The sequence below is a fragment of the Vombatus ursinus genome, unplaced genomic scaffold, assembly GCF_900497805.2.
Source record: "Vombatus ursinus unplaced genomic scaffold, bare-nosed wombat genome assembly UNPS02014807.1, whole genome shotgun sequence".
Taxonomy (NCBI): Eukaryota; Metazoa; Chordata; class Mammalia; order Diprotodontia; family Vombatidae; genus Vombatus; species Vombatus ursinus.
The window spans coordinates 44,159,513-44,278,462 of NW_020954585.1; the positions used below are offsets into that span (position 1 = coordinate 44,159,513).

General features: G+C 43.2%; 1 protein-coding gene across 2 annotated transcripts; it reads right to left on the minus strand.

Moving 5' to 3' along the window:
- Positions 1-46,922: 46,922 nt before the first annotated feature.
- On the minus strand, positions 46,923-107,740 carry NATD1 (N-acetyltransferase domain containing 1). 2 transcript variants are annotated; one of them, XM_027874843.1, is made up of 3 exons: positions 107,607-107,740; positions 63,459-63,577; positions 46,923-52,144 (listed from the first exon to the last, which is right to left on the minus strand). In XM_027874843.1, the coding sequence occupies exons 1-3, from the start codon at positions 107,701-107,703 to the stop codon at positions 52,028-52,030; spliced, it is 333 nt and encodes a 110-aa protein (XP_027730644.1). In that variant the 5' UTR covers positions 107,704-107,740; the 3' UTR covers positions 46,923-52,027. The 2 variants fall into 2 exon arrangements, with proteins under 2 accessions (XP_027730644.1, XP_027730645.1); XM_027874844.1 differs by lacking the exon at positions 46,923-52,144 and adding an exon at positions 55,815-55,913.
- Between the last annotated feature and the right edge of the window lie 11,210 nt (positions 107,741-118,950).

The following is a 118,950-nucleotide window of genomic DNA, read 5'->3' on the forward strand; positions in this document are numbered from 1 at the left end:
TAGGTGGTGCAGTGGACAGAGCACCGACCCTGGAGTCAGGAGGACCTGAATTCAAATTTGGCCTCAGACACATAACACTCACTATCTGTGTGACTCTGGGCAAGTCACTTAACCCCAATGGCCTCACCCAAAAAAAAAAAAAAAAAAAGAAAGTCTTGAAAAAAGCCAGACCCATATCCAGGAGAGAGTGTTTGTAAGAGCAAGGAGGCCACAGTGCCACTGGATTGAAGGAAGAATATATGGTGTCAAGTCCTGAAATAAATCAAAACCATGAGTTGAAAAATAAATCGTCTTTAATTAAGATAACTGGGCAGCAAAAAAAAAACACCTCTCTGGGATGTCCAGTGGATTTCCCAACCAAAGAGACTCATGAAAAAATTTTTATAGTTTTAGGAGGAGACGGGGAGGAGGCAGCATGGGGTACCAAGGTCTGGTCATGACACCCCAGTGGCAATCCAAGCAAGGAAAGCCACTTCATTCTGGCTGTTTTGCCCTTTGTGCCATGAATCCCAGTGGAAGTGATGGGGTAAGAATCTGGGCCCCAGAAAGGAAAAATCCTGGACTTTCCCACATGGCCAAATCTCTGGCTTTCCCCTGAGGCTATAATCCCATCAACTGGCCTTTCATTGTGGCTACACCCAATCTCCCCTCTATTGTCTTACCTCCCTATGACACCGCCATTTCTCACCCTTAATCCTAGCTAGGGTCCTTTCTCCCTTGGCCACGGGGGTCAAGGTCCCAGGAGTTCTGTTCACCCCAGCTTAGTAGCCACTCCCATCCAGATCTCCTTAGGCCCTTCCTCTCTCACCCCAAACTACTTGGCCACTCCTAGATCCCTCCTACAGTCTTTCTGTATATAAGGTCCATCTTGTCTGTATTAAGATGCTCTGATTCTTAGAATCTAGCCAATAGCCCATAGATACTCAGATTCCTTAAGAGTCTAGTTAATATGGCGAATCTTCAATAAACCTTGTTTTTGGCTGCAAGAAGGCTTGGGTCAAATTCTTTCGGGCAGGACCCAGGTGTCGTGATTTTGGAGTTCCAGGACCCCTAACCTCTAGACCGCATCAGAAGGGGGTTAATACACTAGAAGCTGAGACCCAGCTTGAGCTGGGCTCCCCACAAGGCAACATCTCTGTGTGGACCTAGGATGTGGGTCAGCTCAACCTAATCTCATTATTTTCAGAGTAGGAATGTAAGGACATCACTGGAATTTTGACATTGTCATGATGACTAAGAGGTTTAGGCATCCCTGGTACAATCAGTATTAACAATTATATTAGCAGTTTTGTCAGTGGTAAAAGTGAAGGGGGAGGGGGTGTTAGATTATGAAGGGCTTTGAATGACAGAAGACTTTCTATTTGATCCTAAAGGTGATAGGGAGCCATTGGAGTTTGTTGGGTAAGGGGATGACTTGGTTGGACCTGTACTTTAGGAAAATCACTTTGGTAGCTGAATGGAGGACGGCTTGGAGTAGGGAGAGACTCCAGGTGGGCAGACCCACCAGCAGGCTGTTGCAGTATTCCAGAAGTGAAGAGGAGAATGAGAGGTTGCACCAAGGAGGTGGTGGTGGTGGTGGCGGCGGCAGTGTCAGAGGATAGATAGGACTGCATTGGAGAGATGTTGCAAAGTCAAAATTGATAGACCTTGGCAACAGATTGGATACTGAGGTTTGTAAGAGATTGTGAGGACTTGAGGAGGAAACTTAAGTTTCAAGCCTGGGGGACTGGGACGATAGTGTTTTCCTTAACAATAATAGGTAAGTTTGGAAAGGGTGGTTCTGTTTTGGACATGTTGAATTTAAGATGTCTACTGGACATCCAGTTCAAGATGTCTAAAAGGCAGTTGGAGATTCAAGATTGAAGGTCAACAGAGAATTTGGGGCAGGATAGGTAGATTTGAGAATCATGGACCTAGAGATGGTAATGAAATCCATGGGAGCTAATATCACTAAGTGAAGAAGTGTAGAAAGAGAAAAGAATCATCTTTCCTTCCACTCATACATCCCTCGAATCATCTTCCTTTCTTTTATTATGTTTGAAAATTAAGGTAAAGTGGAAAGACTTACACAAACTGAAGCAGAACCAGGAAAATATTGTGCACAGTAAGAATGATATTGTACAATGATCAACTATGAATGACTTAGTTATTCTCAGCAATACAGTAATCCAAGACAATTCCAAAGGACTCATGAGGAAAAAAATTGCATCCACAGAAAGAACTAATGGAGTCTGATGCAGATGGAAGCATAGTATTTTCACTATTTTTTTGTGTTTTTTTTTCTTTGGGTCTGTTTCTTCTTTCACCACATGACTAATATGAAAATATGTTTTACATGATTACACATATATAACCTATATCAAATTGCTTACCATCTTAAGGAGGGAGAAGGTAAAGGAGGAGAGAAAATTTAAAACTCAACAGGTTTTTAAAAGATGAATGTTAAAATTTGTCTTTACATGTAATTGGAAAAAATAGAATACTATTTAGAAAAATTAAAGTAAACTGAGAGGCAGTAGTTTTAATCATGATCAGTTTATTAGGCTTCTTGTTGTTCAGTCCTGTCTAACTCTCCTTGACCCTACTTGGAATTTTCTTAGTAAAGTTCCTGCAGTGGTTTGCCATTTCCTTCTCCAACTCTTTTTGCAGAAGAGGAAACTGAGGCAAACAAGGTTAAATAACTTGCTCAGGGTTACACAGCTAGTGTCTGAAGACAGATTTGAACTCAGTGCTCTATCCACTGAGCCACCTAGCTGCATTAGTTAGGCTGGCAGTAACCAATAAATTGAGTCAGTGGTCTTTCTCAATGACAAAAGACCCTGAGTGAGGGCTGACAGGTTCTTTAAACCTGTGTCTCACAGTACATCATTTGGACAACACTCCCCTCCCTTTCCTGGCAAAGGTAAGACCCTTCTGGTGGACATTTTAATGAGGAGGTGGGTTAAAAGTTAGCTCAGCTCCTCCCCATTACTTCCTCTTGGGAGATGGAAGTAATCCTCTGGTGATAGGATTAGTCTACAGAAATTCAAGTGGTGTTGTCTCCACCACTTGAATTTGAGTTAAGAAGGTGGTGGGTGAGGTTACAAAGGTAGACAATACCCAGGGTGGAGATACAAAGTAGAATAATAAAATTGAGACTCCAATGACCTGAGGCTACCAGAGTAAAGGGTGGAGGTGATTACAAAAGCTTGACCTTTGGGCAAGTTTCTTCAGTGTGGGTGAAGGATAAAGTTACTAGGGTAAGGAGTTTAGACTCACGTTTTGTGAGGAAAGATTAAACCTATGCTAGCTTGATGAAGTCTTAAAATAATGAAAATCAGTTTTCAGTTTTAGACTTTCAACTTCCTGTATACCTTCCCAGCCATCCTCCCATCCAGCCATCACTTTGCCCATCCTTATCCTTCTTGACCTAGCATGTCATCTCTATTGATTACCCCCATACTCTCTTCACTGAGTTTTAGTCATAGTGCTTTCTTTTGATTCTCTTACATTTTCTGACCACTCCTGAATTTCCTTTGTTGTATCCTCAGCCATATTCTGCCCCCTCACAATGGATGATGGGACAGTTAAATGACAAAACACTCCTATGTCTTTGCCAAGAAAACCCCTAATACGGTCATGAAGCGTTAGATATGCTGAGCAAGAACAACAAACAATAAATGTACCCCAACGCTCTATCTTATCTGTCTAGACTCTCACAGTCAATCTATTGATTCCCATGGGTTTAATTATCATCTTCATGCAGATGGTTCCCAAATCTGGCTGTCCATCCCTAGTCCTCTGAGAGCTTGTCTGGCATCAGCTGCCCCTTGGACATTTCAAATACAATTCCCACAGGCATCTCAAAGTTAACATGTCTTAAACAGGACTCATCTCTCCTCTGCAAATGAGTCTCTCCCCCCACAACTTCCCTACGTCTGGGGAGGGCACCAGCACCCTTCCAGTCTCCCAGATTGACAAGTTTAGAGTTAACCTTGACTTCTTATCCTTACCCTGCACATCCAATTAATTGCCAAGTCTTGTCAAGTCTACCTACACACCTCTTTCATCTGTCCTTTCCATTCAAGATGATGGGGTGTGGGCCCAAGCCGAGACCTTTGTCCCTCATCCCAAAAAGAATTTGGGTCCCATTTGTCTACAGGCCTCAGAAAACCCTTAAACTTTCTTTCACTCAACTGGCCTTTCCTTGTCTCTTATTCTTATTCCTATGCAAGCCTTATCACCTAGGCCCTATCTCCCTCTAATGAAGCCTAGTATATTTCCCATCTTTGATTTTAATTAGACTCCATTCAACCTCTTCCTTCCCTGTCTTCCAGTTCTTTGTTACCCTAATAAAGCCTAGCCCTCCATTGCCCATTCCTAGATGACCCCATTCAACCTCCCAGACACTCCTATAGGGATTCTCTCTAAATCTTCCCCAGGCACCCCAGCTTCAGGATCCTCCTCCCAGCCCCTCCTCTGGTCACCACAAATTACTTGGCTGTATATAAGGTCCATCCTGGCCCCCATTTAAAGGCTGAGACTTCCTCATGCCCACTCGTCCTTACCAGTGTCACTAATGTTCAGATTCCTTAAGAGCCTGGCCTGTATGGTTCATCTCTAATAAACCTTGTCTTTGACTGATAGAAGACTTGGGTCAAATTCATTCAAGTGGGACCTGCGTATCATGATTTCGGGCCCCAGTGATGGGGTTGGGATCTAGACCCCAGAAAGGAAAAACCCTGGACTTTCCCACATGGCCAAATCTCTGGTGTTTGCCTGAGGCTATAATCCCATTAACTGGCCTTTCATTGTGGCTACACCCAATCTTCCAAATTCTGTTACCCTTAACCTAGTCTAGCCCTCTATTGTTTTACTTCCCTGTGGCCCCTGGCCATCTCCCACCCTTAATCCTAGCTAGGCTCCATTCTCCCTTGGCCACAAGGTCCAATCCTAGGCTTTCTATTCACCCCAAACTACTTGGCCACTCCTAGATTCCTCCCACAGTCTTTCTGTATATAAGGTCCATCTCACCTCCATTAAGGTGCTTAGAGTCTTAAAATCTAGCCAATAGTTTACTCATGTTCGTCCTCCTTGAGAGTCTGCCAATATGACGGATGTTCTAATAAACCTTATCTTTGACTGAAAGAAGGCTTGGGTTGAATTCTTTTAGGACCCGTGTGTTATGATATTGTGGTCCCAGCACCCCTGAACCACTAAACCTCATCACCAGTAGCCCTAGCATCTCCACCTCAACAAAGTGGTGTATTTTCAGGCCCATATTACCTCTTAACCTGAAATGACCTTCTAATTGATTGTCCTTCCTGAAGTGCCCACTCCCCCTTTCAATCTCTCTTATACTTAGCTGCCAGTGATTTTCTTAAAGTATAGGTCTGATCATATTACCTCCCAGCTCAACAAACTCCAAGTAGTTTCCTTTTCCCTTCAGGATCAAATAAGCTCCTGATTTGGCTTTTGAAGCTCTTCACACCTGGCCATTTCCTACCTTTCCAGTCTACTTAAACATTTACTCCCCCCGGCCCCATAATCTCTGTGATCCAGCCACACTGTCCTGCTTGCTATCCCTTCGACTTGACACTCCATCTCATTTCCATGTCTTTTCATTGACTTTTTCCCTAGGATGTTCTTCCTCTCAACCTCTAAGAATTCTTGGTTCCATTAAGACTAAACTCAGGTGCCATCTCCTCAAGGAAGCCTTTCATGTTCCCTCCTAGTTGCTAGTGTCCCCTTCTCTAAGTTTACTTTAAATCTACTCTTCATTGGTCTTTTTTGTTGTAGCTTATATGTGTTATCAGGGCAGCTAGATAGCACAGTAGATAGACTTCTAGGCCTGGAGTCAGGAAGACTTCTGAGTTCAAATCCAGCCTTAGACATTTACTAGCTGTGTGACCCCAGGGAAATCACTTAACCCTGTTTGCCTCATTTCCTCATTTGTAAAATGAATTGGAGAAGGAAATGGCAAACCATTCCAGTATTTCTGCCAAGAAAATTCCAAATGGGGTCAGGAAGAGTCAGACATTGATGGGGTATGGGCCCAAGCCAAGACCTTTGCCCCTTACCCCAAAAAGAATTTGGGTCCCATTTGTCTACTGGCCCTAGAAAACCCTTGGATTGTCCTTAAATTCTCTTACTTGATCAAGGAAATTTCTAATGTTTGCCTGAGGCCATAATCCTGTCAAATGGCCTTTCCTTATCTCCTATGCCCAATCTCCCAATTCTCTTTTACCCTTAACCTAGCCTAACCCTCCATTGTCTATTAGCTCCCACTGGCCCTCAGCTACTTCCCACCCGTTCTGCCTTCTGGTCACTCCCATGAAGATCCTCCCTAGACCCCTCCTCCAGTCATCCCAGCTTACTGGCCACTCCCATCAAGATACCCCTTCTCCCAGACACCTCCAATCACCCCAAACTACTTGGCCACACCTAGATCCCTCCCACAGTCTTTCTGTATATAAGATCCATCTTGTCTCCATTAAGGTCCTCAGATTCTTAAGGCTAGCTAATGCTCAGATTCTTAAGATCTGGCCTTCTTGCATTAGCGATACAAATGCTTAGATTCCTTAAGATACAAATGCTTAGATTCCTTAAGATACAAATGCTTAGATTCCTTAAGAGTCTGGCCAGTATGGTGGATCTTTAATAAACCTTGTCTTTGGCTGAAAGAAGGCTTGGGTCGAATTCATTTGGGCAGGACCTGCATGTTGTGATTTTGGGTTCCCAGAACCACAAACCTTTAAACCTCAGCAACATGACTGAACAGCAACATATATGTTATCTCCTGCATTAGAATGTGAATTCTATTGTTAAAGGGACTGTTTGATGATAGGGGCCATTTTTGTTTTTTCTTTGCCTTCTTAGTATGGTGCCTGGCACATAGAAAGAGCTTAAGTATGTATGCTATATGGCAAAGTTGTTGTTGATCTTCCCCCACTTCCCTAATTACTACTGTCTAATTATCTTTATTTTATATAGACTTATATGTGTTTATGTCTCCCTGAATAGAATATAACCTTCTTGAGGGCAAAGACTTTCATTTTTGCCTGTTTCCCACAGGGCCTAGCACATAGTTGGAACTTGATAAATACTTATTTGATTGATTGATCCATCCACTTGTGTACCCATAGAACTAACTAAAACAAGGCTGTTATAGCTTTGGTCCAGGGGTACTACTGTAGAAGACAAGGGATTACTGCTTCCTACAATAGTCCTCATACCTACCCCCTCCCTCTGCCCCACCCAGCAATTGGATGGTCTTGTCCCTTTTGTGTCTCCTCCGGCAGGGAGGGGAATTGTCCCTCTTTAACCACACCCCTTGAAACTAGCCCTCCCCACCTATGGATACTTGGGCCAAGGCCCTTCCTACTTTCTCACAGTTTCCTCACCATGGGATATTTCAGACAGGGCCTAGGCATGTCTCTCCAGCTCTCTCCTTACCTCAGTTTCTCTCTCTACATCACCCTATAGTTACCTTGCTCCTGGGGCTGCGAGACTCAGCATGCTTAACCAGGGTGTGGTGAGCCATGGCATTTCCATAGGCCTTTGAAGATGAGGCATTTGAGCAAATTATCTCAGCAACTGGGCAGGAAACTTGCTCAGATTGAGCCATTAGCATGCTTGGTCTAGAAGAGAAAGCACCTGGGTTTTGGAGTAGGATATACTCCAACTTTTTCTGCTTCAGAATGCCCTTAGGGGCTGTTGTGGGGACACCCCCACATTCTCTTTTTATGCAGAACCTACATTCCCTCTCCCTTTGTTTCTACCAACCCCAAGTTCCACTTTCTCCACCCTCAGCATCTAAATGGCTGCTATTTTCTTCTCTGCTGCTCTTAGGACAGTGGTTCTCAAAATGTTTCTTAACCAGAGAAGTGATCTGAAGGGTCCTCTATAAGACTTCCCTGGTGGAATGGGCAGAGAAGAACAATTTGTTCCAGTAGCCATGAAGGCGGCTAAAGCCAAGGCTGTGTAGACTTCGAGCTGGGTCAGACATGGAAGACAGGCCATTGCTAGTCATCTTGACTTTTGTCTTGTCACTGGACTCCAATGACTCTGGAAGAGAAAGTGAGGCTGATGATAAATCCAATTCACACAGGAGTCTAGACTTTACCTGCCCCACCTCACCCCCACCATGTCATTCATCCACTTCGAAAACAGGGCAAACACATATAGGAATCAAAGGATTGAGGAATTGGGAGGGAAATGGAGAGAACATCTGGACCAGTGGTGTCAAACTCTAATAGAAATGGATCCCTGTAGGCTGGGTATTGACTTCAAAAACCTCAAATTAACATTAGCTATGTTAATTTGTATTTTTATTTATTTTGTTAATCATTTCCCAATTATGTTTTAATATGTCTTAGGCCTCACTCTGGAGTTTTGAGGCTTGCAGGGGCCCTCAGGCCTCCACTTTGACACCTCAGTAGACCTTGGTCTCTTAAGTAGGGACCAACCCCAATGGGATGTGTGAGTAGCCAGAAGTTCAGAAGATGGGTTGAATCCCACCTGTTCCAGGAAACCAGTTGTTCTGCTTGTCTCCAACTTAACCACATCTAGAATTCTCTCCCTACTGCCTGCGCTTCACTTCCTTTCTTGTTTGAACTGACTCTTCCTGAGGGCAATTATTACCAACCTGCCATACACTTACAATCTTAGCCTTACAGTGATATTGGAAAAACTGGTACCACCACCCTCACCCCATCACTTTGTGGCTTAGGCAGATGCTTCTCAAAGGGCAAGAGCTGTGCTTACAGCATTAATTAGTGAGTTGAGAGTCCCTCCTCCCCTCTTAGTTTGGGGTAGGCCAGAGCATGTTGAATTACTAGATTTAAAACTAGAAGAGATCTTAGAGATCATCTACGGACTCCAGACCTTGTTTTACAGATGAGGAAACTGAAGCCCAGAAAGGGGAAGTAACTTTCTCAAGGTCACACAAGAACAGAGCTACCTTTCAAACCCAGATTTTTTTGCTGCCCAAATGGCTGTTATTTCTTTTTACCGACCAGAAAAATTATTTTTGTGCTTCTACCCATACCTTCCAAACCAGTCTAGTGGTGGGCACAATCTGAACCTTGGATGTGGGGAGGAGGAACTCCATTTCACAAGTGCTGAGAGGGTGATCTTTCATGACCTAATAACAGAAAAGGAACAGGCAAAGGAGGTGCTAAACTAACTAAAAATGAACCAAACCAAAAAATGAACTGCCCTTTATGAGGTGTGAATAAATCCCTTTAGTGAATCAGAAAGGAACAGGAATTTGACAAGTCATTTTATTGGTATAGGATGCAGGTAGGGACCTTCTCTGGGCAGCCGGTGATGCAATGGATAGAGTGCCTGGCCTGGAGTCAGGAAAACTCGTCCGTCCTCTGAATTCAAATCTAGCCTCAGACACTTACTAGCTCTGTGATGCTGGGCCAATCATTTAACTCTACCTCAGTTTCCTTATCTGTAAGATGAGCTGCAATGAGAAGAAGATGGTAAACCACTTCAGTATCTTTGCCAAAAAAATCCAAACGGGGTCACAGAGTCACACGACTGAACGACACCTTCTCTGAGATTTGTTGTCTTTGAGAGTCCTCTAGAGCAGTGAGAACATGTCAGATGCAGGACTTGAATACGGGGGCCTTGGTTCTAAGACCACTTATCTAATGTAAAGGGATTTATGATTTTCGTATTAGTTGATGTGATATGTGTAATGAATCTGCTAATCATTTAGATTTTTCAGAAATGCCATTTCACCAGCAGATTCTTGTTGGGAGTCAGAGACTCACGATGCCGCTTAAAGTTATCAATTAATTGATAGTTCCCACATTCTTGTGCCTACGTACCTTAAGTCAAGTGAATCAAAGATTGTAAAACTCGCTCCTTCACAGAACTCTGATTCTGAGCCCCACCAAGTAATCACTATTTGAGAACTGTTCCCAAAGGACTCAAGAACACTTGTATTCTTTTCTTTTCTTTTTTTTGGCGAGGCAATCCGGGTTAAGTGACTTGCCCAGGGTCACACAGCTAGTGAGAAGAACACTTGTATTGTATTATGCTTGTGGGCTTGCCGTGAGAAACTACTGAGGCCCTAAAAATGGTTGTGTTGTAATCCACCTCTTTCTGCCCCCCCCCTTGTGATTTATGTATATAATCTTTGCCTTTACTGCCATATGATGAGCGCTCCTTCTCAGGAGGTTGTTGTTGTTGTTTGTCCTCCTTTTTTCTCAAAGAGGACCATGACATCAGGAAAGTGATGTCATGACATGCAAGTGAATTGGATTGAAGTGAGAGAGGGCTGTGCAAAGTCATCAGCCTCACCTTCCCCTCTGGAGCCACCTGGGTCCAGTGGCCAGATAGTAGGTCAGGGCGACTAGAGATGGCCCCCTCTCAAGAGAATTCCAGGTCTGCAAACCTGGATCCCTACTCTGAAATTAATTAATCAAACTGCTACTTGATTCCTGACACACACGTCATTGACCCAATCAGTTTCCAGCCATTCCCAAGTTAGAGACCATTCCGGTCTGGAATGCATTTAAAATCCTGTTAACACTACTAAGCCATTCTGTCTGTCAGAAGGGTTAAACTTAATTCAGCCCAGTGAATTCAGGAAGGAGACTGGGAAAGGAATCCAGATCCTGCCGACATCTATAGAACGATACTTGGAGCTGGGAAAAAGAAAGCCCGGAGGCCCCGTGGAGCTGAGAGAATGGAAGGGTGTGAGAAGAGACACAACCGCCCCAGACAAAATCAAGGCTGTTTGGGTCAATGGCGCATAAGCAGTATTGGGCAGCTAGGTGGTACTAGCTAGAGTGCCTGACCTGAAGTTAGGAAGACTCAACTTCTCAAGTTCAAATCTGGTTCAGACACTTTGTGTGACCCTGGGCAAGTCACTTAACCCTTCTTGCCTCAGTTTTCTCATCTGTAAAAGGAGCCAGAGAAGGAAAATGGCAAACCACTCCTGTGTCTCTGCCAAGAAAACCCTCAATGGGGTCATAAAGAGTCACCACTGAATGACAGTGATATCAGGAAAGACGCTGAATTGCTGAAACCATCTTCGGATTATAGATTCTGAGACAGTAGTCCTTAATCTACTTTCTCCTGCTTCAGGGGAAGTCTGAAACCTTTCCTTCCAGAGATGGGAAAGTCTATTTATCCCCTTTGCTTTAAATATTTACTTTATAAACACTATTTGCCACACGATTTTGCTACTCTGCTAGTACTTATGGGAAATTAAAGGGCAATTGATCAGGGAGCTATCTCCAGAGGAAAAAGAGACAGAGCTAACAATTGCCAAGGTGCTGTTTCTGGCTTAGGGCTGAAAACTGGCTTGATGGTTTTATGGAAACCCTGCAGGATGTGACCAAGTCCTCAATCAATTTTTTTTTTTTTTTTTTTTTGTAAGTGACAAGTGTCTGAAGCTGGATTTGAACTCAGGTCCTCCAGACTTCAAGGCCAGTGCTCAATCCACTGCACCACCTAGCTGCCCCAGTTTTCAACCAATTTGAACAGATTTCCTTATGGTGCCAGTTGTAATTCTTTGACTAATTCCATCCTGGAGAGAACCAAGACTTATTCACACCTCTAACTTTTTCCAAAGGGACGTGTTCTCACTTGATAAAGGTATCTAGGCTAAGTGGGGGGGAAGGATTGATGGATAACCTCATCAATTCCTTACATAAGGCAATGAGTCAGTGGTAGAATGGGGGAATTAGGAGTGGCTGAACCATTCTCTACTCACTACCCACAACACACCGCTGCTACAATATGTAAGAAAACAGAGATTTAGAGAAATTAAGTAATTAGCCCAAGATCACAGAGCAAGGATGAGAACTCAAGTATGTTGAGCCCTAATGCAGCATTATTTCCACTATGTTGATATGTTGTTTAGGTACACCAAATTAAGAATTAGGTATTTTTCCCTGCTGGGTGTCACTCTGGGTCAAAGGTATCAAGACTGTGGGAGCCTGAAAGCAAAAGCCACTGGGTAATAGGTACCTTATTGCTGCTTACTTCAAAATTTAATTAATTCCAAGGCACCTGGGCTTGTTTATTGTTGTTGTTCAGTTGTTTCAGTCACGTCTGACTCTTTGTGACCCCATTTGGGGTTTTCTTGGCAAAGATGCTGTAGTGGTTTATCATTCCCTTTTCCAACTCATTATATAGACAAGGAAACTGAGGCAAACGGGGTTTAGTGACTTGTCCAGGGTCAAGTGCAGTTAATAAGTATCTGAGGCTGGATTTGAACTCAGGTCCTCTTGACTCCAGGCCTGGCACTCCATCCACTGTGCCATCTAGCTGGCCCCAAATGATATAGTTCATAGATTACAGAATCATAGATTTAGACCTAGAAGGATCATTTGTTGTTGTTGTTGTTGAGTCAGTTCAGTTGTGTCCTATTCTTCATGATCCCTTTTGGGTTTTCTTGGCAAAGATACTAGAGTGGTTTGCCATTTCCTCATTCTCATTTTACAGATGAGAAAACTGAGGCAAACAAGGTTAAGTGACTTGCCCAGGGTCACAAGCTAGTAAGCGTATGAGGCTGGATTTGAACTCAGGAAAATGAGTCTTTCTGACTCTAGGCCTGGCGCTCTATGCACTGTGCTATCTCGTTGCCCAAGTGCTATATAAATGTCCGTTATAAACAATAGGGGAATAGCTGAAGACATAGATTCCCTGGGCTCAGGCAATAATGCATGAAAGAGCAGCTCCAAGGAGCACAGGAGTGGACTCCAGGGCGACTACTAAGTTTTCTAGCTCATTCTTTATGTTATTGCTCATTTATCTAGATGTGTTCATCTTGGACTATGCGTCTTGTTCCTATAGCATTAATGTCTTGTTTCAGTCAGAAAAAATGTTCTTGGTAAAGGGCAAACTTCAGCTTGGGAATGTGAACAGTAGACATCTATATCCAATCCATCTATTTTTTCCCCAAAGCAAGTTGGCTCTTTTTTTGGGGGGGGGCACAAAGTATCTTTCTAGTTTCTTCATTTTCCCTTGGCCTTTCATCACCCAACTTCTTCCCCTCATTTCCTCCCCACTCCCCCCAAAAAAACCCAGCACTGATTTGAGTGAAAAGCGGGATAGTTTGGAAATAAATTTCTTCCTTAGGCTACCTGGGAATCCCCCGGATTTTTTCCCCAAATATTTTTAAAATAATATGATCTTGCTGCCATCTGCTGCCCTCTGCTTCTGGAATCATGTGCTATGCCAGATCTTCTGCTCCTTTGGCATTAGCAATGAATCAAGATGTGCAAAATGTTGAGGCAACAGAAAGGAATATAAGGAAGGAAGGAAGGAGGAAGGAAGGAAGGAAAGAAATTAGCGAGGCATAGGGGGATAAAAGCATGTCAGCTATTTTAGAGATAGCAAAATGCACACAATTTTGAAGAGATAGGAGTCTGAATATAGAGGAAACAACACTGATGTGGGAGGTAGCAGATCAGGATTCTAGTCCTACTTGTATCATTTACTGTGTGATCTTGAGTGACTTGAATAATGTCTCTGGGCTATAGTTTCCTCATCAGGAAAACAAAGGGACTAGATTAGAATGAATGATGATCTCTAATGTCCTTCTAAAACTCTGTCTCTTTTGCTATTCCTTTAAATATTTGGATCAAGTTATTTACAGAACGTGGGGTGTGAATATTCATAAAGAAGCACCTCTAGGAATTTATTGTTTTCATGACTCATAGAATCAATTCAACACACTAAAATTTTTAATATTTAATGTATGTATTTTGTTTTGGCTCATCAGCCATTTTCCAATAACTACTGTTTGTCCCCATAGTACCTTCCCTTAAAAAACCAAGTTAAACTGTTGTCAATATTGGACCATTGTCTGATATAATACTTGTGATCTGTAGACCATATAACTTTCTACATTTAATAGTTTACTATTTTTTAATAGTGAGGAAGTAAATATGTCTTAATATTATTAGTCATCTAGAACCAGTAATGGCCACTATATTTTTAAAAAATGAGTTTTATTGATGCCTTCTGTTTTTACATCACAGCTATTTTGAGAATTCCTTCTTCCCCCTCCAGATTGAACCCTGTCTTGTAACAAAGGAAAGAAATTAAGCAAAAAATCAAATAGGATGATTTCATAGCCTTTGTTTCTTTGCAGAGCAGAGGGAGAAATGTTTCATATCTGTTCTCTGCAACCATTATTGTTTTTTTCAGTTACTCAGAATATGGCCTCTTTTTTAGTGATTGTTTAATTTACAATCCTGTGGTTGTAGCATACTTAATGGGGGACTGGCCAATAATAGTCCAGTCCGAGAAGCATGTACTGCTTAATACCATTCCCTGCCTGGAGGCTAGGAGTGAGCCTGTCTCTGGAAGCTCATGATAACATGGCATGGAAAGACCCTGCTCTTTACTTTGGATCATGTGCAAATATTTCATAACTGTTTCTTGTCTGCTTACTCCTTGGTGGAAAAAAAAAAGGCCTTTTTTTACCTATGAACAAGAGCTGAGTGTGTTTACAAAGACATTAAGTAGTCAAATCAGGTTCTCTGTCTCTGTCTCTCTCTGTCTCTCTCTGAATCTCTGTCTCCTTTCCTCTCCCTCTCCCTCTCTCTCTCTCTCTCTCTCTCTCTCTCTCTCCTTGAGAGGAGGATGAAGTACTGTAAGACTCTGGGTGGGAAGAGAGAGGCCTCAGAGTTAGGCCTTCATTTCCCCACCTGCACTGCTGCCATGCATTCCACAAATACATGGCCCTGCTGTTACTTCTGTCCCTGCAGTGTCTATTCTTTCCTGATCTTGAGTGGAGTGGTGGAGATGGGACAGACTACTACCACCTTGTGAGCTTTAAGTTTGGGAGAGCCTGCAGAGTTTGACAGCGTCTGTAGTCAATGTAACCTAGAGAAGTAAAGTACAAGGCCCAGCCCAGCAGGGAATCTACCTGGTGGCCAACATACCATGTCCTACACAGCAAGGGAGCAAACCATCTAGAAGCTATGCCACACGTGGAGGTGAACTTGGTGAGACAGATGCATTGTACCAGCCACTTTAATTGTGAATCTTCTCTCCACAAGGACCAAGGTGGAAAAGGGGAAAGTTTCCCCCCAGTTTGGAAGGGCATATCTGTATTTCTTTTCTTGCTATATATTCTCAGTGAATAATCTTATGCAAAAGCTAATTGATGTTAATTGGTTAGTTAACACGGAGGGGAGGGCAGGAATCATTGGATCAATCAATGATATAGGAGAGATACTAACCAGCACTGGCAAATGATATTGGGGAACATAGTGGAATGGGGACTTGAGACCCTTCAGCTCTTTACAAGTCCCCTTAAACTGAGAAGGAGATGTATTTACCCCACAGGGGCCCGACTTGCCAGTGTGAGGAGTGTGAGTCTGGGTAAGGCCCGCTTCCCCTACCCCCAACTCACCTTTGAGTCAATATATCCTACAGACATTATGTTCTTTTAGTTCTGCTTAATTTAGTCGGTCCATGTTATTTTTGTTGGTCATCATGTTTAATCTAAATTCTGTTGTTTTTCAACGTTTCCTTCATTCACATTATTGTGGTCAGTGTATATATTGCCTTCTTGGTTCTTTCTCTTCTCTGCATTATTTCATATAAGTCTTCCCATGGTTCTGAATTCTTCATCTTCATCATTGCTTGTGGTACAATGTTACATTCATATGTCACAGTTTGTTCAGCCATTCCCCAGATGATGAGAGCCTAATTTCCTTCTAGCTTTTTGGTACTGCAAAGAGTAATGCTGTGATGTAGAGGACCTTCCTATCATTAACCATCACTGCATCAAAATGTATGAATGGTTTTGTGACTTTTTCTCATATGCAGTCAGTTCTGCTATAATGCTTGTTTTCAAAATGTGAATTTATGTATATGGATATGATGTATTAAGGAACAATTTGAACAACTGCTTATGCACAATTTCATCTTTGAAAAAGAGCCAGAATTCAGAAAACTTCACCACTTCACAATAACTCCCAAGCTGCAACCTTTCCAATGTCCATGTTCACAAGTTCACTTAAGCCTTTTTCAAGTAAAAGTGGCATATCTTCTGGTGCAGTTGGAGTTGTGGGTGGAGGAGGGCTGGTATTCACCCAAGAACTCTACCCCTTGACACCTTTGGGCTGAGACCTCTGTCTCACCCAGTAGCTAGCCTTTGACTTTGTGTGGAAACAAGGGCTTACAAGCTGAGCAGCAGCCCAAGGCTGGGGATGCCGTCACCATTTATTGTAGTATTTATGTATTTCTTAGCCATTTAACGGGTATAAAACTATACTACCATTTTTCTTAGGTTCCTACCTCTCTAATGTGTCACAAAATTTTTGGGTGCTGTCCCCCAACCGTAAGGCAGCTGGTGGTTCAATGGATAGAGTACTCAGTCTGGAGTCAGGAAGACCTGAATCCAGCCTCATACACTTTCTAGCTGCGTGACCATGGGTGAGTCACTTAACCTCTGATTGCCTGACAAAAAGAATTCACCAGAAAAGGAAATGGAAAACCACTCTAGTATCTTTGCCAGGAAAACCCTATGGACCATTGGTCCACAGGGTCACAAAGAGTTGAACATGACTGAAGGAGTGAACAACAAAGCCCTCCCACCCCATTTTTGACATAAACCCTGTGAGATTATAAACTCTTTGAGGGCTGGGACTATCTTTGGCCTCTTTTGTATCCTCAGTGCTTACTTAGCACAGTGTCTGGCACATAGTAGGCATTTAATCAATGTTTATTGATTGATTTGTTTGTATTGCATCTGTAATCCTTGGCTCACAGGACCATTTGCATAAGACTTTCCTCATTGGTGAAGACTGATTACTCAGCATTCCAGACTGTTCGAAAGGTGGAGTGGGTGAGAGCCCAGAGATCCTGGTCTCCTGGCTTCCAGCTTTGAAAGAAAGACTTGTGATAAAAATCTGCAATAAAGAGAAACTGAGTCACAAAGTTTCAAGCATGATCAATCAATTAGCAAGGCTAGCAATTGCCAATAAAAGGCTCCTCAGTAGCTAAGGATTCATCTGACAATCAAGGCAGTTATTTTGTAGTCATACAGAGGAAAATACAGTGACATCAGTCTGGTGCAACAGAGGCAGATCTCACTTCTGACTGGTTAGTGCTAAGGTCACTTAACCACAATTTATGTCAGTTTAATCACCAGGTAGACTAACATCCTCTGGGATCTCAGTAGTTGGCAATTTTTGAGGTAGAACAGGACACTTGTGGTTTATGTGCTAGCAAATTCTGACAGATTAGGATAAAACTGAGGATATTGTGGCTGGAAACTCCTGAGAAAGGAAACTTAGTGGGTGGAAAGTGATGGGGAACAGGCTCAAGTGGGGGGCCAAAAAACCCTTCTTTGAACTTCCCTTGAACTCTCTGAAGCTATAGTCCTATCAACTGGCCTTTGCTTATCTCCTAAACCCAATCTCCCAATTCTTTGTTACAGTAATTGAGTCTAGCCCTCTATTGTCTTACCCCTGGATGCCCCCTCCCCCCCCATTTTCTATCCTTGATCTTAATCTAGACCTCATTCAACCTCCCAGTCACTCCATCAAGATCCTCCTTTCACCCCAGCTTACCCATCAAGATACCCCTTCTCCCAGACCCCTCCTCCAGTCACCCCAAACTACTTTGCGATTCCTAGATCCCTCCCATAATCTTTCTGTATATAAGATCCCTCCTGGCCTCCATTTAGGGTTGAGACTTCTTCATGGCTGCTTCTCTTTAGGAGCATCACAAATGTTCAGATTCCTTAAGAGTCTGACCAATTTGGGCTGATCTTTGATAAATCTTGTCTTTGGCTGAAAGAAGGCTTGGGTCAAATTCATTTGGGCAGGACCTGCATGTCCTGATTTTGAGGTCCCAGCTACCTCTAAACCTCAACAGAGAGTGGCTGCTTGTGTTGCAAAATAGGTGATTAACGGCTTTAGGCTTATGGAATTCAGAGGGAATTCAAATTCACATATTAAGAGAGAACTACTAATACACAGCAATTTGATCATTAATGCAGAGCAAATTGATTAAACTTAATAAAATAATACAAAATCAAGTGGGGTATCAATTTTCATTTCTACCTGTGGGGAAGAATGTAGAGAAGCCAGTACTTCAACCAAGTCCCTTTTCCAGCTTAGTACACTGGATACTTCAGGAAATGTCCCATTAGTGATAAGTACAGGCCCAAGCTGAGACCTTTGCCCCTTATCCCAAAAAATAATTTGGGTCTCATTTGTCTACAGGATTCTCCTTGAATTCTCCCACTTGATCTAGGAAGTCTCTGGCATTCCCCTGAGGCTATAGTCCCATCAACTGGCCTTTCATTATTGCCTAAGCCCAATCTCCCAATTCTCTGTTACCCTTAACCTAGCCCAGCCCTCCATTGTCTATTACCTCGGAAGGCTTCTAGCTACTTCCCACCCTTGGTCCTATCTAGACCCCATTCTCTGACCTCCCAAATCACTCTCTTCAAGATCCTTCCTAGATCCCTCCCACAGTCTTTCTGTATATAAGGTCCATCATGTCTCCATTAAGGTGCTCAGATTCCTTAAGAACCTAGCCAAAGCCTCAAGTTTTTACAATCTAGCCAATAGCTCATAAATGTTTAGATTCCTTATGAGTCTGGCCGATATGGTGAATCTTTAGCAAATTTTGTCTTTGTCTGAAAGAAGGCTTGGGTTGAATTAATTTGGGCAGGACCTGTGTATTGTGATTTTGGGGTCCTAGCACTCCTAAACCTCTCGACATCAACATTGGGTCAGATCTGAGACTCTCTCTTGATTGAACTGTTCTCTTGCTCCCAGTGGGAGACCTCATTTACTCTGTGTATTACTTGGCATGTATTCTCATATGTATACTTTCTCTAATTTCAGTTTGCTGTCTATTTGAACGGATGATTTTATTTGCTATTTACTAGGTATATTCGTTGAGGGACTGGAATTTGGTGGGAAGGGGAGTTAAGCCTGGGATACATAGCTTAGGCACTCCTTCCCCAATTAAGGGGTGGCAATCAAGAGCATGGTCTGAACCTAAAAATTATTTCCTCTAGACTAACAATATTTATTTGTTTATTTAATTTTATTTTTTTAGGCAATTTGGGTTAAGCGACTTGCCCAGGGTCACACAGCTAGTAAGTATCAAGTGTTTGGTCTGAGGTCACATTTGAACTCAGGTCCTCCTGACTTCAGAGCCAGTGCTCTATCCACTGCGCCACCTAGCTGCCCCTAGACTAACAATATCTAAAGGGAGTAGTTTGCTGTAATTCTCGTCTTTCTTTGAAGAGAGTAGAGAGGCCAGCCTTTGTCCCCAACTTCCTGCTTCCCCTCCTGGCAGGAATTAAAATCTCCCGTGAAAGGTGAGGGAAGGAGATTCTAGATATATCTATTGTCTGCTCTATCTGGGCAGACTCATGTGGACATAATGGGCAAAACACAGCAATACCCACACATCCCTGCACACAATTTTATATAACATAGCAGGAATGCATATGTCATCTTATAACACAACTGACTGTCATTTCGCATATTTGGACTAGTTCCCAGCTCCACCAACAGTATTTTAATGTATCTCAACACATTTATTAAATGCTGTATTAAACGTGCTAGGGACAAAAAGTCAAAGAAATTAAGCAGTCTCTGTCTACACAGACAAATATTTTAGAACAAGGTCGTTTGAGAAAGGAAAGGGTGCTAATGCCTGGAGGAATCAGGAAAGGACTTTACAGAGAGGTAGAACCCGAGCTGAGTTTTGAAAGAAGTTGAGAATTCCAAGACATAGGAATAAGAAGGGAGATCATTCCAAGCATGAATGATAGCCTGTTCAAAGGCATGGGGACAGGCAATAGAATACCAAGTTTGGGGTACAGCAAATAGGCCAAAGTGGCTGGAATGAATGTAGACTACAAAGGAGAGTAATACTAAATAGCTAGAAAGCTAAATAGATGTGACAGATTGTGGATACCTTTAAATACCAAGCTGAGGATTTGCATTTTATGTTATCTTAGAGACAATAGGGAGGCACTGAAGATTTTTGAGCAGGAGAGAGATATGATCAAACTGGAATTTTTGGAATACTAATTTGGCAGCTCTGTATACAGGAAACCAAGCAGCTGTTAACAATAGTCAGGGCAGAGGTGATAAGGTCCTGAAGTGGTGGTATTGTTAGAAAAATCTGAAACAAAAATCTATCACAGGAGTGAGTGAAGGAAAGCCTTTATTACAAGATGCAGGCCCACCAAACTCTAGTAGCCTAGTAGCACATGGGCGCTAGTTCAGCAGTAGAATCAACTTTTAAATAGTAAGATCCATACTCCACCCACCTGAGCCAGGATTGGATCAGCTCATCTGAGTTATACTCTTCCTGAACTGCCCATCCCACATTCCTCAATGTTACTCCTTGTCATGTATCCCATGTTCAAAAATGGCGGCTATCTCCACCCTTGGGTGTGTCAGTTAATATTCAATAAGCTTATTAAGCAAGCTCAGTGGAGAAAAGACTTTGCCCTGTCAAGGTTCCATCCTTGATCCCTATGGGTTGCAACCAATTTAGCCTTCAGGGCTCTTTCTTAAGGAACTAGTTGTTTGCAGAATGTTTGGGTCACTTTCTGATTGGTTGATGCACAAGCTCTTGGAAGTCCTTCTCAGAATCCCTTTGTGCTGTTGTGGAAGCCTAACTCCTAATCCTTTCTCACAGTATCATGAGTGGAGAGAAGGGAGAAGAATCATAGCATCTCAGAGCTGAAAGGGCCCTCAGAATCCAAGGGGTGGTTTTGAAGGTAGTGATGTGGTTTAGAGGTTCAGGGGTGCTTGGACCCCAACATCACAACACACGGGTCCTACCCGAAAGAATTCGACCCAAGCCTTCTTTCAGCCAAAGACAAGGTTTATTAGAACATCCATCATATTGGGCAGACTCTTAAGGAGTCTGAAAGCCTGTGAGGTATTGGCTTATTGCCTAGATTATAAGAATCCCAGCATCTAAATGGAGACAAGATGGACCTTATATACAGAAAGCCTGTGGGAGGGATCTAGGAGTGCCAAGTAGTTTGGGGTGATGGGAGGAGGGGCCTAAGGAGATCTGGATGGGAGTGGCCAGTAAGCTGGGGTGAACAGAACTCCTGGGACCTGGACAATGGAGCCTCCCTAGGATTAAGTGTGGGAAATGGCCAGGGGCCAAAGGGAGGTAGATTGGGTGTAGCCACAATGAAAGGCCAGTTGATGGGATTATAGCCTCAAGGGAATGCCAGAGTTTTGGCCAGGTGGGAAAGTCCAGGGTTTTTCCTTTCTGGGGCCCAGATCCCAAACCAATCATTAGCATCCCTCACATGTGGTTATTTAGGTTTAGCTGGTAGCCCACCCATAATAGACAAATCCACCAGCTCTTGGGGTAACCCATTCCATATTTGATTACTCTAATCATTAGAGTATTTTCTGTCATAATGAGCAGAAACTTTTGTAAATGGTATTTTATTTTTTTTCAATTACATGTAAAGATAGTTTTCAACATTCATTTTTATAAAATTTTGAGTTCCAAATTTTTCTCCCTCCCTCCTCTCTCTCCTCAAGAAGGCAAGCAATCTGGTATAGGTTATATGTGTGCAATCATGTTATTTCCACATTAGTCATGTTGTGAAAGAAGAAATAGAACAAAAGGGAAAAACCACAAAAACAAAAAAAGTGAAAATAGTATGCTTTTGATGAGGTCTAGATTCTTGGGGTTCTGGGACCCTGAAACAGCACAGTGGGTCCTGCCTGAAAAAATTTGACCCAAATCTTCTTTTAGCCAGAGACAGAATTTATTAGAGATAAACCATACAGGCCAGACTCTTAAGAATTTGAACATTAGTGACACCGTAAGGATGAGCAAGGATGAGAAAATCTCAGCATTTAAATGGGGGCCAGGGTGGATCTTATATGCACTCAAATAATTTTGGGTGTTTGGAGAAGGGGCTGGGAGAAAGATCCTGAAGCTGGGGTGGGTTTAGGGAGAATTCCGATTGGAATGTCTGGGAAGTTGAATAGACTATGGGAATAGATAATGAAGGGAACTGGAAAGAAGAGGTTTGAATGGAGTTTAGATAAGATCCAAGGTGGGAAATACACTAGGGCTTCATTAAGTTTTCAAAGGGGGACTGGGAAAGTGGATAAGGAAAAGCCATTGAGTGGAATATAGCCTCAGGTAACCATTTGAGACTAGAGTGAGTTTAAGGGTTTTCTGGTAGACAAATGGGACCCAAATTCTTTTTGGGGCAAGGGGCAAATGTCTCTGCTTGGGCCCATACCCCATCACTTTGATCTGCATTCAGATTCCATAGTTCTTTCTCTGGATGTGGATAGCACTTTCCATCATGAGTCTTTTGGAATTGTCTTGGATCATTGTATTCCTGGGGAGAGCTAAGTCTATCAAAGTTGATCATTACACAATGTTGCTGTTATTGTGTGCAATGTTCTCCTGATTCTGCTTACTTCACTCAGCATCAGTTCTTGTCTCTTTCCAGGTTTTTCACCTGCTCACCATTTCTTTCTTTCTTTCTTTTTTTTTTTAAGATTAATTAATTTATTTGTTTTTAGTTTTCAACATTTGCTTTTATAAGATTTTGAGGTCTAAATTTTCCCCCCTCCCCCTTCCCTTCCCCCTCCCCAAAATGCATGCAGTATGATATAGGCTATATTTGTATAATGGTATAAAACACATTTCCACATTAGTCATGTTGCAAAAGAAAAATCAGAACAAAGGGGGAAAACTACAAGAAAGAAAAAACAAACAAAGAAAAAGAGAAAATAGTGTGCTTTGATCTGCATTCAGACTCCATAGTTCTTTCTCTTTGGATGCTGCTCATCATTTCTTATAGCATAATAGTATTCCATTACATTCATGTACCACAACTTGTTCAGCCATTCCCCAGCTGACAGGCAATACCTCAACTTCCAATTCTTTGCCACCACATAAAGAGCTGCTATAAATACTTTTGCACGGTAGGTCCTTTTCTCTTTTTAATGATCTCTTTAGGATATAGACCTAGTAGTGGTATTGCTGGATCAAAGTGTATGCCCAGTTTGATTGCCCTTTGGGCTTAGTTCCAAATTGCTTTCCAGAATGGCTGGATCAGTTCACAACTCCACCAATAATAATGAGCAGAAACTTTGACAAGCTGGAATGATGGGTCATAGTGCATAAGATGAAATTTAATTGAGATCAATGTAAAGTCCTTCATTTGCATTAAAAAATTAACTTGGAGAAGGCACAGCTAGAAGATAGTCCATGTGAAAAAGATCTGCATGGTTTAGAGGGTTAATAGCTCAAGACTTTGTCAGTGTGGCAGAGTGAATCAGATGCTTAACTTGGAGTCAGTCCACCTCTGACACTAACTAGCTGTGTGACCCTGGGCAAGTCACTTAACTTTTGTCTAAGTTTCCTGATCTAGAAAATAAAGAGTTGGATTAGATGTCTTCTAAGGTCCCTTCTAATCCCAAAGCTATGATTCTTTGGTCATATCTGTCCACAGTATGACATGGCAGCCAAAAAATCCTGATGTTGGGGGCAGCTAGGTGGCGCAGTGAATAGAGCATTGGCCCTGAAGTCAGGAGGACCTGAGTTCAAATTCAACCTCAGAGCAAACACTTGACACTTACTAGCTGTATGACCCTGGGCAAGTCACTTAACCCCAATTGCCTAAAAAAAACCCAAAACCCTGATGTAATCATAGGTCACATTAAGAAAAGCACAAATGTAGGCTGAAAAAAGATCTTATTTCAGGGCAGTGCATTAGCTCACGTGGTGTTCTGGTAAATGTTTAACAACCAGCTCTCAGGGACAGGGGAAAGTATACATGCTACACTTTTAAGTTTAATCTGCATTATCAGTCTTTTGGAAGGAATCTAAAAAGGTCATCTAGTCCAACCTGCCTTTTACAGATAAGGAAACCAAGACCCAAGTTGGTTAGGTTACATGCCCAAGGTAGTAAAAATCAGAGATAGGTCCTCTGACACCAGAGACACTGCTCTTCCCAGTTGGTCAGCCAACAAGCATTTATTAATCACTTATTGTGTACCAGGCATTGTGCTATAAGCTCTGGGGATATAAAGAAGGGCAAGAAATTGTACCATATGTACTCTTCTAAGGGCAGACTGTATCTTAAATTCAGGTGAATTTCAGAAAAATCTGGAAAGAAAGACTTACCTGAACTGATGCTGAGTGAAGTGAGCAGAATCAGGAGAACATTGTACACAGTTCCATATTGTGTTCTGTTCTGGGTAAAACTTGTCAGGAAGGACAATCAGGATGGTAAGGAAACTAGCAACTAAGGCTAGAGAAAAGATGATTTAGGGGAAGATACAATAGCTACCTTCAGGTATCTAAAAGGCAGAACTACGAGGAATGGGGGTTAGTTGCAGAGAGACAGAATCCTGTTTGACATTAGGAAAACCTATCAATGAGAGCTATCCAAAAGTAGAAAGGTTTGACTCCAGAGGTAGCAGGCCTTTCACCATGAAAGGAAGGAAGGAAGAAAGGAAGGAAGGAAACAAGTATTTATTAAGAGCCTACGATGTGCCAGGCACCATGCCAAGCACTTTGGATCCTCACAACAATCCTGTGAGGTAGGTGCTATTATGATCCCCATTTTACAGTTTAGGAAACTGAGGGAGGCAAAGTTTAAGTGACTTGCGCAGGGTTCCACCACTAGTCAGTGTCTGAGTCTTTATCTGAAGTCTGGTCTTCTTGACTCCAGGTCTGGAGATCTGGCCATGGTACCACCTAGCTCTCTGTGGAGTGGATGACCATCTGTTAGGGATATAGACAGGCTCCTGTTCAAGGACGGGATTCAAATTGTATTAGATGACTTTAAAGGTCTCTTCCAATTCCGAGATGCTGTGAATCTGTGAAAACTGCCCATCAGCAACTCAAATTCAGGGCTCATTTCTACTTTCTGGGGCAAAATAGAACAAATCAAATCCATGGGATAACTCTTCAGCAGTCTAAGATGGCTATTCTGTCTCCTAAGTCTTCTCTTCTCCAGATTACATACTCCTAGCTTATAATTGGGAAAAAATAAAATATTAAATTTAAGGACAAAAAAAAATGACACACACACCTCCCAAATACTCCTAGTTCTTTCAATCCATATGGCATGGTTTACAGATTCTCCCAGTCTTCTGAATGGGCCACGACCTTCCTAAAACATATGGCATCCAGCCTGAACACAGTACTCCAGATAATGGTCTGGACAGGGTATGATGGGACCACCTCATAACCTACTTCATTATGGATACTCTGGTCCCATTAACATAGACGTAAGTTCATTGTGGCTTTTTAGGCTTGCATGCCACATTGTGACTCACATCAAGATTCAGTCTTCTGAAACTCCCAGGGCTCTTTCTTATGAACTGTTGTCTAGCCCAACCGTTGCTATCCTGAACTTGGATAGTTGCTTTTCTTTTTTCAATGAATGAATGAAAAAAACATTGATTAAGTACTTACTATGTTTCAGACACTGTGCTAAGCACTGGGGTTACAAATACAAGCAAACAAGATAGTTCCTGCCCTCAAAGAGTTTACATTCTAGTGGGGAAGGCAGCATACAAAGGAAAACTGGGGAGCATGAATCATCATGGAGGTGGCATTGAGGCTTGATTTCCTGCAATATAAGGTGAAAGCTCATCTTATCAGAGTTAGTGTACCCAGAGGCAGAGTCCAAGGTATAGAGAGAGGGGAGTGATGGCTAAGTATAGTCACCATGATGAAGAGATGGCCCAGAAGAGGTGTAATCACTCAATTGTAATGTGGAATGATGTTATGGCCCTTTTTCCTTGAGCCATGCTGCTATATCTGTCTCTCAGGGTCGCAGGGGGTAACCCTGAGGGGTTGAGGTGTCTCTCTTCTCTACCACCATCAACTTGAGCCCCTATGAGCTGCATCTCCCCTCCTGTTAGAGACCAGTAACTAGCACCTCAGTTCCATTTAACCTCTTAACATTCAAAGGAATGTTCTCCAAAGATATAACAAGAACAAACTTGCTATATTCCCACCCACCCCCAATACCTCAGGGGGCATACTCTCCCTAGCTGCTTTAATCTCTGGGGAAGCAGGCACAAAACTTCTTTTACTTTGTTTGTGGCATTGGTCCCACCAAGTTCATATCCAGACGGGGTATGACCACTAGATAAATCGCCACCTTGGCTTCTGCTGGCTTGGATCCAGAAAGGTCACTCTTTGCTCCTCAGGCATCGCTGCTGAGTTGGCTTTGACTCTCGTCCTAGAACCTAGGCTCTGTCATGTCAGGTTGGTGGCACAACGACCCTTCAACCTCATTAAGTTGTGAAGCTCCGCTCTTTTCATGTAGAATGGAGCAGAACATATGAAAAGGTCAAGGACCAAAGCTTATTTCTCAGGGCCACATGACCTCAGAGGGAAGAAGGCCCTAAAGCCTGTCCCTTTACGACATGGTTAATTTTCTCGCATCTGGCTGTAAAGAAACAGGTACGTTATAAATTACCCAGCTGATAGAGCTATAAATTTTGTTGCAGTGTTTTTTGGAAAGCTAAGCAGCAATGGCTAAGAGTTATGAAGGCATTTGTAGCCTTCAATCCAATAAGGCCACTCTTAGAACTTCTACTGGGACAGGGGAGACCTACCAGTACAAAAATGAGTAGCTAGGTGGCACAGTGCTTAGAACACTGGGCCTGGAATCAGGAAGACTCATTTTCTTGAGTTCAAATCTGTCCTCAGATACCTACTAGCTGTGTGACCCTGGGCAAGTCACTTAACCCTGTTTGCCTTGAGTGCCAGGCCTTTAGTCAGGAAGACTCATCTTCCTGAATTCAAATCTAGCCTCAGATACTTACTAGCTGTATGACCCTGGGCAAGTCACCTAATCCTATTTGTCTCAGTTCCTCATCTGTAAAAGGAGCTGGAGAAGGAAATGGAAAACCACTTCAGTATCTGCCAAGAAAACCCCAAATGGGGTCACAAAGAGTCAGACATGACTGAAACGTCTGAACAGCAACAACAATATGAAAATATTCTCGATAGCATATTTGTAATAGCAAAAAATTCTGTTAAATAGGGATAATTCCTATTTTAGGATTATAATGGAATATTTGAAGAGTAGCTGAACCACCCGAGGCATATGATAATAAAAGGATGTGTTTGCCCTAAAAATGGAAACTGTGAAAGATGCAAATACATCAACATTAAACAAATAAATACGTTAAGACATATATAAAATGACAGAGTGAAGGAAGAAGAATCAATCTATGTCCTGTCTTTTAGACATATATTCAAATGGATAGCAGCAGAGAACATGTACCTTCCCCTCTTCTTTGAGGACTCGCTGTGAAATATTACATTTATATCATTATGTTGGTTGGCTTTGCTGAGCTCTTCTTCCTTTTTTATTTTCTGTTACAAGTGATAGCTCGATAGGTAGAGAAGGGAGGGAGGATTGTTTTGGAAAGAAAGATGATGTAAAAACAAGACATTCATAAAATGTCTAAAATAAAAGAACAACAGCAATAAAATCTGAAAAAAAAATACGCAAAAAGGAAAAAAAAGTCTATTGCCTTTTTCTTTCTTTTTTTTTTTTAAGCAATTGGGGTTAAGTGACTTGCCCAGGGTCACACAGCTAGTAAGTATCAAGTGTTTGGTCTAAGTCCTGATTTGAACTCAGGTCCTCCTGACTTCAGGGCCAGTGCTCTATCCACTGCACCACCTAGCTGCTCCCTTCTCTTTCTTTTTAAATCTTTGTTAGAAGGGCTGGCTCATTGGGAAGAGCAGGAACTTAATTAGAAATTAATGTGTCAACAAAAAGCATCAATAGAAATAAAAATAACAACAAAAAAAAGACTCCAAAAAGGAATTTAAAAAAATCAAATAAGACATTGTTTGTTATTATCTTATTAAAGTTGTGTGTGTGTGTGTGGTATCATGGCATAGTAGGGAGAAGGCTGGCCTTTAAACCAGGAAAACCTAGGTTTAAATTCTGCCTTTGACACATACTGGCTTCATGACCAGGAGCATAACACTTTCAGTGAGTGTCTTAGGTGAGTCTCTAAGACTAAATTACAGATGAGTTGCCACTCTGCATTGTAGAGGGAGTTTTCACACAGGGAATTCCCTACCCTGATGACACAATAGGTCCAAACTGGAAAAAAAAATACAATTTTTAAATAAATAGTAAATAATGGAGGGTTTTGATTTTATTTCTGACCCTTTTTGTTTTTCTGTATTGTTGGAGTATTCAAATATTTGTTTTTGTCAATATTCACTAAAAATAAAATAAAATGATAGAATAATTTGATCTCCTCATGAGCAAACTGGCCATATTCATAATTTGGGCTCCCTTATGTGGGCAGACTATTCTTACCTAGGCTGATCCCAAGGGCCCTGGTGCCATTTGTATGATGGTTCCACTCTTATATATCCTGGTACAAACCAGAGTTGGGATAAGACACACTCAGTGGAGAGATGAATTCCAATCTCACCTCTGTCATAAACAATCTTGATGACATTGGTCAAATACTTCCCCTCTGGGCTTCAGTCTTAGTTCTCGGAAAATAGGGAGAAAAGAGCAGACGACTCCTCAGTTTCTTTCTGTCTTTGAAGTTCTCTTGTCTCTACTAGGTCTTATATATATATATGTTGATCAAGAAGATTGTGTGCTTTGTCCATCTACTGAATCTCTCCATTTTACAGACAAGGAAATTGAGGCACTGGGAAGCTGACCCAGGGTCACACCTGTAGTAAAACATCAGAAGTGGTATTTGAACCCAGCTTCTTTAACTCCAGAGCCAGTGTGAGTCCCATGGTACCAATTACTGGAAGGTAAGGGGAGGGGGAGGGGAGAGATGAATTTCCAGTAACTACTTGGTTCTGTCCCTTAGACTTCCACTGAATGTAAAAACACAAGCTTCAGTGGGAAACACTTGGCTTACTACTTTTGGAGATCATCTGGCTTTCCCAGGCCAGTTACATGAGAGGGGACCCCTTTGGAGCTCAGAAATGCTGTGCATCCTGCTCATTTCTTCCCCCTCCTCCCCCCACCCAGGCAGCAGGCTCTGTTTCTTTTTTTTTAAATTTTTTTAAAAATTTTTAACATGTGTTTTTAAAACTTTGGGTTACAAATTTTCTCCCTTCCTCCCTCCCCACCTACCCTCATTGAAAAGGCAAGCATCTTGATACAGGTTATAGATGTATAGTCATGCAAAACACTTCCATAGTAGTCCTGTTGTGAAAAACTAAGTATATAGCAGGCTCTGTTTCTAAGGGAGATCTTGGGGGGCTTGGTTGGAGTGACAGTTCTGCCGTTATGTTGGTCTAACTTGGTCTGGTGACTTTATTTGGTTGAGCTCCACCCCAAAAGCACACAAGCCTTGGCTACCATCCCGAATGGTTCTGTACTCTCTCTGAAGCCAGACAGAAGTCTGCAACTCCTGGGTTGTTTTTTGTTTTTTTGTTTTTTTTCTTTTTCTTTTTCCTTTCCTGGCAGCATATCATAGAGAAAGTAGTAGCTCAGGCCCAGACTGGTTTGGGATGCTGTTGACTGCCAGCAGTACAGTTGACTATTCACATAGCACTCTTGCTCCCTAGCGGCTGCCTAGCACAAAGGAAACATTTGTTGCTTGAACTTGGGTGGGTGGGAGGAAATAGCAAGTGTGGCTATTAGTGTATCCTCTTTTACCAAATGTGTGATACAAACACGTGAATGGCTGATTGGGAAGGACTGAAAACATGGAAAAAAAAAAAGTTTCCATGGAAACATTCTAACCTCACATTATAAACCCCAGACACCATTGGGTCTAAGAATCTTTCCCAATATCAATCAATTAACCGTCCAACAAGCATTTATTTAGCACCTACTAAGTACCAGGCTCTGTGGTAGGTGTTAGGGATACAAATACAAAGTATGAACCAATCTTTAGTAGCAAGAAGCTCACATTCCAAGTGTAGTCAAATGTTAAGTTCCTTGAGGGCAGGGACTATTTCATTTTTTGTCAAATCCTTCCTAACTGGCCTTCTAACTGGGCCATCTTGCTGTTGTCCTGTTTTTTTCCACTTAGAATATCAATCTAGAGGAGACCTCCAGTCACCATGCCAGGGGAAGGGGTGCAGGGGTGGGGGGGATGAATTTATTTAGTTTGGGAACTCTAGCCCTAGGGTTAAGCTTTTTAAATTGGTGAATGAATAATGCGTGAGCACAAATTCACTATTATACAAAAAAGACACAAAAAGATACAAAAAGAGGCAAAAGACAGACCCTTCCCAGAAGAAGCTTATAATCTAATAGGGGAAACAACATACCAACAAATATATATAAAGCAAGCTATATACAGGATAAATAGGTGCTTCTTTCTCAAACAGCCTCATAGACATGTACTAAATGTGAATTTTTTGTTTACTAAAATAATGTCAAGCAAACGCTATGGTCTGAAAGCTGGGAAAGCAAGATCATCACCTTTGTTGCAGCTGATTAAAATCAGTGAATACTTGGAACATTTGTTTCAAAATAAATGATTGACAATATTTTAAAGAGGATGTAAGCTACTTTCAGGCAGAAACTGTCTTGATTTGTCTTGATTTTATATTTATATTGCCAGTGCTTAGCAGAAATATCTGGCACAGAATAAGTCTTAAACCATCATTTGTTCATTTATTCACTCATTGCCTTTATATATTCCAGGGTGCACAATGTTGCTAATAATAATGAATAGCTAACATTTATATAGTGCCTACTATGTGCGAGGTACTGTGCTAAAGTGCTTTACAAATATTATCTCATTTTTATCCTCACAATAATCCTGGGAGGTAGGTGCTATTTTAAACATTAAATAAATGTTTGTTGAATTCATCTGCTTTCTAGGGGCTGAAAGCCCTAGATTCATGAAGAAATCAATTCTTCCCTACTAGATTGAGGTTCCTAGAGGTCAGGGAGATAATCAAAGGAGGGAAACCATTAGTATTAAGGGGTATGAGGAAAGGTTTCCTGTAGAAGGTGTAATTTTAGCTGAGACTTGAAGAAAGCCGGGGAAGCCAGGAGGTGGGGATGAGGAGGGAGAGCATGTAGGCATGGGGGACGGCCAGGGAACATGCCTTGAGGAGGGAAATGGAGTGGCTTATGAGAGGAACAAGGAGGCCAGTGTCACTAGATCTTAGAGGGAAGTAAGATACCACAAGAGTGGAACAGGAGGAGAAGTGAAGGGCTTTAAAAGCAAATCAGAGCATTTGATATTCAATCCAATCCTAGAGGTAGTAAGAGAGCCACTGGAGTTTACTGACTAGGTCTAGATGACATGGTCAGACTTGCACCTTAGGAAGATCAAATTGGTAGTTTAGTGGAAGATGGATTGGAGTGGGGAGAGACGAGACAGGCTGACCGACCAGCGGGACATTGCAATGTGAGGTGATGAGGATCTTCACCTTGTGGTGATAGTGACAGAGGAAGAAGGAGACATAAATTTTGAAGGTTGAATGGATAGGACTTGGCAACAGATTGGTTATGGAGGGTGTGTGAGAGTTAGGAGTAGAGGATGACACCTGGGTTGTGAGCCTGAATAACCAGAAATATGGGGGTTCCCCAAGAGAAATAGTAAAGTAATAGGGGGGGAAAACCTTTCAATAGAAATAACCAACTTATCAACCAACTCTGAGAGTATCCACAATATTCCCCACTCATTGTCCTTCATCTTTTCCATCAAAGGAGGCAGGTGCATTTTCTCACCTCTCTCTGACCCAGGACAAATCTAAGGCAATAAATTACAAAAGAGTTGTTGCTCTCCATCAGTCGAGGGAGTTTCCTTTCCTCAAGTTCTCTATGTCAATGAAAAACAGGTCAGGACGAAAACAGATAAATCCAAAGGGGTTAGTTCATTGAGACTAAGAGGCTAAGGGCACTTCCCCAGGGTCACACAGTTAATAAGTGTCAGAACCCTATCTTCCTGACTCCAAGTCCAATATTCTGTAGCTCTAAATCCACACTACTCCTGCAACTAATAATAAATACTGGTCAGTGAGGATGATTCCTCCCTGTCCTCTGCTGCCCAAACCACAGATTCTTGCTTTAGCCGCCTAACACCATTCCTTCAGAAAGCTATCAAAGACGATCAAATATTTGCAGCTGAATTATGAGTGTGTCAGTTCAAACCTATGCTTGCTAACTTCAACCTTTGGCAGTCTTGGTTCAGAAGCCCTTTTAACTTGAGTGACTAATTGAGAAAGTGTTGGCGATCTCTAACTCCTCTTCTTCCCCACGTCTAGCCGCAAGATTCCCATCACTATTTCTTCACTCTCCACTCCACCTCCTGTGTGTGATAGCTTGGGTCCTCCTGCACATAGCGTAATACTCCCTTGCAGAATTTGTCAGTGCAGTGATGTTGGTAGAGTTTGCCACTTTCAAGGTGTTTTTCAAATTCATCTCTTTTTATTCATTCTTACTGCCATTATGCTGGTCCAGATCTTCATCATGTCACACCTAGATCCCTTTGATCTACTCTAGACTTTTCTTCCTGCATTCCGTTATGTGTGATGCAACCAAATTAATATGGGGATGGTTTGACTTGTGGGTATACCTAAAGATCCACCTGTGACAAATTGATAGACAAAGTGAAAGTGTTTGAGCAATTGGGAAGGGGCCAACAAGACAGCTTTTGTTCTTGTTGAGTCATTTCAGTTGTGTCTGACTCTATGTGACCCCATTTGGGGTTTTCTTGACAAAGATACTGGAGCAGTTTGCCATTTACTTCTCTAGCTCATTTTGCAGATGAGGAACTGAGGCAAATAGAGTTAAGTGACTTGCCCAGGGTCATACAATTAGTAAGTGTCTGAAGCTGGATTTGAACTCAAGTCCTCTTGATTCCATGGCCAGTGCTCTATCTACTGTACCACCTAACTGCCCTAACAAGACAGCCTATATTACAAAAACTCTGTAATAACCATCTCAGGGATGTCTTCTAGTGTATAAGTCATGAAAAATAACAAAGCAGATATATAGTTGAGCAAAGACACAAAGAAAATCTGATGAAAGGTAAACCCAAGGATAAAACTGTTCTTGGAAAGATGAAGAGAAATGGGCATTATACTAATGATAGGCCAATACACCAATATAGCTAGTAAGAGAAAACCAGAAAGGCAGAATTACCTAATGCTGGGATGAATATTGTGAGAAATGCTAACAGTTTGGTTCCCACAGAATTGATAAGAAAACAGGACAGGGGGAGATAGGTTTATTGATTTACTGGTTAACACAAATATATCAACAAGATGAGGAGCAGATTGGTTTTCACAGACTCTATAGAAACAATAGATATTGCATTGCAAACACAGATGTTACACGGGATGTGCAGGAATGTTGGGACAAGTTGGGGGTTAAAGCCAAGTAATTCTATATAACCGCTTGCTCTGCTCCTTTATAGGTGTGTGGTTCCCGTGAGGGAATATACACACCCAGTTCCCATGACAATTGACAATAAAGGTATCTCTTCTCTCATTCCACAATCGTGATTTCATTATTACCCAGCTAACTCATGTTTGGGGAATTCACTGAGCCCAGTCTCGGGCTGAATTCTGAATTGAGTCTGGGGTTTTTATAACAAGATGATTATATGAAAGCAGGATCCACCTATGAGAACGCCACATCTATACCATAGAAATTGGGATCTATAAGACCAGTCTCAGGAAAAGAAGATGGGGTCAGGGAAGGAAGTCACTCTGGATTCCAAAAGTAGTAAGCATGATCTTATCACCTACTCTCTATGAGTCTTTTCCACATGGACATATAGGACCCCTTACAGAGGTGACACAAAAGATTAAGAATGTATTCTCAGGTGCCCATCGTGTACAGATATCCTATAAGAGACATCTGGGGCAGCTAGGTGGGTTTGTGGATAGAATACTGGCTGTTGAGTCAGGAAGAACTGAGTTCAAATCCAGACACTTCCCAGCTGTATGACCCTGGTCAAATCACTTAACTGCTTCCTGCCTCAGTTTCCTCATCTGTAAAATGAGGATAATAACTATCCACTTCACAGATTGTTGTGATGATCAAATAATATTTGTAAAGTGCTTAGCAAGTGCTGATACATAGTAGGCCCTTAATAAATGCTTATTCCCTTCTTTTATCCCTTCCCTCTAAGAAAAAATACCTGCCCAAACTTTGAATGGGTTTGGATTTGGAGAACTAAATATTAAAAGATTATCCATATCTGGGGTACATAAAGATGAACTTTAAATTTCCCAACGAAGTTGATGATATAGGGCAGTAGATACCTTGGCTCTGGTATATCCAAATCCACCATGTATCAATGGAGTGTCAGCACTAAGTGGAACCACCCTCAATCTGTTTATGTACTAGTAGAAAACTAGGGCAGCAAGATAGTGCAGTGGATAGAGCGCTAGGCCTGGCATCAAAAAAATCTGAGTTCAAATCTGGCCACAGACACTTACTAGCTGTGTGACTCAGGGCAAGTCACTTAACCCTGTTTGCCTCAGTTTCCTCATCTGTAAATTGAGCTGGCATAGGAAATGGCAAACCAATACAGTATCTTTGCCGAGAAAAACTCAAATAGAGTCATGAAGAGTTGGTCATGACCAAAACAACTGAACAACAATCATGCTACAAACAGCCATGTAGAACCCAATGCCTGTACTTTTTGACTACCCATGCAGCCCATGCAGAGGTTTACAGGAGAACAGAGGCAAATGGTGACAGTGCATATGACAAGAACACTGGTTCTTCTGCCCCAGAAAGAGATCTCAAGAAATGTGCCTTTGGTGTTTCCCCAATATTGGAAGGAAGAATAGAAGAAGTTGAAGCAAAAGCTTGGCAAGAGGACACACCTGGGATGTGGGCAGTATCTGAGGATCAATACAAAAGATTCAAATCACTGATGCCCAAGAGTTCCCATAGCGGTCTAGGAAAACTCCTTTTTTCTGTGATGGAAACCATTTCAAGCACCTGCTGATCAATGGTGGCTTTAGCATCCAGCAGCCCATATGCATCCCTTCTACTGGTGGTATAGAACAAAGGAAAGATGTACATGCACAAAAACTAGCAAACTTTGAACAAGAGGACCAAAAGGCAGCCAATACACCATGACAAGAGTTCATGATGCCCTGCGTTGTCTGTTAAGAAGCCATTGGTTCTCAGGATTGGCCTTAGGCAATGGATTCTACCAGGTTCCTATGGCAGAGGAAGACAAGGAGAAAACTACTTTCATTTGCCCACCTGGATTTTTACCACTCGTGAGTGGATGCTCCAAGTAATTTCAGAGTTGCTTTCCACCTTCCAAAGATTGATGGAAAGGGTAGTTAGAGACAAAAACTTCCTTCAAATGTTGGTGTACTTTGAGGACTTCATCATTTTTGGGAGGACTCCTGGAGAACTCGAGGAGAAACTGATAGTGTTGGATTGGCTAGAGGAAAATGCTTTTAATCCACAAGTGACAGTTTTGCAGAGCCTCTGTAAAGTATGTGGGTCACAAACAATCTCAACAAGGTTTGGGAAATGATGCGAAGGAGATTGATTTGTCCATGTCCATGGAACCTTTGTGATCTCAGAACTTTTCTGGGATTTAGTGAGTTGTTATGAATTTGTTAAACACTTTACAGCTTGTGGTAAACCACTGAATGAGCTCACTTACACATATATGATTGAAGGGACCCAGGGGGGAAAAAAAAGCTAGAAATGCAAAGTTGTCTGAAATTCTCTGAAGCCCTTTAGAAACCAGATAGAGAGATGTGAATAAGCTTTCAAACACTAGGTCAACTGCCACACACATGCACATATCTGTTGCTTATGCAGATCCAAGCAATCCTTTTGTCCCAAATATAGATCTCAGCTTGGAGGACTTGGGATTAGCCCAGTGCTAAGAGAGTGGTGGGCCCTAGAAATAAGGTACATTTGCCAGCAGAAGCCTTAATGACAGTGAAGCTCCATAACCCATGCACAGGCTAGAGTTCTTGGCTTTGAAGAGCATTGCCATTGAGATCTTTTTTTTTTTAAATGCTCAATAAACATTTATTGAATTGAATCATCATATGTGTAATTAGAAAAATGATGGCATCTTCCTCAGTGGGTGTGACAGTGCAGGTGGCAAAATGTAGTCATTCTATTACATAAAAATTCCATGATGTCAACTAAACTGATTGACAAGAAATATATAGGGTCTTGTAAAGCCTGAGGTATTAGTACCTAAGTGAATAGGGAAAAGCAGCCCCTCCAAATCATCTAAAACATTTTGCTAATATGTGCATTGCTATCTTGCTCTTTGTGGTTTTTTAATTTTTTTTTAATTTGATGAATCTTTTTTATTAACTTATTTTGATTTATCAACAATAATTTCCATAAGCTTTTGAGTTTTACATTTTTCTCCCCCTCCCTCCCCACCACCCTCCCCAAGAAGACAAGCAGTCTGATATAGGCTATACATATACATTCCTATTAAACATATTTTCATATTAGTCATGTTGTAAGGAAGAATTAGAACCAATAGAAGGAACCACAAGAAAGAGGAAACAAAACAGAAGAAAAAAATAGCAAATAGTATGCTTTGATCTGCATTCAAACTCCATAGTTCTTTCTTTGGATGTGGATGGCATTTTCCATCATGAGACTTTTGGAGGTGTCTTAGATCCTTGCATTGCTGAGAAGGGCTAAGTCTATCAGTATTAGTCATTGAACAACGTGGCTGTTATTGTGTACAACGTTCTCCTGGTTCTGCTCATTTCACTCAGCATCAGACCACACAGGTCTTTCCAGGTTTTTCTGAAGTCTGCCTGTTCATCATTTCTTATAGCACAATAGTATTCCATTACATTCATATACCACAACTTGCTCAGCCATTCCCCAATTGATGGGCATCCTCTCCATTTCCAATTCTTGGCCACCACAAAAAGAGCTGCTATGAATATTTTTGTACCTGTGGGTCCTTTTCCCATTTGTATGATCTCTTTGGGATACAGCCCTAGGAGTGCTATTGCTGGGTCGCTCTTTGTGTTTGATGGGTGGCTCTGTGCAGGTTGAAAACGTCTTCTCTCAACTGAGCATCACTAGAACGCTGCCTTTAACAAGCACCAAGCAGTGAACAAAGAAGCATCAAGTCAGACTCTGCTTGTCAAAGACAGGCAGCAGCACTGGCAGCTAAAAATGCAGCATTTGCTACTGGTCAAGGAAGACTTGTGGTTGTAGATGCCTTGTCCCACAGACAGTGATACTGAAGCTCTCATTTACCCAAAGGAGGGAAAGTTCTATATAACCCCCAGGGAAATTGACTACAAACAAATGGTAGAACAGGTGAAAATTTGGGACTTCTATCAGATAGTGTGCTAGAAGCATATGTGGCCTTCATTTCACTGAATGAACTTTTTTACATCAAACTTCAGCCAGAAAAATCCCCTAAGATAGAGTAGAGTAACCCTGCTAGCCATCCTGGGCCCTCCACAAGTGACTAATTCCAATGAGGATTTTGACCACCCCATGCTAGCAGATATGTCAGCAGGTCACAGTAGAGTTAGGTGTATTCAACCAGTGATCAAATTAACTTACTATGTTTAAAGGAGAAACTGGAGAAATTCTGCCATATGTAGCCATGTGACAATGCTAATATTTACCTATGTTCTTTTGTCTTGAATGTAATTGTTACTTGTTCATTGACACATGTTAATTATTGGCTATTTTAAGTATGCCTCTATTGTACTGTTTTCTTGTATTTTTTCTTTGCTTTTGTGTTAGGATCATGAATGTATTGCAAATACATTGGTGACTAGTCTGTTAACTATCTTTAACTATTGGGATGCTGGGTTAATCATTCTTATTCTGTCAGGTATTGATGTTATTTTCATGCCCTAATGTGTAATTACATATATCATGTGTATCACAGTTAAGGGATTATGAAATTCTTGACCCCAGAGAGGAATAGAGCACCCTCTTATTCAAGAAATTGGAATATAACTGAGGTGGGTGCCTGCAAGAATGGGACAGAAATTCTTGATCTAGTCTAATCCCAAGGACTCAGGGCTATGACTGAGAAAATTTCATTCTGCCCTCTTGAGGAGGGCATATAAAAAGTCAAAAGGAGTGAGAGATATTATGTGGAGGTGGGAAAGGAAAGGGATTGGGGGAAGGTATGTAACATGACCAAGGAAAGAATAAGAGTCTGAACTAGGAGGACACCCAGGACCACACAGCACCACTGGGGCTGCTATCATTGCTATCCATCCCAACCAGCAGTGAGATATTGAGAAAGACTGTAGCTGTTCCTGTTTGCCAAAAATAACCATATGACATTTTTACTTCCTTGTCCTTTGTATCACTCTGACTCCTATGCTGAGCCTATATGCCAATCTTTGTTTCTTTAAGGATCTGTTTGCTTTCTGTATTTGCCATGTATTTTCAAGAAAAATTGGTGTCTCTAAGATATTCAATATGTGTGCATGTGCATATATATCTTTATGTGTGTCCTTGAAAGGATTAAAGGCAGCAGAATGAAGGAGACTATGGGGGAGGAGGAGGCGGAGGGAGGGAGGGGGATAGGGAAAGATGGGGGTGGGGGAGAGAGAGAGAGAGAGAGAGAGAGAGAGAGAGAGAGAATTTTCTGATCACTGGGCTTTTTTCCCCATATGAGCTTGAGTTGAAAAAAAGTTTTTATTGACATGTATTATTATAGCTTCCTCAAAACAGAAAAGATTAAGTGAATTCAGACGTGGACAGTGTTCTGGTGGGGGAAAGCCTGCTAAAGAGAAGTGGGAGAAAGTCCTCAGAGGCAGTGGCCTCAGGCAAATTTTCCTCTATTATCTCTGGCAGGTTTAACCCCAAGCATCCCAGGGGAAGAGGAGCCTTTTGACTAAGGGAAAAGTCAGATCCTCCCACAGGACACCTGAAGGAAAGAGCTGGGAAAGACTACTTCTGCCAACAAAAGGGTGGGGGCCAGAGAAAGAGAGTGTCTAGTTCTCAGCCAAACACCTCCAACTCCCAACTGCTGTCAGGTATATAATATGGAATACCTAAAATATTTGTGCCAGGCATGTGTGTGTGTTGTTTAAATATATAGACATGGCTCATGGATGATATGGGTAGATATGATCTGAGGTCTGACCCATCTTTGCAGAGAGTAGAAGGGCCATGCCTGTACCACCAATATGATGATAGCTGTGGAAAAGGAAGGCAACGTCTGGGACAGCTGAAGCTGGGCAATCTCTCCTCTAATCTCAAGGTAGTTATTGGGCTAGAATTAGAGCTATCCAAATCTTCCTCAAATATCTCTGGTCTAGGGATGTAAGTCTGAGTTCAGAAGGAAAGGGGAAGGGTAACCCTTAGCTAACATTCACCAGCTTAGCCTCTCTAAAGATACAAACGACTATCACAGATAGGGAACGGCAAATAAACCCATTTATCCAAGGAAAACAACAGACAGGTATTGGAGAAATTTTACAGATTAGGTCATACTAAGAAAACATGCTCTTGACAGGCAGAGATCTATGAGGGTGTGGACATATTAATAGGGAGGTGGGCTAAAAGTCTTCAGCTCCTGCTGCTGAGAACTTGACTTGATTATGAGACTTAGCCTTTAGCACCCTGGACAAAGGAATCCATCTCTACCCAGGCCACTTAAGTTGAACAATGGGGGTGGGAGGGAGGGGGAATGTTGCTTTTAGTATAAATGTGATCTTCTGTTGGACAGTAAGATCTCAGCATAGACCAGGAGCCAAAAAATGATCTCAACCTGGGGAAGTCTTCTCTCAACAGTCTTTAGAATTGTAGGCATTAAAGGTCAGAAATATTATGGAGTCAGCTCCTATACTCGCCCAAGACATTTTTCTCTTCACCACCTCCCAGAAGGCCATTTTCCCATGTGTCTCTCCCAAGAGTGGTGGAAACTAAAGCATCTCTTATGACAGGTACACTGCATTGTACTCAGCATTCTCTTTTAGCCAACCAGGAATCAAATCTCCTTCTACAGAACCACACAAAGCCACCCCAGACTTGGGTAGCAACAGGGTTACAATCTATTATTTCCTCAGAATGGGGAACCATTTTGGAAACGACCTTTACCATCTAGAACCCTTCTACGTGGTCCAGGTCCCTGGCATTCGCCTGGGGCACCTAGCCCTTCCATGTCTTCTGTTACCTCCCAGTCACCCCATACTACTTGGCCACTCCTAGATTTTACTGTATCCATCTCACCCCCCATTAAATCGCTCAGATTCCTTAAGAGTCTGGCCCATTTGTTAATACAAGCATCACAGATTTGAGGACTCTTAAAATCTTGCCCACCCCAACCAGTGTTTTAATAAACCTTGTCTCTGACTGAAAGAAGGCTTGAGTCAAATTCATTCTAGGCAGGACCTGCATCTTCTGCCCTTAAATTTTGGGATTCCTAGCACCCTTAGACCTCAACATATGGTTCAACACCCCTAGACCTCAACAGGGGGAGTTTCTACACTGGAAATTCCCTATATGGATGAAATCATAGGTCTGAGGGAGGAGAGAAAAGGGTAGGTTGACGAAACGTACTTCCCAACTCTAGATATTTTGTCTAAATAGTCAGCACTTATCTACAGTCAGACCATTCTCTCTCTTAAACAATGACTGGTAGGCAGCAAAGTAGAAATACTGAAAAAATTTTACTCCCCTAATCTCCTTTTTCTAGATTCCCTATTGACCTACATCTTCTATTTTCCATTGTTAGATCTCAATCACTGAAATGACTGAACAACACTGGGCAGCAGCTGGTGCAGTGCACAGAATGCCAGGCCTGGAGTCAGGAAAATTCATCTTGTTGAGTTCTAATCCAGCCTCAGACACTAGCTGTGTGACCCTGGGCAAGTCACTTAGCTCTGTTTGCCTCAGTTTCCTCATCTGTAAAATGAGCTGGAGAAGGAAATGGCAAATCACTCTAACGGCATATGGGAAATCCATATGGGGGGGCAACTCTCCTTGACTTTTCTCCCACGTGGTCAAGTCTTTGGCATTTGCCTGAGGCATCATCCCAGTAATCCTCTTAACTGGCCTTTCATTGTGGCTACTTTCCCAATTCTGGGCTTCTAACCCAGCCCAACCTTATTGTCTGTTACCTCCCTATCTGTTACCTGCCCTGGGCCACTTCCCACCCTTGATGCTATCCAGACCCCATTCTACCTCCCAGTCACCCCAAACTACTTGGCCACTCCTAGATTTCTCTCACAGTCTTTCTGTATATAAGGTCCATCTTGTCTCCATTAAGGTGCTCAGATTCTTAAAATCTGGCTGGCTTGCATTAGCGATACAAATGCTTAGATTCCTTAAGAGTCTGGCCAATATGGTGGATTCTTCAACTCTCACCTGCCGCTGACCGATGTTCTAATAAACCTTGTCTTTGGCTGAAAGAAGGCTTGGGTCAAATTCATTCAGGCAGGACCTGCATGTCCTAATTTCAGGGTCTCAGAACCTCTAAAACCTCAACATGGTTTCCTGGACCTCAACAACTTCAGTATCTTTGCCAAGAAAACCCCAAATGGAGTCATGAAGATTAGGACAAGAATGACATGACTGAACAACAAAGACCTCAATCAATGTCCTTCTATCAGTCATTTGTAATTTCAGTGTCTGATTTTCCAATAACAGTGGACAGTTTCTGTGACACCTGGATTCCTGTAACAGGCCCATGTCAACCATGGAGTGGATCTTTACAAATCATAAAAAAAGCTGCTTCAATTCTTATCTATCTGATTCAACCTTTCCCTACTTTCATAGAATCTTATGACTCATAACGGTTCTTAGAGATCAACTAGTGAATTCAGTCTCTGAGGCAATGGCTTTCAGGGAGAGGCATTCTCTTTCAGTTGTTTTTCAGTTGTGTCTAACTCTTTGTGACCCCATTTGGGGTTTTCTTGGCTGAAAGTGGTTTGCCATTTCCTTTTCCAGCTCATTTTACAGATGAGGAAACTGAGACAAACCGGGTGAAGTGACCTGCCCACGGTCACTCAGATAATAAGTGTCTGAAATCAGATTTGAATCCTGGAAGATGAGTCTTCCTGACTCCAGGCCTGGCATTCTATCTTCTGCCTCACCTAACTGCCCACGGGAACTCACTACTTTGCAAAATAGTTTCTCCTTCCATTGTTAGATAGCTGTAATTGCTAGAAAAGTCAAATTCATACTGAGTAGAATTTTCTGATCATAATATGAAGCCTGAAAGTTTTCATCCCTTCACTTGAGATTTATGCATGCTTTGGATATAGCGGAGTATAGAGGATAGCTTGAGGCTGGGACCAGGAAGACCTGGGTTTATATCCTACTTCAGACAATAGTAACTACCTGACCCTGGCCTGGTCACTTGAACTTTTAGGTGCCTCAGGGAACTCCTTACCATTTATTGGCTGATTGTGATCAGCCTTGGTGGAGGGAGATCCCCCCAAGATGTTGTCTGCCACATTTCCAAGTTCCTTAAAGGGCCGCATTTTGCTCATTGCGGGCACAGCTTGAGGGTGCATTTTAAATTCCATAAAAAATCTTTCTTCCCTAATTATAAAAGAGAGGTGCTTCTATCGAGTTAGAATGTACGCTAGTACAGTCTCAATGCCTCTCTTTGTCTCCCATCATGTGGATGGGGTTATGAAAATATCATTTGCTTGTTTTCTTAAGCCACTTGTCATCTAGAATGGCAAGTGTAATCATATGGGGTGTCCCCAAGGCCTTGAGCTTATTAAGTTTAAACTGTACTCAGACTTTTGGGAAACCATGTATAAAGAAACAAATCAGAAATAATGGACTGTTCCACCCTCAATAAAGTTTAAAACTGCGTTAAGACTTGTGGGATACCCAGTATATGGGTATATGTGGGATACCCATTCGGATAAGAGTTTAAGAGCCAGCATCTCAATTCAGAAATCAGTCATCCCTACTCAGTTTGGAGGGATTGGTGCAAAGAACATGGGATGCTTTTAGAGAAACAGGGCTGGTAGTGAGTGTATTCTACTGATGAGGAAATGGTTGAGTCAAAACCATACTTTATACTTTTTCCAAAAGGCCCTGGTACAGTGAAGAATCCAAATTAATATCTTATACCTACATGGACTTGTCCTATAAATTCTCTTCCTGTTAAGTAATTTTCCATAATTTCAGAATTAATGAAGTAGGGCACTAGTTCCATCTGAGAAAACCAGAAGCTTCTAAGTGAGGGATTTTTGAAGATCCAGTACAGAAGGCGCTAGATGGCACCATCTATCGGTGAAATGTGATAGTCTTCTATCAGGCATTTTGAAAGCTCATACGTAAGAAGGGAAGAAAACTAAGGTTCAGAAACCAGGATTGTGAAGGCCAAAAATTTTTACATAGAGGAGAAATTCTCGTGGTCCATGGGCTTCTTATGCCCAATAGTAGAGGGGACAGCTAAAGTGGAAAGGTCTACAGAGCAATCAATACACACCAAGTATGCCACGTGGGTGGCAACCACCCAAGTCTCTTTCTTGACACTTTTGGCTCTTATTTTTTTTCTCCCAAGGGAACCTAGCTCTGATTTTTTTTTTTAAATGGACACCAATAGGAGATAGGCATAGTGCAGATTTTGGGTCCTAAACTGGTTGGCATGAAAGAGGTAGCTGGAAAGACTGGGATTCAAATCTCACCTTTGACATCCACTGACTTCACAAATGAACTAGTCATTTATGCAACTTGGCAACTACTTCTGCAGGGGGCTACAGCCCCTACCTCCTCAGCATTTAGCTATTAAAGTCCTGAAAAAGAAAGTCCTCACCAACAAAGTCCTTGGCACTGTCAAATGGCTCGACACCAGAAATAATTTTATCAGTGGAAATGATTTAAAGAGGCATCAAAATCTGCATTGCTGCTGCACCCTAAGGTCCATGGGACCTTTCCATGGAAGCTCCCATGTGTGCTGTCTCCCCCCATCATAACGTGAGCTCCTTGAGAACAGGGATTGTCTTACTATTCTATTTGTAACTTCTGTGCTTCGCAGCCAGTCAAAAAACATTTATTAAATGCCTACTACGTACCAGGCACCACTCTAAGCAAAGGAGATACAAAGAAAAGCAAAAGACAGGCACTACCTCTGAGGAGCTCACAATCTGATGGAGGAGACAACATGCAAACAACTTAACAAGTTACATACAGGATAAATTGGAAATAATGAACAGAGGGAAGGCCTTAGAATTAAGAAGGATCAGAAAAGGCTTCCTGTAGAAGGTGGGATTTTAGCTGAAAAAAAGCCAGGAGGCAAAAATGAGGAGGGAAGAGGGAGAATGTTCCAACCAAGGAGAAGTGCCAATGAGAATGCTTCAGTAGATAAGGAGGCCAGTGTCACTCAACGTTGGAGGAAAGTATGGTTTAAGAAGACTGGGGGTGTAGGTTTGGGGTGGGGTCAGGTTATGAAGGGCTTTAAAAGTCAGATTTTATATTTGATCCTGGAATGACAGGAAGTCACTACAGTTTAGTGCATGGCTGTAGGGTGGGGAGTAGATGTGTTCAAGACGGGGTCAGACCTGTGCTTTAAGGAAGATCACTTTGACAGTGGAAGGGAGAATAGGCTGGAGTGGGGAGAGATTTGTGGCAAACAGATTAACCAGGCTATTGCGGTAATCCGGGTATGAGGTGAGACCTCCTATACTCTGGTGTCCCTCATCAGAGGGCAGGAAAAAAGTCTCTGCTTTTTTATTTGTGTCATGGCACTTAGCACCAGCTCTGCCTATGGTCTGCACTTAATAAATGTTTTTTACATTTTATTCATCCAATTTCTCTGAGCCTCAGGCAATTCTTTAAGAATGTAAATTGCAGGCAGGCAGCCATCTGTCCAGGTGGAAGGAGTTTGCATTCTAAGGACATTACATATCCCTTGATTCTCAGAGTTCACATAAAGGATAACTGGGTCTTTCATCCCCAAGGGACCTTCTGGCATCAATAGATGAAATAGCATTTTCCTTTAATTCATTACCAGAACTGCAGACAATTAAATCACACCTTTTTATTAAACTGTATTCCATGCAATAACACTCATAACTTTTAACAATGACAAAAGGGGAGGGCAAAAGACCAATTGTAGCCAAAAGGTCACGGGTCACAGGTCCTGAGTAGGAAAGGCACATGATTGACCACTTAATTCAACAGAACAAAAGAAACCAGGGCACAAAGGGAAATACACCAGGTCGAGACACTGAAAAAAGAAAATTTCAAGTGAGTTTGACTTGGAAAAAGATTTAGGGGGTAATCCTTGATTCCCCCCCTATAATTTTCCCCTTTCATGTCATTCTGAGCTGAGTCAGTTTTGATCCTTGACATACAAGGGAGTCTGACCTTACCTGACCTTCCACTTAAGACCAATGAAGAATGTTTACAAGTATTTTGGGAGCGCAACTCCAAACCTCTTCCCCCCACCCCCCTCACCCCAGGACTCTTTAAGTCTACCAAAGAGTCCATGTACAGGACTCCTTAGGGACAAGTCAAGAAGGGTAAATGCTGGGAGTGAAAAAGGCAGAGAAGAATTCAGCACCAAAGATTTGCAAGCTTTAGCCAGAGCCCCAAGGGGATGGGGTGGTGAGGATTTTCAGCACTGGTCACTAACTAGGGTTTGTGAGGTGAGGTAGGTTCACCTACATTGGGCTTCCAAGTGGAGGAAGGGGAAGGAAGTGGTCTAGGGGCAACAACCAGAAAGGCCTGAGGAGGTCCAAGTATCCCATTAACCTTGGAAACATGACATTCTTCCATGAAGTCTTTTGTGCATATTCCTGGCCTAGAAAACATTTCTTTCCCCACTTTCACTTTCTATCTGTTGACCTAAATATAGAGTGGGGTAGGGACTCAGACAGGAAGATTCTCAGGTGTATGTTTGGGTGCCCTTTTCATAGGAACCAGCCTCCCCTTTTGGAAACTTCTGTGCTTAGGGAAGAGTTAGTGCTGGACTCTGGCCCTGAAAGGTGACAAAGATTTCAGCAAAAACAAGTTCTATGTCAAGAAAGAGATTCAGTGCCCTTGAAGCGGTTCATACCTTTCTAGAGGCCAACAAGGCAAGGGAGCACTGGAGCTTTTGTCTAGATGGAACCATCTTCCTATTCTCACTGGTCTGGGGAGAGTGAAGTGGTCCATGGCTACTCCTAGAAGGTGAGACAAGCTAGGGGCCAGGGAGCCCTTGGTAAGATCTTTAGGTTATAATATTCCAGCCCTGGATCCAGGATCCAGGATCCAGCCCTGGGCAGAGAGAGGCCACTTCTCCCAGAACCAGGGAAGAGGAGCATTATGTCCTCAGACAATTCTGAGGCCTGCTGGTAACCAGTGGGGGAGGGCTGGGTAAGTGATCAGTTAGTGAGATACCCCAGGTTTTCATCTGCCTTCATCTACTCCATGTGCTTAGCAAACAGCTTCTAGACTTCTTCCTATTACCCATTCCAATGGAGGATGGAGAGGAGTGGGGCAGGAAAAGCAGCCCTCCCTGCTGTAGGTGGAACTGCATTTAGAGTTATCTCTTTAAGTGGTACATTTTTATTTATTTATTTTTTAGGCAATTGGGGTTAAGTGACTTGCCCAGGGTCACACGGCTAGTAAGTGTCAAGTGTTTGGTCTGAGGCCGCATTTGAACTCAGGTCCTCCTGACTTCGGGGCCAGTGCTCTATCCACTGCGCCCACCTAGTTGCCCTTTTTTTTTTCGTGGAGAAATTAATTTCAATTCTTGTGTGGTAGGCCTACAGTCAAAAAAATCTGAATTCAGAAGGGGCAGCTAGATGGCACAGTGGATAGAGCACTGGCCCCGAAGTCAGGAGAACCTGAGTTCAAATCTGGCCTCAGACCAAACACCTGACACTAGCTGTGTGAACCTGGGCAAGTCACTTAAACCCAGTAGATTAAAAAATATATATATATATAAAAATTGTGCACTTCAAAGTGTATTAAAACCTGTGAGTTGAGGCAGCTAGATGGTGCAGTGGATAGAACACCTGCCCTGGAGTTAGGAGGACCTGAGTTCAAATCCAGCCTCAGACACTTACTAGCTAGCTGTGTGACCCTGGGCAAGTCACTTAACCTCACTGCCTCCAAAATAATTTTTAAAAAATATAAAAAAAACCCAACCCTGCTAGTTGTCAAATGTTAACTCTGCTTATTAGAATGCATGGTAGGAAGCTGGAAGGAAGGGGGACAAACCCAGAAGATATTTAAATTATGGAGGTTTTATCACCTCAATTTGGATTTTGCCAGTACAGAGTGACTGGAGGTTTATAGTTACACATTTATTAGAGATGAGTTTATTTGAGGAAGAGAGAATAATCCTTGGGAAAATACTCTTAATAAACATGATCCGGTAGCCACAGAGATGAGTATAAGCAGATGTGGGCAGCCATTTCTCTCCCCACCTTTCTCCTTCAAGGCAGTCACACCAGTTTGAAAAGAAAGCCACACCCCAGAAGGAAGTTACTATGAAAGGTCTCTCCAAGTGAAGAGACAAAAACACGAACCCTAGGCTCAGGGGTGATTTGACAGTTCAGTCTTCTTTGCTCCCCAGCTCTCCCTTTGGTGTTACAGAAATCTGATCAAATTTATGAATTCTTCATACCTGATTATTAAGAAGGGTAGGACTGAAGCAGCATAATTAACATGCAGACATTCATAAAATCAGCTGCAACTCTTAAGAGCTAAATTTGAGAAGAACCCACCGCTTGAAAGGTGGCAGTGCTCAGGTTTGGGCACCAGTCATACCAATGCCAGGCAGCCGCTGCCATGCCAGGAATACGCACTCCACAGGGGCTTGAAGGTAGTGCACAACTTGAGCAGTGGGAAAGCTGAAGGCTTCATCAGCAGGGTTTCAAGGCAAAAGCCATCTATGAAGACAAAACCTTGGTGGTGCCTTCCAGCACTCTGCAGGGTGGGGACCAGAGTGACTCAAGAAGATTTAGCCCTCGTGGGTATGAGACAAGATGCCTCCATGTCTATTCAAGTACTAAGGGTTGGGTTTTTTTTAAAGTTGTGTTTATATATATATTTTTAAAGCACAGAGTCACTGTTAACACACAGGGTTGTCAGTTTAGATTCAAGTTATCAAAGAACAGGGATTAAATACAAGGATTCATGACCTTCTACCATTCCCTCCATCATGCCATATCAACTGATCTCATCCGTCCTGGGACTTCTGACCAACTTGCAGGGGGAGTGGATGCTCAGGGCAAGGCCCTGCAAGTAGCATATGCCAATACTCCATGCTAGTCCATATTCTCCTGACTCCCTGAGATGGGTGAATGGTCATCTCTCCTTCTGATTTGTCACGGGGAGGACAAAAACCGTTTTCACGATGCTGCCCATCATTATAAGACAAACTTGGAGGGGGATGGGGTGGGGAAGAGGGTCAGGGTGCATGTTCTAGGAAGCTGTGGAAAAAAGGGAAGAGGGAGGTAGCATGTACCTGCTGGGCCATCATTTCACTCTAGATCTTACTGCCAGGGAGATTCCCGGGGAAGCTGCTTCCTACTTAAGCCGCTTTAACATCTCTGAGGTTGCTAACCCCCAAGGCGCCTGCTTGAGTGGAGGAAATGAAGAGTCCTGACCCTGACACTCCCTCCCACCCTGAGCCTGGAAAGCACCGTTTCTTTAAACTGTATGAGGGTAATCTGTGTGTGTAAGTGTGTGTTTGCATAGTGGGGGGAAAGGAAGGTATCCCAGCATACAGCTCCACTTTCAATTGGTCAGTCCTTAGCCACACTACTCTCTTTCCTCCCTAATTAACTCAAAGCTTTTAAACACAACTTAAAATTCCAGGGGCTTTCCTGTTTTCCCTGACTGGTTCTAACCTGTACAGGCCTCACTTTCTGGCTGGAAGGACACCCCACTGGTGGTACCCAGTCTGTCCCATGAAAGGCAGTGCCATGTCATGACCTGCAGAGGTATGTGGAGGGCAGAACTGGGTAAGAGAGGGATAGGGTGTCACTGGGGCCTCATCCCTTGCTACCTCCTAGAAGGCAGGGGACAAGGAGGAGATGTCGTCCTAGAAGGACCTCTTCCACAGAAGGGCGTACAACACAGGGCAGCAGTTAGGAGTATGGCACCTTGCCACAAGGCCTGCAAAGGTGTCCATCACAACCAGCTGCAGCATGACAGATCTACTTTGGGGAAACCTCAATTTACATCACTGGTCCCGCAGCACCGATGAACCCCAGGGTTCCAGTGTCTCCTTTCAGGGGCCCTGGAGAATGGGGGCAGGGGGTGGTTTCTGTATAGAAGACCAGCTATGAGTGGCTTTGAACACAGGGTTGAGAGTGAGGTGGCCCCTCCCATGCCAGGACTAGTGAAAGCAGTGCCTCGGCAAATGGAAAATATGACTCTACAATCCTGTCTTTTAATCTAAACAGAGCCCAAACAAAGGAAGCACTAACAGTGAAACCCGAGGCCCAGTCTGTGCATTCCCTCCACCCCCACCTCGGCACCAACTCTTCTGACCTAAGTCCAGCACAGCGAAGGTGAGAGACTTGTTAAAACAAAAACCACCAGGCACCCTCTCTGTGGCCCCTTCTCCCCTCCCCCACTTCCTAGCACTCTGGATTAGGGCAATAAAGCTCCCACCAACCACTAATACATACATACACCGAGGCCAGCCGTGGCCCACTCGACATCAGGCTGCTTTCCTTGCACACTAGTGGATGCAACGCCCACACGGAGTCTCAATTTGATAGCATTTAGTACTGGTGAGCTTCTCATCCAGTCCCACAGAGGAATTCAGGCCCATCATCCCCTTAATCTTGGGGAGTCAAGAGTCTGATCTCAGTTATCACGAGGAAAAATAAGTCACTTAGCTAGGGCTTGCAGCCTTCAAGAGCCTTCCTCAGGGAGACACTCATGAATAGGTCCCCAGAGGATGCTGCAGGGAGTGAGGATCTCTCACAGGTAAGCACCATTCCCCCACCCCATCTGTGTCAGTGTTTCTTCTAAGACAGATGCCTCTTCTGCCAAAGACTAGGAGAAAGGCAAAGATATAATACTGAGCCAGTGAATGAAAGACGTGCGAGAGGAGGCAGAAGAGTTTAAAATGAGAAGATTTGATCTCTGTGAGTGCTACTGGTGACCAGGGACGGGGAATGGAATGAGTTGGCTATTCCTTTCAGATAGGAAATACTGTTAAATGAAGAACCCACCGGGCTGTGGAGGGACAGACAGACAGAAACACAGCTCTATCCATTAACACAAATTTTTGATGTCTCCCAACACAAAGGAAATGTCCTTTGGGAATAAGATTCCAGTATGGGGGTTGGGATGCCAAGACTCTGACACTGTTCCCTTCTCCCATCTCCACTCAACTACCGCCAAGTCATCAGCATGATGTCCTGTCCCAAAGCCCATCTTTCAAGCAGGCAAGATAATGATCTGTGGAAGGCAGAGGTCACAGAGATGCTAAGGTTGGTCTCTCAGCAAGAAGTGGTTGCTTAGTCCCAGGTTGGGTGATACCAACAGTCTGCTGCAGGGTGGCTTGGGTGAGGCTGCAGCAAACAGCTAGATGTCAACTGCTCAGCAGCTGCACATTTAATAGGGGAAAGAGTTGGGAGCATGGCATATTTTAGGACTGGCTGGAAGAAAGGTGTACAAAAAGGAGCTAAAGTCTGGCACCAAGATCAACCACACCGAACAGAAATTGTCTCCATCCAGAGAATCCCACGGCAGCCATAGTAGGACCCTTGGCTATACAAGTGATGCTCCTCTGAAACATTTACCCAATCTCCTTATACAGGGTAGGCGCACACTTATGTGCATGTGTTTGTTTGACAATTCAGTACAGAGTCTTAAACTTTAGCTGACACAATCTTTTTTTTCTTTCTTTTTTTAATCAAATAGGCCCCGAGCATCTTGTGCTTAACCCACCTTTGGTCTCTGAGATGGCTAGAGAAGGGAAGTGTAAAGGGAGTGGGGGCATGAGGGTGGCATCTGGGATTTGGCACACCAAGGCCAATGGAGAGGGACCCTCCAATCACCAGTGATGCTTATTGCTCCTAGATTTAAGCCACCATATTCAAAGGGAGAGGGGGAAAAAAAAAGATGGGGATTCAAATAAATGTGGAAGAGAGTGGATCAAGAATTGTTCTTCCATCTGAAGACATAGTCAAGTTAACTTCCTGCCCCGAGACTCTCTCCCAGGAGGAAAAAAACTCAAAAAACACTGGGAGAAGTGCATTACTCCTAGAGGGCCAGGTTGGCTTTAAAGATGGCCACAGATAAATTCCCTTCCTCTTCTCCTCGTACCCCCTTCACCACCCTCCTCAATCTCATCCATGTCGGGCTTGAGCTCATCAAACCACAGCAGTAAAAGGTGCAGCCCAGGGTCTCTGCTTACTGCAGGCAGGGAGGCAGGTGTGCACCTAATTCCTGTGGCTCATTGGTGTAAGCCAGTAAGATAGCCATGTCTCCTTTCACTCGAACAAGATGCGGGCTAGAACCTGCTCTGATGAATCCGCTCCTGGTGTATCCCCTTGACAACTGGTGGTCTTTATTCCTGAGGGATGGGAAGGAAGAGCACTGTCTCTCCCCCTTTGACCCTGCCTTTCCCATCTTCTGCCCTGTTTCCCTTAGCAACAACAAAGGGAAGGTAGGTCGAGGAGGGCTAAACTGTCCTCCCTTGCTCTGGTAAAAATCCAGTGGTTGACAAACATTTTGCTTGCAGACCTAAAAAGGGAGGGAATGATGGTCCCTTAAGTAAAGCCCAGGAGGCGATGAAGGATGGGAGGGGGAAAAAAACCCAAACCAGACCAAAGAACTGCCCCAAATCCTTTCTCCAGGTACCTCCCTGGGTAGGACAAGGAGATAATAAGATTCAAACAGGAACACTACCTCTCCCTAGTTTCCACAGCCTCTCATGAGGACGTGGCAGAGAGACGAGAGGGGTACAAAGGAGGGACATGGGAGAGAACCCTACGGCGGCCACAGCTGGTCCCCAGAGCAGCTTCCCTATGAGGTGTTCAAGCGTCCTTAGAAAAATAATTCTGAGTCTGTTCCCTGGTGGGGAAGGTGTTTCCTGAGACCATACGGAAGCAAAGGCCGCATTGAACAGTCAGGAACAGAGTGTGCTGGTGAGACAAAGAAAGAGAGAGGGAGCTGAAGAAAAGAGCCACCCAGGCTCTGTCGGGGCTGGGATTAAGGCTGCAAACGTTCCAGGTACTGGGGCAATGGGTTTTCCTTGACATACTTCTGAATGTACCAGCAGGTCAGGTGGGCTTTCAGATCCTCCTCCACTACAAAGTCCAGGGCGGCCTTGGAATCCGAGGGGAGAGAAAAACAAAACAAAATGGAAGATACGTCATCAGCATCCCAAAATATTAATAATTAAGCACTATTTTATTGAATATATTTAATATGATTAATAATGGGTAAAAATATTAATTATGATGATTGCTGGCATTTCACATAGCACTTTAAGGCTGGCAAAATACTTGGCTCATTCACTCATTTTATCCTTCAGGCTAGTACTCTATACAATGGTGGAGAGAGTAGGGCAAGCGGAACTGCTTCCTACTCTACTCTGTAAGCCTGCCTCAAGCTCAGTAGTTGCCTACAGTTGTCTGTCTGTTTTTTAGGCAATTGGAGTTAAGTGACTTGCCCAGGGTCACACAGCTAGTAAGTGTCAAGTGTTTGGTCTGAGGTCGGATTTGAACTCAGGTCCTCCCGACTTCAGGGTTGGTGCCCTATCCACTGCGCCACCTAGCTGCCGCTATAGTTGTCTCAGAGATATTTTGAACCTCTTTCCCTACACTTAACCCCACTTTCCCACACTGACCCCAGGTCTCCAAGCATCACACAAAGTGGGAAGGACCAAATCATTCAGGGCAGAACTACTGTTGTGAAGTAGTAGGTCAAACATGGGTTTTTTTTACTTTGATTCTTCTTTGCATTACACCCTGATTTCCCGTCATTGAGACCCTCTCATCCTTTGGAAGGACCCAGGCTATAGGGGAGGATCTGAGGTATGCTATCTCCCAACGTCAGTAAATCCACCCCTCCTTCCAAAAGGGCCCCTCCCCTTTGCTCTGGACTCTCTCCAGAATCCTCCTCTTTTTCTTCTTCCACCTCACTGCCACCCTGAGACTCTTCTTTCCTCACTGGTGACTACCTCCTCAGCATCACCATTTTAGGAAGGACATCAGCCACACTCCACCCTACTTATGTCCAGCTTCTTTGTCCACTGGCCTCAACACCCCTTCACAAGTACCATTCTTCATCCCCCTCCTGCTTTTTTTTTTTTTTTTTTTGTATTTTGCTTTTTGCTAGGCAATGAGGTTAAGTGACTTGCCCAGGGTCACACAGTTAGTGTCAAACGTCTGAGGGCGGATCTGAACTCAGGTCGTCCATCTGATACTGGTTATTTCATTCCATCTTTTTGCTTCACCGCCCGTGCTTTAGAAGAGAACTGAGCATCACACTCCATGTTTCCATTTCATCCAGACAAATGGACCAATCTTCATCTTCATTATCACGTGTGGCCACCTTTCTTCTCAAGGGATGCAAGCACTCTGTCTCCTGGCTTGGCTCAAGACTGAGCTCAGCTTCCACATTCCGCAAGAGGCCTTGCCCAGTCCCCTTCACACTATATACATATATGTGCAATATGCATGCTGGCATGTATGTGTGTATATATGCATATATACGTGCATGTATGTATATCTATTGTGTATATGTATCTTGTGTGCATGTAGTATATGTGTATATTTTGCCTTTCTTTGTATCCACAGCACTTAGCCTACTCCCTGGCATACAGACAGCACTTAATAAATGCTTGTTGATTGACTGACTGACCAATACCACCTTGACCTCCAAAGCCACCTCCCTGGACCATGCCTTGTGGAGATGCTGGTTTCTTTTAGCAAGTTTCATTTCTAAGTCAAGAGATTTAGAGTTGCAAGGCTATTTTTACTAATCATCTAAATCCAATCCTCTCATTTACAGATAAGGAAACTGAGGCCTAGATAGATGAAATGACATACAGGAGTTACCTAGCTTATAAGTGGCAGAGTCCAGGACCTGACTCCGTTGCCTCCAAATTCACTATACTACCCTGTCAACATTTTGAGTCTTTGGAGAAATTAATTACATATACACTGGAGTCATTGTCTCGAACATTAAAGGAAGTGTCTTTATAGCAGCCATGCTAGCTCTCCTATGTCACTGGGGGTTTGGGGAGAGGATCTGTGTAAGGAGTCCATTTTCTTTTCAATTACTTGGTTTTTTTTTTCCCAAACTCACTTCAGTGGAATTTCCTTTAGTAGCTCCAGACAAAGGCAATAGAAATTTAATTACAGAGAGTGACACTTCTTCCTTCTCCCTTCTCCCAGGGTTTTGGTTCACCAGCTTCCTGTTCCTGCTCTCCCCTTTCTAGGGGCTGGCAGCTTGATACTTATCAATCAATTAATCTTGCTTTTGCCAAGCGTCCACTATGTGTCAGGCTTAAGGGATACAAAGACAAAATCTCTGCCTTTCAAGGAGCAAACACTCTTATCAGGAGAGACAACACGTATGTGTGTGCGTGTATGTATGTACAAATTTAAAAATGGATACAGGTGATTTTGTGGTAATGGCTGTAGCAGCTGGGGGAGGCGAGAGGAGAAACTCAGGAAAGGACTTGTGTAGAAGGTGGTACTTGAGCTAAGTCTTGAAGGAAATTATCATCGTCATCATCACCACAAATGCAAAGGAACCCATCTATCCAAATCAATGGGAAAAAAAAAAAGAAACCAGAGAAAGTATACTTAGGAGAACATGTATCAGACGATTCAGGGGGAAGGAGTGCTCCCACTGAGAGTGAAGGAAATTAAAGATTTTAAGAGATGGATATGAATAGCAGGTACATTCCAGACATTTGGGACAATTAGTGCAATGGTCTGGAGTTAGAAGATTGGAGGATCTTGTATGAGTAACAGTAAGAAAGCCGTTTTGGCCAGACCATAGAATTCAGGCAGCTAGGTGGAGTGACAGAAGAGTGTTAGGCCCGAAGTCAGGAAGACTCAACCTCCTGAGTTCAAATCTGGTCTCAGACACTGACTAGCTGTATGACCCTGGACAAGTCAGTGAACCTTGTTTGCCTCAGTTTCCTCATCTGCAACATGATCTGGAGAAGAAAAAGACAAACCACTCCACTATCTTTGCTAAGAAAACCCCAAATGGGGCCACAAAAGTGGGACACGACTAAAATGACTTAACAACAAACATAGTTCTGCAGGAAGAATAATATGAAACAGGCAAGAAAGGTATGTTGAGAACTGGTTGTGAAATGTAGATGAAGTATTACACCGTTATCACCGTTGAAGGGACTACTCACACTGGAGAGGAAGGAAAGCACTCACTGTGAGATTGTCACTTAAACGTAATTACAGAAGGTCGCCCAATAAAACTGGACAGCAGTCCTGCCGGTCCCAGGAAGAACCTGCACTGCCGAAGATTCCATTGGCTGAGAGATTCCCAGCAGGAGCTTTTCCTGGAGCGTTGGATCGGTCAGTATTGGCTTTTAGGATGCTACCAACTACCCACCCAAAAACTTCAATGTGCGGGGCATTCATTGCACATCTCCATGCTATTTTTCCAATCAAGAACACTCCCTACCTCCCAGATCAATGTCTCCAGAGTAGCCAGAGACGGTTCAGGGTAGCTGGCATCCCTTGGCCCAATTCCTTTCCAGATGATGGTCCGACATGGTTCTGCTAATATTTAATGAAATATTTATGATGAAAATATAGTGAAATATTTAATGAAAGAAATAAAAATAATTTTAAAAAGAAAAAAAAGAGGACCAGAGTTCAAATCTAGCCTCAGAGGCACTTACTTAGCTGTGTGACCTTGGGCAAGTCACTTAACCCTGTCTGCCTCAGTTTCCTCATCTATAACACGAGCTGGAGAAAGAAATGGCAACTTACTCACAGTGTATCTTTGCCAAGAAAATCACAAATGGGGTCATGAAGAGTCTGCTAATAGTTTTATTTCAGGGCTGTGGATTGACTTCACTGCGGTGTGATGGTTTCAACACTTGCCATTCCTTTGTAAAAAAAAAGCCTTTTAATAGTCTATAAATGCAAAGAACACCAAGTTCTCTATGAGCCAGATGAAAAGTCACCACAAGGAGTCTCCTCCTCATGGCTGGTAGGGTCCTCATAAGTCCCTCTCAGAAGGGGAGAGGACAAGTCCAGCCAACCAGGGGGAAATTCTGACACTGTGCACCGGCCGGGAGAAGGAGATGTGGGGCAGAAAAGAAGCCCTGTTTCAGCAGCAGCCTAGCTACAAGGCTCAGAGATGCTGTGGCTAAAGGTTGCTCTTTCCTAGCTATAGCCCAGTTAGTCACTCCCCACTTAATGCCCCGAGTGTGAAGTCATTGAATAAATGTGCCCCAGGAACCTGAAAAGGGGCCAGAGAATGGGGAATGGCGGCAGAAACGGAAAAGAGGTTGGGAATGGTAAAGAAGATGGTTTTGCAGGTTCCTATGTTTTAAGAACATTGCCGGATACGATGCCAAGGCCCCCTGAGGCAATGGCTCAGTGGAGAAAACGGGGAGGGCAGAGAAAAGAGGGAGTAGCTAGGTGGCACAGGGAATAGAGTGCGAGCCCTTCAATCAAGAGGACCAGAGTTCAAATCCAGCCTCAGGCCCTTAGCTGTGTGACCTTGGGCAAGTCACTTAACCCTGTTTGCCTCAGTTTCCTCATCAGTAACAGGATCTGGAGAAGGAAATGGCAACTTATTCTAGTGTATCTTTGCCAAGAAAACCCCAAAAGGGGTCATGAAGAGTTAGACAGGGCTGAAACGACTGAACAACAGACTGCAGATCTTTGCATTTCCACAGCTCACTGCAACTAAAGTTCTTGGAGGCTTTCCCACCAGAATCACAGGCTCATTCCAACTAATGGCAGATTGAGGCAGGAGAGAAATAGGCAAATCCTCTATCTGCCCTCTCTGGGAGTCAGGAGTCCCTAACCTTGTGAGGTGACTATGGGACATTCAGCTGTTTGTTTGTTCAATAAACAGTTGTGGGGCCATCAGCAGGCCACTTCACCTCGTTTAAAGCCTCAGTTTCTTCACAAGCAAAATGGGAGTGCCGGCCTTGGAATACAATCCAAATCTCAGATATTATAACTATTAGTTGCTGGAGAAGGCAATTAAAAGCTAGGAAGAAAAAAACACCGTAGGGCAAAGGAGAGCTGGGTCCTTAGTCCCCAATCACAGAATTTAAATCCCTTCCACTGCCCAGTTTCCTAGGTCCAAGGTGAATCACTTAAGTGCAACTCTAGCTTATCAACAAAGAAGTAATTATTTATTTAATCATTCATTCATTCATTCATTCAAGGATAAACTGCCAGCTTTGTCAAGCATTGGGAATACAGAGACAAGAAAAAAAGAAAAGAAATAGTTCCTGCCTCAAGGAGTTTACATTCTATTAGAAGAAAAAAAACGTAAATGTGGATTAGTAAATACAAAGTAACCTGGGGGATGCACCAGCAATTGGGGGTGATCCCAAAAGGCCATGAGCAGGAAGGGTTGGCACTAGGATGGAACTCTGAAGGAAGTGGGGGTTCAAAAGAGGAGGTGAGGAGGCAGGAAGGGCATTCCAGGCACTGGGGGCAGCCCAGACTGGCTTCCTGCCCCCAGTCTCTTCCCGGTCCAATCCGTGCTCCACCCAGATGCCTGACTGTCATCCCCAAAGGACAGCCCTGAGTACAGGTCTCCTTGGCCAGGAAAGCCTCCCTGGCTCCCTCATTCCCGTATGATCCAATCCAATCCAATCCTCTGACGTTTAAAGCCTTTCCAAATCAGGCTCCAACCTATCTTCCAAGCTTCTTACACATTACTGTACTCCTCATCACAAACTCTGTTTTCGTGCCAAGCTGGCTTACTTCCTGTTTCTACTCCGAGTTCCAATCTGGCTTCAATCAATCAATCAATCAATCAATCAATCAACATTTATCAAGCGCCTACGTGCCAGGCACTGTGCTAAATGCTTGGGATACCAAAAGAAGCAAAAGACAGCCTCCCACTAGTTGTGTAGCTCTGGGCAAGTCACTTTACTTCTGTTGGCCTCAGTTTTCTCATCTGTAAAATGGCAATAATAACAGCACCTACTTCTTAGGTTTGCTGTGAGGAACAGATGAAGTAATGCTTGTATAAGTGCTCTGCACACCTTAAAGCACTATATAAATGCTATTATTGTTATAATACAGCATGTCCCAAAAGTCTTAGTGCAGCTAAGGGGCTGGTTGGGGCAGCTGGGTGGTACATGCAGTAGATTGAGTTTGGGACCTGGAGTCAGGATGATCTGAGTTCAAATCCGGACTCAGACACCAAGACAGACAGACACTGACAGACCTCCCACTACCTGTGTGACCTTGGGCAGGTCACTTAACCTCTGCCTGCCTCAGTTTCTTCAACTGTAAAATGCAGATAATAATAGCACCTACCTGGCAGGGTTGTCAGGGTCAACTGAGATAATATTTTTTTGTTTTGTTTTGTTAGGCAATGGGGTTAAGTGACTTGCCCAGGGTCACACAGCTAGTGAGCGTTATGTGTCTGAGGCCAAATCTGAACTTGGGTCCTCCTGAATCCAGGCTGGTGCTCTATCTACTATGCCACCCAGCTGCCCCCACTTGGTTTTTTTTTTTTTTTTGTGAGATAATATTTTTAAAAGTGGGTGGTGCACAGTATCGTATAAGTGTTAGCAATTATTATTATTAGTGCAGTTTTAAGCTTTAATGGTTTAACACTGCACTGAGACTTTTGACCCCCTGGACATGGAGAGCTGGAAGGGACCATAGAGGTCATCTAGTCCATTCCCTTCATTTTACAAATGAGGAAACTGAGACCCAAACAGGTGCAGTGATTTTTACCAAGACAGCACTGGTAGGGACAGAGAGAGGCTGGATTCAAACTCGGCAATAATAATGACACATTCTGCATTCAAATTTGAGTTCCACAACTACTCCATGTGCTACAGGTATTATTATCCCACCTATGAAGAAACTGAGGCCAAAAGCGGTTAAGTGATTTGCCTAAGTATCCAAGTCAGGACTTGAACCCAGGTCTTCCCGACTCTGGCCACCATGCCTCTCCAAGGAGCAACTCACCTTGAAGGCTTCAGTAAAAATTCTTTATAAGCTAAAGAAAAGTTGAAACCTCTTCCTCTAGAGAGAGAAGAGCCATCAGGTGTATGTGTCGGTCTCCTCTCAAGGCAGGACTTAAAGGGCTAAACCTGTGATGTCTTCCAGCACAGTTACAGTAACGAAGCAAATCAACCCAGATCTGAGGGGCCGTTCCCACCGGGAGGAGATTGAAAGAAAGGGGTGACAGTAATACCACCAGTCAGTCAGTCAGTCAATAAACATGTATCAAACACCTACTATGTGCCAGGCACTATGCTAAGCACACCCCAAGCACATAGTTAGCACTTTTTGGTTGAAAGCACTTTCTTCAAAGCACTCCAGTGAGGTGGATTATCTCCTTTTTAATAAGAGTCAACATCTCTCTTGCGCTTTAAAGTTTGCACTCTCTTGCGCTTTTAAAGTTTAATGAGGCTCAATTAGGTGACTTATTCACAGTCACACAATTCAGTTTGTGATGGAGTCAGATTTTGAACCCAGGTCTCATGACTTCAAATCCAGCGTCCTCTCCATTCACACCATGTCTCAGGCATTTGGTGGAGAACAATGACAAACAGCCCCATGAAGATAAGATTACACACAAGGCCTCTGGTAGTTGCTGGGATGAGGTCAGACTTAGCTCATACATATATTCAGAGGGGCATGTGTCACCCAAGTCAATGCCTGGTCCTTCTCACCCCCGCCCACCTGCAATTCAGTCTCTGCGTTTGATATCTGAAACAGAAAACTCTGACTCCTTACCCCATAAAGCAGAGTTGATGCTTCGTTCATTGTTCATTTCACTGACATTTAGAGAGAGGATATCCATACCCCTCCCTGGTCATCTTCTCAGCAGTATCTCCAACTGCATGGCCACTTCAGATCTGGGACCATGCCCTGAAAGTTTTCAGTTTTTCATCTCTGAAACCTCCTCAATGATGACTGCCTTCTGTGGTCCACTCTTTCAAGCAGGCTCCAAATATACTTCATTTTGCTCTCTGATCCCCAGCTATCTTTGACAATCTCACTAAACACTTTGTCTTCAAACAACCTTCTTCCTGCCATGGTCAAATGAATTCTACCATTGTTCCTGTAAGGAATGTGCCAATCTACTCCCCTGTGACCCCACACCCCAACTCCGCCCCTAGTAACTTTCCAAAGGTGACCCTCCCTGGATACCCACTTTCCCATGGGTGTTTTCTCTTCCTATTAGAATGTAAGTTCCTATGCCCAAAGGGCTCTAAAACTGTGTATACCCCTTGACCCAGCAATAACACTTCTAGGGCTATATCCCAAAGAGATCATAAAAATGGGAAAAGGACTCACATGTACAAAAATATTTATAGCAGCTCTTTTTGTGGTGGCCAAGAATTGGAAATGGAGGGGATGCCCATCAATTGGGGAATGGCTGAACAAGTTGTGGTATATGAATGTAATGGAATACTATTGTGCTATAAGAAATGATGAGCAGGCAGACTTCGAGAAAAACCTAGAAAGATTTGTATGGACTGATGCTGAGTGAAGTGAGCAGAACCAGGAGAATGTTGTACGCATTAACAGCCACATTGTGTGATGACTCACTTCGATAGGCTTAGCTCTTCTCAGCAATGCAAGGATCTAAGACATCTCTAAAAGTCTCATGATGGAAAATGCTACACACATCCAAAGAAAGAACTATAGAGTTTGAATGCAGATTAAAGCATACTATTCGCTCTCTTTTTTTCCTTCTGTTTTGTTTTCTCTTTCTTGTGGTTCCTCCTATTGGTTCTAATTCTTCTTTACAACATGACTAATGTGAAAATATGTTTAATAGGAATGTATATGTACAGCCTCTATCAGATTGCATGCCGTCTTGGGGAGGAAGGGGGAGAAAAATTTAAAACTCAAAAGCTTATGGAAGTGATTGCTGATAACTCAAAATAAATTATTAAAAAATAAATAATAAAATACAATGACAAAGGAAAAAAAAGTAGTTCTTTGAGACAGGAACCATTTTTTTTTAAATCTGTATCACCAGGATTTTGCAAATGTTTCTTGACTGACTGCTTAGTGCAGAGTAAATGTTTAATAAATGAATTTTCATGCATCCATCCATCCATTTATTCTCTATCTTGGTTGGTTTTTTTTTTTTCTGGGTGAGGCAATTGTGGTTAAGTGACTTGCCCAGAGTCACACAGCTAGTGAGTGTTATGTGTCTGAGGCTGGATTTGAACTCTAGTCCTCTTGACTCCAAGGCCAGAACTCTATCCACCGTGCCACCTAGCTGCTCCTATTCCCTTCTATCTTGAGAGAGAAAAGGGAGAATAGAAAAATTATTTAAAGAGAAAAAAGATGGTGGGGGGGGCAGGTGAGGGGAAGAGTCACTCAAGAAATAAAGTTGAATGATTTGCAAATATCTCACCTAATGGCAGATAAGAAACAGTAGAGAAAGCAGAAGGATCTGGGGAAGAGAAGTCAAATGTTTCATACATTCTTATCCCTTCTTAGCAACTCACAGACAGAAAGGAACATACCAGCCAGGATCTGGTTACCACCACCACCACATTTCACCTACCCTAAATGGAGTTAGGGCTAACCTCCATGTTATCCACTCTCAAAGTTATGCCTCTAAGACTGATTTCCCTCTAATTTGTCATGGAGCTTGGGTTTCCAAAGCAGGACTCAAGTTTTGTTTTGGACACAGATGGCAGCAGACCAGCTAGTCACTGTGGAAAGTTCTCCTTCTCTGTATGTGCCAAATGCTTCTCCCAGAATGGAGTACTGATGCTCTCAAGGTGGGCAGGGTGGCTCTATCCTGGACAGGTCAGTTTGGGCCACTGCCTTTGTTAACTGGTTTGCTCTTCATGCAAAGGCCTGCAGGCAGAGCTATTTGACATCCACAGCTCTGCTGCCTGAATCAGAGGGGGCTTTGGGGCAAGGTTCTGGCTTCATCTTTTGTCACCCATAACCTGTCAAAGAAAGCCCATCATCTACGTGAACCCTAAGTCCTAAAGAGCTGGGTTGCCTCAGACTGATTTTCCCATCTAAATCCTTCAAGGGGCAGCTAGGTGGCACAGGGGATAGAACACTGACCCTGGAGTCAGGAGGACCCGAGTTCAAATCCAGCCTCACTAGCTGTGTGACCCTGGGCCTCCAAAAAATGAAAATGAAAATAAACCCTTCAGGTCATGACATTTGGTTCTAAGACTAGTTAAGGCAATCCATCCCTCACAACTTCAGGATGGTTCTGGGGACTAGTAACTTCGGTGCCTCTCAGTACTTCAACACAAGTATGGCAAATGCTCTGGGGCTCTGACATTTGTTGCAAAGACTTTTTTAAAAATTAGATTTTATTTTGTTTTTCTCTTAAGTACTTTTAGGGGTGGGATCACTCAAGCTTTAGGATCCTAAACTGCTCAACTGCCCATAACACTTCACCTTGGCCACAGGCTGAGGTCTGAATGGCAACAGACAATCAATCAAGCAACCAACCAACCAATAAGCATTTATGAAGCCTCTACTCTTGGGCTGGGCACTGCACTATGTGCTGGGAATACAAAGTAAAAAATAAAATCATCCTTCACCTCTAAGAGCTTACAATCTACTTAAAACCTCTTTTCCACCTTGACCCTTACCTATAGGACTTCCCAACCTAGTCTGAAAAGGAAATAGAAGAAACCACATAGAAACTATTATAGTTATTCTAAACCACCCACCCAGCAGTAGCATAAAATTACTGCCCACGGTCATCAATTATTTCTGATGGAGGATTTTGAAAGTGGCCATTTCAGTCTGAACATTAACCTTCATGAAATACAAAAGGATGAATTAAAAAAAAAATCACTGTTTTATGCCCTAAGAAGCTTGATCCTGGAAAAGATATGAGAAAAATGTATCTTCCTTTCTTTTTTGGAGAGGTGGGAGACTAAGGGTGTGGAATAGTACATATAGATAGATGGATAGATATACCTCTATGTATACAGACAAACACAATCAGACTCAAGTTATGTGTTGGTTGGTTTTGTTGAATTACTTATCCTCTACCTCCTTTTTTTTGAAAACAAAATATATAATTTTAGTTACTATTTTTAAAAATAGGAATTAAAAGTACACTTGGGCCAGAAAAAAAAAAGAGAAGTACGTTCTGAATAACAAAGAAAACTTGTAAGCGAGGTGAAATCTAGCATGGAAAAAAAAAGTCAGATTACCAAGAGCTCTGGGCTTAGAATAAAAAAAAAAATCAGAATTTGAATCCCTGCTCTGCCACTTGCTAGCCTGGACAAATGACTTTCTCTCAAGGGGGCTCAGTTTCCTCATCTGTAAAACCAAGGGAGATGATTTCGGTGGTTCACCTAATCGCCAACATCCTGGGATTCTATCGTATTGTCCCCTCTCCTGAGCCACGTCCAAATTCTCCCCTCCAAAAAAGATGACCTTGCCAGTATCACTCCCCAAGGTAGTCTGGAAGGCAGAGTTGACGGTACCTTAGCTAAGTGTTTGGCTATTCCCCTCCCTCGATAGGCATCAGGGACTTCTGTGTGCTGCAGATCCACAATTCTCTTCCCTACATACTCGTAGAGCAGGACTGCCCGGTCGTGACAACCTGGAGAGAGACAGAAAGAGATGGAGATCAGTGGAGAGGGTCAACTTTGACAAAGCCCTGGCCCTTCACCTAACCACATGTGACAGCAGAGATTTTTTTTAATTTTTAGGCAATTGGTGTTAAGTGACTTGCCCAGGGTCACACAGCTAGTAAGTGTCAAGTGTTTGGTCTGAGGCTGGATTTGAACTCAGGTCCTCCTGATTTCAGGGCTGGTACTCTATCCGCTGCGCCACCTAGCTGCCCCAACAGCACAAATTTTAAAATCCAGAGGAGTTAACACATACACACTTATTGCCCTTGGGACATGCTCAGAACTACACAGGGCTGGGTGGGGGAATTTCTATAGATTCTCTCTCCAGAACCGGCAGCATCTATCTTCATTGCAGAAACAACAAAAGCAGGTTTAGAATTAGAACGGAGCTCCAAGATCATCTTTCCGGTCCTCACTTCACAGATGAGGAAACTGAGGCCAAGAGAAGTTAAGTGATTTGTCCAGCGTCAATCAGGTGTAGTGGCACTGTTGGGATCTGAACCAAGGTACTATAACTCTAAATCCAGCATTCTTTTACATATATGTGTGTATGTATATATATATATATAGATAGATAGACAGATAGATAGATAGATATAGATATAGATATTTGTCTAGGCAATGGGGTTAAGTGACTTGCCCAAGGTCACACAGGTAGTAAGTGTTATGTGTCTGAAGCCGGATTTGAACTCAGGTCCACTTGAATCCAGGGCCAGCGCTCTATCCACTGTGCCACCTGGCTGCCCCTTAAATCCAGCATTCTTTCCATTATGCCAGGCTTCTTCCCAGTGAGGTTGAACCAGAGAAATTTAATTCAACAAGCACCTGCTATGGATCTGGCAGATCTGGCACGGGGGAATACAAAGACAAAAAAACCCAGAAGAGTGCCTGCCCTCAAGGAGCTTACATTCTATTGGGATAAAACAACACATACACAGATAATTAAAAAAAAATATGTAAAGCACATACAATTTTTGCTAAGTATCTGAACCAACCTTCCTTTTCCCCTCCCTCCCTCCCTCCTTCCCATTCTTCCCCCCTCTATCCCTCTTTCCTTCCTTTCCTTCTTTCTATAGCATTCCTAAATTTTCAGGACCCTGAATTCTTCAATCCCTTTACTTCTGGGTGTTCATCATGGCGAGAGGTTGAGGTCACACTGTCAACAGACTTGACAAGCATTTATTAAACACTCGCTAAACCAGCTAGACACCTGTGCTCTTGCTGGGGCACAATGACACAGTCCCTGCCCCACAAGGAGGTTACTTTGGTACCTCTGGGGCTCAGCTAGATTAACTGTAAGTTAGGGCTGGGGGCACTAATAACTTGAGGGGAGGAGTACTCAATCGAAAGCAAGGAAGATTCCTAGAATTGTGCCAATGATGGGGAACAGGTAGAGAAGAGGGGAGAAGGGACGGGTTTTCATCTTCATCTTAGGCCATCTATTAAACCGCATAGCCTCAGCTGGCTCCTTGACAAATCCACTGCCCGTCCCTGGCCCTCAAGCCTACCTCCCCAGCCTGGGTGAGCACAAGCGAATGAGAGGCTGTTTGTGGGAGCGGCACTTCAAGTTCCCCAGAGAATGGCTCCACAGATACCCAGGGAGGTATTTCCATGATAATTAAACTAAAACAAAACAAAACAAAACGCTCTGGAAGAAAGTCATTATCTCCCATCCCTGGGAAGGCAACAGCTCTCCGTGGGGGCACCAAGCCTTCCCGATGGGGTGACATCTGGGAGGGTAGGGGGATGCCAAGTGGTACACGGAGGGGCAAGCAGAGGGTAATCTTGCTTCTCGAGTGGTTTAATACAGTACATATGATGCAGGGAGATCAGAGAACTCTGTGTCTTCTCTGACAAAGAGCCTTTGTGAAGGAGATGGTACATCCCAGGCGGGAGGGATCGTGGGTTACATCTTAGAGTACATGAGAAAAATAAAAGTGAAGAGAGGATTGCATTGTGTTATGGGGGGAAGCAAGACACATAGTACAACGCCCTGGTGGAGAAACAAGCTCCCCAAGTCATTCCATCCTTCCCAAACAGAAGAAGACAAATATAGATTTTTTTCAGGGTAGGGGGGCAGGGGGAGAAAGATAGGCAGGAGGGAGGCAGTCAGTTAATTGAAAGTATGAAAGGGAGTGTGGTAGGGTAGAAAGAACACTGCGTTTGGAACTGGAGGCCCTCAATTCCAATCCAAGCTCAGTTCCTTAGCTAGCATTTATACAGATTTGCAAAGCTCTCCACAAATTTGATCCTCACAACAACCTTGGGAGGGAGGTGCTGTTATTATTATTTCCATTTTACAGATAAGGAAACTGAGGCAGACAGAGGCTACACGAGTTTGTCTATAGTCACACAGCTAATAAGGGTCTGAGGTAGGATTTGAACTCAGGTATTGCTGACTGCAGGTCCAGTGCTCTGTGCGCTATGCCTCTTAGCTGCTGGTGTGACCTTAGTTAGGCAAGCTGCTTAACCTCTCTGGGCCTCTCTTTCCTCATCTTTAAAATGAAAAAGTTTGGACTAGATGATCTGCAAAGCCCCCTTCCCACTCCAAATGTGTGACTGTGCAGTGGGATAGCACACCATCATAAGCATAGGAATCAGTCAATCAATCAATCAATCAACATTTATTATGTGGCTATGTGTGCCAGGAAGCAGCTAGGTGGCTCAGTGGATAGAGTGCCGGGCCTGGAGCCAAGAAGACTCGAGTTCAAATCTGACCTCAGACACTCACTAGCTGTGTGACCCTGAGCAATCACCTAACCTCTGTGTGCCTTAATCCATTGGAGAAGGAAACAGCAAACCACTGCAGTATCTTTGCCAAGAAAATCACATATAGGGTCACAAAGAGTTGGACATGACTGAACAACAGCAACCCTGTGCCCAAGGCACTATGCTAAATGCTGGGGATTGATTAAGAGGCAAAAGGCAGGCCCTGCCCTCAAGGAGCTTACAGTCCAATGGGGGAGACAACATGCAAACAAATACATACAAAGCAAGCTACATACAGGGTAAAGAGGAAATAACTGAGAGGGAAGACACTAGACTTTATAGGGTTTGGGGAAGGCTTCCAGTAAAAGGCAAGATTTTAGTTGGCACACAAAGGAAGCAAGGGAGGAGGGAGGGAGGAAGGAAGAGGGAGGAGGGAGAGAGGAGGGAGGAGGAGGAACATTTTAGGCATGGTGGACTGCTGGAGACAACGCCTGGAGCTGAGAGATGGATTGTCTTGTTCATGGAACAGCCAGAAGGCCAGTGTCACTGGATTAAAGAGCACATAGCCAAGCCCCAATGTCAACTTATTCAGCGTGCCTTAGTTTTTCTCCGTATGCCATAAGCCAGACCTAACACCACCCCCACCCTAAAACAAAGGTAACAAAATGTTTACTAAAAATTCACATGTCTTCAAATTGTGAAACCTCTTTATACACATTCCCTTTCTGGACCTAAGGGGTATGAAGGCTAATACAAACTATATGGCAGCAATTGGCCAGTATCATTTGCTGATGGCTCATCATGACAGCTACAGAAGGCAGGCAGCAAAGATTCTGGGAAGAAGGAGGAAGTCAGGGCAGGGACAGTGAGTGGGGAAAGGGCCCCCGAGAGACCCTGTGGATAGAGCAGCTTGAGATTTGGAGGACCAGAATACTGGCAGAGGGTCAAATGTCTGTCCATCAATAAGCATTTAAATGTCTACTACGTGCCAGGCTGAGGATATGTAGACAAGAATGAAGCTGTCTGCCCTCAATGAGTTTATATTCTGTCTAATGCTTCCCAATAAGAAACCAAACAGAGGAGGTGAGTCAGTGGTTAAAAGTCAGCAGGGGGAAAGCCTGCAATGAAACCACCTCAAAAATCAGGTACACCAACCTACATTCACCATAGATCAGGGGATTCTTAACTTTGTGTCACAGAACCCTTTGGCAATCTGGTGAAGCCTACTGATCTTTTCTCAGAATAATGTTTTGTTTTGTTTTTTTAAAAGATTAGGTCTTTCAAAACTCTGCTAGGTTTAAAAGAGAGTCACTGCCCTCATCCCACACTGATTGTCATTAGAGCTTAGACCCACTCTGTTTCCCACCTGTACCACTTTGACCCTCCTTAGCCAATCTGGTAGCCTCCTACTTCTGGCGGTTCAACAAATTAATGTTGAACTTAGTGGAATGCCCAACTGGGCCAGACCACTGCATCTTAGAACTCCTGAGCTCAAGAGAGCCACTGGCCTCAGTCTCCCTTGTATCAGGAATTACAGGCCTGTGGCCATGATGCCCAGATGTTTTTAAATGTATAACCAGTTACATAGGAAACAAATTATATTGAAGTACAATTACTAAAATTATTTAAAAAAACAAGTACACACTTTACATATATAATCAACATCATATTGCTTGCCTTCTCAATGGGTGGGGAAGGGGCTGGAGGGAGGGAATTTGGAACTGAAAATTTTTAAAAATGAATGTTAAAAGTTTTCTTGATTTGTAATTGTGGGAAAAAAAATACTATTTTAAAGAAATAAAAACTGCCTCCAAAAAAAAAAGAATGTTAAAAATTTTTTGAAATGTAATTGGAAAATATTTAATGAAATAAATAAAAATATTATTTAAAAAACAAACCAAACGAAAAACCACGATCAGATCCCAGGCTAAGGACCCTTGGCCACAGAGCCTTCCTTGTGGGTTGCAAAGCAAACCTCATTTTAAGCCAATCCATATTTATGGGAGATGAGAGGACTGTTTTGCAGGAAGTTTCTTTGTCTTACATGAAGATTCCTTCAATAGTTAATTCCTCGAATAGATTTCAAATCTCACTCTAAAAAGCCTCATAGTGGTATGGCACTGACTCCGGCCTCCTAAGGGCTCTATCAGCAGAGTGGCTGCCAGGATGGAAAGGTTTCTAATCCAGGCCAGGTGACTGTAGGTCATATGTACCACCTGAGGGCCTGCACAGAGCCATTCATCCCAGGCTGGGTGCAGAATGATGAATTTTCTGGCCAGTTCAACTCTTGAAAACCATTCTACTAAGTCACAGTGGGGTTGTAATCTGTGCTGGTGGAGGGTATACCTACACTGACAAAATCATGGGAGTTCTGAAGGCAACATTAAAATTTGATTTTATTTAGGTATTCCTCTCCCCCATAACTAAAGCCTGTGGATTTAAATCCTCTTTTCCTAATCAGAGGATTATAGGATCATGATTTTAGAACTGCAAGGGACCTAAATTAGCACTGAGCTTAATGTCTCTGTTTCACAGATGAGAAAAATTGAGGCCCAGAAAGGCTAAATGGCTTAAGAAAGTCAAGGTCAAACAAAGTCATATCATTAAATTTTCGGTGTGAGCATTTACACCTTGGAAATCAGCAAATGCTACAGATATCTAGACTTAAGAAAACATGGAGAAACATGCTAATAGTCAGGAGACCTGGACTGACAACTTGATTCTGCTTCTTACTATTTATGTGACTTTGGGTAAATCTCTTATCTCACCCCGGGCCTTAGTTTCCTTCTCTGTAAAACAAGAAGGTGGTAGGAGATGACCTCCAAAGTCCCTTCCAGTTCTAAATCTATGACCCTGAGGGTCATAGGGAGGGGTAAAGGGCATCTGGTTCATCTGCCCTGCAAAGACAATTAAAGGAACTGGGGATGTTTCACCTGGAGAAGAGAAAACTGAAGGCAAGGGTGGGGAATAATAGGTATTTTCAAGTATAGGAAAGGCCGCCATATTGAAATGAAAGGGCAGGGGTGACAGACTCAAGAGTCACTAAGGAGGTAGAATTAACACTTTTTTTTTTTTGCTTTTTTTTTGGCTAGGCAATTGGGGTTAAGTGATTTGCCCAGAGTCACACAGCTAGTAAGTGTCAAGTGGCTGAGGCTGGATTTGAACTCAGGTCCTCCTGACTCCAAGGCCAGAACTCTATCCACTGTGCCACCTAGCTGCTCCAGAATTAACATTTTTAATTGAACTGGCTGTGGGAAGACAGAGGGAAAAGTCACAGAAGAATCCAGGGACACTAGAACCAGGCACACTAGAACAAGAAAGATGGATGGGTGACCTGAAGAGAAATAGGAAAGTATGAATGAAAGGTAAGTCTGAGCTGAGTGGGGGGTTGGGAGGTGTAGGTGGGCACGGGGAGAAAAGAAGATGAATTCCATTCTGGACAGGCTGAAGGGAGTATTAGAGATGCAAGCAGTTTGATGGTATTCCTGAGAAGGATTAAGCCTAGATATAAGAAATAATAACAGCTAGAATTTATATAGCACCTACTATAGCGCTGGAGGCCTTATTTGAACTCAGGTCTTTGTGACTCCAGGCTATCTGCCCTCTATCCACTGAACCACCAAGCTGCTATGTACATGATTATCTATCTACATATATACATACAAACATACAGTTAAGTCTTTTTGAGCTGCCATATTTTCCAGACAGAGAATGCAGGTGGCCCTGAATGTGTCAGGGATGAAGCAACCACACCCCCACAGCTGGCATAATTTGTTGTTTGCATCCCAAACAGGATTCCACGTGTGTCGTTGGGAGTTAAAGACAGGTGACAGCCCCTCTGTGCCAGGCTGGAAAATTTGCTTGTTCAGCTGGGACCCTGCAGACAAACAGACCACCCTGTCTTCACAGTCTAGCAGCTCTGGAGGGAAAAGAATGCAGCTTTTGCCACTGCCTTGCTCCTCCCTTTCAGAAGGGGGGTCACCTTCACCTACCTTTCCCCTTCCCATGACATCTCTTCCTGATATCTCCTCCCTCCTTTGTTTCTGCTGTCATAAATATGCAAACTTCTATAGGGATTGTGAACTCTTTGGGTTCCATATGCATGTTCGTTTCTTTTTTAATAAACCTGGTTTTCACATAAGTCTCAAGACACTGTGATTGCTTGTTTGACAATACACACATACGCATATATATGACCTTTTCAGCTCTAAGTGTATATACACACACACATACACATACACCCATATATATATATATTTTATATCTGGATGCACAGATATCTGCTTTGTCTGCTTAGATCTATGGAAACTAGACACATGAACAAGAGAGAAAATCGAAGGAGAAGAAAGAAGAGGGTCCAGAATTGAGACCTGGGAAATTGAGACCTGTTCAGTTAGTGGGTGGAAGACAGATGAACCAGTAAGAGACTAAGAGGGACTGGTCAGACAGGAGGCCAGGAGGGAGACTGAGGCCAAGAAAGATTTGAAACCCTGGAAGGAGAAAGAATCCAGGAGGGGCTGGATTACAGCATCAAAAGTTGTAGAGAGATTAAGTAAGAAGGAACTGGAAAAAAGGCCATTGGACTTGGCAGTCAAGATACTATTGGTAACCTGGTGAGAATAGTTTCTGTCAAGAGGTGAGGTTGGAAGCTTAATTGTAAGGGGTGATGAATGAGTAGAGAGAGAAGAAAATGTTGGAAGTAACAAGTGTATGAGAGTACTCTAGGGGATGGACTGAAAAAAGGTGAACAGTCATAGGATGGTAACCTGAGGGGATGGAAGAAGGCAAAGGTTGGGGGAGCCCCAAGCTGTACATAATGGAGGGAACAGCTAGGTGGTGCAGTGCATAGAGCACCAGCCCTGGAGTCAGGAGGACCTGAGTTCAAATTCGTCCTCTGACACATAATACTTACTAGCTGCGTGACCCTGGGCAAGTCACTTAACCCCAATTGCCTCACCAAAAAAAAAAAAAAAGGAAAAAAATAAAAGAAATATACATAATGGAGATCAGCAGTCTTGTGTATGATCCTTTTTCTGTTTTACTATGTTAATGCAAATGTCATTCTATTTGTTGTTTGTTAGGTTCAGAATAAAAATATCAATTCATTAAAAAAAAAAACAATGGGAGAAGACCTTTACACGTCTGTAGGAAGCAGGGATGAAACAAAGACATCAGAAGAGATTGAAGATGGGGAAGAGAGCAGAATGAGGATATATTAGCGCGCTGATCAGGCCAGCCCCACAGTTAAGTCTCTCAAAGGAGGAAGCAAAGCAGTACAAAGGGATTTCAACCTGCAAGTCCATAAAACTCTGGAGTATGATGAAAACCAAGGCAAAATATAATTGAGAAATGTTTAACAAAATAGACAAAAATACAAGACAAATAATATTAAGTCATAGTTTTTTAAGTCAACATGAAGCTCACGGGGGTCCATCTCTATCTGAGTTTGATACCAGTTGACCACAACAGGTATGATGGATCACACATCGAACATGGAACCAGGAAGACCCGACTTCAGATCTCGCTCTAAATGGCTACTAGCCATGTGAGCCTGGGCAAGCCACTAGACTTCTTGGTATTTGTTTCCACTTGAAGTCAACAAATAACAAGCATTTATTAAGTACTTATGAGGTGCTGGGCATTGTGCTAAGCACTGGGAATATAAATACAAGCTGAAAGGATAATCCCTGTCCTCCAGGAGCTTACATTCTAACAACACATAAAAAGGGGAGGTAAAGGAGAAGGTGGGCAGCTAGGTGGTGCAACGGACAGAGCTCTGGGCTTGGAATCAGGAAGACTCATCTTCCTGAGTTCAAATCTGGCCTCTGACACTAAGAACTTTGGAACTGACTTGGAACATGGGAGACACTGGCACAGGACTGCCCTAATCGGAGAAGGTGCTGATGAGCAAAGCAGAATTGAAGTAGACCAAAGGAAAAAAAAGGTGCAATGCACAAATTCAGAAAATCCACTCCAAATGTTCACATGGGCTATGTGTGCCCGACCTGTGGTAGAACATTCCAAGCTCATATCTGTCTGATGAGCCACAGTCGGACATGTAACTTAACACAGCGACGTCATTTTGGTCCTCTTAGAGAATGAAGGACAACAACCAGCTCTGTGACCCTAGGCGAGTCACTTACCCCTGTTTGCCTCAGTTTCCTCATCTGTAAAATGAGCTGGAGAAGGAAATGGCAAACCACTCCAACAGTTTGAATCCCCTGAAGTGGTTATGAATTTAAATTCCCACTATTTGAATTTTTAATTATATAAAATGTGGTAACTGGTTCTAGTCCAATGGAAATATGCAGTGTGAATCGGAATAATGGGACCATTTCAGAGGATTCATTATTCACACTAATCAGGATTAGCTACATTGAAGTTCTAGAGCATCAAGGCAGAAGATACTGAACTTCTTGCATTGGGAGGAAGAGTAACCTAGAACCTGGAAAGTTGACTGGGATAAAGTTAAATTGGACAGGGTGACACAAATGGATGGGATGAACCTCAGAGCAGGAGACACTGCTGAAAGAGAATGGCAAAGGGACAATCTGGATATGGCAAAGAAGAGCAAGAAGTCTGCTTCTTCTTCCTCTTCACCCTCCAGTCTTAGTGTGTTGGGTGGAATGAGAAAAGAAACAGTTCTGGAGAGGGTAGCCAAGAATTCAGGGTCTCGTGGAGGGAGCCAGGTTTCCATAAAGTGAAAAATGGAACGAATGGGAGAAAAGGAGAGCTAGCATGAAGGGAAGGTCCAGGGAGCACCGCGGAAGGAGTGAGCAGGAAAGCATATGGATTGGGGAGGGTCCAGGGATGAAGCGGGTGGGCGGGAAACAACGGGAGAGGGTTGGTATTTTTGTGGTTCAACACGTGGCGACTGAATTACAGGGATCAGAGGAAGACCCAGGAATTTGCCAGCCATTGGATTAGTGAAGTACTCACTGACTCGGAGTCTCAGATTCTAGGGTTCTGTTACAACAGGTTTCTGTAATTCAGTCCTTTTTCAGTCATGTCTGACCCTTTGTGACCCCATCTGGGGTTTTCTTGGCAAAGAAACTGGAGTGGTTTGCCACTTCCTTCTTCAGCTCATTTTACAGATGAGGAAACTGAGGTAAACAGGGTGAAGTGACTTGCCCAGGGTCACCCAGCTAGGAAGTGTCTGAGGCCACATCTGAACTCAGGAAGATAAGCCTTCCTGACTCCAGGCCCAGTGCTCTATCCACTGTACCACCCAGCTGCCCCTATGTTACTAAACTCAAACATTAAGGATGAGAGTAGAGACAGCAAAGAGCGCTGGGATGATGCCCTGTAAACGGCAAAGTCCATCTGTCTCCTGATTGGTGCTGATGTCCGAGCACCTGGTCCTGGGCTCTCATCACTGGGAAACCTCGAGTCTGGGCCCTGGATGGTTCCGGGGGGGGGGCTGAATGCTTAGTTCAGTTGGAACAATGGAGCAGGGCGACGGAAGGAGCCTTCATTAAGCACTTATAGCCTCGTGCCAAGCGCTTTACAAATATTATCTCATTTGATCGTCAGAACGGCTCTGGGAGATGGGTGCATTATTATCATCCCCATCTCATGGTTGGGGAAATTGAGGCTGAGCGAGTTTAAGTGACTTGCTAGAGAGCAAGGAGGCCTCCATTTGCAGTTCTGGGCTAAAGCCCCGGGGCAAGCCTGGCCACTCAGGGGAGATAAACACTGACTGAAGAGATACAGAGGCTGGATTTGAGGTCGGCTACCAGGAGTTGGGGCCGCTAGGTGGCGCCATAGCGCACAGAGTGCCAGGCCTGCAGTCAGAAAGACTCATCTTCCTGAGTTCAAATCTGGCCTCAGACACTTACTAGCTGTGTGACCCTGGGCAAGTCACCTCACCCTATTTGCCTCAGTTTCCTCCTCCATAAAATGAGCTAGAGAAGGAAATGGCATAACACTCTAGTATCTTTGTCAAGAAAACCCCAGATGGGGTCAACCAGGAATTGACAACTCAATGATTAGGTGCTGGCCTAGCCTGGCCTAACATGGAGCTAACTCTGAACGTATATTTTCTTTTTTTTTTAATTAATTTATTTTGATTTATCAATAATCACTTTCATATGCTTTTGAGTTTAAAATTTTTCTCCCCCTTCCTCCCTACCACCCTCCCCAAGATGGTGCACAATCTGATGAAGGCTATACATTTACATTCATATTAAACATATTTTCACATTAGTGATGTTGTAAGTAAAAATTAAAACCAATAGGAGGAACCATCAGAAAGAGGAAACAAAACTCAACAGAAGAGGGAAAAAAAATAGCAATTCAACTTCCACAGTTCTTTCTTTGGATGTGGATAGCATTTTCCATCACAAGGCCTCTGGAGATGTCTTAGATCCTTGTATTGCCAGGAAGGGTTAAGTTTATCAATATTAGTCATCACACAACGTGGCTGTTACTGTGTAACGTTCTCCTGGTTCTGTTCACTTCACTCAGCATCAGTCCATAGAAGTCTTTCCAGGTTTTTCTGAAGTCTGCCTGTTCATCATTTCTTATAGCACAATAGTATTCTATTATATTCATATATCGCAACTTGCTCAACCATTCCCCAATTGAGGGCATCCTCTCAATTTCCAGTTCTTTGCCACCACAAAAAGAGCTGCTATGAATATTTTTGTACGTATAGGTCCTTTCCCCATTTATATGATCTCTCTGCAATATAGCCCTGGAAGTGCTATTGCTGGGTCAAAGGATATGCACATTTTTATAGCCCTTTGGGCATACGAACATGTATTTTCACAAATAACCAATATTCTCTCCAGAGACCCTGTGCTTTTACACGGGCTTCTCCTTCATATCTGGAACGCCCTTCCCCCATCCTTTGGAATCCCTGGTTCCCTTCAGAATGCAGCTCCAATGAAACCTCCTCGTAGAAGGCTGTTCCTTCCAGTGCCAACCATCCCCCAGCTGTTTAGTACACTCTTCCCCACTTGAAAATTATCTTGTTTTCATCCGGTACATGTTTATACATGTTGTCTCCTGTCAGAACAGGGGGGCCCTTTGTCTCTGAATCTCCAACACAGGGCCTGGCATGTAGCAAACAGCACTGACGGTCGAGTAACCATTTCATCACAACCTTGTTCAGTCACTAGAATAATTTATTTTATTTTTTTTAAAAGAGGCAATCGGAGTTAAGTGACTTGCTCAGGGTCACGCAGCTAGTAAGTGAATGAGACTAAATCTGAACTCAAGTCCTTCTGACTCCAGGACTACCGCCAGTCACCAGAATCAAAAACGCCACCTGAACAATGGGAAACCTCAAAGTCACATCATTTGGCCAAATGGCCACTGATAACTGTTCCTATCAAATTCTTGCTGCCTGCAGTGTCATTTTATCTAACATCTTATTTTTGTGGAACCAATTAATGATGTTAGGTGAGCTATTCGTGCTTACGTAATAATAAAACCTCAGATTTCTATAATGCTTTAAGGCTTATAAAGCACTTTTTTTTGGAATAATATATATTTTTCCAATTACATTTAAAAACAATTTTTAATATTCTTTTTTAAATATTGAGTTTCAAATTATCTCCCTCTCTCCTCCTCAAGATGGCATGTGGAGTCATGCAAAACAGATTTCTATTGGTCATGTTATGAAAGAAAATATGGACTGCTCCCCCCCCCCAAAAAAAGCAGGAAAAAAATATGCTTTGATCTGCATTCAGACTCCATTGATTCTTCTGGAGGTAGATAGCATTTTTCATCATGAGTCCTTATGAAATACTTTCTTTACAATAACCCTGTGAGGCAGGGAATATAATAAGTATTACTGCTCCCATTTTATGAGGAATGAGGATGAGGAAACTGAGGTTGAGAGAGGCAGTGATTTATCCAAGGTCATGCAGCCAATAAGCATTAATCTTTAGTCTAAGAGGCTGACTCTTCCTTAGCTATGCAGTCATGTTCTTTCCTCCTGCCTGCTCACTTCCCTTCCCACCTCTCTACTTCTGAAACCCAGACCCTTCCCTGGTACCTGGAATGCTCCTCTACCCTCACCCCCACCCCCAACCCCAACCCTGGCCATGTCAGGAAACTCCTATACCTGGATCACTCCCAGGTAGAAATGTCCAATTGCCTAGCCAATTGATGTCTCCCTGGCCTGTGACCTCTTCCTATAAAAGAGCTTAATGGCTCTAATGGGAAAAAAAATTAGCCAAGACTCCAGAAGCCATGATCCCCAAACTCACTGAGCTGCTCTAAAACATAAGCCCAGGAGTCCTAAATCACTGTGGCCTCTCTCTTTCTGGTACGGCCTTAAGACAATTATCCCACAGGCTTCCTGGTAACATCTCCGATTTCATCCCTTCTCAGATCTCCTTTGGGGGTGTTAGTCTAGGCCCCAGCAGGAAGGAAGAAATCAGTGCCAGTCCCAGAATGGTGAGCTCCCTGGGCTGCTCTGGTGGTCATCTTCTCTAGTTCTTTGTGTCTCCCACTCTCTGGGAGGTCTCCATACGACCCTCCCTTTAGGGGCCTTCCTTTAAATATGCCAAGTAAATGGATTTAATTGCTTTTGGCATTGACTGGCTCATTATAATCCTCTCTGAAGCCCCATTTTGTCTCAGCAACAAACTTTGACAATGATGGAGGCAAAATCTGAACCCAGGCCTTACCTATGTACAACCCCCTTTCTCCTACACCACATAGCCTCTGTTTGGTGGCTTTTATTTCCCAATTGCAAACCAGTTTGTTTCTGTATCTGAATCTTGATATGGATCAACCATGACACCAGGAGGCTGTTGGGAAAACATGCACTTTGAGTGGTTCTCCTGGTTAAGGAGGATGATTTCCTTTTTTTTTTTCTTTCTCCTTTTGCAAGGCAATTGGGGTTAAGTGACTTGTCCAGGACCACACAGCTAGTAAATGTCAAGTGTTTGGTCTGAGGCAGGATTTGAACTCAGGTCCTCCTGATGCCAAGGCCAGTGCTCTAACCACTGCACCACCTAGCTGCCCCAGGAGGATGATTTTCTATCAGGACATCTAGACACAATTCCAAGGAGGAGGCCTGGGATGATCAGGGATACCATGGCATGAAATTCTCCCCTTTGGTTTGAAACTAGCCAGAGTCTGGCTGAATCCAAACTTCACAGAACAAATCCCCTTAATAAAAGGATTTGTTCTGTAAAATTTGGACTCGGTCAAAAGGACCCGTGCCCGAGGACCTAGAAGGCTGCTTGCGGCCTCTAGGCTGTAGGTTCTCCACCCCTGAGCCAGACCATGAAGAAATCAAGCCCAAGACTTCTGCTCACCAGACACACCTAGGTGAGCACCACAGCCTGTAGTATGGCACGGTGGATAGAACACTGGACTTGGGCATCAGGAAGAGATCATTTCAAAACCGTGGGCAAGTCATTAAGCTGTCAGCCCGTTCCCTCATCTGTAAAATAGAGAAAATAACAGTCCCCACCCTCAGTGTAGTCGTGAGGATCAAATGAAACACTTTATGATAATGAAATAATGTTAAGACTATAGGAGGGTAAAAGAGGAAGGGAACAAGCATTTATTAAGCACCTACTATGAGCTAAGCACCAGGCTATTATTGTTATATATTATTATATTTTACATTAGACATAATTCTCTTAATCGACTGATTTGATAGGAACCTAGATCTGGAGTTGGAAGAGACGATAGAGGCCAATTATTCCAAACTCTTCATCTTACAGAAGAGCCAAGACTCAGTGTTAGCAAGCCAGATTAAAATGTGATTGGGAAATATTTAACAAAATAAATAAGAACACAATAGAACCCAGCTAATGTTAATTATACAGTTTTCTGAGTCAATATGTAGCCTGCAGGGATCCTTATGTACTATTTGAGTTTGGTGAAGGGACTTCTCCAAGGTCACACGGGTAGTAAGTAAGCATCAGAGTCAAGGTTTAAAACCAGTGAGTCTCTGACTTAAGAGCCAGTCCTCTTTTCACTGTGGTACTCAGCCCCTTCTCAAGCCTTAAGTATCATATAAAATGCCAGTTAGGGGCAGCTAGGTGGCACAGTAGAGAGAGCCCCAGCCCTGGAGTCAGGAGGACTCAAGTTCAAATCCAGCCTCAGACACTTACTGTGTGACCCTAGGCAAGTCACTTAACCCCAATTGCCCCCTCCCAATAAATGAATGAATAAACAAACAAATAAATAAATGGAAGGGCCCTTAGATCATCCGGGCCAGGGGTTCTTAACCAGGGGTCCATGAATCGGTCATTGTTGGATTTTTTTTAAAAACAGTTTCATAACTATTTCAAAAGAATTGATTTCCCCTATAATCTTATCTATTTTATGCATTAAAAAACCTGATGCTGAGGATGGGTCTGTAGGATTTACCAGGCAGAGGGCCCAAGGGGCCCATCACATAAAAAAGGTTAAGAGCCCATGGCTTAGTCCAGCTTCTTTATTTTATATTAATTTTTTTTTTTTTTGGTGAGGCAATTGGGGTTAAGTGACTTGCCCAGGGTCACACAGCTAGTGTCTGTGTCAAATGTCTGAGGTCGAATTTGAACTCAGGTCCTCCTGACTCCAAGGCCGGCACTCTCTCCACTGTGCCACCTAGCTGCCCCTAGCTTCTTTACTTTAGAGCTGAAGTGGAAGCCCAGTGAGGAAAAGCAACTTGTCCAAGGACACAAAGCTGGTTAGTGCCAGAGCTGGAATTAAAATCAGGAATTTGGTTTTGTTTCTAAATTTCAAGTTCAGGGCAGTCTCCAGTCAATTACACTGCCTACCTTTCAGTCCTGGAAAGCCTGAAGGAAACCAGCCTGTGGCTGGAGGCTCCACCCTTTTCACCTCTTCTATTTGGTCTTGTTTCTCCAAGGCCCACTCAGAACCCTCCACTAAACAGAACTGGGGAAAGATATACTGAAGACCCCAGCAGACTCAAACCTTAAGGGGAGACAGCTGAAAACTCGGTCGTTAGGCAGAAATAGGACTGAGGGGCAGCTAGGTGGTGCAGTGGATAGAGCACTGGCCCTGGATTCAGGAGGACCTGAGTTCAAATCTGGCCTCAGATACATAACACTTACTAGCTATGTGACCCTGGCCAAGTCACTTAACCCCACTGCCTAGCCAAAAAAAAAAAAAGAAAAGAAAAGAAATGAAATGAGACTGAGGAAAAACACTCTAAGCTTGTATTCACAGTTTGTTACACCCAGTCACAAGGTCCCTCTCCCTCTTCAGTGGAAACATCCTAAAATTTTAAGCATTGGTCCTTGTCGCCTCTTAGCCATCTCAGCAGGTGGCAAAGTTCTTTTAAAAAAGAAAGACCATGTGAGGACAAGCCAGGAACTACATATCAGAAAAGCATGGAAGCTTTTAAAGAGGCAAGCTCTTAGGTGGTGGCCAAGAATTGGAAACTGAGGGGATGCCTATCAACAGGGGAATGGCTGAACAAGTTGTGGTATATGAATGCAATGGAATACTACTGTGCTACAAGAAACGATGAGCAGGCAGACTTCAGAAAAACCTGGAAAGACTTATATGGACTGATGCTGAGTGAAGTGAGCAGAACCAGGAGAACGTTGTACACAGTAACAGCCCATTCATTGTGTGATGACCAACTTTGATAGCGTTAGCTCTTTTCAGAAATGCAATGATCTAAGACAATTTCAAAAGTCTCATGATGGAAAATGTTATCCACATTCAGAGAAAGAGCTATGGAGTCTGAATGGAGATTGAAGCATATTATTTTCTTTCTTTCTTTTTTTTTTTCTTTCTCATGTTTTTTTTCCCTTTGGCTCTAATTCTTCTTTATACCATGACTAATGTGGAAATATGTTTAATATGATTGTACATGTATGCCTATATCAGATTGCACACTATCTTGGGAAGGGGGAGAAAATTTAAAACTCAAAATCTTATAAAAGTGCATGTTGAAAACTAAAAACAAATAACTGTTTTAAAAAAATTAAAGAGGCAAGCTCCCCAAAACTAGACCTTAAATGCCGACTCACAGCCTTTTGTGTTGAAAGGCACCTCTGAGGTAGGTCAGCTAGCTCAAACCCTTTCTTGTTGTTCAGTCTTTCTTTTTTTCCTTCCCGTTGTGTCCAACTCTTTGTGACCCCACTTGGGGTTTTCTTGGCAAAGATACTGGAGTGATCAATTCCTCCTTCAGCTCATTTTACAGATGAGGAAACTGAGGCAAACAGGGTAAAGTGACTTGCCCAAATTCACACAGCTAGTAAGTGTCTGAGACCAGATTTGAACTCAGAAAGGTGACTCTAGGCCTGGCGCTCTATCCACTGCACCACCTAGCCACTCCAAGTTCAAACTCTACCCAGTATATAATTTCCATCCCACATCTTGGACAAGTAGTCAATCAGTCTCTGCTTGAAAGGCTGGCTCTAGTCACAAGGGCTCACATAAGGCGACAGCTGCCCTCACTCTTGGGTCCCTCTCACCGTTAGAAAATTCTTCCTTAGGCCGAGCCCAAATCCACTCCTGTATCTTGCATGCATGCGAGGTCCTGCTTCTGCCCATCGGGGCCAGGCAGAAGTCTACTCCGTCTTGCATCTAACATAACAACCATCACATCTCTTTGCCAAGAGATATCCCGTAAGTGCTTCAACCACTCCTCACAGGATATAGAGTTTCCAGTCTCCTCAGCATGCAGGTTGTTCTCCTAACCTCCTAAGTGAGGACCCATGCCTTTCTCAATGTGTTTCCTGAAATGTGGCTCCAGAACTGAACACAATAATCCAGATTACAGCCTCCCCAGGGTTGGGAACATTGGGAATATCAGCTCTCTTATTCTGATCTTGACTCTGCATTGCCTTTAATGCAGCCTAATATCCCAATGTTAAGAGGCACTGGGGGGAGGTGAAGCCAAGAGGGCAGTGTAAAAGCAGGAACGTACCTGAGCTCTCTCCCAAACCCCTTCATATACCTTTAAAAAATGATTCTAAACAAATTTTAGAGCAGCAGAACCCATAAAAAGACAAGAGTGAAACAAATTTCCAGCCCAAGACAACTCGGAAGGTCAGCAGGAAAGGTCAGCAGGTTGTTGTAGCAGGGTAAGGGAGGAGCACAGTCCAGCACAGACCGGGTCCCAGCAAATCAGCAGCAGGCTTGGGGGCAACTGATTACTGGCAGCAGTGGTGGTTTCCAGACCTCTCAGCCCACAAACGTCAAAGACAACTGAGAAGATCAGCAAGAAAGGTCTGTGGCACCTGGGTGAGAGTGGAGTACAGTATGGCGCAGGTTGAGCCACCACAGCCCCAGCAAACTGGGAGCAGGTCTTGGGAATGACTGAATCAGCAGCGGCAGCTTCTGCAACTCTCAGCCCACACACACGGAAAGGGGGTCGAACAACTGGTCAGAAGGAGATCACAAGAGTCTTTTTGCTAGCACTGGGGCAGGATCGTGTGGCTTTGCCCATGCTCGGACCCAGGGTGAACAGGAGCACTAGCATAGCAAAGCTTGTGTCAGCAGTGGAGGGGGACCCCTCCTCACAGCTCCAGGGCAGAAAAGAGTACTTGTGTCACTCATAGACTGAGGTACAGACTAGGAAAGTAGTAAACACCTCTCCTTACATTATACCATTGGAAGAACTAAAAACTTACAGGTCCCTAGAAGTATCTCTGAAAACAGCTGCACAAAACCCCTGAAAATTGGGACAGTGTGTTCTCCATCCTGGAAGCACAGCCCTACCTTAACAAAGAGTTAAAAGTCAAGTAATAGGCTGGGAAAAAGAGGCATTGAGGTATGGTAGATGGAGGATGGGGCATGAAGCCAGGAAGACCTGTGTTCAAGTCATAATTCTGACTCAAAACTGGCTGGATGATCCTGCGCAACTCACTTAACCTCTCTGTTTCCTCATCTGCAAAATGGGGATAATAATAGCATCTACCTCCCCAGGTTGTTGTGAGGATCGAATGAAATAATAGTTGTAAAGCACTACATGGGGCAGCAAAGTGGCACAGTGCACTGGGTCTGGAATCAGGAAGATTCATCTTCCTGAGTTCACATCTGGCCTCAGATACTTATTAGTTGTGTGACCCTGGGCAAGTCACGCAGTTTCCTCATCTGTAAAATGAGCTGGAAGGGGCAGGTAGGTGGCACAGTGGATAGAGCACCAGCCCTGCAGTCAGGAGGACCTAAGTTCAAATTTGGCCTCAGACACATAACACTTACTAGTTGTGTGACCCTGGGCAAGTCACTTCACCCTATTTGCCTCAGTTTCCTCATCTGTAAAATGAGCTGGAGAAGGAAATGGAAAACCATTCCAATATCTCTGCCAAGAAAACTCCAAAATGGGGTCCAGACACAATTTAAACAACTCAACAACAACAAAAACTACATAAATATTGTTGATGTTGCTTTCATCATCTCCCTTACTAGATTATAAATTGCTAGAGAGTAGGGACTGTGTCATCTTCCTAAAGCTCCCACCATGAGGTCTTATGCTTAATGGGCATGCTGAACTAAATAATTAATTGATAGAGACAGGTTTGTCTTTGGCACCCATCTCCTCTTTTCCCTCTCGTGGCATCTTCCTATTTTTGGTTGACCTTCTTTTTAAGCTGAAGTTAAACTGACCCCAAGTAGACTTTTAAGGTGTGTGACCTGGGGTAGTTCATTTCAATTCTCTGAACCTCAAGGTAGGGGAGGACTAGATTAGATGATCCCAAAAGGTCCCTTCCAACTTGGACAGCCTGCGACAGGTGATGACGAGGGATTCTTGGCTGGGGGCCTGCCTACCTGTGGCCTTTCTGGTTCTACTGAGTAGGAAGACACACACTCATTTGCAAAGCCAGACCTCAGTCCAGACTGATGTGGGAGCAGTGGGTGGAGACCAAAGAAGTGGAGGAACTAGTCCTTAGAGGAAGGTGTTCAGGTAGCTGGGACTGGGCAAGAAACGACATTGCAGCAGTTCAAATTGGGGGGGACAAGACTGGAGGCTTTTAGTGATAGCAAGCTTAACATGAGTCGAGACTATTACAGAGAAGCCAAACAGCTAATGAGAGCACAGGGACATGACTTAAATAACACAGAGAAATGACTAAGACTAGACCTGTGATTTCATGGGGATAGGGAATTCCCAGGTGAGGAAATTCTCTCTATCAACTGTAGGCTGGCACCTTGCAGTCCCAGAGAGTGGCCTAGAACACTGAGAGACGGTTAAGTGATTCGCCTGGGGTCACACAGCCAGTTTGAGTCACAGGTAGGATTTGAACACAGGGCTAACTTACGGCTAGCAAGTATCTATGACAGAATTTGAACCCAGGATTTATGACTCTAAGTCCAGCACTATCCACTACACCATAATGTCCTCTCCAACATATATAAGACTCTCTAACAACTTTCATCCAAACTGTCCTATTCCCTCACTCACACTAAGTCTACTCTATCCTTATTGATGACCTTTGAGTCCCCTGACTCATCCCTATTCTCCATCTTTCTCATCTTGTCTTCATTGCCTCCATATCCATCCTTAACCTCCATGGTCAAGGCCTCACTGTCCACTAGCCACCACCCTAGAATCAATCCCATGACCCTACCAATTTCCTCCATTTCTGCCTTTCAAATCCTCATATCCCCAAGTAATCCCTACAGAACTTCTTCCACCTGGGCATCCCACTTCAAATTCAACATGCATCAAACTGAGCTAATTCATGAACTTTCTCCCTAAACCTGTTCTTCCTTTAGATTTCACTATTCTGTTGGTCACATCACCATTCACTAGCTTATTCGTATTTGTAAACTTGGGGCTATAGTAAACCTTTTCATCTCCTTCACCTACCATATTCAATCATTCCCACCTTTCAATGCCCACTGTACCTTCTTCATCCCCCAAGTACAGCCCTTCATTATTGCCCATCTGCACCGGAATGTAACAGGCATTCCATTCATCCATGACTTCACATGAATTAGGGTTCAAATTGTGGATGGTCATTTGCCTGAACCCAGTTTGAGACTGTGACCTTCCAAATCACACTGGTGTAGCTACTCAGTTGTGTACTGTAATAAAGGTCTCCAGGGAAAAGACAGCATTGAATAAGTAAAACATTTAATCAGGACAAATGATAAAATAGTAAGGAAACAATCATATCACACACACACACACACACACACACACACACACACACACACACACACAGTCCTAAATGAATACAATCTCATTTTCCCCTAGAAAAAAGCTCCTTCAACACTCACAATTCCAAAATGGTGGCAGTGCTAGGCATATGGATTGGTTGCACAATACAGATAAACCTTGCTGTTCTGCTCAAAAACCGATCCTATCAGTACCCCTCATTCATTTGGTTTTCATCTCTACAGTTTTCAGTTTGGCTGACCTTAGGTACTCTTCAGGACTGTGATCAGCCTTGGTCTGTCTCTCTCTGGTCATGAACTGCTGTCGTCCCCCCACCCCTTCTCTTCTCTTTCCACCTCCTATCCCCCTCTTCCACCCCAGCAAAGACCACCATGACCCCTCTGCCTCATCCCAGCTATTATCCTATCATGACACAATGTATGACCCTGGGCAAGTCACTTAACCTCTGTTCATTTCAGTTTTCCTATCTGTATAATGAGGATAATAGCTCCTACCTCCCAGGGTTGTTGTGAGGATCAAATAAGATAATAATTGTAAAGCACTCAGCACAGTGCCTTGGCACATAGTAAGCACTATATAAATGTTAGTTATTATTATTCCTACCTTTACTCTCTCCTAATCCATCTTTCTTATGGAGGCCAGAATAATCTTTGTTATGTGTAGACCTGACCTTTTCATTTCCTTTGCATAAAAATCTGGAGCAGTTCTCTAATACAAACTGAATAAAGTTCAAACTCCTCTTCCTGGTATTCCAAGTCCTCCACACACCTGATGCAATACTACCTTTCCAGACTTATTTCATATTATTCCCTTTAACAGGCAAGGTGGAATAGCTAAAAGTAGGCTGGACCTCGAAGTCAGAGCGATGGGCGGAAATCTCAGCCTTTTGACACATACTAGTTGTATCACCTTAAGCATCCCTCTGAGCCTCAATTTCCTCATTTGTAAAGCGAGAATAATTAATTTTTAATTGTACTATTTGATATTTAGTTAATAATTATTATTTGCAAGCACTACCTTACACGGTTGTTCTGAGAAAAAATGTTTTGCAAACTTTAAAACACTATATGCTATTATTATTATTATTATTACTACTACTATTACTAGCATATAGCTATATGTTATACATATAACATGTATTATATACAAAAGAATATATACATAATTATATATAAATATATAACATGAAATTATAAAATACATTACATAGCTATATTAGCATATAGCTACATCATGATATGCTACTATTATTGTTGTTGTTATTTTTATACCCCAACAAAAAAGGACAACACACTACCCTCCTCTGTTCGTTCATTCACAAGCTCTCAGGTTTCTATCTTTGCTCACCCTATTCCTTATTTCTGGAATGCTCACCTCCCTACCCCCACACCTCTATTCATTCTTTAAACCCCATTTTAAATGCCACCCTTTCAGGAAGCCTTCCCCGATTCTCCTCAGTTGAAAACAATCTTTAACTTAAGATTTAATTTTGTTTTCTACAGCCTAATGCATCATGTCAAGTATGTGACAGCTCTCTGGGTTGATGTCTTATCCTTCTACTCAAGTGTAAACTCCTGGAAGGCAGATACCATGTCTTATCTAAGCTTTATACTTCATCTTGGCTCTAGCACACACTAGGAGCTTAATAAATGCTTATTGTTAAGATGTACAAAAAAATACCTCAACTCCTGTTTGATTACAACTGAATGTCTCAGAAATTAGTGATGCAGCTGTGCCCCATTGGTCTACTACAAAATTTGGGTTACCTGACTTGCATTTGACCCCTCACTGCTGCGCAGAAATCTGTGTATTTTTCCCTGACTGGCTATCACACCCCTCAAAGTGTCTGTCTCAAATCTTCTCTTCTCTCCTCAAACCTCACCTGTCACCTCTCTGTCCTCTCCCTCAGCAGAGAGGCCCCAGCCCTTGCTTGATTTCAAAAGCTGAAGCCAGCTATGGTGGGCTCTCTCCTCTCCCACTCCACACCTCAATTCCTTCTAAGTCTCTGCCCCTCCTGTCCCCTCCTCCTTTGAGCCATTCTCTGAAGAGGAGGTAAGATGAGCCCTTCTACCTGTGCTCTTGAATCCAGCCCTTCCCTTTGCTTCTAGGATTGTGTTCCATATAGAGCACTCCCTGCCCCCAATCTTTTATCTCTCTGTTTTTATATCAGCTCCTACCCTATTGCCTAATATTTGTGTGGTTGTGGCTATTCAGTCATTTTTAGTTGTGTCTGACTCTTCATGACCCCATTTGGGGTTTTCTTTGCAAAGATACTAGAGCGGCTTGCCATTTCCTTTCTCCAGTTTATTTTGCAAGTGAGGAAACTGAGGCAAACAGGTAAAGTGATTTGCCCAGGGTCACACAGGTATAAGTGTGTGAGGCTGGATTTGAACTCAAGTCTTCCTGACTGCAGACCCAGCTACCTCACCACCTAGCCACTCCATTGCCTAACATGCCCATCCCTTAAAATACCTCCACTTGACTCTGATGTTCCAGCAGCATATTATCCAGTCTCCCTCTTTTCCTTCATTGCCATGTTCCTACAAAGAGCTGTGTACCTTTCCCATCTCTGCTCATTTTTCAACACCTTTCAGCAGTTACCAAACTACCAGGCTAATATTCTCCCCTAGGATATCAAAGATCTCATAAATGCTAAATACAGTGACTTTTTTCCTTATTCCTCATCCTCATCCACCTCTGCAAATTTTGCTGCTGCTGCCGACTCTTACCTCTTAGACACTTACTCCTTTCAACAGGCAACGAAGAGCAATTGGAAGCATACTGGACTTGAAATCAGGAGACACCTGCGTTCAAATCCCAACTCTGACACTTAACTGGGTGTGTCACCTTGGGCACCTCTCTGAGGCTCAATTTCCTCACCTGTAAAGTGAGGATGATAACATTTACTTGACTATGTATACTGATTTAAAAAAAAATTTTTTTTCTCCTGTTGGGGTGGGGTGGGTTAGAGAGAGAGGGATATAGGGAGAGGGTAACAAAAAAAAAAAAAAAGGAAAGAAAGAAAAGAGGGTCACTGAAAAAAGGCATAGAAAAAAAAGACAGCTTTCAAATTAAGCTTTCAAATCTACATGTTGAATTCATTATATATCCAAAGAGAAAAGGAAGCTGAACATAAGAGACTCATAGATTCATTTGACATTTACTTTCTAATCTACTGTGTCATGCCTGTTTCATTTAGTAAGTTTGGAATAAAATAAACTTAAAAAAAAAAAGCAAGTTTGGACACTGTTCACTGATAAGTTATGATTTCAGACTGGGAAGCAGAAAGTGGGAGTTTCATTTCATTCCTTGCACCCCAACTCGCTAATTCTCCTTGATCTATTTTCTTTGTCTCTTTGGCCCTCAGTCTTCCCCCATCTGCAAAATGGGCTGACTTCAACCCATGACATTCAAGCACACCAGATGAGAAACTGAGCTCCTTGGAGGAAAGGTACCGGAGAAATCCAAGCTGTCTGATTGTCTCACTGGCTGACAAGGGTCTCTTTCAGAATCAATGTGGGGCATACGTCACCATCTACCCAGACAGGGTAACCTCCTCAAAGCCAGCACTGCCAAAGGCTAAGGCAGAGAGTGAGATGGGCTGGCAGTCAGCAAGGGTCTCCTTATCTCTTTCATCAGCCAATTCCTGTACTAAGAGATGACTAATCTCTTAGGGAAAGGTTTGGAAAAACACAAGAAGAGAGAGGAAAGATCCAGGCTGGGTTTTTCCTTGGACGATCACAGCTGTTCAAGAGCCCGGTGTAAAGGAAGAGGGTATGAGGTTTGTGAAAGGGAGCTGATAAATCACAACAATTTTCTACAGAAAATGTTGGAGAGTTAGACAACCAACACTGTTTAGCTGTTTGCTGCTGGTGTTTTTAAAGTTAAACTCTCTACAAAAAACATTCTTATCTCCCATTCTCCTCTCCCCACCTCCCCTTACTCCCAACTCGGCCACCAGAGATCTTACTTGACTTAGGCTCATTCATCTCAAAGGGCTGAGCCACCCTTTGCCTCTACCAACCAAACAGCTAATGCAGGGAAGATATTGCTACGAATAGATTAACTGCCTATATTTCACATATTTTCCCAGAAAAGATGCTAGAGCAAGGATTCTTAACCTGGGGTCCATGAACTTTTTTAAGAAATATTTTGATATGATTTCATGTGTATAATCAATATCAGATTGCTTGCCTTTTCTCAAGGAGGGAGAAGAGAGGGAGAGAATTTAGAACTCAAAATTCTAACAAATGATTGTAAACATTTTTTACTTGTAACTGGGAAATATTTAATGAAATAAAAATAATTTTAAAAACATAAAAGAAATATTTTGATAGCTCCATTTTGATATCATTGGTTTCCTGTGCATTTTAAAATGTTATTCTGAGGGATCCATGGGCTTCCCTATTCAAACTAAAATAATCCATGGTACAAAAAAGGTTAGGAACCTCTGTCTGTCCAAGAGGAGCTTATCTCTCTGAGAAAATTTTAGGGTCAGGAATGATGTTTTTGTTTTTTAATCTGACAGACTGCACCCGGCACTGGGGTATTTTCATTCATAAATTCAACTTCCTGCTAATTCAGTTCTTATAAACAACTTGACTCTTTTCCCAGGCGATCCGGAATGGCCGTGGTTCAATGGCATTGAATGAAAAGGAAAGAAATAATACCACCACCAACAGGATGGCTTTAGAGAGAGTGTTCCTTCCCCCCAAAGTATTTCTGCATATGTGAACTCTTTCATTTCCCCAATCCTCCTGTGAACTATTGAAGGTGATTGTCCTTTCTCTGTTCTGCAAATGAGGAAACTGAGGCCCAGAGGGGGACATAATTTGCCCAAGGTAGACACTGTGAGCTAGTGGCAGATCAGTCAGTAAACATTTATCAAGCTATGTGCCAGGCTATGTGTTAAGCACTGGGGATACAAAAAGGGGCAAAAGATAAATCCCTGCCCTCAAGGAGCTTACAATCTAACTACTGGTCTAACTCCTAGGTCAGTGCACTCCTGTGGACCTGACTTTACCCTATAGACAGATTCTTGAAAAACCCCACATAAATCAAGACTACAGCAAAGGAAGCTTATGATTTAAAATAACCCTGTGGAAAAATTTTTCATCAAAGCAAAGAATCCTAATGCTAAAATATCATACTCTAATTAGAATTTAAATTCAATTTTTTTTGGTCTAAAAAATAAATCTTAAAGCAAGAATCAAAGAAAAGTCCAACGGCTAGGTGAGCACAGCAGGCTACAGTAGCCTCTAAGTGGGAAAAACAGACTGATTCGGAAGTCAGAGGATCTACCTGGGTTCAAATCCTAACTCTGACATTTGCTATCTTGGGCAAGTTCGGGGTCCCAGTTTCCTCCTTTTTAAAAGCAGAGGGTTAGAGTGAATGGCCTCTAAGGAGTAGTTCAACTCGGATCCTATGATCTTAAGTGATGTAAGTGGGACATCAAGAAATAAAAAGGAGTAAAATCCCTTAAAAATATAATTCTAAGGGGCAGCTAGGTGGAGCAGCAGATAGAGCTCTAGCCTTGGAGTCAGGAAGACCTGAGTTCAAATCTGACCTCAGACACTTGACACTAGCTGTGTGACCCTGGGCAAGTCACTTAACCCCAACTGCCTTAACAAAAAACAAAAAACAAACAAAAAATATATATACACATATAAAATAATCTTTTTTGGTCATGATTTATTTTCCTCTGAGGAGACCCCCTACACCAGATGAAAGTAACTTTCCATGTATCTCTTGGCACTGCTCAGGTGATGGATGGATTTTTTTCCTGTCTTGACTTTGGAAAGTAGGGGCAGGGTGGAGGGGGAGAGAGGAAGATGAGGTCTGATGTGAGGGAAGACACAATGTTAGAAAATTTCAAAGGTGGAGTAGACTTCTTGCCAAACCCTAAAGTTCACGCCAGACTAAATAATGATCAAGAAATCTAATGTAAATCTAAAGTATGTTACCTCTTCTACCCGATTACTGCACAAAACATCAGCCAGAAGTCCAAAGGCCAGAGGCTCTTCGAACAAAGCAAGCACCAGAGACAGGATGTGTGTAGCCTGGATAGTTCTAAGTACCAAGAGCAGAGAACTCCCAGGGTAGGGAAAAGCCCCAGGGCGTGGACTTTGGAAGTGCCAGGAAACAGGAGCAAAAGGGACCAGTGACCAGCACAGCTGAGGGCTGACCACTCTGGCTCAGTGCCATTGTGCTCAGACCAGGATAGCTCAGGCACCCAGACTTCCAGAGTACTGAGCCACCAGAGGGGGACCTGAAGTTTCCAGTCCTATGCACCTCAAAGATCGAGCAGAGCTTAATCCCAAATGAGAAAGTAATTCCACAATAGCTGCAAGCCGACAGTCAAAGGAAAAAATGCATTTTCCACAAGGACTACATGAATACCTAGAAGAAATGAAGCAAGAGATAAAAAGTGAAATAAACGCTCCAGAGGAAAGGATTGGAAGGAGAATAAGTAGCTTAGAAAAGAAACCTTACCCAAGAAATGGACTCCATATAAATTATAATGGGCAAATCAATGACTTTATGAGACAGCAAGAAATATTAGAACAAAAATCAAAAGATTGGGGGGCCCAAAAGAATATTATGTAAGATATCTGACATAAAAAAACAAATGACCTGGAAAACAGGTCAAGGAGAGATAATTTAAGAGTTATTGAACTGAAAATCAAGATTTTTTTAAAAAAATTATTCATTTATTTATTTAAATTTTTTATGGTAATTTATTTATTTTTTTGTTTTCAACATTTACTTCCACTAGATTTTGAGTTCCAAATTTTCATCCCATCTTGCCCCTCCCCCTACCCCAAGATGAAGATTTTTTTTTTTTTAAAGCCTGGGTATTATATTCAAGAAATCAGAAATGAAAATTGCCCAGATCAATGAGAACCAGAGGATAAATACAGAATCCACAAATCACCTCCTGAAAGGAACTCCAAAAGGAAAAGTCAAAGGAATTATTACGGCCAAAATCTAGAGTTTTCATAGAAAAAGAATACTACAAATATCTACAAAGAAGCAACTCAAGTATCACAGAACTACAGTCAGAATCAGGCAAGACTTAGCAGCTTCTGTGATACACAAGGAGGTCTTGGAATACAATATCCCAAAAGGCAAAAGATATGCGCATATAACCAAGAATAACTTACACTATAAAATTGAGAATCCTCTAGAGGGGAAATAATAGACCTCTAATTTAATTAAAAGAGGTTTTTTGGTTTGTTTTTTTTTTGCTTTTTTGGTGAGGGAATCGGGATTAAGTGAGTTGCCCAGAGTCACACAGCTAGTAAGTGTCAAGTGGCTGAGGCTGGATTTGAACTCAGGTCCTCCTGACTACAAGGCCAGAGCTCTATCACACCACCTAGCTGCCCAAAAGAGGATTTTCAAACATTTCCTTCGAAAAGACCAGAACTGATTAGAAACTTTAAAATACAAACACAAGAGTCCAGAGAAACCTAGGAAGGCAAATTTATTTTAACTGGGAGGAGCTGTATAATTGCTCATAATTGGGGTTTGTAAAAAAGAATTCAAACATTGAAGAGTAGGAAGGAATGGACATCAGATGAACCTTACTCTTATCTAAAATGGACAAAGGATGGTTGAATATACAGAGTTTGGTGTAGAAATATATCACACTCAACTGAGACATAAATAGGGGAAGATGGGTTAAGAGGTAGGATGATACCAGGCACAGAACAGTCACAACTAAAACAAAACTTCATGATTCTAAAGTGTGGATTACAAGAGTGCAAGTGGGGAGGAAAGAAAAGCAAATAAACAGAAAGGGGTACCTTAGATCAATTCTTAGACAATTAGGAAATGGCTGAACAAATCGTGGCATATGAATATAAGGAAATATTATTTTGTCAATAATTATTTCAGAGAATCCTGATTAGTATGAACTGATGCATAATAAAGTGAGCAGAGTCAGGTGAACAAGTTTCACAAGGATAGCAATTCTATAGAGTAAAACGATTTTGAAAGATTTGAACACTCTAATCAATGAATGCCATGACCATTCGTGCCTCCTGAGGCCCTATGATGAAGCATGTTACCTTTTCTCCTGATAGAGAGGTGATGGACTCAAGATACAGAAAGAGATATACATTTCTGGACATGGCGACTGTGTAGATTTGTTTGTGTCCGACTTTGATTATTTATTATGGTTTTTTGTTTTTTTCCTTTTCTTTCTCTTTTTTTTTAATTGAAGGAAAGGTAGCAATAGTGATGCCCACCCCCGCCAAAAAAGCCATTATAACATTTTTTAAAAATGACATTACAGAACAGAAAGATTAGAAAGAAGCATGCACAAGCTGGACAGTTTTGAAAGTAATGTATAGAATTTATCACATACTTAAAAAAAAGGCAAGCATTATTAAGTAGAACTTCACAGTTTGAAACAGAATCTTTTTGCATGCTGCTGCATGAATGAAAATTCTCTTTTTTGGTGTCAAAGTTGATAATTAAAAAAATTTTTTTCAAAAACAAATTTCCTATCTAAAATACATTTTCCTAACAGCACCAGGATACTTACTACCCAAAAATATACCTGCGACTGTCACTAAGGCATCTTTCCAAAAACAAACAACCCTCCCCACTTTTTTGATCCAAGAAATTCAACCTCCGGGTGCCTGCCAAGGGCATGCCGGGACCCTATTCACTCCACCTCAATCCACAGCAAGAGGGCTCAAACAACAACAAATATCTCTTCTCTATTCCTCTCTCTCTCAAAGCGCCTTTCACACACACCCGCGTGGTTCAAATCTCCCCACAGCCTTTGGTATAAAGGAAAGAGAACTGGACTGAGAATCAGGGGCCCCCAGTTCAAAATTTACTGTGGGTTACCGAGGCAAGTCAATGAATCCTCTAAGCCCGTTTCTTCATCCACAAAAGGAGAATGGATCCTAACACTTGTACTGTCTTCCTCAAGAGTGTTGCTGTGGGGGCAGCTAGGTGGTGCAGTGGATAGAGCACCGGCCCTGGATTCAGGAGGACCTGAGTTCAAATACAGCCTCAGACACACAGCACTTACTAGCTGCGTCCTTGGGCAAGTCACTTAACCCCATTGCCTAGCCAAAAAAAAAAAAGTTGTTGTGGGGGAAAAAAACCCTTCGTAAACCTTAAGAAGCAGAATCCCACCAAGTACTAATAGACAGGGGAGGTGTTCCCTGACCTGTGATTTCACCAGTGTGAGGAACTCCTCCTATGAAAACTTCATCAATGGAGAGCTGCCGGGGCATTGAGAGGTTATGTGACTTGTCCAGGGTCATAAAACCAAAATGTGTCAGAAGAAGGGACTGAATTGAGGTCTTCCATACTCCAACGCTGATCTTCTATCCAGTATGCCACACTGCCCTGCACAGTGCTATACAAATGTGAGTTATCGATAGATAGACTGTAATAATAACTGATAATAATAACTAATAATAATAAGCAGCAGTTGGGTACACAGTAGATAAAATGCCAAGTCTGAAGTCAGGATGATCTGAGTTCAAATCTGATCTCAGACACTAGCTGTGTGACCCTGGGCAAGTCACTTCACTGTTTGCCTCAGTTTCCTCATCTGTTAAATGAGCTGGAGAAGGAAATGGCAAACCACTCCAGTATCTTTGCCAAGAAAACCCAAATGAGGTCACAAAGTGTCATGACACAGCTGAAACAACTGAACAACAAAGTAGGGGTAATGAAAATACATCTGTCACAAGATCATTGTGAGGATTAAGTGAGATAACATAAGCAAAGAGCTTTGCAAACCTTTAAGTGATATATATACACATACACACATATATATGAGCTATTATGAGCTATTATTATATGGCTCACACACATGTAATTTTTTTTTTCAGGATGCACCATCTCACCCGGTGCTCACATTTCCCTGTGTTAGGCAGTACAAGTTCTTTCTTTTTCTCTTACAGATGAGAAAACTGAGGCTCAGAGTTCTGAGTTCACCACTCAGAGTTCACCCATAGTCAGAAAGCTGGTAGAGGTGAGACTTGAATCTAGGTCCCATAACCCCAAATCGAGGGTTCTTTCCGTCATACCACAGCACTCCCTGAATCCACAGGTCCACACACCCCAGTGTAGCATCTCTCTTCTGCGCAAGGGTAGTGAGGAAGGTCAGGGCTTTAACACACACCTAGGACATCTCCAGACTCTGGATGGTAAGCTGCGGCACCCAGGTTTAGGTACAAATGGGAGGCGGAGGTCAGGCTTTGAGGGAGCAGCCGAGGGGAGAAAGGGACCAGTACTTCCCAGGCAAAGAGCTGTTGGGCATTGGAATGGGTTATCAAGAACATGGAACTCTTCTACCAATAACCTAAAAGAAAATGCACTGCTACTTAGAGATTTTTTCTAATAATCACGATAGGTAGCATTTAGAGAAGATTTTAAGATATATAGGGTTTACAAAGCACTTTACATACAACATGTTAATTCTTTTGATCCTAATAACAACCTTGTGAGAATAGGAAGGAAACATTTATTAAGCACCTACTAAGTGCCAGGCATTGTGCCAAGGACTTTACAAATATCTCATTTGATCCTCACAACAATCTTATGAGATAGGAGCTTTCATTACTCCCATTTTAAAGTGGATGAAACTGAGTTTTTGGCGACTTGCCCAAGATACAATTTGTTGTTCAGTCATTTTTTTTCAGTTGTGTCTGAATCTTCATGACCCCGTTTCTTGGAAGGGATACTGGAGTGGTTTACCATTTCCTTCTCCAGCTCATTTTACAGATGAGGAAACCGAGGCAAACAGGGTTAAGTGACTTACCCTGGGTCACACAGCTAGTAAGTGTCTGAGACCAGATTTGAACTCAGGAAGATGAGTCTTCCAGATTTTGTTTGGAATCAAGTGACTTGCCCAGGGTCACACTGCTAGTAAATACGTGAAGGCTCATTTGAACTCAGCAGGGTGAGTCTCCCTGATTGATTCCAAGCCCAGCACTCTATCTATTGCAACATCTAGCTGCCTGTTTGTAAAGTACTTCAGATCAACTGTCTCACAACCCCAAAATCTCAGTACTTCAAGTCTTATCATCCTCATTTTTCAGATGAGGAAACTAATTTCAGGAGTGAAATGACTTGTCCATGGTCATACTGCCAGTAAGCATCACAGGCAGGTCTGGTCCCGCACATTTTTCTGATTCCAGGTCCAGCAGTCAATTACAGAGAAGCCTCCCTCTCTTTCAGCCCTTCTCTCCATCCCTTGGGAGGGAGCAGAGTGCTGGCTGAGTGTCAGTTACCAGCCAGCCACCTGTTAGGGGTTTAATGAGGTGCACACACTCTGTGCTGAGAGGCTATTTCAGGGCCCTCACCCGGCAGCCTGGCCCAGACCTCTGCAGCTTCTAGCTCCACATGGGGCAAAGCTGGCCACAAAATTCCTACACAGTCAAGTCATCAGGCAGAGTTTCCAGGGGCTCAGGCCGCGGCTGCTCCTTGCTCTTTGGGAACAAGATGCAATAGAACCTGGGCTTCCCCAATATCTTATGCTGCTATTTCTCTTTTTGTCTTTGCCATGTTCCCCACCCCCCCATTAGACTGTAAACTACAGGAGGGCAAGGACCACACCTTAAAGCAGGGGCATGCTGGTAAACGTTTAACAATCAGCTCTCCTGAAGTAAAAAAAAAATTTGTACAAACGACAAACTTGTCATTTGAATCTACACTGCTAACATTTTCTCCATCATTTCCTAAGTCTAGATAACTAAATAAGCAATACATCAAGCTCTGATACATTCTGATTTCCGAGGTGTTAATGCTCATGCTAAAAATTTAACAACCAGCTCTCTTGAGGTGGCTCCAACACACCCCTGGCCTTAGAGCTCTAAATAAAATCAGCTCAGATTTCTATAGAAGCTACAGTTTTCTGACACAGATATTCACAATGAACCTTTTTTTTTGTCAGCCACAACACTCACAATGGCCATCTACTAAGGTGAAGTGGGGTTGTGATCTGTATTGGTGGAGGGACTACCTACACACAGTCCTTGAAATACTGAAACATGACAATTTACAAAATGCTTTCATCAACCCTGTTGAGGTAAGTAGTAAAAGCAGTACTATATCCATTTTGCAAATAAGCAAACTGAGGCCTCGAGAAATAAAGGGACTTCCCCAAGGTCACAATGGCAGTAAAAGGACAAAGCTGGGACTAGAATCCAGATTCCTGATCCTAAATTCATCACTCTTTCTCCGAGACCATGCTATACTTTTGCATTCCCCTCTCCCCTATCACCTTGTAACACATTCACATGGGTGTAGACCTGGAAGTGTCCCTCAGACACCGGCTAATAAAACTTCTTTTTACAGATTCCTATAGCGCCTCCTTACTTCACTGGGCTGTAAAGAGTACACTCAGGCAAACCTTATAGCTCCCTAGAGCTGGGCCATCTCCAGTCCTCCTGATCTATGTCTCACCACTGGACCCAGATGGCTGAGGAGGACATAGTGAGGCTGGTGACTTTGCACAGCCCTGCCTCACTTAAATCCAATTCACTTACATGTCATGGCATCACGGTCCTCTTTGAGAATGAAGGACAAAGCCACTTAGCTCCCCAGAAATGTACTCTGTGGGTGTGGAATGACTTTGCCCACAAAGACCCCCTAGGCTGTCTGCACTCTGGAGGATTCTAATCTCTATTTACCCTACATATTAATATTCTTCTCTCCAAGGAAAAGGGCTCAGGGAGGTAGGAAGCAAGCCTCTATTAACCCCACTATGTGGGAGGCACTGTGCTAAGCACTTTACAACTGTATTATCATTTGATCTTCACAACAATCCTGGGAGGTAGGCGCTATTATTATCCCCATTTTACATGTGAAGAAACTGAGGCAGGCAGAGGCTAAATGACTTGCCCAGGGTCACACAGCTAGGAAGTATCTAAGGCTGCATTTGAATTCAGGTCTTTCTGATTCTAGGCCCAGGACAGACTAGCTGCTTCAGGAAAGTTGGTCCTTTCCCAACTGAGAAGAAATCTTGGATGACCCCTTGGCTACTATAAATAGAGAACAGAACAAAAACAAGCTGGAGCTTAAACAGTGGTTAAACAGAACCATCAAATGGGATCGGACCAAACCTAGCACCGTGCTAGAACAATTCTAGACTCAAACATCAGTCAGAAAGCATTCTACGTCCCTCTCCACTCCCTTCAGGCTGCCTCCTCCACAACGGCAAGATCTTTCCCTGGACCTCTCAAACCCAGCTTGATCAGCCATCCCACTCACTCCTCCTTCCACCCAGCGGCCAGAGTCACACAGCTGGCTTGGTCTGGGAGGGGGATCACTTTAAACATCAATCTGAAGTTACCAGGACAGGTGGGTGGGTGTGCAGAAAGGCAAAACAAACAAACTAAATAAATAAATAAATACATAAGAAACAACAACCAGCATAAGTGTAATTTCTATGGCCTGACTGGTGATCACTGGATTCCCTATTAGAACACTCCCAGGGATGGGGAGCTCACTACCTCTTCTGAGAAAAACTGGTCAGGAAGTGCACACATTTCTCAGGATGTGGCTATCCGGGGCTGTACATCCAGGAGGCACACTTTGCAAAGCAGCTACGGCAAAGAGAGATGAGGCCAAACAGGGCAGGGGTAAGGCCTAGATCTATCACTGATTAGACTCCCTCTGTTTCTGAATGCCCCTGTTCTGTGTGAGGCAGGAGAGCAACAGAGGCAGCTGTGCCCTTCTGATAGAGCTATCACACCCTCCCATCTCTGTGGGCATGGCCCACAAGTTTTGGTGTGTCCTCAACAGAATCGGTGGCACCACAGCACGGCTTCACTCTCTCTCCAGCTGACACCGTGGTGTGTGGGCAGCCAGTCATAGCTCCTCAGACTGGGTAGCAGTCGTTGGAACAAATGGTTATCTCAGCTTGGCCACAACAAAGCCCAGATATGGCATTCCTACAGCCATGAGTTCTGGTTCTGAACTAGCCCTTAATGAGCTCATCTGCAAAATGGCCAGAATAATTCCCACCCTACCTATCTCTCAGGGTTGTTATTGATGCTCAGATGCATGTAAAAGGACTGAAAACTTACTTAAAAGTAATGTTATTATTACTATTGTCATCATAGTATTATTACTATGATAGGTTTGCTAAGGTTTTAGGTATTATTATTATTATTTTATTATAATTATTATTATTTAGGTATTATTATTATTAGGTATTAGGTATATTAAGGTTTGCTAAGCCCCTTACAAATGTTATATCAGTTAATTCTCACAACAACCCTGGGAGGTAGGTGCTGGTATTATTATTATTTTTGGTAGGTGCTATTATTAACCTTGTTTTGCAAAGAGAAAACTACGGCTGTAAAACAGGTTAATTGACTTGCCCGGGGTCACACAGCTGGTAAGTGTGTGAGGCACGATTTGAACTCAGGTCTTCTCCATTCTCTACCAGAACACTTGGCTGCCTCAATACATCACCTCATTTGATCCTCACTTAACTCTATGACTTAAGTATTCCAGCTGTTTATCACCCACATTTTTAGATGTGGGCCACTGATCTCATTGAGGTAAGGAACCACTTCTACCAATTTGGGTCAAGAGATGACCTTGGAGAACTGCCTGGGGGCCCTGAGAGGATAAGGGCCCAGCTCAGAGGCACCCTGACCCTAGCTCTACCTGGCTTTGAGGTCAGCTCTCTGACAGATGAGGAAACAGAGGTTAAGGAAGTCCTCCTGGGTACACAGCCAGTAGATGTCTAGGTAGAGATTGGAGCCCACGTGCTCCTGACTCCTGATCACTGTCTGCTCCCCCCAAACTGCCTCCTCCACAAAGGCAGGGTCTGTCCCTAGACTTCTCAAACCTAAGCTTGATCAACCTTCCCCACTCACTCCTCCTTCCACCCAGCCTGCCAAAGTCACACAGCTGGCTTGGTCTGGCAGGGTGATCACTTGAAAAGTCACCTTAAAGTTACTGGGGCAGGTGGGTATGCAGAAAGGCAAAACAAACAAACAAATTTAAAAAAAAAACAATAACAGGTTCTGGCAATGAAGGGAACCAGAGGTTCTGGAGAAGTGCCCACACAAGCTGCCAGCTGTGGGGTGGGGCTGGGAGGGGATGGAAAAGGTAGAAACTCTGTGCATAAATGATTCTCTCCCTCCCTGGATTGATACTCCTGGGCAACTGAATGTTACTATGGAGAGCAAATAAACATATTTAGAAGACACACCAGCAGATGCAATGCAAACATCCTAAGAAGGGGATTTTTAGCTCCAGGCATAGGAGAGAGCCAGGAAACAGAAGAGAGGGTTCACTTGTCCTGTATGGCTACCTGTGTCCAGAAAGCCTAGCCATGGAGGCTATTTACAGCCTGGCCATCAGTTCCACACCTGAAGAATCATCTTCATGCAAGTCTGAGCTCTGCTGCTAAGTAGCCATACCAAGTCAACTCTCTCTTTTAGATTTCTGTTTGCTGTTGGTCATTTTCAGCTGTATCCAACTCTTTATTTTTATTTATTTTTCTTTTTTTTTTTTTAGGCAATTGGGGTTAAGTGACTTGCCCAGGGTCACACAGCTAGTAAGTGTCAAGTGTTTGGTCTGAGACCGCATTTGAACTCAGGTCCTCCTGACTTCAGGGCTGGTGCTCTATCCACTGTGCCACCTAGTTGCCTGTATCCAACCCTTTGTGACCCCATTTGGGATCTTCTTGGCAAAGATACTGGAGTGGTTTGCCATTTCACTCTCCAACTCATTTTACAGATTGAGGAAACTGAGGCAAACAGGGTTAAGTGACTTGCCCCGGGTCACACAGCTACTGATTTCTATTTCCTTACCAGCAAATGGAAAAGAATTGGACCAGGTGCTAACAATACCTTCACTAGTCTTCAGCTTCCTTCTATTCATCTTGTTTCCAGACTGTACCTACAAGTGTCTGAGGCAGGGACTGTCTTAGGGCTTTCTTTACATCTCCAGAGCTTAGCAAAGTACCCGGGACATAGCAGGTGCTTACTAAAAGTTTACTGATTGACAATAGATCATGTTTCTGTAGCCCTTTAGGTTTACAAAACAATCTCCCTGCAACAATGCCTTGTTACAGGTAATGCAGGTATTAGAGTTTCCATTTAAAAAGTGAAGAAACAGAATTTAAGGGACTTGCTCATGGTCATATATCTAGTAGCCGTGATCGCCCGAACTCAAACCGAGACCAAGGCTTTCTCCATTATCCCAACTTATTGTAGCTCTAACATTCCAGAATTCTGTTTCTATACCATCTGGGCCAATCAGTTGGGCAGGAGAATGTGAGCGCCTTGCTTTGCTTTTGGCTGGGTCTATCCCTAGCACCTCACACAGTACTGTGCACGTAGTAGGTGCTTAATAAATTTTTGTTGCATTGACCTTGCTTGGCTGTTCCAAAGATCATGAGTTGCTAACAACCTGTCTGCTCCAGTAGGGTATCTCCCAGCTTGATTCTGGGTTTAACAACTTCAAAAGGACCCTCCTTCCATCCCTGAAGTTCTGTTAGGAACTCAGAGTCTGCAACAGCCCAAAAGGCTGGATTCTCATCTGGGACAAGCAAATATTTTTGTCTTCCCAGGCTGCCCCCAAAACAGGGTATCAACCAAAAACAGGCTCTTGCTTGAGCTCAAAATGTTTACTCACTTAGCACCTAACCATTTATTGCCTTGTGACAGGGGTTGCAATGAGGTGTGGTGGGGAGCATCCTGGTCTAAAGGGTAGGAGACCTGGGTTCTATTCATCCACAGCCATTTCTTTTTTTTTTTTTCCTCCCTCTTCCAAAGTGTTTAATAGGATCAAGCCACACTTGCCACCCCAGATCAATTTCCAAACACAAGCATTTCTTAAGCACCTTCTATGCGCCCAGCATGCACTCCCAGCTGGTATTACAAAAACAACAATTCAACTGTCCCTGCCCTCAAGGAGCTTATATTCTAGGCCTGTAGCTCTGCCACTGGGTGAGGGAGGATAACAATTTATATGGTACCCACTATGTACCAGGGATTACTAAGCATTTTTTACAAATATCTCACTTGACAGTCACAATAACCCTGGGAGCTATGTGTTATTATTATCAGTATCCCCATTTCACAGTGGAAGAAACTGAAGCAAACAGTGGTTAAGCGACTTTTCCAGACAGTCACACAGCTAGTAAACGGCTGGGGCTGGATTTGAACTCAGGTTTTCCTGACTCCAGGCCCAGCGCTCTATCTAGCTGCTTCTAACTTAGCATGTGTGTGACCTTAGAAAAGTCTCTTACCCTTTCTGGATCTCAATTACTTAGGCTGTAACATGAGGGTGGTGGGCTACAAGATCTCAGGTTCCTTCAGGGGCTGACACTATGATTCTTTGGCCTTTGCCAAAGAGCAGGCAGATTACATGAAGGCATCAATCACTCCCTGGCTCCCGACGTCAAGTCTAAATCATTTCTAGTTGGCATCATTACTATTTGTCCCAATCTTTGTCCTGGCTCAGCTTCCAGTCAATATTCTAAGAACATCCAAATTCAATTCAACTCAGCAAACACATTTTACAAACACTGACAGCCATACCCTCTACCCACAAGATCTTTACCAGTCATAAGTGCCAGCAGAGAACACAGGGTAGCCTAAAAGTCTTGGTTCAGTCTTGAGCTTTTAGGATTAAGACCCTCTGTAAATCAACCCCCAAGTCACTTGTTCTGTGCTCACTGGCACCATTTTCAGTATTAAGCATTGTGCCGAGGCTAAAAACGGAACATGACTCAAAGCTTGTCCTCTAGCTTCTTACAAATCTAAAGCAGAGATGTTAAACTCAAACAGAAGGGGGATGGGGGGCAGGGCACTAATCCGTACATAAGGACCACATATTGACTTAGAAAAACACATATATTAACATCACCTAGGTTCTACTGGGAGTGTGGTCAGCTGCATGGGCTCTCACCTCTGATCTAAGGCAAGCCAGCCTGACTGCCTAAATCATCACTGGCCCCTAAATCATATGGGAATGTCCCCTTTGCCCCCTTGCTCATATTATTTCCCCTACCTAGAAGGTCCTCCCCATCTCTTCTGGGCTTATTCAGCCCACTCTTCAAGGCTCAGCCCAAGTTCCACTTCTTCCAGGAAGCCTTCCTTGACTTTCTTTTTTTTTTTTTTGGTGAGGCAACCAGGGTTAAGTGACTTGCCCAGGGTCACACTGCTAGTAAGTGTCAAGTGTCTGAGGCTGGAACCTTCCTTGACTATTACATTCCTCACTGACCTATAATAAGATCAGAGCTTTAAAGACAAAAGGGACCTTCAAGACCATTTAGTCCAACCCATTCAGTAGGAAACAGAACCAGGATTTGAACCCAGGTCCTCTTACTTCAAATCCACTATTCTTTGCACTGTGTCACCATCTCCATCCTTTCCTTTGATCTTCTAGGGGAGGGAGTGCCCCATGGACACTTATGACAAGCTCTCATCTACTTGTGATGCTAGGTTATCTTTTTTGCTTTTTTTGGTGAAGCAACTGGGGTTAAGTGACTTGCCTAAGGTCACAGAGCTAGTACATGTCAAGTGTCTGGTCTGATAGGTTATCTTTTTAGATGTACACGTAACAGACTTATCTCCCCAATTACATTACAAGCTCTTTGGTGGTACCAACTATGTCCTATACTTCTCTCCTATCCCCTCACGTGGTGCTCTGTGCATAGCAGGCACAAAATACAACTTCGGCAATGAAATATACACATATCCTTCTACCAGTCAGCTGGGGAGACCCAGAGAGCGTTCCTGACCACTTCCTTGCCCAGCACAAATCTTGACTCACCCTAGTAAGTAACCATAAAGTACAGCTGGTCACATCAGAGGAAGAAGCACTCTGAGCCATGCCCCACATACATCATAAAATGTCAGAGCTGGGAGGGCCTTGATTCTCAATTAATGAGTGAAGAAACCAAGGCCCAGATGTGAGAATATTCAGATTTGGAGGAAAAAAAGAACCAAAGAAACCAGGAACCAGGCTGCAGAGAAGGGATCCAAGAATTATTAATGCTTTTCCCAGGAGGGCCTCTGGCAAGATAATGCCATTCTGTGAGTTAGGTCTCCCTGGTGATTATAGTCACAGCTAATATATATCAGTGTTAGCTTGAAGATTCACAAAGCACTTTCATATCCATTATCTTGTTAGAAATTGTGGAGTTAATGCTTTTATTATCATTTTCATTTTACAGTTGAGGAAACTGAGGCTGAAAGAGGTTAAATAATTTACCTAAGATTACACTCATTGATTGATAGATATCTAGTGTCTAAGGCAGGAATCCTGACCCCAAGCCCAACTATCTATCCATTATGCCTAGATGCCTTTCCAGGATAAAGTAATGATGAGAATTTCTACATCATGATCAATGTGAGTCGTAGGGAGAGGGAGAGTCAGGCTTCCTAGAAAGCCACTCACTCTTAACTACAGAAATTTCTCCCAATTTCGCCCGCTGGACAAAGGCCTCTAATCTAAGGACCAATTTCACTCATACTTGTAGAGTTAATGAATGTTGAATGACAGCAAAAAAAACCAGCCTATTAGCTCTTGGGTTTGGTTTTTTTAATTACCTAGTGAAAAATCGAGAACCCTGGGTTGGGAGACTGGCTTCTATTCTTGGCTCTGACAAGAATTCACTGTTACCTTGGGGAAGTCACCTCCCTACCCTAGGCCTGTTTCCTTCATTACTACCTTGTTAAATTATTAAGGGTATTCCAAAAGACTTAGTGCAGTTTTAACCTTTAGTAGTTTAAAACTGTGCTAAGATTTTTGGGGGCACGTGCACGGGCATGCATGTGTATGCATGTGTGTCTGTCTTAAACACCTGTCTATAACAGAACTTTACAGTTTCACATACAACCGCCTTCCTTGTTTGTCTTTGTATATGGAAATATTTGTTGATGATTAAGTTTGCAATAAAAAAAAAAAGAAAATTTCAGATAAAATAAAGGGGTCAGGCTGGTTGACTTCTAAGGTCCCTGCCAACTCTAACATTCTATAACTCCACAGTCTGATTGGCTCCCATTCCCACAGGGAGCCAGAAGCCACGGCAGCATGGGACACCCCCATGTGGGGCAGACTTTCTTGGTTCGTCCCCAAAAGAGGAAACAAGGACATTGGCAGGAGTGCTGGCTCATGGTGATTGAAATTATTTAGGTAGACAACTGACCCCCCTCCCCTGCCCTGAGTATTTCGGGATAATGCTGCTTTAGGGTCTACAAAGTGCTTAGCTCACAACAAGCTATTCATTCATTCAACAAACCAGATTGTAAGGCCAGTAGAAGCCTTGTATTTTTGACAGGCATTTCAGCTGCAGACAATCCCTTCTACCATTTTCTTTCCCCTTGGCAGCTGGGATAATCAAGGCCCAGGAAGGTGGAGGGTCTTACCCAGTGCTAGCTGGGGCCCGAAAGGTCCTAGAGGACGGAGGCTGGCCCTTGGATAGGTTTCGGACAGTGACTGGCACATGGTGGTAAGCCAATCAATCTGAAATCACTACCTTAGGGCAGTAATAGAGTCAGATGTGGGCCAAAGAGAATTTGGTGTCTTTCTGTTCTGGACTCAAGCCAGGCTAGCTCTTTCTGTTTGATTTCTTGCCTTTTATTCAGTCTTTAATCAGTCTTTCAACAACCCCTCATCTGGCCCCCTGGATTTGTCCTGCTTTCTCTTCACCCAGGGCTGACTTAGGGAGTACACTTTATAATTAGTGGTCTAGAGTGGGGGAAGGGAAAGAAAGGGAGGAGAAAGTTTAGAAATATCCCTGTGAACTAGTCTGGCTCTCTGATTGAAGCTGTCTCCAGGGGATGACTCCAGGGCTGAATCAATTTAAAAACAAAACAAAACTTTTTTTTTCCTCTCTTTCCTTTCTTTTTTTTGCATCCCTGCCTACAATTTCTGTGGGTCTAAAAATGGACTACTGTTTCTACCCAAAAAGTTCTGCACCAGATGCAGCAAGCAGACTGCCATCTCTGTATATGTTTAGAACAAACAATTAGGGTGCTCACCGAGAAACCGTGGTTCTTCCAACTGCAAAAAACAAACAAATAAAACAAAACACAAAAAACCCCACCAGAATCACAGGGTTGTCTCTGATCTCCAGGGAGCTAGTTGGCTGTGTTTCTCCCTCACCTTGGCTCTTTTCTGTCAATGCCCCCGTAATTAGGCTTAGAAAAGCCTGATTTGGGTTGTTTTTTTTTTTTTTTAAGAAAAACAAAAACAGGACCACTTCAACCCAGGACCACCTCTTGTACAGTAAGGGGCAGCTATGGTATAAAGGACAGTGGACTGGAGTTCAGAAGTGTTGGGTTCAAATTTCCCTTCTGCCACTCACTATACCTAAGTGACTTTGGAAAAAATCATTTTTTGGGGGCAGCTAGGTGGCACAGTGGATAGAGCACCAGCCCTAAAATCAGGAGGACCTGAGTTCAAATTCAGGCTCAGACCAAACACTTGACACTTATTAGCTGTGTGACCCTGGGCAAGTCACTTAACCCTAATTGCCTAAAAATTTAAAAAAAAAAGAAAAAATAATTTTTTCTGGGCCCTCATAAAGGGGGGGGGGGGGGGGGGGTGGGGGGGGGGAGACAGGGCAGGATTTGGGCTAAGTCAGGGGCAGGGAGCCTCCCGTGCCCTTCCAGGTCCTCAAGTTCAGCCCTGTGACCAAATCCAAACTTCACAGAACAAATCTCCTTAATAAAAGTTTGGATTCAGTCAAAGGGCACAACTTGAGGACCCAGAGGGCCACTTCGGGCCTGAGGCCGAAGGCTCCCCACCCCTAGGCTAGATCATCTCTGAGGACCCTTCTGGTTCAAAATTCTATGATCCTTTCTCTCTCCAACATGTGTGTAGCATGTAGTGAAGGAATTCTAAGATAAGAGTAAGGCTGTAAGTTTGTAGGGAAGAGAGCCCCAAATCTCAGACTTCAAAGAGAAAAAGAGAGAGGGTGGATCTATAAGTGGTGAGAATTTTATAGAACAAGGGAAACGTTAACAGTAGCTTTAAGTTTAGAAAAAGTCATCAGAGTCTTAATTCAATTCAACAAGCATTTATTGAAGACCTATTCGTGAGCAAGGAAGGCCCAGCCTCTGCTGGACACCCATTCTCTACACCGTCTCTCCCCCTCTGCTTTCCTGCCCCTTATAAAGTCACACTTGGTAGCTGGAGTTTCTATTCCAAGTCTTTTCCTGGGCTCCCCTCAGGCCCTTCCATTCAGCACTCAGCACTCTCAGAGTTAAACATAAGCACAAGGTTTCCCACCCGGAGTTCAAAAGCTCCTCAGCTTGATATGTACCCATGAAATGCTCCTATTGACCTGAACCTAAAGAGACAATGCACTAGCTATAATCTTTCCTGCCTGGGTGTAAATTGCAGAAAGAAAACTTTTCACACTCAGTGACTTTCCATCAGTAGCCCCAGGGCTGGAAGAGGAAAGGAATGCAATTCAGACCCTACAACCTGTCAGGATTCAGGCTGAAACACATGGGAAGTAGGGGGTAGGGATTTGGGAAGGAGGGGAGAGGGAGTGCAAGCCTTTCAAAGGAGTTCTCCAAGAAGTCTGGGACCCTGTTTCATAATTTTAAAAAATCGTCTGAAGGCAATGGGATCTCTCTTCATACCCTAAAACTCGAAATTGAAAATAAACCCACGACCCTCAAAACAAGTACAGCCTCAACCACTTTAGCTTGTTTACAAACACAAGTTGTGTGGGCAGGTGCTCTCCCACTCACTTTCCGCACACAGAGGCACCAACCAAGCTTCTGGTTGGCACAGGAGGGCAGAGAGGTAGAAACAAAGCACGGATCTCTGAGACAGGGGGATGGTAATAGGAGATCAGCTGGGAGCGCTCATTACTTATCCTTCCAGCAGGGATGAGACTCCAATACATTTCACAGATTCTCCCTACCATTCCCCTCCCTCCCTCCCACCCTTTTGGGGTTTCCAGTTGCTCTGTTGACACTGTAATTCCACTGCATAACCAACCTCACCGCTGCTTCAAAATAAAATAAAATAATAATAAAAAGAAAAAGAGAAAGAGGAGAGAGAACTCGGTTCTAAAGGAAAAAAAAAATCAATCCCGGTTTAGCTAGAGGGCACTCTTTGCATTAGCTCGCTAGCTTCTTGCTTTCCGTGCAAACAAAAGATAGAAAAGGAGGGGAGGGGGTGGTGATGATGACTGGGGGGGGGAGGAAAGGGGATGGGGGGGTAGATGAGAGAAAAGTGAGACTTGGCTGGCGCTACATTACCATTCAGCTTGACCGTGAACTGCCTCCGCTTGCGATCGTGCTCCACCTGGATGGGGCAGTTTTGCTCCAAGATGTTCAGCTGGGCAGAGTGTGCCATGATGGGGGTCGGGTTTGGGGGGGTGGGTTCTGGTTCCTCGAGGGTCGTCGGTCCGAGTGGGAGGGGAAGAAGCCCCTGCGGCTGGGGGCGGCGCTGGCAGCGTGCTGCCCCCGTCTCCGGCGCCTCCGGTGAAGCGGGAGCAGGGACACGCGAGGGTCGCTCTGGGAGCCGCAGGCTGAAGGAGCGAGGTTTGAAACTGACACACAGCAGCGAGCAGCGGGGCAGCGGCGGCGACGACGACGACGGCGGCGGCTGCAGCAGCAGCAGCAGCAGCAGCAGCAGCAGAGGCAGCAGCAACAAAAAGCCAGGAAATCAGCTGTGAACCCACGTGCTGGCCGGCTGACCAATGGGCGCGCGGCCTTTTTGTTTTGATACATTCCATTTGACTCTTAAAGGGACACCGCACCTATTCGTAGGCTTTCTCGCCTTCTCGGCTAGGACCCCTCCCCTCCCCCAACCCACTATTTATTTTTTATTTATTTTTTATTTTTTGGTGTGTGTTGTTCTTCCCCCCCTCCCCCTTTGGGTCCAGCTTTGGACACACAACTTCTTTGCTATTAAAAATACCCTCCTTAGAAAAGGCCGTTGTAATCTACAGGAGGAATGTTGAATGAAAGGGGGATCATTATCATATTGCTTGCCTTCTCAATGGGTGGGGGAGGGGCTGGAGGTGGGGGAAAGAATTTGGAACTCAACATTTAAAAAATGAATGCTATAAATGAATGAATCAATGAATGAAAAAAGAAACAAATGATTTTTTTCAAAAGAAAGATGATCATTCTCTTTTCTCTCCTCACTGCCCCCCTCCTCTTTCCCAGGTAAATCGATCCTCCTCTTACCTACCAGTATCCTGGGCTAAAATCCTCAGAAGACTCTAAGAGACTTGAACTTTTTTTTTTTTAGGCAATTGGGGTTAAGTGACTTGCCCAGGGTCACACAGCTAGTGAGTGTCAAGTGTTTGGTCTGAGGCTGGATTTGAACTCAGGTCCATCTTGACTTCAGGGCCAGTGCTCTATCCACTGAGCCACCTAGCTGCCCTGACTTTTTTTTTTTTCCTGGAGAAGTTTAGGGACCACTGACATCATTCTTTAAACTGTTATTCATCGAACCCATCCAAAGATGCCTTTTCCCCCAGCTGAACACCTGAGGGAGAAATCAGTTTATGTCAATTAATTTCAATTCTCATGTGGAGAGAACCTTGTTCCTGCGATTAGTATAGTGCCTGGCTTGTAGTAGGTGCTTAATTAATGTTCATTGGATTGATTGATTCTAGGTGATGGGGAAATAAAAGTTTAGATAAAATAACCTGCCCCCATCGAACTCCCCACTCTAGTAGAGAGTAAAAAAATATAAGAGGGAATTAGGTGGCACAGTGAATAGAGCTCTAGACCTGAAGTCTAGACAGACCTGTGTTCAAATCCAGCATCAGATGCTTCCTGGCTTTTTCTTTTTTCTGTCTCTGTCTCTCTGTCTGTCTCTGTCTCTCAGTCTCTGTCTCTCTCTCTCTCTTCCCCTCCCCTCTCCTCGTTTTCTCACCTGACAAGGATTATCAGGGAAAGCTTCTTGGAGAGATGGTGTAGGAGTTGAGTTTTAAAAGATGAGTAGAAATTAGAGACAAAAGAGTGATAGACTATGTTAGGCTATATAATCTGTGAAGCAAATACCTGCTCCCATTAAAGAGAAATTGTAGGTGTTCCCTGAATAGAAAAGGCCAAGCACTCTCAAAGAAATATTAAGCTAACCTAGCCTGACTACCCAGGTCTAGAGCAAACACTCTGCCTATGACCTTAAAAGACAGGGTCTGCCTATATAAATGTTCTATATTTAGTTCATGATACTTAATTGCATCACAAACAAATCTTGGAGCCTGAAGCACAAACATATAATAGTTTCCTGTAGCATTACAGTAGAGAAAAATAAAAAAAAAAACATGGCCGGCAAGAGGAAGTGCCATCTCTTGGAGATAAAACAGGAGTTTAGGTGGTTAAAAGGGGTTAGTTTCATTTGCTGTTCTTCCACCGATTTACAATGTGCCAGCCAGCATGCCCCCAGAGCTCAGACTTCCCACCTTTACATCAGAGTCTCTAGTATAAGGTGTCATGGAAGGACCACTCCAGCTCCTAGTGCCTTTCTCCCCTCCCCCCGAACAACTCTTGGATTTGCATTGTATATATTTTGAATCTAATTACATATGTCCGAGTTGCTTCTAGAAAGACTATAAACTCCTCTAGGGCAGGAATGGTTTTATTTTTGTCTAGTACAATGTCCGATACTTGGTAGGTGCTTAATAAAAGCTCATTAGATCAAATGTTGGCTCCATCACTTCCACTATAGTTGGTTCACTTATTTTTTTTTCCCCCTAGGGAAACTTAGAGTAGGAAAGACCTTACAGGACAACTTGTCCATGTCCCTCATTTTACAAAGAAGAAAACTGAGGGTCTAAATAGTGATTTGTCCAAGATCATGATCCTTGAATGAGAGAGACCTGTGTCTTAAATCCAGTCCTTCTCAGTAGAAGATTTCTTATGGGTAGGTGGCCTTTTTGTTTTGATAACATTCCATTTAACTCTTAAAAAGACCATGTCTATTTGGAGGCTTTTTCATCTTCTTAACTACAACCTCTTCCTCCCTCCTACTAAATGTTGCTTTGGGAGATGCTCAGTTGTCGTCAATAAAATGGGGATGAAACCTGGGATGAGGGCTTGCTCAATTCAATTTAGCAGACAATGTTCCAGGTGGTAAAATATGAATGATATGGTCCTTGTTCTTAAGGGCCTTGCAAGTAGAATGAGATCAAAGGAGCATATGAGAGCATGCTAAATAAATATTTTTAAAAACCATATTTTTTTTTTTGTGAGGCAATTGGGGTTGAGTGACTTGCCCAGGGTCACACAGCTAGTTAAATGTTAAGTGTTTGAGGTCACATTTGAACTCAGGTCCTCCTGACTCCAAGGCTGGAGCTCCATCTGCTGCGCCACCTAGCTGCCCCAGAAACCGTATTTGTTGAAGAGGTGAGAAGCTACAGGTATGGGATGTTATATGTGCCATCAGACTTGGTCAATCAATGTGTCTTTTGGTTTACTGAACCAAATATTCTTCTGGTGGTTGTTATCTTTGTTACCTTTGGGGAGCTGGGGACCGTCTACCCCAAACATGTGAAAACTTCCCCCTGTTGAGGTTTAGGGGTGCTGGGACCCCAAAATTTTACCCAAGCCTTCTTTCAGTCAAAGCCAAGGTTTATTAAAAACACCAATAGAGAGTGGGCATGATTCTAATCTGCTATATTGGCCAGACTCTTAAGGAATCTAAGCATTTGTATCACTAATGCAAGCTGGCCAGATGGAATCTGAGCACCTTAATGTTGGCCAAGATGGATCTTATATACAGAAAGACTGGGGGAGGGATCTAGGAGTGGCCAGGTAGCCCGAGGTGACTGTGAGGTAACAGAGAATGCCACACGGCCAAGGAAGAATGGAGTCTAGATAGGATTAAAGGTGGGAAGTGGCCCAAGGTAATCCAGAGGTAACAAACAATGGGAGGTAACAGAATTGGGAAACTGGGGATTATTGGGAAGGTTAGTGAACACTTGACCACATGGGAAAAGGAGAAAACTTAAGGAATGTTGGGGGGGGTGTTTCAGGACCTATACCCTGTCACCCCCAAGGAATGGGATTTGTTCCAATGGCCGTGAAGGTGGCTGAAACAGGCACTGAAGGGTACTTAGAACCTGATCAGACATAGAAGATGCCAAGGTTATTCACTGCCACCTGGGCGACATTTCCAGTTGCCTTGACTTTCTTCTTTGGACTTCTTTGACTCTGCAAGAGAAAGTGAGGCCGATGACTTTGTGAGGCTCTGCCTCACTTAAATCTAATTCCTGAGCAAGTTAAGACATCACTCAATCATGATATCGTTAGTCCTCTTATGGGGGAGGGAGGGGGCCGATGGATGAACGACATCTACTCCTCGGGTTAGAGAGTGGAGTCAAGAATTTCTCAATCTCCATTTAAGGAGGAGAGACAGGTAAGATATCTCATTCTCACACTCATTTTCCTTCTTTCCTACCCAGATGCACACATTTTGGATTTCTTTGACCTCTCCACCACAGCCTCCAGGCCTACCTGGACCTTTCCTACCCTCCACCCCTCATCCTTACCCCTATCCTGCTTTTTAGTACTTCTTTTATGTACTGTCTTTCCTCATTAGATTGTAAGCTTCCTGTAAGAAGAACTGTCTTTCTTTTTTGTATTTGTATCTCAGTGCTTAACACCTACCCGGTGCATATAGCAGGCACTTAAAAATGTTTATTTTATTTTATTTTATTTTTAGGCAATTGTGGTTAAGTGACTTGCCCTGGGTCACACAGCTAGTAAGTGTCAAGTGTTTGGTCTGAGGCCGGATTTGAACTCAGGTCCTCCTGACTTCAGGGTCTGTTTATTGTCTATTGTGGCCCAGGCATGGAGTCTGGAAGACTTGAGTTCAAATGTGACCTCAGACACTTACTAGCTGTGTGAACCCTCAGGGCAAGTCACTACATCCTGTTTGCCTCAATTTCCTCAACTATAAAATGAGCTGGAGAAGAAATGGAAAACCACTCCAGTATTTCTGCCAAGAAAACCCTAAACAGGGCCACAAAGAGTTGGACACAACTGAAACAACTGAACAACAACAATTTACTTACTGAGTTTCCATTATATGCGAAATCTTAACATGTGCAATGTGGTATAGTGGAAAGTACACTGGATGTGGAGTCAGGATATCAGGATAGACCTGAGTTCAAATTTCACTTTGGACATTTAGCTGTGTGATCCTGGGCAAGTCATTTAGTCTCTCTGAGGTACATTTTCCTCCCTCAAAAGGGCAACAATAAAATCACCTATGTCACTGGATGGTTTTGAGACTCCTATGCCATAATGTATATAAAGGACTTTGGAAACCATAATAACTGGCATTTTCATAGTGATTTAAAGTTTCCAAGTAAGCTAGTTTTTCCTTAAAAGGTATTGAAACTGTACTTGAGGTTTGATTGTCTTACTTCCTGGTCCCCTGAGTACAAGGCAGCCAGCCGCAGGAGCTTCAGCCTTTCTTGCAAACTTGGCTGGTAGACCAACGTGGGTAATTCATAGTCAAGGGAGTTTTGTTCAGCTCAATCAACTCAAAGCATCCATCCTTTCCCTGATATGGCTAATTAAATGTCCTTTTGTTAACTGTTGAGTGACTTACACACATCTCATTTCATTGCAGTATTGAACATAAACTATCTGGGGACTGGCTTGAGTCAGGCCTAGTCTAGAAAACCAATTAATCAATGAGCATATATTAGTACTTACAATGCTCCAGGGCACGTAAGTATGGAAGTGGATAGAGTTGGGGGCCCTGGAGTCAGGAAGACTTCTCTTCCTGAGTTCAAATCTGTCCTCATCCACTTCCAGAGAAAGAACTGATGAATAGAAGTATGTATAGTATGCTTTTACTGTATGGTATATGTATGTATGTGTATGTATATGTACATATATATGTATACACACATATAGGTACATATACACACATACAAATATATACATATCTGTGTCTAATGGTGGCCTTCTCTAGTGTGGGGTGGGGAAGGAAGGAGGGAAGAAAAAAATAGAAAGTGCACAACTGAGAACAAAAGAAAACTCAGAAAGAAGCAGAGAAAAGCAGGGTAGCTTTGAAAAGGGTGTATAATATTTAGTACATGATTTTTAAAAAAAAGGAAAAAAGGAAAACAGTATGAAATGGAGATTCATGATTTCATAGTGAATCCTCTTTTTGTGTTGTGTACATGAAAATTTTTTTTTTGTCTTTTTGAAGTTCAAAATGAATTTAAAAATTAAAAAAAAAAATCTCTCCTCAGACATTTACTAACTGTGTGACCCTGGACAAGTCATTTAATCCTGTTTGCCTCAGTTTCCTCATCTGTAAAATGAGCTGGAAAAGGAAACAGAAAAGCACAGAAAAGCATTCCAGTACCTTTGTCAAGCAAACCCCAAATGGGTTCAAGAAGAGTCTGACACTATAGAAGGACAGCAATGTTCCAGTGGGTTCAAAGACGGACAGATTCTGGTAGGGAGGGAAAAGGGAGGCAGATGAGTGGGGCAAACATGGACAGGTAAGTAAATACAAAATACATGCAAATACAAGTAAATATAAGGTTATTTTTGGTGTGTTGTGGGGAGGCATTAGCAGCTGGGCAGGGAGGTAGATCAGAAAAGGTCTCTCATGGGAGGCTGTGCCTCAGCTAAGCTTCCAAGAGAAGAAAGGATTCTAAGAGGCAGAGGCGAGGGAGAGCTTATTTTCCAGGCATTGGGGATGATGGAGATGGGAGATGCAAGGTCTTGGGTGAGGAGTCGTAAGCAGGCCAGTTTGGTCTAAGCACTGGAAGCATAACAAAGAGTAATGTCTAATAAAGAAACCTAATAGAGTTATCTAGAGAGTCAAAGGCTTCATATGCCAAAGAGAAGAATTTTTATTTTATTCTAGAGGCAATAGGGAGCCAGTGAGGGTTTTTGAGCAGGTTAGTAATAGTTGCTTTAGTAATATTAAGTTGACAGGTATATGGAGAGAGGATAGACTGGCGTGAAAAGAGATTATTTAGGAGGCTGTTGCAATAGTCTAGGCAGAGGTGATGAGGGTCTGCTCTAGGAAGGTTGGAGTGTGAGTGGAGAGAAGATAACTGGGAGAGATGTACGGACACAATTGATAGGACTTGGCCACTCCTTGGCTAGGGGCAGTGGGTGGTGGGGACAGAGATGGAAGAGATGAGAATTACTTTTAGGGGAGGTGGAATATAGAAATTAAAAGAGACCAAGTGGATACACTAAGGGCCCAGTGAGAGGGGCAGTGAGTTCTAGATGAGTTGGAAATGAGGAGGAAGCGATCATTTCCGGTTAGGGTCATGAAAGTCTTCATGGGAGGAGACAGGACTTATTGTTGTTGTATTCAGTTGTTTCTGACACTTCAGGATCCCTCCGACCATACTATCCATAGGTTTTCTCGGCAAAGATACTTGAATGATTTTCCATTTCCTTCTCCAGTGGATTAGGCGAACAGAGTTTAAGTGACTTGCCTGGGTTGGGGAAGCAAAACAAAATATGCTGTTCTAATGGAAAATGGAGGTAGTGATGGGGGAATGAATCACTCTGGGTAAGGACACAGAGAAAGAGTCAGGGGTCATAGTAAACCATGAGCAAAGCATGAGTCAGTCATGTGATGATGTAACTGAAAAAGCCGATATGTCTCTATGGTGGATAAACAGGATCAGTCATCTAGGAACCAGTCTATCTAGTGCCAGATGAAAAACACTAAAATAGAAGCTGAGGGTCCTGAGTTCTTCTAGTCTCAGTTTTGTCACTAACTCATTGTATGATTTTGGGCAATCCTTTTTTTTTTGGTGAGGCAATCGGGGTTAAGTGACTTGCCTGGGGTCACACGGCTAGTAAGTGTCAAGTGTCTGAGGCCAGATTTGAACTCAGGTCCTCCTGACTCCAAGGCCAGAACTCCATCTACTGTGCCACCTAGCTGCCCCCTTGGGCAATTCTTCATTCCCCTCTGTCATCCTCAGTTTTCTCATCTGTAAAATGAGGGTATTGGACTAGATAATCTCTAAATTCCTTTCTAGTTGAGACTTCCTGGTTCTATGAAACTACAATTTATAGCTATTAGGAGCAGCTAGGTGGTTTAGCCTAGTGCATAGAAGGCTCTATTTGGAGTCAGGGAGACCTGAGTTTTAATTATGCCTCTGATACTTACTAGCTGTGCGACCCTGGCTGAGTCATTTAACCTCTGTCATCCTCAGTGTCCTCATCTGTAAAATAGGGATAATAATAGCACCTAACTCAGAGGATTGTTGTGAAGGCCAACTGAGAAAGTATTTTATGTCAACTATTAATATTACTATTTCATTTGAATCCTCGATTTATGAAGAACTTGGAAGGTCTGAGAGAACTCTTAAAATAATTCACAATCTGCAAAAGAGAACTTAATCCCTATTGGTTAAAAGAACTGGTGTTATGCAACTGTGATTTGAAGACTGACCAGTGTCTTTACAAGCATCTTTAGCAGAGGCCTGTGTAGTGCATTGAACAGAGCACTGGATTTGGAGTTGTTGGAATTTGAGCTTTCCTTTTCTTCCTGATCAATTCAATTAAGTGTGACTTTAAGCAAAAGTGATATAACCTCTCTGGGCCTTGTCTTTTTCACTTGCAAAAGGAGGCTGTTGGATTAGGTCATTTCTAGCCCCCATTCAGTCTCTAAATCCTCTGAACCTATACATATAGGTATAGCCCAAGCTGGCTCTCTGACCTTATCTTCCCCTCTTCCTTTCTCTATGTGTATTCTTTGTTCCACAAATGTGAGGTTCTGGGATATGGGCTTTCTGGATTCCCTCTAGGGCAGTGAGGTGGTGAAGTGGATAGAGTGCTGGGCTTGGAATCAGGAAGACTCTTCCTCCTGAGTTCAAATCTGGCCTCAGACACTTCCTAGATGTATGACCCTGGGCAAGTCACCGTACTCTATTTGCCTCAGTTTCCTCATCTGTAAAATGAGGTGGAGAAGGAAATGGCAAACCACTCCAGTATCTTTGCAAAGCAGCCCTCAAATGGGGTCACAGAGAGTCAGACACAACTGAAAAAACAACTGAACAACAACAACAACAAATATTTTGTTGTATTCTAGGTAACATGATATAGTAGAAAGAACAGTAGTATTTGAAGTCAGGAGTCCTGGACTTCTGGGAGTCAAACAGTGAGGTGTAAACAGTTCTGGGCCAGGAGTCGTGGGGCCTGGAGTCAGGGAGACCTGAGTTCTAATCCTGCCTCTGATACTTACTAGTTTCTTGACTCTGGCCTAGTCATTTAACCGTCATCTGCCTCAGTTTCCTCAATTGTAAAATGAAGATGATACCTACCTACCAGGTAGGTCCACTGGCACACAGTGGACGTTTAATAGATGTTTGTTTTTTTCTTCCCTTCCTGGGTTTGAATCTCAGCTTGGACACTCCAGGCAAGTCATGTTACCTTTTCTCAGTGTCCTCATTAGTAAAATGGTGGTAATACCTGGGAAAGTCACTAAATGTTTCTCATCTGTAAATGAGAGTTTGGACTCAACACCATCCAAAGGTCTCTTCCAGCTTTGATCCAATGAGCAACAGTGAACACTCCCACCATTCATCCAGGTCTGCAACTCCTCTAGAATTTAGAAACGTTGAGAGTTGCCTGGGACGCTGAGATTGAGGGCCTTACACAGGATCAGACCTCTGATATGTGTCTGAGGTAGGACCTGAACCCAGGTCTTTTTAACTATAGGACCAGAATTCTACTTATAATTCCACACTGGCTTGAACTGCTTGAAATGTTTGTTGAATTTTAAAAATGGTGGTGAAGTGGATAGAGCTACAGGACCGAAGTCAGGAAGACTCATCTTTGTGAGTTCAAATCTGGCTTTAGATACTTACTACCTGTGTGACCCTGGACAAGTCACTTCACCCTGGTTGCCTCAGTTTCCTCACCTGTAAAATGAACTGGAGAAGGAAATGGCAAACCACTCAAATATCTTTGCCAAGAAAACTCCAAATAGGGTCATGAAGAGTTGGACGTGACTGAAAAACGACTGAACAAAGACCATAGGCAATAATATTAATACTACTTAGCCCACAAGGAGTTTTGAGAGTCAAAAGAGATGATGTTGGGGGGAAAATAACACTTTGTAGACTTTCAAACAAGTCGTGAGTTTGAGCAGCAGAGGCTGGGGCTGGGGAAAGGGGGCGTTTGGGAAGGAGGGAAATTGTGCCTGAGTCTTAGAACTGAAAGGACCAGCTGGGGGTGAAGCCTGGGGTGGAAGCCAGGGTTGATAGCTAGGGACAACACTGGCGGTGAAGAGGGCGTTGAGCACAGCCAAGTCCGGAAGAGCCGCCTGTAGGCAAGTCCTGTAAGAGGCTCAGCCAGGAAGGCAGGGCGGAGTAGTGGGTGAATGTCAGGTGTGTGGGCTGAACAAAGAGAATTCCAGCTTGCCTGACTTGCCTCTCTTCAGGCACCAGGGAGGGAGGGACTTCACTGGGCTGGGTCCTGCCCTCCAGCTTCCCTTATTTTCCGTTCAACGATAAAGCTCCCAATGCCAATACCTCATTATCTTCCCTAGCAACTGTGAACTTTATTTGGCAGCTGACTCAAGGTCCTTCAGCTTTCTGGACTGAAGTTTCCTGATCTCTAAAAGTCGGGGTCTGGACAAGATGACCCCTAAGGTCTCTTTTAAATTGAAATCCTATTATTCTATGAAGGGATAGCAAGAGAGGAAATAAACATTTACACAGGGCCACTGTGCTAATGCTTTTTTTACAAATGTTATCTCGTGTGATCCTCACAACAATCCTGTGAAGCAGGTGCTGTTATTATTCCCATTTTACAGATGAAGAGACTAAGGCAAACAGAGGTTAAATGACTTGCCCACAGTCACACTGTTAGTAAGTGACAGAGACCTGATTTGAACTCAGGTCTTTCCTGACTCCATCCACTGTCATTTAGCTGCCTCATCCAGGACACAAAGTAGAAGGATTAGCCTGAAAGAGGAGAGTGGTTACCTCATCCTCTGGCTTTGGAAGGGAGGAGGATTCAGAGAGGTTTTGAGGTATGGAGGAGGGAAGAGCCTCTAGCTGCTTCTGGGACTGAACCTGTGATTTCATTAGTACGGGGAACTCCCAGATGAGGAAATTCTCTCTGTTAATAGAAGCTGATACCTCTGCAAATTATAGCCTAAGAGAATTGCTTAGAGCAGAGGTAGCATGGGCCTATAATACTCCCAAGGGCTCTGGGAATCAGATTAAAATGTAATTGGAAAATACTTGACAAAATAAATAAAAATACAATAACATTTTAACAGAGTCAGTATGTGGCCTACAGGTATCCTTGTATATGGATTAGCGGCCCCCTTTTTTATTTGAGTCTGATACCACTGGTTTGGAGCTGTGATTGTTTTTGTGTCTGTAATTGTTGTCATCAGTGAGAAGTTAAAATGACTTGCCCAGGGTCACACAGTCAGAGGCAAGATTTGGATCCTGGCTTTGAAGACAGCTCACTATCCAGACTCTTGCACGATCGTATCTATATATATATCTCTATGTCTGTATGTATGCTTGTGTCTATGTCTATATCTATATCTATGTCTATGTCTTTATCTATATTAGAGCTATCTATCCATCTGTATCTCTCTCTTTTTCACTTTCTCAAAAAAAAA

What these genes read in the sequence shown, in the direction of transcription:
- NATD1 (XM_027874843.1), bottom strand. Translation starts at nt 107,703, where the DNA reads ATGGCACACTCTGCCCAGCTGAACATCTTGGAGCAAAACTGCCCCATC. An exon ending in GTTCACGGTCAAGCTGAATG is followed by an intron (nt 63,578 to 107,606) that starts GTAATGTAGCGC and finishes GTCTCTCTCCAG; the next exon opens with GTTGTCACGACCGGGCAGTC. An exon ending in TAGCCAAACACTTAGCTAAG is followed by an intron (nt 52,145 to 63,458) that starts GTACCGTCAACT and finishes TCGGATTCCAAG; the next exon opens with GCCGCCCTGGACTTTGTAGT.